This window comes from Dermacentor silvarum, chromosome 1, assembly GCF_013339745.2.
Source record: "Dermacentor silvarum isolate Dsil-2018 chromosome 1, BIME_Dsil_1.4, whole genome shotgun sequence".
NCBI lineage: Eukaryota > Metazoa > Arthropoda > Arachnida > Ixodida > Ixodidae > Dermacentor > Dermacentor silvarum.
In genome coordinates this window covers 77,065,350-77,209,528 of record NC_051154.1, presented here as the reverse complement: position 1 = coordinate 77,209,528, position 144,179 = coordinate 77,065,350, and the positions used below count along the sequence as shown (strand labels likewise).

General features: G+C 49.5%; 1 protein-coding gene across 4 annotated transcripts; it reads left to right on the top strand.

The window, feature by feature from the left end:
• The first annotated feature begins 37,841 nt into the window (after positions 1-37,841).
• On the top strand, positions 37,842-135,575 carry LOC119430934 (BTB/POZ domain-containing protein Tiwaz). 4 transcript variants are annotated; one of them, XM_049670063.1, is made up of 4 exons: positions 37,842-37,996; positions 109,105-109,191; positions 124,532-124,696; positions 134,524-135,575. In XM_049670063.1, the coding sequence occupies exons 1-4, from the start codon at positions 37,896-37,898 to the stop codon at positions 135,251-135,253; spliced, it is 1,083 nt and encodes a 360-aa protein (XP_049526020.1). In that variant the 5' UTR covers positions 37,842-37,895; the 3' UTR covers positions 135,254-135,575. The 4 variants fall into 4 exon arrangements, with proteins under 4 accessions (XP_049526020.1, XP_037554336.1, XP_037554340.1 ...); XM_037698408.2 differs by lacking the exon at positions 37,842-37,996 and adding an exon at positions 55,928-56,500; XM_037698412.2 differs by lacking the exon at positions 37,842-37,996 and adding an exon at positions 80,279-80,356.
• Positions 135,576-144,179: the final 8,604 nt, after the last annotated feature.

Here is a 144,179-nt window from a genome sequence, read left to right as displayed (position 1 = left end):
GATATCACTAAAATCGCCGGGACGACGGCGAGGTGCGGCCTGAGTGTCTTTCTGATCGACCATGGGACATATAGCATCGCCATGACATGTAGCGAGCGCAATGCACCTCATAAGCGCGGATATCGGCCCCCGATGTCACCGGTGCAGAGCAAAACGCTTCGTTAGAGATTTCGGAGGCGGCGTCGCAGCGATAGGCTATACCAATTAGTGCGGCGCTTTTCGAGCTGCAGGATTAGCTTCGCGGTAGATTGCTGGTCTTCCACTACGCAGAGGACGTAAGTCCGAGTCCTGGCCGGGGCCAGATTTTTTCAGCCGTGGGCTTCATTAGCACGTTCCAAAAAGTCAAGTAATGCGCTTCACAGATTTATTCACTGTAACAGCATACTATAGTAAACGGCTGCACGCTTGCCCTCTAGGTTTCCGATCGAGATCGTGATATTAAAGGTGGGAGCTATGGGAAAGCTTTTCACGACTGGAGAGAGTGAACGGAGGCTGGTGGCTCGCGGCGTGTGAGCGGCAGACAGCCTACGAATGCGATGGTCGGGGAGCCGTCATGATGCACAAGCAAAGCATGCGTGCCCCAAATTACGTTATTGATTATACTAGGAGAATACCAGCAAACGTTGTTGAACTACATTCTGCAAGTGGGGCTCGAAGCACACGTGATGCAGTCACACAAAGGGGCGTCTGCTCAAAACGAAGCTGTCAGTATATATGGAACATTGCACCCGATTATTATTATTATTATTATTATTATTATTATTATTATTATTATTATTATTATTATTATTATTATTATTATTATTATTATTATTATTGGTAGTAGTAGTAATAGTAGTAGTAGGGATTCTGCGGGCTTGCAACGAACCCTCACACGAAATTGACATATTTCACAAACATCTGCTTACTTGCCAAGCAGCACTCGAATCCATTTCATAGCCAATTTCAAGAAAAGTCAATGTTCTCTTTGGATGCTATCTATAACATGTATGCTCTTTCTTCTTATATATATATATATATATATATATATATATGTTATCTTTAGCACAGAATCTCGAGAACAAGTTAAGGACCGCCCAAAGAGCGATGGAACGAAAAACCTTAGGACTAACGTTAAGAGACAGCAAGAGAGCGGTGTGGATCAGAGAGCAAATGGAGATAGCCGATATTCTAGTTGACATTAAGAGGGGAAAATGGAGCCGGACAGGCCATGTAATGCGTATACGGATAACATGTGGATGTAATGGATAACCGGTGGAGCATTAGATTTATAGAATGGATACCAAGAGAAGGGTAGCACACTCGAGGACGGCAGAAAACTAGGTGGGGTGATGAAGTTAGGAAATTTGCAGGCGCAAGGAGTCAGCTAGCGCAAGAAAGGGTAATTGGAGATCGCAGGGAGAGGCCTTTGTCCTGCAGTGGACATAAATATAGGCTGACGATATATATATATATATATATATATATATATATATATATATATATATATATATATATATATATATATATATATATATATTATATATATATATATATATATGACGACACCTGGGCCGGTATTTTGTAGCGATGCCTTTCCGATCCTAATGCCTTTTCGCGCTTGGGCAGTGGTCAGAGCGATGGGCCGCTCACGTTATCAACGGGATCAGCCGGCCGTGTGCAGGGGATTATAAGACTAGTATAGCCGCTCACGTTATTCAACGGGATCAGCCGGCCGGTGTGCAGGGGATTATAAGACTAGTATAGAATAAAGCGTAAGGCATCGCTATACAAAATACCGGCCCTTGGTCAATATAACGGTTACCATATGATTGAAGTCCAAACTTCCCGAAATTTCAATGTAACTTGTGCATGTTATACGTTAGATATTATTATTTGATTGTATGTTGTGCTATGTTATATACTTGTATGATATAATGGACCCATTTGTTGTACCCAGCCAAATGAGGTGGACGCTTGACCGGACGCTTGCCCGGCATTATACCATTTCTCACGTGCGCCCTTACCAGGACAAGCAGGTTGTTCTTGGACATTTTAATAAGATTGATCGATTGATTGATTGATTGATTGATTTCACAGTTGAACTCCTCTACAACAAATTTGCCTGTACAACAAAGTAATTCAGGCGTTGACCCACAATTACTTTCTTTACAACGAATGCATGTAGCGTCGCCTCCACTGTCCTGCGCATCTTTCACTGAGCTGTAGTGCGCGTAGGAAGCGCCGGTCGACACCGCAATAAAGACCTCGCGGGAGGGCCCGCACTACACACGAGTTTGTCTAGACAGCCCCCTACCCCGGCTTCTCCCACCCACGCAAATGTGACAATTTGCTTGTAACTGACTACCGACGACATCATCATCGAAATCATCAACTATTGGAAGGAGGCGAAGGAGTTGAGGAACCTACAGACGAACCAAGACGAACCAATTTCGCACGGGAAGCACTGGCGGCATTCGAGCCTCTGCAGCTGGGCCTTACGTCGCTCCCGGGTTTTGCCTTGAAGCATGCCGTGAACCTCGATGCCATGAAGTCGACTGCAGTATCACATATATTTCGGTCAGATCAAGTGTGCAGTATAAGATTAACGACTTCTTCCACTGGCCTGCTCAAGTTGTTCGGTGCGCGATCTTTGAAACGAAGTGACCTATATATAACTAAGAATTTTGGAGGCCCCACGCGCTTCGTCATTAAGTAGCAGCACTGTATTTGCTTTCAGTAAAGCCTCCCCGCCCCCCAACAATTTCTTTGCACTGGAAGTGCGACTACCGGCCAGCTGGGAGGCGCAGGAATTGTGGCAAACTCCGATTTCAATAGCGAAATAATAATAATAATAATAATAATAATAATAATAATAATAATAATAATAATAATAATAATAATAATAATAATAATAATAATAATAAAAGAAGGTTTTCGGGGCGTACTGCCCAAATAGGGGTGGTATGGTCAAAGAGTAGATGAAATACCTATCTGCGTCATAGAAAACACCCATAAGTGATCAACGACGTTCGAATGATCTGACCTATGCTAATTTGGCATCATTAAGCAAAATTGCTATCCGTGAATTTCCTCCTTTTTTTTTTTTTTTGATGCCGAAAAATTTGAAAGGAACTTCACCTGATACTACCCATATTATGTTGTGGTATGGGTGATGTTGAATTCGGGCTTTTTTTTTTTTTTTTTTTTTTTTTCAGGCCGTAACGAACCAACAAACTTGGAAGTAATGGAAGTAATGGAGGGGATGAAAAGGCCCCCAATAAGAGCCTTGTCTGCTGTGTCCTCCGAAATACGTGCACAGACGCCACCGCTCTCAGAGTCTGCGTGACGCACAATACCTCGCAGTAATTGCTGAGCTACAAAGCTGTCCAACAGAGCAGTGGTTAGCGCGTGGTGCATGCACATAACCGAAGGGGTAGGAGTGTGATTCGCAGAAGCGGAGAAGCTTTCTTTTTTTTTTTTCTTTGCCATACGGCAAGGGTGACACTGGCTTGACGACAACTTCGCAGTAATGACGACGACCGTCGTCGTCGGCGTAGCGGAGAGGAAGGAGCGACGGATGGACACAGGAAACCCAGCTTCAAGCTCTTTACTGCTGTCGCATTGTACAAAGAGAGCTATGCTGCGCACGACGATATGTGAGAGACAGTGCAATTATCTGTTGTTGATGTTGCCGTGTTCAGATAAGCATTCACGCTCGAAGTTAAGCCAGCTTCAGCGACCATGCGGGCTGGTCCCAGCTGCTTCGGAATAGGCGCATTCCAGAGGCATTCTTATTTGAAGTGCGAAAGAGAGGGCCCCCCTTGTTCCCCCCTTATCGCAGCGGAGAACCGCGCAGCCTCCTATTTGAGCTGTAATTACATTTCACCCCAGAGTGTCACGCGCCCAGTAGAACAACACCGAGGAAACAGCGCAGCGGAGTTCACAGTCGGAGGGCACCGATGACGGAAAGAGCACGGCTCTTCGACCGCGCACAGCTCGACGACTCGTTCGTTCCGCTTTGCCGCGGCGTGGAGCAGCTCGCGTTCAGCAAACCCATAAGCACGCGGAGGGGCAGCCTGATTAGTCGCGCAGTAGGAGTGCGCGCACGCAGCGCGGTTCCCTATTTTTCGGTCTCCGGCACGGGCTGCTTGTGCCAGCATAAACAAGCAGCGACGGTGAGCCGCGCTGGCCGTTCGCGGTGTGCAAACAGAGCGCTGTTTCCAGCGGCGCTCTGTTCCAGCGGGCAACGGCGGTCTGCAGTGAGGAAAAGAGGAGCTCCTCTGGAATAAGTTAAAAACTACTACATTCTTCTTCTTTCTTCCGCGCTCACTTTCTCCTTCCCACTGCGAGAGTCGCTCGGGGGCGAAAACGAGAGCGCGCGCGCGTGCGAACGGGTGTGCATTTCACCTTCCGCAGTATAATGAAATGCAGATAATACTGGAAAGAATGCCGCACGGCTCTCGGCGTTCTCCTTTCCCCCCCTCGGCGCCCAGGGGGTGCTTCTCTAATCGCATTTTGTTCTTGGGGGCGCCCTTCTCTCGCGCGCCCCGGAGCTGCTGCTTCTGTCGCTGCCCTGCCGGTGCCTGCGCGGTGCGGAAATTACGCGCGACCAAAGATTGAAAGGCGCGCCCGGTGCGTGTTCCACTGCATGCATGGAGCGCTCCTTGCGCCCGGGGCGCAACTCCTTTGCCGCCTCTCGAACACAAACACGGCCGTTTCGTTTGTCGCGGCGCAAAACGAAATCCCTCCCGCGAGCTTTCTTTTCCCCGCGTTATTCAGCTCGCCGGCAGCGTGATGCGCTTCTCTACTGCATACCACCGCCAGCCCAGAACAATTCGTCGCACGTGGAGGAATGTTTCGGCGCCATTCCAAATTAAACCAGCACCGTTGGAGGCGACGCTGTGGTGCTCGGTCAAGCACTCCTGTGAGAAGAACGCCTATATTCAGCTGGGAATGCTGCGATAATGCACTGTGGGCACGCTTCGAATGATCTTCGCTGTCCGCTAAACGCGCGCGCCTACAATAAAGTCGCACGGCGCGGAGCTTTCTTGCTTCTTATTGCACAGGAAAGGTCACTATCAGTTATGTTCCAAGTTCACTTTTCCGCCAATCTCACGTATTCCTTTTTTCTCTCTTTTTTTTAACCTTGCTTGTTGAAATAAAACTTTGGCGGTGCGAAAGCTTTTTTGCCGTATTATGTTTCTAAGCCATACACTTGCCCCTCTTCCTGTTCCTTCTTCGCATAAACAAGCGCGCATTCATGCACAAAAATCAGCAAATCCTAATGGCGCAACCCCGGGTTTATCTGTTTCTGTGAAAAATATTGAGGTTTTTTTTATTTGGTAAACGTATCCAGATAAATGTTTATGTAGCTTTTGGTTCGTAGAAGATCAGACATTCCTCCATGCACTGAAAAAAAAAATGTGTGCCTACTACTATCTACTGTCAAGATTACGTTGTTTAGAAATTGGCCCTCTCGACTGCACGCAGGTTCTCTGTGCTAACGATTCTCACACTTCCGAGGTGTCTATGCGTTTTGGCATTCCTCAGCCCTGTGCATTATCTAAGGTGCGTACATTATCTAAATGGCGACGCCCCGAGATCACGAGTGACGAGGATAAAAATAAATTTGGTAATTAAAGAAAAGGTTTTATGTGGATAATAATCGTGTACATTAATGAGTATTCATAGTAAAGTAGTTTAATTGTCTGAACTTTGTTAATACGAATTTTAGAGATGCTATAAATATTGGCAATAATTTATAATCAAAGGGGAAAAAAACACTGAGAAAATTAGCACGGTAGTGTACTTATTTCGCTTATAACCTGTTGCAGAGGCCTATTGTGCCGACACCCCAGGAGAGAGTATCACGGGAAGCACAAGGCTCCGCCCAAGCTGGCAAAGGGGATATTCCAGAAGTTGTTTCCTTTGAATTCTAAACCTACGGCATTCTAAAAAAGAAGTATTCTATGATTTCAGGTTCACTGCAATGATTACACTGGGTAGAAGGGGCCAAAAAAGACCTGTGGGAATAAAAATTAAGCAGTGATATCCGACAACGCAGTCTGGTAAGTGATACTTCAAGTTTTTTTGAAACACTATCTGCTGTGCGAAAGCAAGCTAAGGTTCTGAAAATTATTGTTGTTTAAGACTGATGATTTCGCATGTTCTTCATGACGAGCAAACTTTCTGAAGCTTGCAACGCGAACACCGGTGGAGAGAATGAAGAACGTTGCGCATTGCCCGTGAACCAGTGTTTCGGGCCCCGCGTTTCGATTAATGCTGCGGTACGGTACACCAGATGAGCCTGAAAAAAAAAAAAAAAAAAAGCCGTCCGCGGTTGTCATCGTCCAATAAAAGCATTAATATGTGACCACTTGGGCAAAGTTGGCGTGGCGTTGTGACTAGAATGGCGGTATGGTAATTGGTGAGGTATATACCAATTCCAGGTGTATCTTACCGGTTTTCTGTTTTACTGCGCAAACCATTAATGTCCTAGGATAGAAAACTGTCATGCTGAGGCTACTTGATGTACAGCAGGCAATTCCTGCTCCGCTAAATGCAAGCAGAAGAAAGAACAAATGGCCAGAAAGAGCTGTTCGTCTGTGCGTTCTTGCACTTACCTTTTACGCCACAAACATTGACAGCATTGTCCTAGGGGACCGAGCTTGAACGTAACGCATACAGTAGCGTAATGCTCAAAGTGTAGCCGTTGAGGCGCTCTCATGAGCAAGCTAAAACAGATGCGTAGAAACAGAGCACTGACCAACAAGTTGGAGGCTGTATAGCGAATCTTTCCGCACATATCAGCCTTTGTGGTCACCGATAAACGAGTGCCTGCCCACGTCCCTGACCAATTCCGTAAAGCGCTTTGCGGTTTACTTTGGTATTTAACCATTTCTTCTTTTCTACCGTATATTTCTAGGTTAGATTTTGTTTCTGAAAAGCATCAATACGCTTAAGTGCCCGGCCTCGATCGGTCTGAACTGTGCGCACCTAGCTTACGTTTTCTTTGATCAGCGGATATGAATGTCTTTTGGTTATGTGCTTCAACTCATATTTTTGTCTATTCTCATTCCTCTCAATAAATAAATAAATAAATAAATAAATAAATAAATAAATAAATAAATAAATAAATAAATAAATAAATAAATAAATAAATAAATAAATAAATAAATAAATAAATAAATAAATAAATAAATATTACCTAACCTACGACCTGTTCTTTATAGGAAGCGCAGCCTCACTCTTTACTGCTGCTCCAGCTGTATACGACGACTATATTTATTATTTTCTTAGTTATGTAGAAAGCCAAAGCTGTGTTTCTATTCTACGACTACACGTACCTGTTTATCGCGCCTGAAGAACAATGGTTTCCTAAACGGTGCGAAGATGCTGCGAAGATGGCCACGCCCCCAATAGGTGCAACAAGCAACGAAACCGGTTCTCCACGTTTCGAAACTGAAGACCTGCCTAACTGACTAAAGGCTCGTCTTCGCGGGTGTTCCCGCATCACGTCCGGTTTGGTTTCTGATCCCATCGTTGCCTTGCGCCGGCGGAGATTGGCCATTCTCGCTGTACCAATTAATTTCCTCGTCCATTCTACTCTCTCATCTTTCTTTTTTCTTTTTGTTTTTGGGATGAACCAAGCGTTGGTCGCTGCTTTAGCAGACAGCGTGTCAGACATCCTGCAAACAAGGGCAATGTCGGTGGCGTGCACAGTTAGTTTTAACGGCAAGGTTTCATGCTTGTCACACGGGCTTCCCGCCCATGCATACAAGGCACCGGGCAGTCGTTTCTCATGCAGTTTTTTTCATTGTATATAAGGGTTCTCGGTATCGCCTGAGCCGTGTATTGGGGCATGCAATCAAAGATGCCATGGTTTGTCTGCGTTAATAGGGTGGCCGCACAACGTCTCAAGACGTCCCCTCATGGAGAGACAGATAAATACTTTATTTTTTAAACAACGTTGGAGACACTCACGAATAGCGTCGTATTCAATTGCACACTTTATTTAGTAACAACAGCAACAAAAGGGAAGAACGATCTTTAGTGCCTTCACAATAGACTTTTGTCATTTGAAAACAGGCCTGTTAGGTGCTTGCATCGACGGTCGACACAGACCTAGCTTTTTCCCATATTCTCACTTATCTTAAGTGTAAAAAAAACTAATATTTAGATTCATCTGCGCTGAGCGAACAAGTTTCTTTTTAGGTGCTCTGTTCTAACTAGCTGATTCACCGCGTGATTCTCTCTGTAGCCCTTATTACGTAACTCTTCAGTTGTTATTCGATTAGCTCTTTGGCAAATCAGTTCTCGATAAGGTCTCTGCATGCTCAACTTACTTCCTTGCTTAATTTTTCTTTTTTATCTATTAATGTTTTTCCTATCGGTCCTTTCTCCACAGCGTCGTGCTAAAGTGAAGTGCCGAGCGTTTCTCCTTCGCGTAAACAGACCAATATAAATATCGGCGGCAGCAGCTTCCGGACAAATGTCTAACGTAACTTGCACAACCACTGGCTAAACTCACAATCAAAAAGGAAGGTGCTTGCTAAAAAGAATTTCGGGAGTCGTTGCTGTCACATGCAACTGAAGCGTTAAGAGGCCTGGTGCTTTCACTCTTGTCTCTCTCTTTCGCTACACACCTACAACTGCCGCCTCGCCCTATCTCTAGCTCGAATACCCTAGTACTTGACGCCGTAATTGTCAACAGCGTTCAGTATGCACCACTGCGGCGCGGGTAGTTACATCCTCTTGTCACAATCAGAAGGCATCGAACGTCCCAGCAGTGCGGTTGGTTGAGCGCCGGTCTAAGGACCGAGATGAGCCAGTTTCGATTCCGTCATTGTACCTTCGATTATTTCTTTATTTATAGCGACGCCTACAGTTTCCACTTAAATGTGCTCACTTAAAAACACCAATCAATCCTTTTTTATCGCGCAGTGTACCAACGCCTGTGAAGCAACGGAGTCGCAGAAGCGTGCTTCTCCGCACAAAACAGCGCAATGTGAAGAAGCCAGCCTCGAAGAACCACTTAGAGGGAGCTATGCAGACACGCATCGACGCCTTCTGAGGTGCGTAGAAACTGGACGGACACATGTTCTTTGCTGCAGCTATTTTCGCTAAGCTGCGTTAATGCTGAACACCAAATGGTGTTCCGCCATTCTGTTACCACCAACTAGGGCCTAATAGCTGTGCGTTGCATAGTTTTGTCCACCTTTCCGCGACCTGGACATGCCCCACCCCCGCTCCGCTTCCTTAGCTTGGGTGCCATTCAATGCTCCATACGGCGCTCTTTCTTGAACGACTTGCTCACGAAAGACAGGTGAACGGGACGTCATTTCTGAAACGCATTTGATCATTCAATGTCTTTAACTTGGCGGCCGCATATTATTTCTTGACGTTCTTAAATTGGCTGACGCCCCAACAGCTTCCGTGTTTGACTGGTTTTATCCTTAAGGCAAATGGTCAAGAAATGTTTTTATAACTGAGTTATATGGGGGAGTTCCTGAAAGGCTTTAGGACGGCGGTGACGGCGGCGACGAGGGACGGCGTGGTTGTCATTGAGTAGCCACGGGCACATTGTACACAGCGGAGCTGGCACAGTAGAGCCGGCACAGCATGCTAGACCATGTACCACGTATATAGCGGATATAGCGAAGCTCTGATATAGTGAAGCGTTTGAAAAGACACTGGTATGACGAAGCAATTGCGCCGGATATAATGAAGTGCTTGAAAATACTCTGGATTAAAGAAACAATGGCACGGACCAGACTTCTGGGGTTCCCGAAGGGTGGGAGAACTCGTTTATACATATTCGCCATCCTTGTTGTACGAGTTCTCAAATATGCGTACATGTGCGACAAGCTCTTTTTTTTTTTCTTTTTTTTTTCCTAGCTAGCAGCCATGAATTTGATTTATCAAAAGCGATTCTGGTGTCTTTTTCTGTTTCTTTCTTCATTGGCGTGCTTCGATCGCTAGCAGACTTAAAAGTGACGAATGTGCAGAGCAGCCATTATACTAAGCACCAGGTGGCAAGTTCGATTCCCGACCGCGGCGGGCTCATTCCGATGGAGGCAGAAGGCCAAAGTACACTGTCTTTGGGTGAACGCTACAGATGGTCATAATTATTCCGCGCTCTCTTATAGCTGCCGTGTTGCTTAGGAACGTCAAGCCCAGTGACTCAATCAATCAATCAATCAATCAATCAATCAATTCCTCTGCATTGACTCGGCTTCACACACAGAGTGTCTGTGATGCACCCAACTCTCGAACCCAGCCACAAAATGATGAAAAAAAAAGTTTAAACTTTGCCTGGTCTTCAGCAGGATCATCAAGCTCGTCTGACATCACTGACTGCACGGAACAAATTCAAGTTCCCCTGGTAGCAGTAACTTTCTGATTATTAACTTTAACACACATCTTAAAATTGCAGAGTTGAAGTCGATCATTGCTCGAGGCGCATCCATTTAGTTAAAATTCTTGAAACTATAGCAGCAGTTTCAACATGTCCGTCGCGAAACTTGCGGCGAAACGCGTTGGTGTTCCACTCACGCATTCTCCCAGAAAGCTGTCCTTAAAGGGGCTCTAAAGAGGCCGGTTAAATCAGGCTCATTTGAACAATTACACTTGACGAATACCGAAAATACCTGTCGTGCCGTTAGCACAGTCCTGGTAAATCGGGAAAAAAAAGCAGAAGTAAAAGATGTGCTTGAAGTTACCGCGCTAGCTCCTCGTGACGTCCTGACAGTAAAACAGCGTCTTCTAGGCAGTAAATTTAATAGCTTATTGATAAACAAGGATTATATTGCATTCTAATGGCTATCGCACATTCCACTTCCGCCGCGAAATAGCCCAAGGAACCTCTCACAAGACGTTATTGTGGACACAGGGTTAGATCAGCATTTGTGATAAATGGAATTGTGTAGTGGGATGTATACAGTGGTGGAATTCTATATTCCGTACTGTGTGGATTGAGCTCGAAATAATCTGTGTGTTTGGCCATTACATCCATGTTAGCACATGGATTACCTTTCCTCAAAAGTTAAATGCCGCAAAGTGTATCCCGCGTTTGTGAAGCGACATTAAAGAGCAGTTAGACCCTGCTTAAACGCTCCGTTGTAGCGGTGCTACCTTTAATATCGTGATATTTTTGTAATCACTTTTTATTTATTGTTATTTAATTTATTTGAGCATTTACTTTATTTCTTACTATTGTTTTATTTGCAGAATAGAAGAGGGAAAAAGAGAGGCAGGAAGGTTAACCATAACTGAGCCCAGTTAGCTATCCTGCATACATCTCAAAGCCGCAAGCTGTCGGTGTCGGTTTTGGCTTTCGCTGATAGCGAGCTGCGTGTTCCGCTTGTCGATCACAGCGTACGCGATGACCTGGCGTTTGTCGAGTCATGCAATCAGCGGAGTTCAAATCACTTTTGGAACCGGTGTCACGGCGCGCGGGCGCGTTATCAAGCGGCACTTTTATTTCGCGCTACGAGCAAAGCACCGAAAAAAAAATATATTTACGCAGGTCATAGCGCGCTGAAAACGACTGAATGGGATGTTTTAGGACACCAAAACCGCATTTCCCTTAGGAACTCACGCCCTTAGTTCATAAATTTAAAACGTTGATGAGTTAGTCTTCTTATTGTTGTACTAATTACCTGGGTAATTAGTAGAATACTTTTCCTAGTGACGCCAGAAAACATATGACCGAATAACGTAGGTTTTGTAATCGTATATACCTTCCATTTTTTTTATAGCTGGCTAATTAACGCTAGCTGGCTAATTAAGCTGGTTAACGCTAGCTGGTTAGCTGTGACATGTACGCAAATATGACAGGTACTGTACGACCATCACGCATCCTCGCTACCGATGTCATCACGCAAACAAAAAGTGCGGATTTTTCTTTCTTTTTTTTTCTTTTTCGCTCTCTCTTTTTCTTTTTCCATGTTGAGATGACTTCTCAAGTTTGCGAAATGATCGTCGGCGAACAGAGGCACAGCCACCGACAATATCTCATCGCTCGTGCCTTCTCGTGCAAGCGGACGCCCGCATGACAGCGAACCTGCATGACTCCCAACAACGAGCATTCCCTCATCGGCAGCGCGTTTCGTGACTCGCGTATACTACCTTTTCTCGCGTAAGCACCATAGTCGGCTCGCAGAGTCGAGACACCGCGCCCAATTCGCAGTGGTTTTCGTTTTCTTCCCCCCCCCCCCCTTTTTTTTTAATACTCGGTAGCCCAAGGCACGTCTCTGAGAGCCGCGGCCTATTAGCTTTGGCTGACCAAGCCCGTCCATGTATATGCACCGTGTGTCGCGCCAACGTCGGCAGTGTTGTGCGGCGGTTAACCGCGCCACGACTCGGGAGAGCTTCATCGCAACTGCAGCCTCGCCACGAGGCCGACTTGGCTCTGGCGTCGGTGGAGTTCGCTGCGATCGCCATTAGGGCCGCGCGTTGGCGCAAATTGGCCATTAGCCCGGTGCCAGCTGCGCGGTGGCCCATCCACCAGGAACGTGCAGGACATTGCGAGCCGCACCGCCTCGAAAACAGGTAAACATAAAGAAAAAAAAAAAGGGGGGGGGGGGGTGCCGTGATGCGTGGGCCATCCCATTCCTCGGAGCTTTCTCCGCACGTAAAGACCATTATACCGATTTCCCTGAGAGCAATATATGCGCTGCCGTGCGCGCAGGTTCGGAACTTGGCCAGAACCTTCGTGTCACGGGGAGTCGTGCGTTCAGTGCAGACGTTGCCTGTGCTGGTTGCGGGAAAAGCGTCTGCTGCTCTCTGGGCTCTTCGAGTTCGAGCTCGTCGTCCGCACAACTGCAGGCACGTGAGGTGATAGGAGACTAAGCCGAATGAACAGACGAGAGTGTTGCGGGTGCCTAGAGGAAAGAAATAAGAGGAGGCTTACGACAATTTCGTGGGTCAACTGCAAAACACCGGACTCACGAAGAGGGCGATTAATTTCAGGCGGATGAAAACGTGGGACCCCTTTGGCGGCGTGGTGTATCTGCGGCAGTAATTAATTTTGCATTTTTGACGAGTTATGCAAATTTTCCTGCTCTTTAACGAATTTACGCGTATCTATTCAAAAGGAATAGACCCTATCGAGTGATCAGCCTTTGTGGTAAAACAACGACACGTGATTTCGACAATTTAACCACAATTATTGGGATGTGCGCGAAACTTCACGAAATAGTACATCTAGAGATATGCCTCATGAGACTGTGATCCTATGAGCGTAATTATATTACTTACTTCGGCAGCCTGCGTGAAACACGGTTTGTATGCTGTCGCTGAGCAAAATTGTACAGTGGCCCGCTAAAGAACCTGCAACGAAAATTAACAATTTTCAGCACTGCACCGGCCATGCAGAAATATGTGTGACGAAAGGACGATGGCGTCAACCCCAATGCCGATTTATTTACAACACGCGCGCCTTCGTCTCTTTTGTTCACGGTCGTCCTATGAAATAACCGTCAACCACCACATACCGACGATGCATTTTACCGAGTGATATGTCACGAACGTCAGAAACCCATTTTTCTTTTTTTTTGTATTTTTAATTTAACGCTTAGATTCCAGAAGCGGCATCTGCATATGTACGTTGACAAAGTACAGGTCTCCTCATATTTGTTATGGTAAAAGCCGCTTTTCTTCGCCTAAACACACAGGTTGCTATGTCGCTGCTGCGTCCTGTATTTTCATCTCATCTAGCTCGCAGAATTCTAAACGCACTTCACGGCTGCTTTGCATTGTCTATGACGAAACAATGGCTTAAATCAAATAAGTGTCAACTTTCTCAAAGCTGAGAGCAAGAATGATTATAAACAATTTTCATGCATTTCTTGATGCCACGAATTATGGTGGCATTCGTGGTGGGCAAAGGGCCCCACCATGACGAGGACGTCTTTGGTGCAGCCGTGAAGGCCGACAGCGAATATGCATGGCATCCGGCAACAAGGTGATAAAACCAGGTTGGAAAACCCTCTACCCGCATCCTGCCAACCTAAGCCTCATAAGCATTTGGTCATGTCACACTTCAAACCAATTATAACATGCTGCTGCGATATGTTCCCCGAAGACACCGCATGTGAATGCCATATGGCCCAAACCTCGACGTGAGTTTCACGCCCCTGCGCTAACACGGTCAAGCTCCAGGCAAGCATACGGGCGAAACGTCTGTAAAAGAAACAAGACCGTACCTAATAAAGTTCCTATAGAGCATCGACAGTACGTACATACACTTGCCCAGAAAACTTCTGTCGGTTAATTAAATTCTGTTTAGCTTTACTTCCTAAGCTCCACCTTGAAGTGTAAAATGTGCCCAATAATTGCCTAATGAATACTTTGCCGTTGCAAAGTATTTCCACTTTTTATATAGCACTCCCCACATTATGGGAACGTTTGTTTGCCGGTGCACTATCAGCATAAAATCAAGAGTGAACAAGAAAGCGACGAGCATGCGTTGTTGAGATTACGCGTTCGCTTGCGATTGTAACAGTGACTTGATTAAGGCTCAAGATCGTACACAGGACTACACGGTGCTTAAAAATGATATGAAACTATTTCCCTTCGAACTCCTATATGAAATCATGCATGGCAGATGGTCTGGCTTTTTTTTTAAACTATGGAAGCTGCGACTTGTGGTTACGTGTCCCCACAGACCCGGATTCAGAATCAAACAGAAATGGCATGATCCGGATGAAAACATTGCGGCTCCCACCAGTTGATGATGGTGATGATTCATTGGCATCCGCTTTGAGACGGGGCAGTGACAAATAGTCACCTAGCCTGCTTCGATTGATCAGGTATGCTATACATGCTTTTGATTCTAGCATTTTTGGAACATATCCTTAATCTTTTTTCACTTCCTCAAAACTTCTCTACCTACCGTGTACCGCTACCTATGCCTGTAACGGTATCTGCCTGTATCAATCTCTTCCGTGCTTTTTTTTTTTTTTTCGCCAATACTCTAACGTTTCTTGCTTATCCCGACTGCTGACCGGTTCATGCTTCCGTCCACTTTAAATCCAAGCACTTCTGGAATGTGTATGTTACCTACGGGTCTCACTGGCTGAATCCTTTCGCATTCCATCCTGAACACTTTGGAGCGCCTCTCGCATGCTGCTGTGAGTACTACTGCCCGAGGCGCGCGGCACGGTCCGAGCTCGGAATGCCCAGCTGTGAGATCTGGCCTGAATTCGCTGGAAGAAAATAAAACCTGGCTGTCCGTGGTCTCGGTGTCTTTCTTGAGGGCCACAGCCGAGTCCGAGAACCCGGGTCCCCACTACGGTTAAGGCCAAATGTGTAGCAGTTTCTGCACCGTCTGCCCCCTTCACGAAAAGTGAATGGTGGTGTAGACTTTCGTTTCCCTTCATCTCTCTTCGGCACCAAAGTTCGGTAGTTACGTCGGCGGTCTTCAGAAGAATGGTTCCCGATATCGAGGAATGAAGGCCTAACGACTGACCCGTCGTTATGGTAACAGGCAGGTGGCTCGCCATGTCAGTGGCTTGGATTGGCGTGGCTTCGCTCGTGACAGCTCGCACCTTGAAACGAAAGCGTACATAAACGCGCGAATGCGACGTAACCCCGAAAGACAAAGGCATGTATAACGCATGAACAATTATCGCCATTTCGGCTTTCCTAAGCCGGCGAGAGCTCGTGCCTTGAGGCGACTGAAATTCTCATTGACGATCACAAACGCACGAACGCGTCCGAACGTTTCTATGAAGCTTTCTCGACTCCAAGTGGTGTGTGACAAATTGGCACGGTTCCATCCGGAGGAAACGCCGCGTCGAGTGCGAAGGCGATGAAAGCACGCGAGAGTTCCCTGCGTGAGTTTTAGCGATGTTTCATGACAAATAAGGCTGCACCAACGGCCAAGTGTTCAACGGGCCGAGTTCGGTTGTTCAGCCAGAGGAAAAATGCACGTGAGGAAAGTATCTTGTAGGGCTTTCAATCCGAGCAACAAATGTTGTGACCGCGCTAGTAGCGTAGACTTGCCCAATCGCTGACCACGTGCTGTATGCACACCTCTTTGAGGCCATGCTTTCACTGTTCCTGTAACAGTAACGAGTGTGTAGCTTCTGTGGTCATTTTACTTGGTTCAGAAATCAAACAGCCGTAATTAGTCGTTGTTGTTTGCGTTTCATTTGATGCTAATGGTACATATATGCACTGGTTGTCACTACCCAAGGTAGAAGTGAAAGCTTATCATGAGGAGCAGCTTACCTGTAAGGGGTTGGCGTTTGGAGGCTGGCTTTCGCCAGCTGTGGCCGTCGGGAACCAGACAAAGACCAAATTCAGACGAACGAAGAAAAAAAATTTAATGTGGCATATTGAAACAAGGTACAGACCCAGTATTCTTAAATGAAGTGGCTGATACGATTCTTTATTACACAACGGCAAGTGATATGGATATGACATATAAAGAAACAGAACATTCGCTAATACACTGCTGCCGTACCTGCATCAAACAGGGCTGCTTGCATTTTTTGATGCATTTTGTTAATTTTTGGCACATATGCCTTGCGGCAAATCCTCAAATAAAAATAATTTAAAAAGAGGACCTCAGTAAACACTATGTTACGAGGAAAGGAACACAAAAAAATGTACCCCACCCCTCTCCTCCCTCCCATTTAGAGTCTGCACTCAGTGAAATCAAATTAAGGGACAGAAACCGGGCGGTCCATTCACAGCGACGCAAGGTGTTCGTTGTCGGGACGTGATGTTGGCGGCGAAGTGTTCCACGGTAGATGCTCGGTGATTGTCACGCACTTGGTAACCCCCGCCGTCCCACGACAACGTCTCGGCAAATACTCGCAGGCTTCCACTTGACGCTTCAGTTTAGGCGCCCTAAAAGCCTCCATAAGGAGAATTACAAATTTGTTTTTGGTTCGACTGTTGACCCGAGTAGGGTGCACGTGCGGCGAGGTCATGGAGGAATGAAAGAAACTCAAAGCGGACACAGGTATTTGCATATTCAAGAACAGAGAAAAGCATTTTATTAAAGTAACAGAGCGAGATCATATAAAGAGAGGAAGAGATCGGGACGCGCTAAAGGCAAAACAAAATAACGCAAGAGCTTAAGAATACGCTCTACACGAGAGGACGAAAAAGAACGTTGAAATATTCTACGAGATGGGAGACAATGTATGACCAAGAAAAAAACGCGGCCTATGGGTTACCCGCTCCACGTGGAGAAGCCGGACTAGGCCTATGACGACGTATTTGCTTTCTCCCGTGTCATGTTAGGGCATAGTCTAACAGTCGAGGAGGCTATGGTTAGGTAAACTGCCTTGAGCGCAGAGGGGTGAGGTTAATCACCCGTTACCTGACTGCGTCCGTACGGGATACGGTTGTATACCCATTCCCTGCCTTCTCTCTCTCTACTCCTTACCTAGGTGCTTGACCTGAACGTCTGCCTCGCGGGACGGCCGGTTGGACGAAGTGCCTCTTTGATAGAACGCTTCTGTCTCTATTCGTTGCATTTTCATCAAATTTTCCACGTTTTTCGGGGACGCTGCTTTCTGCCTCGTGGCGACGGCGGCGGAGCCTTCCCCAGGCCCGCCCAGCCTGAGGTCTGCTATGGCAAGCTCCCCGGGGAATCAACACGCCTGGTCCAGCACCAGCGAGGTCATCAGCGAGACTCGCTGCCTTGTGGCTATGGACGCGGAGTCAACTGCGGTGACACCCGACCAGAGATCAACCACGACGAGCTCATCGTGGAAACGGAGTTCCTGGTCCAGCACCAGCGAGGACACCGAACTGTACTCGGTCACCGGCGACAACTCGTCAGATGACAGCTTTGAGTCTGTGATGAGCAGGAAGCCCAAAAGAAGGATTCTCAAGGTGTCTTCACCAGCGAGGACATTAACCATGAAGACAAAAAGTGAACGCTGGCCGCACTCCGTCCTCTTCGTGCCCGAGGACTCCTCCATCAGCCTCCGAACACTTAACAGGCAAGCTCTCTCCGTGTACCTCGAGGTGGTCGCGCCGAATGAAATAAGGGAAATCGAAATAAACACGCGAAAGAATATCCTCGCTGTGGACGCGACAAATGGCAACGCGTTGGACAAGCTTCGGAATGTAACAGATTTGGGAGGCATCAAAGTCCGAGCGATGGTATCATTGGACGGAGCTTGCATGGTGGGCGTCATTTACGACATTGATTTGGCCATAGCGAACTCAGACCTGCCAATTGTCATCAAACCGGCGACCGAGGGAGTTATCATCACGCATGTGCTTCGCCTTGGTAACACCCGCTGCGTTAAGCTGATATTCAAGGGCGATTCCATCCCTTCGCATGTCAAGGTTGGCCACTTCCGACATGCTGCTCGGCCATTCGTCCCCGAGCCACTTCAGTGTCATAACTGCATGAAGATTGCATGGCCATGTGAAGGGCGTCTGTACAAACAGTACGGTTTGTCCTCACTGCGCTGAGTCGCACACTGTGGACGCTTGCCGCGCAACAAATCTAAAGTGCGGTAACTGTGATGGCTCCCACGATTCCTCATCCAAAGACTGCCCGCAAATACGGAGAGAAATTGCCGTGCTTAAACAAATGGTCAGAGACGTAGAAGCTGCTGAGACTGTACGACGCCGGCGTAATCGTCGTCGCAAGCGTACAAGACGGGGTGCTGATCATACGCAGAACGTACTTAACCCACTACCTTCGAGTGCCAGTAAACATACAAGCACGAAGAGGATTGAGACTGAGAAATCTAACGCCGCGAAAGACTGGCCTGCGCTTCCGCGCACACAGCCTGCCAAGGAGCCTCCCCAACTGATGTCTACTTCCACGCATACTTCGGTTGATGAAGTGCCAAGAGTTGACCGACAGATCATACCGATGCTGCGGTCCCTAATGAATGTCATTAAAGAGCTACTGACAAGTATCGCAACTCCAGCCGCTTGAAGTGGCCTGTAAGTGCTGGAGGCTCTCAGCCCAGTCTTAGCAGCCCTCGAGTAGAACCATGGCTGACAATCACCAATCGTTCCGCAAAGAGGTCAGAGAAGCATCGATAATCCAGTGGAACGCCAGAGGACTTAGATGTCGGATGCCTGGCTTTCGTCAGTTTGTATACTCTAACCGCTTCCCAATCATCGTAATCTGTGAACCGAAATTAACAAACCCAGTCCGGCTATTCGGCTACGAATCCATCATGTCCTCAGCCTACAACGAAAGCAGCAAGGTCGTTGTATTTATTCGTCGGGAGCTTACCTACGTCGTTCAGCATGTGCCGCCTCATGATGAGAATCAGTATGCTTGCCTGACTGTTGAGAAGAAAAAGGTAGCCTTTACACTGGTGGGTACCTACTTATTCCCATCAACCCGGTTTGACAGCAAGAGACTAGAAGACCGTGACCCATGGTCCATGGATCATCACAGGGGATTTAAACGCTCACCACCCTATTTGGGGTAGCTCCAAAATTAACGCAACCAACCGACGACTGGTTTCATTTGCATCTGACCATGAACTGCCCTTGCTTAATGATGGGAGCCCTACCTTTCTACGAGGCTCATCATACAGCAGCTGTTTAGACTTGGCATTTGTGTCACGTCGCTTTGCTACTACTGTGAAGTGGTTTTTAGACATTGAGACGCATGGGAGTGAGCATATCCCCAGTTACCTTAAGATCAAAGGTTTGACCAGCTGTCATTCGCCAAACACAATCCGGCGTATTGACTGGTCTACATTCGAAACCAGCATGGAAGAAGCTTGTCGCAAAGGTCTCCCTTCTGGCCTTCAGCAAGCGATCAAAGAAGCAACGCAGAATGCGATGTGCACACTGACATGCACTTCCATGCTCTCAAAATCCGACGTGGAATTGGAGCGACTCCGTGCGATTCGTCGGCGTGCCGAACGAAGATACCGACGCACAAAGTCCATCCATGATCTAAGAATAGCCAGACGCACGCATAAGAAGATCCAGCACCGAGTGGACAAATTGGAGTCTCAACGGTGGGCAAAATTTTGTGAATCCCTAGACCCCCGAAAATCTCTTTCTCATATATGGAGAACCGTGCGAGGCCTACGTACATTTCCCGAACAACGCGTGCCTATCAAAGCCCTGGCGCTTTTCCAACGTCGAGAGAACATTGAGGTTGAGGAAGATTTTTGCATGAAGATTGCAGGCCAATCAACGTACACAGGCATCCTTGGTGCTAATAGCATCATGCCCCATCCACGGGTTTCACGCATGGACCTGCCCTTCACCACCGAGGAGCTTGATGCGGCTCTTGCTTTGTGTAGTCGGTCGTCGTCTCCTGGACCAGATGGCATATCGTGCCGCATCTTGTACCACCTGGGTGAGAGAGCACGAAATGCGTTGCTCGATATATTCAATGAATCCTGGTGGGATGGAAACGTCCCTCAGGAATGGAAGACAAGCCGTCTGGTGCCACTCCTCAAACCCGGCAAGTCACCACTAGAGCTCACGTCATACCGCCCAATCGCACTGGCAAGTTGCGTAGGGAAGGTGATGGAACGCATGATCCTTGCCAGATTAGAGTGGTACCTGGAACGCCACAAAGTTTATCCAAACGCTATGGCCGGTTTTCGACGTCTCCGTTGCTCTATTGATAATGTCATCGATCTGGTCACTTATATCCAGCATCAAAAGAGATTGAAACGGTTATCTGTCGCCATGTTTCTTATGACAATGTTGCTCATGGCGCCATACTTAACGCTCTTGAATCGGTCGGCCTTGGTGGTCGAGTGTACCGGTACGCCCGCAACTACTTACACGTAAGGCCCTTTTCTGTGCAGACCGATGACGGTCCGACCTCACAACACTACACATACCGCGGTGTTCCCCAAGGTGGCGTCTTAAGCCTCACACTATTCAACCTTGTTCTTGTCGGTCTCGTGCAAGAGCTGTCCAGATATCAATGTGCTCCGATGACATCTGCGTGTGGACGTCAGGTGTAACACGTCTTCAGGTGCGCGCGAGGCTTCAAAAAGGTGCGACTTCAATATCGGCGTATCTTAGCGAACAAGGCCTCCAGATTACACCTGAGAAATGTGTGCTGGTCACGTTTACGCGGAAACCAATGACGTCCTACGCCATATCCATCAATGGGCAAAAAGTAGGTTACGCCAGGACGCATACATTCTTAGGGGTGATCATTGATCAAGACCTCAGCTGGAGTCCAGCCGTGACCATGTGGCCTACCTGAAGAAACGCCTAACGGCCATTTCACACATTTTTAAATTTCTTGAAGAAAAAACATGGGGAACGTCAGTACACGTGATGTTACAACTCTAAAGGCGCTGTTTCTCGGATACCTGAGGTATAGCTTACCTGTACTGAGCAATACCTGCAGAAGCAACATCCGCACAATCGAAAGTGCCCAGGCGCGGGCCCTAATTAGGGTTTGTCTTGGATTGCCACGATGCACATCGACAGCGGAAACAATTGCAATAGCTCAAGATTACCCAGTGAGAACTCATACGACATTGGAAGTGCTCAGAGCGCACATCAGGCACATTGCCCGCGCCCCTTTCCATCACCTCGCCACGCTGCCGAAAGACCGACCCAATGCCTCCTTTTTCCAGGTGATATTGACGTACCGTGACTGCCTCCCTCGAGATTATACGCCTGCCGAGAGGCTGCTATCACCTCCTTGGTGTTTGGCTCGCCCACAAGTTCGACTCTCGGTACCAGGGATTCGAACGAAAGCAGGACTCTCGTCACCAGCTCTCAAGCAGCTATCTCTACTCATGCTGCACGAGACATACTAGGACCACCTTCACATTTACACTGATGGCTCGACAACTCTTGACGGATCTACAGGAGCTGTAATCTTCCCCGAAAAAGCCGTGACCTTTCAGTTTAAAACTGGTCACCGGACAACATCGAATGTTGCGGAGCTTGCTGCACTTCGCAGCGCCCTTCACATGCTTCATGAAGATTTGCCACGAAAATGGAGTATATTTACTGATTCGAAGGCAGCCCTGCAGTGTCTGCTATCTGCTCTGCGTCGAGGACCACAAGACCAACTTGTGCTTGAAATAAGGCAGATATACCACCAACTAGTAGAAAAAGGACATGATATTACTTTTCAGTGGCTCCCAGGCCACTGCGGCATCATGGGCAACCAACAGGCCGATAAAGCTGCTAGGAGGGCTCACGAAAATGCTGTGAAGGAACCCATTCCACTTTCAAGAACCGATGCAGCAGAAAAGCTTCGTATACTCGCGCCTGATGTCACTCGATCCATGTGGAATACGCCAGGTTTCCGGCATACTCGACTGTACCGCTTGGATCCATCCCTCCGACTACATATTCCATCTGGACTTTCCCGAATCGAGACAACTGCTCTCTGCCGACTGTGGCTTGGAATATATTTTACGAATGCGTTTGCTTGCCGCATCGGAATGGCTGACAGTGCTACCTGTGATAGTTGCGACAGCGAGGAAACAATCGAACATATCTTGTGTCATTGTCCCCGCTACAACTCCCAGAGACAGACGCTCGTGACGACGCTGGCGCGCCTCGACGACCGGCCGCTTTCTGAGCAGACGATCGTAGAGTGCCGGCTGACGCGGTCTTCACACCAGAAGGCGATGAGCGCGCTGCTGAGGTTCCTCCGGACAAGCGACCTGCTTGAACGACTGTGACACTCCTGAGTTCCTTTGTGTGTGCGCGTGTGTGTGCGTGTGTGTGTGTTTTTTTTTTATCTCCCTCTCTTTCTATGTGTGTGCATTTTTCTTTATCTTTCTGTCTCCCCATTCCCCTTCCCCAGTGCAGGGTAGCAAACTGGATATCCACCTTCCGGTTAATCTCCCTGCCTTTCCCGTCTCATTTATCTCTCTCTCTCGCGCGCGGGACGGCAGGGCACGTAGGGACGTCAGCCGTTTGTGACAACGACTTTTGAGATCTTTCGTAGCATACGGATCGGTAGTTTTAATAACGTTCTCGAGGCGTTGGCGGTCCCTTCTAGTTGTGTTTTATTGCGATAGCAATTATATGGGCACTTCAACCGGATTTCTGCCGTCGGCGTCGCCGTGAGGTTCCGTATAGATTCCAAGGGCGATAAAATCGTCGCTGCGCGCCGTATGCGCGAGCGAAAGCCCGCGGGGGACGCGCGCTATCACGGAGGGCGAACCCCCCCTCCCCCCCCCCCCGCGCGCTATCACGGAGAGCGAACGCTCGGCGGAAAGCAAACGTGACCGTCGCGCAAAAGACCGTGGCGGTATGGGAGGGAGGGAGGGAGGGAGGGAGGGAGGGAGGCGGGGCGGCGCTGTGCTCCGGCACCAAAGGCGTATCTTGCCACTCAATCTCCCACGCGAAAGCAACAAAGCGGGAAGAGGGGGTGAGGGGGGGGGCAGCTTCTCCTCTGCCAACAACTTCTGTGCGTTTTGCCCGGGGATGCCGGTCGTCCACACCGTCTCTTATCTCCACACGGCTCTGACCTTTCTATGCGCTGTGCATTCGCCGCTCAGTTTCCGTTGAAGCGATAGACCGCGCGAACCTGCGCTTGCTTCCAGCGTTTTGACAGTCGTTGGCTGCGGTCATTCCAGTGTGATCTATTCATGTTTGCTTGTGCGCGCTGACACCACGATTGTTAATTCAGTTAGTGAGCCAATGTGTCCAAGTTTATGCAGCCGATAAAACTACTATCCCTACCCTGAATAGCTCTCTACGATTGCGATAGCAAATTTGCTATCGCAATCGATGCTTCGCCTTTCGGGCGAAACTGCGACATTTTTTCGGTAAACACAAAACATACACGTGCACGCTGGTGGCCACCGCTGTTCAAGCTCTTGTAACAGTTGCTTGCACTGACGAATAATTTAATTTAAAGGAATGATACTCAATATATAGGCGCGTGTGCACTTGTGCATAAAGATTAGTGGCTTTGGTGAAACTGAAATTAATTACTCGACAAGTGTGACAGTAGTCGCATATGTTCGTATATCGCACGATCGTATTGGCAAAGGCAATGGTTCCTGCTGCGGAGGCAGGAACACCCGGTGTCATGACGTGTTCGCAGAGCTCGGACTTGCGCAGACTGAAGCGCAAGGTGACGCGTCGTCGACAGCTGCTCCGCAGAACGGGTAAGATACAACGTTGGATGCGCCAGAGGCAATACATTGTATACGTTCACCGCGAATACCGCCCCAGCTTTTCCCCTCTGATTTTCGTTTGGAATAAGGAAAGCGCTCAAAATATTCACACAATATTTATCCGACGTCTCAGTAATCTAATACAAAACTCTTTGCTTGATTCTGGTTAACCTCCCTGCCTTTCCCCTTTCTTCTGTATATATCTCTTTGCTTGATACTGCCGCGCTTGGCTTGGATGATCACCTTTAAACTCTCGAGGCAGACATATGAAAGACAGATAAATGCAAAAACTATGGTTCTAGAGCCAATATGGAACATATGCTATGGGAATGTCGAGGCATAACAAACAATAATGGGGATTCAGCCTCTCGCGATCGCCTCTGCGCGTGCTGGGAGACTGTGTTGCTCAGCTCCGCCCTTGCAGATCAACTTTGGGCTGTCCAGCGGGCCGAGGAAGCCGCCAGGACTCAAGAACCCCTGGCCGTCACCTAGGAGGGACCTTTTGACCGTCCCACAAACTCGCAGGGCCTTTCAGTAAAGTTCCTTGACTGACTGATGCATCAAAGGTAATTGAATGGCGGATTCGAAAACACGCCTTATTCCCATGAATCAGTCCGACACACGGCGCATCTTACGAGGCCTCAAGCGCGAACTGTATATGTACAGCTGGTTCACAGAGAGCACAAAAGAATCAACCCTATATATGCAGTTCACCCACATCTTGAGTACCAGCTAGACCCTCAGCTTTGACGACGCCATGTCCTCGGAACTGCTTACACAAAGCACTTTTTATTTCGAATTAGGCATGTGACCTCTGACGACGAGGATGTATGCCACCTACGCCTCGACTGCCCCAGGCACGTTATACGCATAGACAGCGCCTCGAACATTAACTCCATTTACTTGATTCACATCAATTTTTTAGCTATCCAAAGTGTTAGGCCTATTGCCATCAAAAGTATTGCATTGCAAAGCAATGAAATCCCTTCAACGCTTCTTTGAAGACACTGGCATTTGCAACGAATATTCAGTCAACGTGTATGCCTCATTGTTACACCCCAGAAATTCTTGAACTTTGTTACAACGAAATCTTTTCGGTAGGCACTTTACTCTTAGTGCTGCTACATATTAGTCTGTTTTATTTAGGTGTCGCCTAATGCAAGTATTTTTTTTATCCTATATCATTAGCCAAGTGAAAAGGGATAGCCGTCGCCAGCAAACGGCAACGACTCCTCTCTTCTTTTTTATCTCAATAAGATAAATAAATAAACGCTTCTGCTGCGACTGCCTGCGTTTTTTTGAGGAAAGTAAATTGGGTCGAACTCGGTCAAAGCCTAGTGTGGTAACGCATATAAAACCATCCATTCTTGCGGATGACTTCAAGCTTGTTAGTCATCTCGAAGAACCATCACTCGCAAAGGAAATGGTTATGCGCAAACAAAAAAACACAGACACAGTAATAGACGTGGACGAGCGCAAACTTTCAACTGACTTTATTTTTTCCTGCGTTGTCAATATATACTCTCAATGACGTAGGTACAACAGCGGTGATTACATGACACGCTTCAAAGATTACAACGTGCCCCGCAAGAACATCATCTCAGTTTCTTTTAAAGAAATTGATGTATCACTTATACAGCCATCTCCTTTTGACGAAATATGAAGGGCTTCCAACAGTTCACGGGCAGTAGTATCACGGCGTTTGCCCAAAATTTTGATGCCTCGGAAATTTGGTACACACATGCAATGCCGCACGTGCGCAGACAAATGCGCATTTTCATTATTTTTAATCGACAGCTCATGTTCCCTTGCACGAACGTTGACGCACCGGCCAGTTTGCCCTACGTACGTCTTTCCACATGATAGCGGAATTTCGTACACAACGCCAACCGCGCATTTTACGCAGGGCGGCTCGTGCTTTTTGCCGCATCCTCCAGGATTCTTCTTGTTAGCAGCACAAATCCTCGGGCAGAGCCCAGCGAGCTTACGCGGGGCTGAAAAAACAATTGGCACAGCGTGCCTACTCGCAACCTTCTTCAAATTATGAGAGGTGCGATGTATGTAGGGCAACACTTCAGGACGGCTCCAGCACTGCAGCCCAGTTTTTGCACCAGCGCGGGCTGCTTTTGACTCTCGCAGAAGAACCTCTGCAACTGCCGTAACTACCGTGCAAGGGTAACCGGCGTCCAACACACGCCGAACCTGGACATTAAAACTATCCTGCATAGCATGTGGGCACGATTTCCTGAGTGTAGAACCCAGACAAAGTTTCACAATCCCCCGCTTGACGAGCTTAGACTGCGCAGAATCATATGGTGCGACGAGGTTTATTGTCGTCGATAACGTTGGAAGAACGTTACGTAAAGGTAGGCACTGCAAGGGCTTTTCGTAGCACGGGGCTCACTCGCGATCCCGGCACGATACTTCCTCTTCCTCTTCAGTCGGCGCATACACAGGGGCGACCTCTGCTTCATTACAATGCCCCGGGAGCGAAGCATAGCCATCCTGGCGACTCAGGGCGCAGAGAAGATGAGTGGGTCGTAATACGGTTTCAGGCGGTTGACATGTACTGTCTCTCGCCCACGACGACGCAGGTCTGGTGACACTGAGCGGCTCAACGACGTAGTTGACCGGTGAAGTGGCATCGGTGATACGGTACGGACCGTGATAACGCGCCAGGAGTTTGGAAGAGAGGCCAGGAATGTGGGCTGGTATCCAAAGCCAAACAAGCGAACCGGGAGCAAAGCGGTGGTGGTGGTTGATGAGTATGGTCATGTCGTGTCTTTTGACGTTCTTGAGTCTCGCTAGTGAGGGAACGTGCCAGCTGACGGCAATCTTCAGCATACTTGGTGACTTCGGAAAGCGGAGTGTACTCTGCGGCGTCAGGTTGGTACGGCAGTATGGTGTAGAGCACTGCACGGGCTCGGGCTTACCCGAAAGCCCGGGCCCGGCCCGGCCCATGGGCCGGGCCGGGCCGGGTATAGCAGTTTTTTCACGGGCTCGGGCCGGGCTCGGGCACGGCGTGTGCTTTTTGACCCGGGCCCGGGCTCGGTTTTTTCACGCGGGCCGGGCCGGGCTCGGGCTTTCTGCGACTTATTCTCGGGCTTCTCAACTCTGAAAAACATGTATTTTTCGGTCTCGGGCCGGGTTCGGGCCGGTTTCGAGGCGGGCTCGGGTCGGCCTCGGGCTTAAGGTAAAGGGGTGGCGGGCCGGGCCTGGCGTGTAACGTAGATTATTTCCGGGCCCGGGCCGGGCCCGGGTCTCACCATAAAAGTTTTGATCGGGCTCGGGCGGGCCGCCCAATGTAAAAACGGGCCCGGGCAGTGCTCTAGTATGGTGTCCAAAGGGCATGAAGGCTCACGGCCATACACAAGGAAAAAGGGGGGAAAGCCGTTAGTCGCTTGCGTCGCGGTGTTGTATGCGAACGTGACAAAGGGGAGTACGGCGTCCCAGTTGGAGTGGTCGGATGAAATATACATCCGCAACATGTCGCCAAGTGTGCGATTGAACCGCTCGGTCAGGCCGTTGGTTTGGGGATGGTATGCAGTCGATTTTCGGTGGATGATCCTGCACTCAGCGAGGAGGGCTTCGACACCCTCCGACAAGAAGACACCGCCCCTATCACTCAGTAGTTCTCGGGGAGCACCGTGGCGAAGAACAAAATTGCGAAGGATGAAACACCCAACTTCCCAAAACCCAAGGCAGTCGCTGCCGGCAGAGCTGCAGTCTCAGCGTAGCGAGTAAGATGATCTACGCCGACAATAATCCACCGATTTCCACTCCAGCTGCATGGAAGCGGGCCGTAGAGGTCAATGCCGACGCGGTCGAACGGACGAGCCGGGCATGGTAGCGGCTGCAACGGTCCTGTGAAACGGTGTTTAGGTGTCTTGCCCTGTTGGCAAGTAGTACAAGCCTGAATGTACTTTTGCACAAACTTGTACATGTCTCGCCAATAATAGCGCTGACGCAACCTTGTGTAAGTTTTGAGGACGCCGGCATGAGCGCTTAGGGGATCAGCGTGAAAAGACGCGCAAATGTCAGAGCGCATATGACGAGGTATAGCAAGGAGCCAGTTCCGACCGTCGGGCGTATAGTTGCGGCGATATAGAATGTTGTCTCGCACCGAAAAGTGGGTTGCTTGGCGACGCAGTGCTCGTGTCGAAGGGACATCAGACGGAGCGGCAAGGTAGTCAAGTAACATTGCAAGTGTTGGGTCCTTGCGTTGCTCTGTGAGCATGTCGGTGATGGTCAACGGTGACAGGGTGGACGTGGAGTCTGACAAAGACGCCAAGTCAGGCGTCAGTGGGGAGCGGGAGAGCGCATCAGCGTCGGAGTGCTTGCGACCGGAGCGGTACATGACGCGGATGTCGTACTCTTGCAAGCGAAGCGCCCAACGTCCTATAAGCGTCCCGACGGGTCTTTCAAGGAAGAAAGCCAACAAAGGGCATGGTGGTCAGTAACTACGGCGAAAGAACGGCCGTAAAGGTATGGGCTAAACTTGCTTAGTGCCCAGATTGCTAGGCACTCCTTCTCTGTCACTGAGTAATTTAATTCTGCTTTCTTTAGAGTACGGCTCGCATAAGCGACGATGTATTCATCATAGCCAGGTTTCCGTTGCGCTAAGACCGCACCAAGGCCAACTGGCGTCAGTGTGAACTTCCGTAGGAGCAGCAGGGTCGTAGTGGCGAAGAATCGGTGGTGAGGTCAACAAGGGGCGCATCTGCTGAAATGCCGCATCACATTCAGGTGACCACGCTGCTATGCCGTTACTGGCGGAAAGTAAACTTGTCAAGGGCGCCATGATGGATGCGAAGTTGCGTACGAAGCGACGAAAATAGGAACATAAACCAATAAAGCTTCTGAGGGTTTTGATAGACGTGGGCGTCGGGAAGTCTGCAACGGCGCGGAGCTTGTCTGGGTTCGGGAGGACGCCGTCCTTGGAGACTACGTGACCCAAGATGGTTAACTTGCTTGCACCAAAACGGCACTTTTTGAGGTTGAGCTGTAGGCCGGCAGAGGCGAGACAGGTCAGAATGTCATGCAGGTGAGCGAGGTGTGTCGGGAAACGGTTGAGAAGACGACGATGTCGTCGAGGTAACATAGACATGTCTTCCACTTGTGGCAGCGAAGGATGGTATCGATCATACGCTCAAAAGTAGCAGGCGCGTTGCACAGCCCGAAGGGCATGACGTTAAACTCGTAGAGGCCATCGGGTGTAACGAATGCGGTTTTCGGACGGTCAGGTTCGGCCATTGGAACTTGCCAGTACCCGGAGTGCAGATCCAAGGAAGTGAAATATTCTGCGCCTTGCAAGCAGTCGAGAGCGTCATCGATTCGAGGCAGTGGATAAACGTCTTTTCTTGTTATCTTGTTTAGGCGTCTGTAGTCGACACAAAAACGAATGGAGCCATCTTTTTTTCTTACCAACACGACAGGTGAAGACCAAGGACTTTGAGAAGGACGGATGACTTCACGTTTGAGCATGTCGTCCACTTGCTCTGTGATGACTCGTCGCTCTTTGGCCGATACACGATACGGGCGCTGTCGCAAGGGGGAGTGGGAACCGGTGTCGATGGTGTGAGAAACACCGGTGGCACGGCCCAATGACGTCTGATGGCAGTCGAAAGAAGAAAGAAACTTGTGAAGGAGAGCGAGAAGTTGGCGGCGATGATATGGGGAAAGAGCAGGGTCGATGGCGTTGTCAAAACACAATGAAGACGATGAGTCTGAGATAGAAGCGATGGCGTCAACGTATAACGGTGGGAGTCGGTAGGAACATCGTGATCGTCAACGTAGTCGACCGCCTGCAAGTATCCTATGGTCTCTCCACACTGTAGGTTGATTGGGTACTGGTAGTAGTTGGTGACCAACATAACAGTTGACCCAGATGTTATAGTGAGCACGGCAAACGGAAGAACTATGCCCTTGCGCTGAGCAACCACATCGGACGGCGTGAACACTACAGTGGCGTCAGAGTCGGCAGCAGACGACAGGACAACAGCCATCGATGACTCAGGGGGTATGGTTGTGTCGGCATGAACAATGAGTTTATCGGCAAAGTGAGGAGAGCCGGTCAGCAGTGATTCACATAGTGGTAAAAGCAACACTTCGGCACGCGAACAGTCAATGACAGCATGATGGCGTGACAGAAAATCCCAACCAAGGATGAGGTCGTCAGAGCACGATGGTAGCACGAAACACTCAATTATGTATAGAACTTCGTTGATGACGACACGCGCCGTGCACACAGCTGAAGGGTGAATTCGCTGCGCGCTGGCAGTGGCGAGCACCAGGCCAGAGGGAGCTGTAGTCACTTTTCGGAGTTTGCGACGAAGGTTCTCGTGAATGACGGAAACGGCGGCTCCGGTATCGACTAGCGCAACTGCGGGTACTCCCTCTACAAAAACGGTAATAACATTTTGCGGCGAAGATGGAGGTCTTGAGAACGTCGATGTATTTGCAGTTCTTGCCTCAGGAACTGCACCAGTCAGTTTCCCGCTTCAGTGGGAGCTCGACGACGCAGGGGTGAAATCGAACGCCGACGAGGGGAAGGGGAACGACGAGTTTCTGATCGGCGATCGGTTTCAAGACGTCTCGGTGAAAACGTAGACGCGGCGGCGTATTGTGGTGCGTAGGTGGGCGTTTCAAAGGTGGTAGGCGTTGTTGGGGCGCGGCCGCGACAGAAGCGCGCCACATGGCCAGCAATGCCGCAGGCGAAGCAGATAGGCCGGTTGTCTTGAGTGCGCCACGTCGCGGTTGGACGAAAAAACTGCGGTGACTGTCGGGCAACAGGAAATGAAGCCAGATGCATGGGCGATGAAAAGGAAGCTGGCGGCCGAGGAGGCCGTGCAAGCACGGCTGCGTAACTGAGCGGTAGCGACGTATAGGGTGTTTGGGAAAGTCGGTATAGAGCAGCGGCACACTCATAGGATTGGGTGGGGAGGTTGTAGGAGCTGCAGGAAGCGCTTCCGATATCTGATTCCGGATGGCTTGCTGTAGCGTTGGACTCAAAGCTGCCGAAGGTGCGTCGCTATGAGGCAGCAGCGATGGCTGCCTGGCCACCTCTTCACGAATAAAAGCTTTTATATGTTGCGATAGGGTCGAGTTGGGCAGAAGGTCCGCAGAAATCGCAATGCTCGAGACGGAATCGGCATGCTGAATGTTCTGGCGGGCGATGGAACGTTGGCGGCGCAGCTGTTCAAAGCTCTGACATAGGTTAGTAAGGACGGATACGCTCGTTGGGCTTTTTGCCAGCAGCATCTTTAATGTGCCGTCCTCTATGCCCTTGAGGATATGCTTGATCTTGTCATCCTCTGACATGGTGGGATTTACCCGCTTGCACAAATCGAGAACATCCTCGATGTAGCTGGTGAATGTCTCTCCAGGCTGCTGTGCGCGCTGGCGCAGACGCTGTTCAGCGCGTAGCTTACGCACAGCGGGGCGATCAAAGACTTCGGCAAAAAGTGTCTTAAATGCTGACCAGCTTGAAAAGTCTGATTCGTGGTTGAAGAACCACAGTTTGGCTACGTCGGCGAGGTAGAAAGACACGTAGGAGAGCTTAGACTGGTCGTCCCATTTGTTATGGGCACTTACACGTTCGTACGATGAGAGCCAGTCTTCCACGTCGTGTTCGGCGGTCCCACTGAAAATGGGTGGGTCGCGATGAAGAGGGACGCCGGCGCAGACGACAGTGGCAGCCGGTGGTGCAGGCAACGAAGTGGCTGGATCAGGCATAGTGCCGGGCGACAGTGTTGGTGTTGGCAGGGTTCGAGTGCGGAGCTCCAGGACGAGGCGAAGGATCTCAGCAACCTCCACCAAATGCGACGAGGTTTATTGTCGTCGATAACGTTGCAAGAACGTCACGTAAAGGTAGGCACTGCAAGGGCTTTTCGTAGCACGGGGCTCACTCGCGATCACGGCACGATACTTCGTCTTCCTCTTCAGTCGGCACATACACAGGGGCGGCCTCTGCTTCATTACAATGGCAATAATGCCTTTTGCGCTCGGGGATTATAAGACCAACAAACATGATCATTTAAAAACCGAAGCCGTAGATCTAAAAAGTGCAGCGAGTCATTAGAAGGGATTTCATGTGTGAAGGCCAGTCCCTTCCCATACTGCCGAAAGGCGTCAAGAATAGCATCAACAGACTTGTCTAAGGTAAAAACAGGTGGTTTCGTTGAAAGTATTAAAAAGTCGTCAACATACCTAAAAACTTTGATAACATTACTTTTCTCCAAGATTCTTGACAAACAACGATCCACGTCAGCTAAAAAAATGTTGCACAAGACAGGTGCCACACAAGATCCAATGCAAATCCCTTGACGCTGCAAATAAAAACTATTCTCAAAGGCCACAAAAGTTGACCGGAGGTAAAATTCAAGTAAACTGATAAAATCATCTACAGACATGCCAGCAGAATTTTGAAAGGCAATGGCCCCGCTGGCATCAATGCAGTCAAGCCCACATGCTATACAGGATAGCTTTAATGTCCAGGTTCGGCGTGTGTTGGATGCCGGTTACCCTTGCACGGTAGTTACGGCAGTTGCAGAGGTTCTTCTGCGAGAGTCAAAAGCAGCCCGCGCTGGTGCAAAAACTGGGCTGCAGTGCTGGAGCCGTCCTGAAGTGTTGCCCTACATACATCGCACCTCTCATAATTTGAAGAAGGTTGCGAGTAGGCACGCTGTGCCAATTGTTTTTTTCAGCCCCGCGTAAGCTCGCTGGGCTCTGCCCGAGGATTTGTGCTGCTAACAAGAAGAATCCTAGAGGATGCGGCAAAAAGCACGAGCCGCCCTGCGTAAAATGCGCGGTTGGCGTTGTGTACGAAATTCCGCTATCATGTGGAAAGACGTACGTAGGGCAAACTGGCCGGTGCGTCAACGTTCGTGCAAGGGAACATGAGCTGTCGATTAAAAATAATGAAAATGCGCATTTGTCTGCGCACGTGCGGCATTGCATGTGTACCAAATTTCCGAGGCATCAAAATTTTGGGCAAACGCCGTGATACTACTGCCCGTGAACTGTTGGAAGCCCTTCATATTTCGTCAAAAGGAGATGGCTGTATAAGTGATACATCAATTTCTTTAAAAGAAACTGAGATGATGTTCTTGCGCGGCACGTTGTAATCTTTGAAGCGTGTCATGTGATCACCGCTGTTGTACCTACGTCATTGAGAGTATATATTGACAACGCAGGAAAAAATAAAGTCAGTTGAAAGTTTGCGCTCGTCCACGTCTATTACTGTGTCTGTGTTTTTTTGTTTGCGCATAACCATTTCCTTTGCAAGTATGAACCAATTAACTCGTCCAGCAGAAAGTTTTACGGAACAATCACTCAGCCTCGCAGTGCAACGACATTGCGGTCTAGGGCCGCGACCTTAGAAATAAACAAAAGCGTGCTCGAAACTTGGTCCCTGCATTGTAGAGGGCTCAACAGCCTTTTGTAGAAGCGGTATGGCCCAAGTAATTTTATTCGCAGGTGCCAAAGATAAAAAGCAATAATCAGCGTGACGGCATGCCCGTAAGGAGAAAAAGGCTTTTTTAGCGTTGCCGCCAGACCTAAAATAACTGTACCTTTGTCGTTGCTCGTCAGAAGTGCGCTACCAGTCGACTCCAATCCAAAAGCGTGGAAACTTTCGATACGCGCTGAAGACGGCAGTTTTGTGCGCAGACTGTGAGCACTCGAACTGCTCTCTTCAGCTCCGCTACCACACACGCCGAAGAGCAGAACGCTCCATTGTCTGTTCCTGGCTTTAGCTCAGGTTGGAAACAAGGGATGGTTGCGCTCTCTCGGTGTCGACACAAGAGATGCCATGCAGAGGGAGGCGTGTCCGTGAAATCCGTGATTCATTTACCGGAGACCACACGTATCACAGCGTTTTCGCCGCTCGAGTGAACCGTGACGGCGGAGAGGTCGGGTCGTCGACCTGAACCACTATTTCAGCCGCTTCGTGGCCACAGCCGAAATGAGCGAACTATAGAACTCGATGGTGTTCTTCCCTTCCAGTATAAGTCTTAAATAAAATTTAAAAAAATATCACAAAAGAAGAAGACCTTCGACCTCCACGTGGAGGTAGCCGACACTTGTAAGGCATGTAGTGACCGCTGATACTCAGCTAGCGCGTAGGTCTCCAAGTACCACGAGACGCTTCTGAAATAAATATTTATTTCCCAACCACCAAGCAGCTCTGCAAACGAAAATAAGCCAATAAGAGTTGAGACGAAGAGAAGAAAGGCCCAGCGTCATTCGAAAATGATTTCCCGGGGATTCCGATTCCGAGGAAAACAGCGGCACAGCGAAGCCCAGCCCGCGGGGCGGCCTCAAGAAGAACAAAGGGACACTTGATTATGGACTCCGCCTTGCAAGTTGCGCCACTCCGGAAACAGTCTGAAAAATGCGCCGCGCGCTCCCTCGCCGAAGCCGACTCTTCGGCCGTGGCGATGAAGCGCGAGGTCAAAGGTGATGCCCAACCCTCCACTCGTGGCAGCTGGTCCGAATTTATTTTATCATTCAGCGGAACTCGCGGCCGCATCTTTTCAGGGAACCCCAGACGGACGCGTTCCGGGAAGCGCGGCGACATTGCGGTGGCGGAGACCCAATTTATTGAGCCCAGAAGCTCAGTCCGCCCATCACTGCCACCACCTGCCCACCCCCCCAACCCTCGCACGCGCGCACACACACACACTCCACACCTTGAACAGCCCCCCTTCCGCGCTCAAGATGGGGCGCTGCCGGAAGCGTGCACAAGGCTTGCTCGATGCGATCGCTACAAGCTCGCTGGCGGTGATGCCCTGAGCAGCTAGCGCGCAGTGGGAAAACGCGCTCACAGCGCGGAAGGGTAATGACATGCGGGTGCTGCGGTGCGGCCGTCTTGCGCCGGCCACTTGACAGATACCCAGGCTACTCGCAGCCGCACCCTGGCCTCAGCGACCCCGTCGCGTGCGGGGCCTGCGCTGAGCCTAACCAGGACGCTTGAGTTGTGGTTACTGTTATACTCCGAACGGGACAGCTCCACCTCGCGGGACGTTGTGCCTTCTCACTTAGTCACGTCCCCGACTCATTTTACATGCATGCCAAAACTCCAGCAGAGCCTTGAGGGTAGACTTGTTCCATTGGAAGCATCTTTGACTGCCTTAGCATATAGCTAGGATGGCCGCTTGAACGCCTTTTTTTTTTTCTGTCCTCAAAGTCCTTGTCAAATTTATCACTCTATTAAAATGTAGAGGTAGCAAAACGCGTCAAAAGAACGATCAGTCACCGCTGTTGTATCGTGGAAAAGTACATTTTTCCTGGTATTGTCTTGTGGCTAAGGGAAAAACATTTTTCTTTTTTGTGCTTGTGTCATAATGTTGAGTAGTAATGTTCCATAAGTACCTTCCGAAGAGAACGTTCTAGCAACAAAATCGCGAGAGCCTTAGAAGCATTACTTGGGCTTGTTGATAATACGTTCTGGATTCTTGCAACGCCGCAAAACCGGACGAAGACGAGCGTTGACAAGCAAAGACAAGTGTTCGTGTGTTTCGCTTGTCTCGGACCCCTTCTGTATTGTTATTATAAAAGAACCTTGTGGCAGAGCGACAAGCCTCAAATGAAGCAAAACAACTGAAATGCATGCCTTAATCTCTGTTTCTTAGTCATGTTGGTCAAGCGTACGCCCATTACAGCCGTTTTGATCATCAATGAATGCTGCTTATTTGATAAACATATCCTCAAAGTAAAGGAGAAAGCTCTTATTCTGGACAAGGATGATCGCACATATATGCCAACATGAATCAGTTCATAACAGCTCTGTATTTTGTTGCTATGGCGTACTAACAGCCGACATTGATATACGAAAGAAAAAAAAATATTAGAACACCTCTACGAGTGTTTAGATTAGTACAGTTTGGCCTAAACGTGTCGCCTGACGCTGAACCTAACATAGCCTCGAAATCCATGTCTAATTTTAAATCCCGCCATCATCACACCGAAATAAACACTACGTTCCGATTTTTTCCGCTTGTTGGAGTTTCATTTCGTACCAGCCGCACAGGCACGAAAGATGCAACTGGACACATGTACCAACATATTTTGAACCACTCTCGAGGTTAACGGCTTGAAAAGGATGTACAATCCTCGAGGACGGGAAGAACTGCAATGTTATCCTTAGGAAAAGTAGCAGTATAATGTCCTATTTCGGGACGCTGACAGACAAAAGTAATTGGCAATGGTTAGATTCGAACTACGAGTACAAAGCTTCACCCACTTAAGAAATAAGGAGTTAATACCGGTAGAAGCAATTATAAGCTAAATAAAAAAAAAATAACTTTTCCCTACCATGGGGAAAATAGGTGTTTTTTGTATGTTACGGAAGATGTTTTTTTCTGAGGGAACTACTGCACTTAATAGTTAATGTGATACATAAACAGAAAGCAAATTCAATGCACTTTTCACGCATAAAAGTTTTTTTAACGAGATGTATGTCATAAAAAAAGATATAAATTGTTAAAATCAAGAAAGACACGCTTGTATCTACTAAGAAAAGAATGTTACGAAAATTATGAGATATACAAAATGTATTGCCGCCTATTAGGCACTATCTCCGAAAAAAAAATCAAAATTTTTCATTGCACAGGTATTCCGCTACAAAAATTCCACTGCAAGCACTACTGTTTTGCGTGCCGGGCAGCGGCCGCCGATGTTCCGGGCTGGTTTGCGTCTTCGTCGCTTTCAGACTCAAAGTCCGACGAAATGTCAGCGTCCTCTGACGCACTGCTATTCTGGTGTATCGATAAGATCAGCCGCAGAGGCAACGGAATCGCGACATCTGCGATCTCCCGAAACGCGTGCGCCGTTTCCGGAGCCGGTCATTTTGCGCTCTGCTTTGACGGTCGCGAAACTTCGGAGCGCGTTTAAAAATCACTGGTTGGCGGGGAAAAAGCTAACTGCTTATAAACGAAAATATAGTTTCTCCTCTTTCACGTCCGATGGCGCAGTGCATCCGTGAGCAGCGCGGAAGGTCTCGAAAGCGGCGTTTCAAAGTAGAGTGTACTAGAATACCATTGTCTAGTACACTCTATTCCAAACCATCGATAGCGGGCGGCCATTTTTTTCGTTCTCCTTTGACGATCGCGAAGCTTCGGAGTGCGTTTAAAAATCACAGCCTCGCGGAAAAAAAGCAAACTACTTAGAAAACTAAAATATAGTTCTCCTCCTTCACGTCAGATAGCGCAGTATGTCCGTGAGCGGCGCGGAAGGTTTTGAAAGCGGCGTTTCAAACCATCGATAGGAGGATAACCATTATGTAATCATGCCCAATGGGCGCGGTACGGAAAGAGTTAAGGCGTCATGAACACAATCCAGTCACAAAGCGGCCACAGAAAGTCTGAGGTAAGGCTGCGTTCACACTTGGGATGCGGCAAGCGGGCGGAAAATCTTTTTCGCGCATGTACAAGTTGTTCACATTTGTTTTGCCACACATTTGATCTTAGCCCAAAAGGCCGAGAAGCGATGGCGGCCGCATTTCGATGGGGGCGAAATGCGAAAACACCTGTGTACTTAGATTTAGGTGCACGTTAAAGAACCCCAGGTGGTCCAAATTTCCGGAGTCCCCCACTATACGGCTTGCCTCATAATCAGAACTGGTTTTGGCACGTAAAACCCCATAATTTTTTTTTTTTTTTTTTTTTTTTTTTTTTGCCACAGCCGCTGCCGCTTTCGCCCACATCTTAGTCTGCGTATGTTTGTCCGCGTGGTGGCGCTCTTCATCGCACCATTTCAAGTGGCATGACCCACCGGGCATCAAAAGCTAGCACTTCGCGCAACTTCGCGTGCTATCTGCAACTTCCATCTGCCATGGAAGAGGAAGAAGAAATAGTTTGGATACTTCTAGCTAGTTGCTTCCTAGAAATGGACAAGGAACAACAGAAGAAGCGGACACCTCGGAAGCGGCGGTGGTGAGTTGGCCCGGCTTTGCAAACGCGCGTGAAGTTGGGTGACGCCAATGCTTTGTTGCCGCACCTCCGGTCTCGCGTCTCGCGACGCTGAATACTATCGCTAGTATTGTTGACATTAGGTTTTAGTATGACTCTGGTCTTAGAGCACGGGGTGGTTCTTGATCGCGTCGATCAGCATCGCAGCCGACTCTTTTGGTGCAACTGTAATGAAGCAGACGCGCCTCGTGTTTTCGGTAGCAGCTCGAAGACGACGACGACGACCCGTTCTGCCTTTGCCAGAGAGCTCGGCCTGTTCGCTCTGCTGCTAGGCTGCTGCTAGACTAGACTGATAAATATTTAATTAAATCTCATTACACCACGTTCAATTTTACGACCGGATGTTTACATGCTAGTGCAGCGTCCGGTGGACAGGAATGACTTTCCGCTTCGCCGTGGCGGGAAAATCGGTCCGAGACCGATAGGGCTCGCCGACTGGTTTTCCGCTAATTTGGCGCGGGTGGATTTTTCGAAGTTTTTGCCTGCGTCCGCCTGCCGCCTGCTTCGAGACCAAGTGTGAACGTAGCTGTAAAGCCAAAGCGGAAACTTTTTTTTTCTGCCTTCACAGAGTGTCCCTGGGTGTTCAGTGATTTCCACGCATTGATATATTTTGCCATGAAGTCTGCTTTTCGGTTATACAGTACGCTAAAATTGAAGTTCGAAGTGCTGCAGCGCATCCTTGGCAAATGATATGTTCCAACAACAATCAATCACATTGAGGAAGAATCTTTGTCAACGAATTCAGTATGTTAGTCAGGTAAAATGCGCGACAAAGACGACAGACACACAGATAGGCCGACACACACAAAGCAAATTAGTTGGAAGTGGCACTTAGTGTGTGTTGGTCTATTTGCGTGTCGTCGTTTGCATGCCTTTTACCTGAAGAGGCAAACCAACATGCCCAAATTTTCATCCTAATGTCGGCATATGTTCGGTATGCAGAATGTTCATCAGTGAATGACACTTAATTCATCGCTGAATTCAGTCGCAGTGATAGGCACAAATGACAATGGCTAGAGTCGGGCACTTGAAGTCGCCTATATGCATGAATCAAGAATGAACTAGGAAGCGCCGGTCGAGCTATTTTAACGATAGAACTCGGCACGCAGGACTCGCCGTTACCCTTCCGCGTTGTGATGTCCGAGTGGCTTCGTATGTCTTCTTGCGTTTTACGCCTAGGCCTATGCAAGTACTCGGCGTCAAGAGAAGTTTATTTCCTCCTTCTCTCATAACAAGACGCCATTAAATGTCCTCGACAAGCCGAAAACTTTTCCTCCGAAGCCTTCTGCTGATGTTCAATGCAAACGTATATTTAATGAATAATGATGCATCTGCCAAGAATATCTGCCAAGACAGTCGGTGAGGCCAGACAGGTATTTCTTTATGGTTGAATTGCTCAGACCGTGCTGTTGCCCGATACGTAAGGAAAGAGCGATCATATTAGGTGTAAGTATGCGTATAGGTTGCAACAGTAACAGGCCGAAAAGGTTCAGCTCGGCGATCAGCATGCGTGCATGCATTCGGAGTGTATGGGTAAGGCATCTTTGGAATATATAGATGTATTTCGTACCACTTTGTCACAGTTTCTTTCCCATCAGTTGAGCTATCGCGTCACATAGTGGCAGCGAATTTTCACAGGCGAAACACTGTATGCAGTAAGTGAAAGCGAGCACTATACATCCGACTGTCAGTAATCGCAGAACAAGAAAAGCGTAGAGTTATCACGCCTCGAGCGGTATGCCGTAAATAGAATGTTGTAAGTAGATAGTATGCATCATACAGGCAGTGCTGCCTAAGCATCACAGTCGATTGGTATGACTGTATAGCGCATGATCTACTGGCTAAGTGCTTATGATTGATCTACGTGTGGGCAATCCGTTGGGCACTATTCTATGCTTAGAGTTTCCTACAATATATACTAGAGGGAACTCTGGAATGATGGGTATAGTACATGGATTTGTCTGATCTTCATGCTTGTGGCTTCAGACGTTCTTGTGGATTCGTTTATTACGCGTTATCTGCCTTCATTGGCCTAAATTTCGAAGCAATCTATACTCCGCGAACACGAATAATAGCTGCTAATTTCAACGGTTCCCCTTGTTCATGCGTCCGAGGCGTAATGGTTTGCAGGTCGTTGCTTCTGTATTAGAATCCTGCCGTCGGGCAATTTTAATAAGGTCTACTTGATTATTTATAACGCAGTACATTCTTTGAAAATGATCAATTTGCAAAGTCACGAAGCCGTTTAAAGCCAGAAGGACGAAGTGCAGGTAAATTCATTTACTATAATGTACCATAATTTCCATGCTATAGCTGAACCGCCCTGCCAGCAGCTCCCGCAGACACTATAGCACCACAGTTTCTTCTAGTAATTGTATGAAACTCTATGCTCTTGCATTTATTTTTGGTCGTTGCGGGAGCATTATGTCATAGAGATGAACGCTTGAAGCAAAGTGAAATCAGAAAGTACAGTTTCATTGTCTGCGTCTCCCCGCGAAACCGCATAAGAAACGATGCCACGAAAGTGGAAACGAGCATCGTGACTATGTGTCCATTCCGTCAGACGTCTCCTCCTTTGAAGAGGACGTCTGACTGCATAGAAGCGTATGCGCCTGCGCAACCATATTTGAAGCTGTTGGAAAGAGCATCGCAATTTTTCTAGAGTTGTTATAACAACTTCAGAAATGAACTCATGGCGCCGTATCTTAGAAACTATGCACGACGTTAATTTCTAGCCTCTACTACCCATCGTGCAGCTTTCGATCCTTTGCGTAAGCAAAATTTGACTACAAGACATATACGCTGAAGAGGAAATGCATTTTTAGAGCTACATATTCTTCTAGTTTTCGACTTACTGCACGAATTTTACTCGGTAATATTCGGTAGCAGCGACCTGTCGTACAAGATATACATATAGTGCGCAAGATGTGACTTTTGTACGACCAATCTGCATGTGGCCGTAATTTTACATTTTCGGAGCTTGCGCAACCCTCTGCACTGGATTCAAGCTCACACGAAAGGGCATATACCTGAACCGACGTGTGCGCCGGGCTCGGGACATCCAATACTATTTTACTCCTTTGACCCGGAACCGTACCTTTGTATCAGACGGGGAGGAATGCAAAGCACGACCTTAGCTCGACATTGATGCTAAGATTGTTCACGCTCCGCTGAGGATGTTCTGTACGAGTGATTTGATGCGAAAAAAAAAAAACTAAAGTTATATATATAGCGCGTAGCATCACGCTATATCACTGTCTGTATCTCTGCACTTTTGAATAATGACTTTTGTCCCATTGTCTATTTTCCTTTTCTCCTTGTTTCTGCAATGTGAAAACAAAAAAAAAAGGATCGTACTAACCGGAATTCAAAAGCACCCTAACCCACCCACCGCATGCATAATTAAATACCACCAACTAACTAATCAATTCTACCCATATGTTCTTTCGCAGATCTGGCAGCTCTACACTCCCTTTAAGACGAAGCTGGGCTATAGTTGCTGCGTAGCTAGATAACTAATAACCCGAACACACGCGCAGCTATAGAGATTCAAATGCGCATACAGTTATCTGCGTGACCTTGGGTGATGAGGAGAGAGGGAGCCGAAATGCCGGGCACAATTGACTCCTCGGGATGCTCTGCAGCAGCGCTCGTGGCAAGGCGCCAGCAACCGCGCGACCTTGGCAGACGAAGTCTGAGCTGTCGTATTCAGCTACCGTTCGCAGCCGCCACCTGCAGTCACGACTCGCCTCCCACTGGCGCCGCGCACTGGCCGAAGGCGGTCCCCACAGCCCGCCTTAAACTTTCGAGGTCTGAGAAGTCAGACGGCGCAAAGGGCCTGAATCACTTCAGCCACATCATTGCCAGAGAGATTGGGAGATATCAGGGGCTCCCTGAGCGAACGGTGCGCCTCCCCTACACCGCCATCATATAGAAACGAAATGTAGGAAAATGAGGCGGGTGGCTTCGTAAAAGGAATTAGTTTAAAAAAAAAAAAAAAAAAAAAAAAAAAAACATCGCAACAACGTTTCGTAAGAACGGCGTCCGACCAATCACGTTGGGGAGCGGTGTTACAGTGACGGTACCGATTAATGACAGCCTTTATGAACGAAAAGCTTCGTGAATCAGATATAAAAGTCCACTTTCTCTCTCTCTGGCTATGCTAGGAACGTTAATAGTAAGCGGTTACTAGAATGTTTTTTTTTCTTGGAATATGAAATTCTCATAAGTGAAACAAAATTTAAAAAAAAAAACTATACGCAGAGATCATACGTTCAATCTCTACCGGTGACTCGTGCGCCACCTTTTCTTCTACTGCGGTCATCCTAGATACAGATCTAGCTCTAACTAATGTTTCCCTACTCAGGAAACGATTATTTAGAAATAACGGCAATTTGTTAGCGGATGGTATCGTTCTTGCGTACAGAATAGTCCAAATGGCCTTTCGTACTTGCTCATGCGCAGCGCAGCCGACTGATTCTTGGTTACGCTAAAACTCCCACCAAGCCACTTGTGTCCGCTGGTTCAAAGCTCTCCAATTTCCTAGCTTCATCTTCCGCAGCAGTCCTTTGAATAATGGCATCGTGCCGATCGCAAAGTTCACTCAGCACTAGGCTCAAGGAAGACTTTTCGGTTTCAGCACGACAGCCGTGTTCGCATTGCTCAATAATGACAGTTTAACCGTATATATATATATATATATATATATATATATATATATATATATATATATATATATATACGCCTGCTGAAAGTGGATTGGTGAGAAGCAAGCTGGCAATCGCGGAGCCTTCTGTGCATCATTCTGAATGGCGGCGAACAATACTATTTTGATAAGAAAGAAAACGTGAGTATGTCATTGGACGTGCTATAATATTCATTTTATTTCGTGTGAAAATAAATGGCACCGAAAGCCGCGTCGAGTTTTCTTCCGAGCTGCTATCGTACAGTCGACCACAAAGGTTTACGGGACGCGGGATTTGCGGCAAAACTGCATTCCGGCGAATAGGCATGCACATAGCCTCGGCGAACTCAAGGTTTCTACCCGTAGTGTAGTTCCTGCGGCCTACTCAGTTATTTGTATTTGTCGTGGCGCCCATGTTTCCGTTAACTTTTGTGGCCGACCGTGCTTCCCCTTTATTTTCCCCTTCACCCCCTCGTAGCATCTATACAAGCACTAGGATTCCGATAGTTCACGGTTGTCACTATGTCCAGCGCCGGCACTGGGAAGACCATAGGCACCCTGTAATGCAGTTTGCCAGCGAACCGTGCGTCAGCTGCTACACTTGTACCGATACTCAAGAGGGCTGGCGGCCGTTTGTCTAAGCAAATTAACGCGAGCATGTTGTTTTGCGTGGCGCAATGTAAGTTGAAGATGTTGGTCTCCCAGAAGTACAACAGTGCTGCGTGTTCGTGAGACAGAATTCCTCACGAGGAAGTTGAATTATCTTGAACAAAAAAATAATGTGCAGGTGGTCGCGTTGGGGCAAACAAGTTTGATAGCAGCGTGAAATGTTGCGTCAGGTGCCGGAAGTTTTATCCTCAGTGCTTGCCATGAGCGTTTTGAGATGTCCTTGCCCGATTTGGTGTGAGCTCAGAAGGCACTTTGCTGCTTTCTCTTGAAGATCAAGACTGACAGGCGCGATATTTTGTGCGAGCGCCTTATACTATCAGGATGACCCAACTATCATGCACCAAGATTTAAAAATATGCAAATGCCTCGTATAGCTGGACAGAACCAAGGTAATGTTGTTTGTCGTCGCTTAGGGATATTCAGGTTTCTTTTTGCATTCCGCCTAATTACCTAATTAGTCTTAATTAATTATTCAACTTCTGAAGTATTATAATTAGATGAAACGCGTTAATACAAAAATTGTAGAGCAACACGAAAAAGTCCCGATACAGCTTTCTGTTGCTCAATACGTGCTACGTAAAAGTTTTTTTCCGAACGTGAAGGAAGCCCGCGAATACACGCAAAATTGCCGCGTGACTGGCCGCTCGAGACACTTTGTAAAGTACAGCGACTTCGTTTGCAGATAATCGTTTGCAGGACTTCTGGTGCTCGACGTACGTTACCAAATCGAGAACGTCGTCTATAGAAGAACGGCCACGCCTGAATCCGGTCATTGCGTCTGGATATACCTCGTAATGTTCGAGATACCGTTCTAATCGTGCCAGAATCATCCTCTCCATTAGTTTTCCGACGCAGTAGGCTAGCGCAATCGGTCGGTATGATGGAATGTCAACAGGCGACTTGCCAGGTTTGAGCAGCGCGGAATCAGCCTAGGCGACTAGTCTTCCATTCCTGGGGAACCGTGCCTGTCTGCCAGTTGTTGAACAAGAGCAGGAGTACTTTCCGAGCCTCTTTGCCAAGGTTACATATATAGCATGGTAGGTTATAACATCGAGTCCTGGCGATAATGAACGCTTGCAAAAGGCAAGTGCAGCTTTGAGTTCGTCCATGTGGGAGTCGCGTGAAATCGGTGAGTGGTCGAGCGTCGATGCTCCAGTGGAACGAGTTTCGCCAGCAATCCTCCTGCAGAAATCGTCAGCGAACAGTTCACTATAATGTGAGACAAAGGTTTTCTTGGATATAAAGGCTCACAGAACTACGTCCATCTTTGCAATGCGAGCTTGCCCATGCGACGCTGAATTTTCTTTTGAGTGCGTCTGGCCAACCTCAAGTCATGTACGGACTTCATACACCTATATCTTCGCTTCGCACGGCGAAGAATTGCACGAAGCTTCTCCAACTCAATGTCGTAGCCGGTGCGTGTAGACGTTCTCGAAAGCGAATGCGTGGCAGCGGTTAGGGCACCTTTTGTTGCGTCCTCTAGGCTAGGGGATAATTGCCATGACGATAACAGTCTTCCACAATTGATTTGAACATCGGCCATCGCTACAGTTGGATGACGCCGGGTAACTTGGAGTCTGTCAGCCCTTCAATCCTAAGATAAGTTGGAAAGTGGTCACTTCGCCGCGTTTCAATATTCAAAAACCACCTAACCTTTCCGGTGAAGGAGCGGGAAACAAACGTGAGGTCCAGGCAGCTACATTAGACAGTTCCACGTGGAAAGGTGGGACTTCCACCATTTAACAAACACAGCTCTTGTTCGGAGGCAAATGACACTAATCTTCTGCCCTTTGAGTTCATCTTAAAGCTTCCCCATAGATAGTGGTAGGCATTAATATCTCCAGTCATCAACCAAGGCTGTGGAGTCACCTGTCATGATCCGCCGTAACCGCTCGCTGTCCAGCCATTTGAGGGCGATATGTATAGGCTCCAACTACTGTGAAAGTGAACTTGCTCTTCTCCACTGTCAGACACACGTCCTGATTTTCATGGTCATGCGGCACTGGATGGCGGACAGACATAAAATCACGTCGTATGAAAACAATAATCTTGTTGCATTCTCCGTGTGTGGCCGACATGAAGCACGCGTACCTGGACCGTCTGATGTGAGCTGATAGGTTGAGCTCACAGAGGACGATAATGAACGCAAACTGTCGAATGTCAGACATCCATGACTTAGGTCCTCTGATGTTCCACTGAAATATCTACGTGTCCCGGGCTTCGTAATGAAATGACACCCCCTCCCCCCCCCCCCCCCCCCCCCCAGTCTGACGCGCCATCCAAGGGCCGCAAGCACTGGACTCAAAGTGTCCAGCACCTGTAGCGCCCTTTGCGCAGATGAAGTTTTCATGTTGTTCAGTATTGCGAGAATGGCATTCATGAAAGACTGCAAAATTTTGATGACCCGGTGATCATCAGCCGACGTCACTCCAACAGTTGCCGCAGGCGTCGAGGTCGGTGCGTTTCGAGGTGTCTAATCAACACCTGGTTCCCTCACTAGGTCAGGTCATTCTTAAGGACGGGCGAGTCTTCCCACTTTGTTTGTTTTCCTTGTATCGGTGTTGGTGGTACTGTGCGTTGGTTGCGGAAATGTCGTGTACGTCACTAGAGAGGTTTAGCTTGTCCGGTAATCGGGTAAACGCAGGCGGACCGGGCGTTGGGGCGGAGGCGTAATGATGATGATGATGATGATTTATTGGCATCCCCTTTGAAACGGGGCGGCGACAAATAGTCACCTAGCCTGCTTGATTTAATCAGGTATACTATACATGTTCTTTATCTAGCATTTTTGTATACCTCTCATTATTTTTCTTTTTCAAAAATTTACCTTGTACCGCTGCCTATGATTTTAAGAGATCAGGTCGTATCCATCTTTTCCCTGCTTTTTTTCCACCAGTACTCTAATCGTCTCTTGCTGATCTCTACGGCTGATCTGTTTATGTTTCCTTCCACTTTAAACCCAAGCGCTTATGGGAGTTGCACGTTACCTACGGTTCTCGCTGGGTGGATCCCGTCGCATTCTATTAGGATGTGCTGAGTGGTCTCTGGATCTTTATTGCAGCATACACATGTCTCATCTAGTTCCGAATATTTGTTCCGATATGTTTTCGTCCTTAGGCAACCGGCTCGATCCTCAAATAGCAAGGCACTGCCCTTTGTGTTATCGTACAGATTTTCCCTTCTAATTTCTTTCTTCTCATTCTTGTAAATCTCCATTGTCCTTTTCGTTTCCACTCTTTGCATTAAATTCACCGGTCTCTATTTCTCTCACTTTCTTTCTGATGACCCCTGGTTGTCTATTTACAGCTTCGATTATCCTGTACTTGGTTGCCAACTTCTTTGACCTCTTCCTCCATTCTGTGTCCACGCTTTTCATGTAGAGATACTTGTGCACTTTAGCCGCCCATTTATTTTCATCCATGTTCCTGAGCCTTTCTTCAAAACTAATTTTGCTTTGTGCTTCTCTGACTTCAAAAGAGGCCCAACCCATGTCACCCTGCACTGCCTCATTTGTCGTATTACCGTGTGCTCCCAAAGCCAACCGGCCTACTGATATTTGGTTAACTTCCAAACCCGCCAATATATCCGATTTTAAGCATATAATGGCATTTGCGAATGTTAGCGCTGGCACCATTACTCCTTTCCAGATTCCACGCACCACCTCATACTTATTGTGGCCCCACAGTGCTCTGTGTTTCATTATTGCTGCATTCCGCTTCCCCTTTATTTTCAGATTATCTTGGTGGTTGCTTGAGTAATTCTTTCCTTCGTTTATGTGTACGCCGAGGTACTTATATTGCTTCACTATGGGTATTACTTGCTGTTGAATTGACACCACGAAGTTACTCGTGTGTTCATTAAAGATCATAATCCCTGATTTCTCCGTGCTAAACTTAAGGCCTAGATTTGTCGCTGCGTTCCCACAGATATTCGCAAGTATCTGTAAATCTTTTTTATTGTCCGCTAGTAGCACAATGTCGTCTGCGTACATCAGTCCAGGGACCTTCTGTTGCACCATTTGTCCATTACGCATGTAGGATAAATCAAAACCTAATTCGCTGTTTTCCAGTCGTCTTTCTATGCCCTTGACGTAAAGCGTGAACAACAATGGTGACAGAGGGCATCCTTGCTTCAATCCTTGGTGAATTCCCACCATTTCATTTCCTTTTCGGCCTTCCCATGCCACTTGTACTTGGTTGTCTCGATATATCTCCCTCAGCAGCTCCACGAAATCGTCATCTATGCCATCTAATCGTCATCTAATCGTGAGTGTATGGTGCTGCCACCTGGTGGTGCAGAGATCAAACAGACAAAAACAGCTAGTATTGCAGTAACCAAGTGTATTCTACTTCGCTGCTGGTGTAAATTTTCGGCAAGAACACGATTACGCTATTTACACGATTACGTGCAACACGATTACGCCATTAGTGAGCATAGGATACAGGAGATAACACTGGAGGTAGTGGATAAGTACAAATATCTTGGAGTGTGGATAAACAATGGGGCTGAGTACCTAACGGAACACGAAAAATATGTAACGACTGAAGGTAGCAGGAATGCAGCTGTGATGAAAAATAGGGCACTGTGGAATTACAATAGGCACGAAGTGGTGAGAGGGATTTGGAAAGGTGTGATGGTCCCTAGTTTGACTTTCGGTAATGCGGTCCTGTGCATGAGATCAGAGGTTCGAGCAAGTTTGCAAGTTAAGCAGCGAGGGGTAGGTAGGCTTGCTTTGGGAGCACACGGAAATACACCAAATCAGGGGGTACAGGGTGACATGGGATGGTCGTCTTTCGAGGGCAGGGAAGCTAGCAGCAAGATAGAATTTGAGGAGCGATTGAGAGAAATGGCAGAAAAGCGGTGGGCACGGAGAGTTTTCAGTTATTTGTACATGAGGAATGTTGACACAAAATGGAGGAAGTGGACCAGAAAGTTGTCAATCAAATATTTTGACTGCAGGGGGGGTGCAAACCAGAAAACAGTGGTTAAGAAAAAGGTTAAAGAAACAGAGAAGGGTCTATGAAAAACAGGGATGCAGACGAAATCAGCACTGGGAACATACAGAACTTTCAAGCACGAAATTGCCAAAAAATATCTATGATAATTCTAGGGGAAGCTCTTTGTTGTTTGAAGCCAGGACGGGAGTATTGCGGACTAAGATGTACCGAGTCAAGTACCAAGGTATAGACATGTTGTGCGGTGCATGTGGAGAGGAAGAGGAAACGGCTGAATACCTCATACTTTTCTGTAAAGGGCTTAACCCTACAGTGCAAAACAACGGGCTGATTTTTTCAAAGCATTAGGGTTTAGGGACAGTGGAGGCAAAATAGACTTTAAGCGGGTAGAAATAACCAAACGGAGGTTATCTGATAGGTGGCTAAAATCAAGGCAGGGGTGAAATTTCACCCACCACAAAGTACAAAATATGTTAATAGTCACGGCTAGGTGGCGTATGCCACCGCCCGATTTAAAGGGTTCAGCCTCATCCATCCATCCATCACGTTTACGCCTCCGCCCCAATGCCCAACGCCCAGTCCGCCTGCGTTTACCCGATTACCGGACAAACCTCTTTCTGCAGCTGCGGTTTTTCGTGAACATCTGTGTACGGACGCCGCCGAAGAGTGGCGGCAGCCTCCAAATGCGTTGAATTGTGCCGCACCATTCGTTTGAGGATCGCGAATTCCTTCCGCACCCAAGGGCTATCCTCTGATGAGGTCCTTGTGAGCACCACTGCTGTTAGGGCACTTTAGAACATCTGTGCGGCAGGCGTCGTCTGAATGGGACTGAACGCATCGCGGGCAGACGTCGTTGTTCACACAGACACCCTTTACGTATAGCCAATCTCGCAGCACTTGAATCACTGGAGGGTCTTCGGTACGAATGGTCGTACTGGATGGCGGACATGTCCTACTTTGACGTGGGAAAGAAGGCTGACTCCTTCAAACAAAACCTTCACACAGCGTGTGTTTCCCAGTCAGGAAATCTTCGTAATTAAAGTGCCTTCTGTCGCTGGCTTGATTAGTATTGGCAAGTCGTGATTCGGGATGGCAATTTCGACATCATAAATGACGCTAGTAGTGCCACCCCCGCCTGTAGGAATCATTGGTCGTACTATAGCATTGTAGATCTCAGTAATATTAAAATGGCGTTGTAGGGCGCTACGGTGTAACACGTCAACTGCTAGGACATTTTTCCGAAAGTTTATTCTAACGTTTTTAATCTCATTTGGTGCGATTTTTTTCGAGCAAGAGAGAGAGGACCTGCCTGTTTAAGAGCCGCACGTTGGTCTTCGGGTCCAATTGATTCACTCTTCTATACACAATGTACCAAGCTTATTGGGGGCGCTAAATACAACGTTAACTTCAGCCTTCGCCGCTGATTTCATTATGTTGTAGGACACGCGATGTACTATCGACCAAAAAGTTTACGGACCAAGGGATCTGACAAAAAGCTGAATATCTCCGCAGCCTCAAAACGTAGCCTAGTATTCCCATTTCCAGCCTCTACTGGTATATGCGAACAACGTGATGTACGGTTTTACTGCCTACTTTTAAAGGCTGCTCGGATATTTAGAGTTTTTTAAATACCGTGGTCCGTAAACTTTTTTGGTCGATAGTACACAGGGGATAACTGCAGTCTTTGAACGCTGTGATGGTTGTTTCCGTTTGGTACCGTTTTTTATTTCATTGACCAACGTTACTGCAACCTGGCGCAGGACGTTGTTCGGATAGCCAGCACATCTTATATAGCCTGTAAACTTGTGAAAAGCTTCGTTTCACAGAGCGCTCGCACGAGCGCGTCAGAGCAGCTCGCAAACATGATTTTGCGATTCCTCGTTTTACGCGCTTACAATGTGCCGAAGAATAAGGAAGAATACCTTTCTTTGAGCGAGGTGCGTAACTCCAGCACACTTTCCCAGGCTGAAAAAGTATTTCCAAATCTAAAATTCTTATCCTGTCATTGACTGGTTGTTCCGTGTTTAAAACTAATTGTTTCATCTCTTCTTTGAAGGCGTCTAAAAAGGGTTCGAGATACAGCTGCGTGTCGCATGGGTTTAATATATTCCATTCATATGGAGTTCTAGTTAACTCCATCTCTCACAAGAGTTTTTATGGTGTTGAAATAGGAGTAAATATTACTTCATTTCTTGCAGGAGTATTTTAGGTGTTCCAATTGGAGTATATATTACTTCATTTCTGGAAGGGGTTTTTAGGTATCCTAATTGGAGTGAATATTACTTCCATACTCACAAGTGTTATAGGGATTTCATATTGAGCAAATATTGCTTGATTTCTGGAAAGGGTTCCTCGGGGGGTTACAAGTGGAGCAAATATTACTTAATTTCTGGAAAGGGTTCCTAGGGTGTTACAAGTGGAGTAATTATTACTCCATTTCTGAAGAGAGTTTCTCAAGATCCTGCTGCATTATTTATACCTTTTTTCCTGCAATGAAATGAAGGCGCAGGTTTCGTGCAGAGGCTCGCAGAAACTAATTATTGACCGATAAATTACTGCAGGTGTAAGGTACTGTGTCGGTAACAACTTTTGCCGCAACTTATTTTGTTTCCCACCTTTCTAGTTATATTTTCTTAGAGTTTGAATTTTATAATTCTGCACTGGAGATTAATATATATATATATATATATATATATATATATATATATGTATATAGCATTTATCTACCCATAAGTCAACCGCACTTTCACGGTTAGACAACTTTGCTCAATAACATAAATCCAAATGCGAAATCAGAACAAGTAAAACGTCCGCGTTTGCGCTTTCACGTTCGCGAGTGCATGTGGCATTGATATGATTCAAGTTTGCTCGACGAATTATTTCTGACACCATTAGCGAATGGAAACCTTGATAGAAGTACATTTTCGCTTATGTGTTTCTTGTTAGCATTTCAACGTAGGTTATTTTTAATAAAGAAAATAAAAACTGGCGGTTGTTCTCATAGCTGGATGTAGTGTATTTTATTATCTGTGTAGGCATTACAACATCACACGGGAGAAAAGGCACAGAGGAAAACACAGCATTCGAGGAAAATTACGCATAATAAGAGCATCTTATTGGAAATTATACATATCATTTAGCTATAATATAAAGTATATACCATACATCAACCAGGCCAAAAGTCCAAAATGTCGCACATTCAATAAACGAACACGCACGAAAACAACACAATGCAGATGTACTGATAAAAGGAAGTGCGGACTACATTGAATGACAGAACGATGGGTATCCAACTCTAACAACAATTTAATTACTCGACTTGACTCCTTAACTTGAGGGGAACTACATTTATAACAAGAAATGTAATCAATTTACGAGAGTTTTTCTTTAAAAAAAAACTGCCTAGCATGGCAGCCGACCTACAAACTTTTGAAATGCTTTATACTCAATATGCGGCGTTGTGAAAAGTTCGTAGATAATCCCCTATTTCAATATTGTGTAGAGCTGGAGTCTTCCTAAATCATTGACGACAGAAGTCACCAAGTGAACACGCTCAAACAGCGCGTACATGCAGAATACTTGACTGCCTAACCGACGTTCAAGTTATGCATATACTATGTGGTTGGTTTGAGAAAGGAAAGGTTGGCGCTATCTTCTGCAGCCCTTGAGGGAGCACGGCTCAGCGCCAAGTTATGCATCGCGCCCACTCCTCACCGGGAGAGGGAGAACATGCAGGCACCCTAACGACAATGGCCACGCCGCATTCCGGTGGAGTCAGTGTCCACAAAACCTGCCAAACGCGTGTCGGAGTGACGAGAGACGACGATTGTTCTCGCCTCCGCAACTTGCTTGCAATGCCCGTGCTTCCTGTCGCCATTGAATCAGTCGCGCGCTGTGCCTACCTGCGCGCTAACCGATGTCAAAACCCCACAAGCAAGTGCACGAAAGCGCTGCAGCAACTAAACTGCATGCACATGGACCGCGCACATGAAAACTTCCAAGCAACGTGTGCGCGCACTCCTTAAGAGACACACACACCCAAGCACAGACACGCTATTTCTTATCACAAAATCCGCCCGCTTGGTAGTATTCTCATGGTGTTCTCAACTTGGATCGAATTGCTGAAGAAAGCGGTAGCGTGACATTAAAGACATCTGCTTCGCTCCATGTAACATTCAACGCGACGGCCGAAACGTTCAGGTTCACCTGGTTCCCGCAACGTCGGTCGCCTTTTTCGCACAATATTATTCTTGCACGCTGCGGGCAAGGCGTCCATAAGAGCACAAGTAAACGTTACAACTCCCGAATGCAGGTACCCGCGCACGAAAAATCGTTTCACCGCGGTGCCTGATGCGAGATTGACTCCGCTAGACGAGGCTCGTCGCGCGTGCGCGTCGATGGATGTTAGGCCTAAAATCGCATCTTCATGCCGTCGTCGACGAGGCGGTCGGAATCTCCGTCGTGTGCGGCGTGCTGAGGAAGCAGAGCTCCAAGTCGGGCTAGTTGGTTGGCATGTATGGTAAACTTTCTTTAACATGCGCTAACCCACACGGACAAAGACGCGGCAGACAAGACGTGCGCAAGACGACTACACGTGGGTGTGTTTAAAGCGAACCTTCCGTGTCACTAGCTGATTGCGAAATAGGTTTTTTAGATGCTACTGTGTGACGTGAACTTATCCATGGTTGGAAGGCCAATCAGATGTATTCATTTTTCCTCTGTATAAATGTCATATTCACCCATTAAACACTCATTTGCGAGTCATGCGCACGTCTTGTCTGCCTCGTCTTTGTCCGTGTGGGTTTGCGCAGTTAAAAAAGTTTACCGCGCTGAGCAAGACATCGAGATGTCATTGCTGTCATATATAGTGACGCCAAAGGCTTGTAGAAACGGCCGCTGATTATCCAAGGTAGTTTCGGCATATTTATTTTTTACACTCTTGAACGTAGCGATTGTTGAAGATTGGCTTAGGTTCTAGCAAACGCAACTTCTTTTTTTTTTTAATTCTGTTTTATCTGCTGGAAATGTTGATAGCCACAGAGCACACTATAGTTACGTTCTATTTTCATTGTACATATCATGAGGACATGGAACCAGCGTGCATCACGACCGAATATACGCACATGCGTTTTGTGCGATTGTGCTGCCTGCTTTTGTGTTGATTTTAAACTTGATAATCACTTTTTAAAATTGTTGGTATGTCACGGAGCGGCATATTTTCGAATGGTTTGGACGCTGATTAACGACACGCCGAATTACGAGCGTCAAACACGTGGGCTCCTGACTGTGCAGCGTATAATGCATTCGACATCGACACGCCGAATTACGAGCGTCAAACACGTGGGCTCCTGACTGTGCAGCGTATAATGCATTCGACATCGACACGCCGAATTACGAGCGTCAAACACGTGGGCTCCTGACTGTGCAGCGTATAATGCATTCGACATCGACACGCCGAATTACGAGCGTCAAACACGTGGGCTCCTGAGTGTGCAGCGTATAATGCATTCGACATCGACACGCCGAATTACGAGCGGCAAACACGTGGGCCCCTGACTGTGCAGCGTACAATGCATTCGACGTCGACACGCCGAATTACGGGCGTCAAAAGCGTCGTGGCCGCTCGGGCTGCCATCTCGATTCCAGACACGTCACGCCGATTACGGACCCCGAAGTGTGCGCGTACGGCCACGTGGTAGTACCGGGCTCAACCTTGGCCCTTGACATTGGGAGAGAGGCTAATCTGCGGTTCTTCGTCCATAGTGAGAGTGCAGCCAAGATTGTTGGGAGCTAAGAGAGCTGAATTCGGAGAATGCTACGTAGCGGCAGTTTTCCTACCTAGGGAACTAGGGAAAGGAGAGGCTATTTAGGCGCATGTTTTGGGCCCTGTTGATTAGTCTAGAAGCTGAACCTATGCGCTGCTGAGAAGCCGTTGGGGGGCTAGTGCCGTCCAGTATCGCCTGGGCCGCCTGGCCACGTCGGAACTCCGAGGAACTTGTTGACGTACGAGACGTCAAACCAGCGTCTGCAACGAAGCTCACGGTAGTTCGCCTCAAGTTAGCTCAACCTGCTTGAGAGAAGACGTCCAATCTAGACTCCCGGGAAACCCAGCCCAGCAATTCGCATCCACCTCGACAAGATCGGCCACCAGCATTCTTCGGGAAAGCTTTGTGCGTCGACTTCATGGTTTATGGACTTGCTGCTGCTGCCCGGCCACGCGTATGACATCGTTTGTTTCTTTTTGTTTTCATTGTAACTTTGCTTTAGTCAATTACTGTTAAGTGTTATTCTTGTATATTTGATCCTCGCACTGTTTCATATGTCTATGTACTGTTAATTGCCCGTATTTATTTGTCCTTATCATTGTGTATATTAAGCTCAGGTGTGTTAGTCTGTCTTGTGTCTTTTTTATTATTGTATTTTATTAATCTGTGTGTATTTATCAGCCGATAAATATCTTGTTTTTTTGTTTACTCCCGACTCTGACTCTTTTCACTGTGCTCGCTTGCGTACGGAACGACCAACCAGCTTGTCTACCCCGTCGATTGACTTCGCGCCGACGACGAATCGGGGACAGCTGTGACATGGTACAAGATATGTTATTTGAACTACTTTCTATTTTTTTTTTATTTATGGATGCGTTATTACTGCGTCAGCGTTTAAAAGCTGGACACTGGGTTTGTCGTGTCCGTCCTTGGCGTCACGCCGTCATCATGCCATCATCGTTATCGTGTCGTTATCGCCTCATGGCACAGAAAAACAACACCATGCCCACCACTGCCACTAAGGTCAGAGTTCATGCCTCTGCGGTATTGTGCGCTTGGGATTTTGTGTACCATGCATGAGAACTCGCATAGCGGTGGCGTCTGTGCACGTATTTCGAAGCTCACGACAGGCAAAACTGTATCGAACGACGTCGTGCGCCTACCACGTAGAGTTGTTTTTGAGAAGGTAGCGGGTGTCCGTTGTGACAGCGTGCTCCTGTCAAGTGTAAATCGGTGATGTGTACCCTCCCCCCCCCCCCTTTCATTCAATATGTGTAATAATGTTCGAAAACGTGAAGAGAAGCTACATAAGTCAAATACGACTTTTTATTAATTCCGTGCTGGACCGGTGAAAATCCATTTAAGGGTGTCGGTCTCGACTCTCGTAAGGTTGCAACTTTAGAGTGCTGGTGAGGCGGCGAATATACATAACACCCATCAGGGTGTTCAATTGTTTCGTCAGTAGCGATCGGCAGTTCCCATTAGTGGATCGTTGGGCCACTTGATAACAGTGCATCATTACACGAGCGCAAAAGGGCCCGGGCAAGACGAGACAGGAAGTCTTCTTGTGCCCTGTCTAATCGGGCAATGAGCGGCTATCAGCGGGAGAGACTCCGCTTTGCATTGCAACGAAGCCGTGCCGTTGCGCCGAGGGAGGCCCGATGGTGTGGCGTAGCGGACGAAGGCCGTACCCCGGAAGAGGGTGCGAGGGGCGCACGTGGCAGAGCGCGCTCCACGTGTCCGCGAGGTGGTGTGCGCAGCGGCGTGGGGGGCGGCGGGAGGAGGAGTCTCCCCCGTGGGGGGGAGCGCCCTATGGCGGCGGCACCGCCCGCGCCAGTCCCGCTCGGACTGCCGGGCTGTTGCGTGCGGCGTCTCCAGTCGCTCTGCCGGTGGTGTGGTGGAACGACGGCTGCGGATTAGCGGCGGTGGCAGGAGCCCGGCGGCGTGTGCGAACGAGCCCCCGTGTCCGTCGACCTCAACGGTGGAGCCCGCGCTCTGCTACGCGCCGGCGGCGGCTCCGTGGACCTTGCCGGAGCGCGTGCGCGAACCCCTCAGCGTGCAAGTGTGCCACGATCAGGGCCGGTGGACACCGTGGGAAGCTGTGCTGTTTCCCCGACGGGCCGAGCTGCCGTTGGCGGCCGCGGGCCGCGACGGCGCCGAGCGGCCCCGGAGCGGCAGCGCAGGTGCTGCGCGCCGAGCGCCGCCGCACTTCGCCCAGCGCCACGGCGAGCGCCGGCGAGCACGGCGCCGAGACGCTCGACCTGTCGCCTGCCGCCAGCGGGGCCGGCCGCAAGCGCGACGTGAACGGCGCCGCTGCCATGGCCGTGGCCCGCGCGACCGGACAACCGCCACCGGCGTCGAGCCCCGTGTACGCCGGACGCTTCTCCGTCGCTAGGTAAGCGCGCTTCGCTTTGAGCGCTGTCCACCAAGCCGGAGCAAAGCCGCATCTTTTACTCCCGCTTGGTCCGCGCGCACGTGACGCCCGCGGTCGCGCATTGACGCGCGCGAATTTCGCGAGGCTGCGTGGCCGCGGGACTCGTGGCGTCGGCGCTTCCATCGAAAGTAACCGTGTTGTGCACGCTTTTCAGCTACCGCTTCGATACCTGTCACTGATTCAGAAGCGGGACCATGCGATGACGTCTTTTTTGTTTTCAATTACCGTGTCGCTTATGCATCTCCAGCTTGCAGGACACCGCTAGAAAATGTGCGATAACTCGAGAAAGTTAATGATAGTGAATGTGAAGTCATGTGGCTCCTTTTTTACATCTCAAAAAATTTGTTTCACGCCCCCTTTGGCGAAGCGCCTGTCCGCTCGTTCTTTGTGCACTGTTGAGTAAATATGGGATTGATGACACACCAGTTATGTCGTAATAGATTTCCATCTTATCTGGCGCTGAGAGCATGACACTAAGCCCACATTTATCCCTGTGACATGCGCAGTCCGTGGCGCGAGAGAGTGTTCGGCTGCTAAAACCATTTCATGAACTTGGTAAGTCTCGGCAGTGTGAAATAACAGCGCAACACGGGACAACAGCTAAAGGACACAGTGGCGCTGTCCCTTAGCTGTTGTCTCGTATTCGCGCTATTTCTCCTTGAAAAGTCACCAGCTAGCTCACGTGTGCATCCTGTTGGTTCGTCTCTTCAGCGTCACCACAAATAAAGTGCTGGTCGTTCATATGCATTTTGCGCCGATCTGAACGAAAGACTACAGTCCAGCTCGAAATTGTCGCCTCAAAGTTTTTTGGACGCCATAGCATTAGTCCGGCTTGGCATGTCTTTCTTAATGAACCTAAGCTGAACGTTTCAAAGGAAGGCCGTTTGATCATGGCAAGTGGATCCAGTATAAACGTTGATGACCTTAACCTCTGTACCAAGACTGGAATTCATTCCCACGATCCAACTGATCTCCTGCGCGCACGTCGCCTGCAAAAGAAAAGCGTTTGCAACGGCATTCATTCGTAACGTGATGCATATGTTCCTGGTAACAAACAAAACTCGCCACTAAGACAAGGGGGCGAAGAGAGAAGTGCACGACCAGAGCGGTAAAGCTATGGGTTAAAACAAGGAACGACGCCTGTTGTACTATGTGGTGAATTAAGACGGCAAATTGGGCTATATATATAGTTGGATTGGATTCCTGGAACCAAACAAATTTCAGCGCTCAGACAAGTGTCGAAGAAAAAAGTGCACCCAACGCTCGTGTCGTGCACTTCTTCGTCCCTTATTTGGTACCACAAATCGAATCCAATCTATAGCCCAATTTGCAGTCTTAATTCAGCAGATTTTTCGTTTTATACGGCAAAATTCCGTTTTCTCAAGAACAAGCGGCATATCAGGGTGGCAGTTTGGGCGTGTTTGTTAATTATGTTGCGTAGGTTTTCGCGTTGAACACACAGTGACCTAAGAAAAGACGCAGGACACTTAAACCGCTGCATCTTCTCTTTTGTCCTTGACTGTCAGCACTGGATCCGTTCCAACTAAATGTGACAACGGCTTCGGCGTTTCAGGTGCAATAGCATTGAACTGCTTCAGGTATCTCAAATGCTCTGGAGCCCAATTTTCGGGTCATCCGAAGACTTAGTGAACTCTTCGTGTAAATTTTGAGAATGGCGACTAGGGCGATAGCGTTCAGACGTTTGAACTACATCAGTGTAATCGCGGAAATGCTCAATCAGCGTGCGTACAGGTATACGTATCGGGCCACTCGTATCGGGCCACTCGTGTCATGCGACCAACTAGTGGTATCGTGTGCTTTACAAGAAACGTAACGAGGAGACAGGAAAGTCATACGAAAGCCGTTGCCTCCTCAGCGCAAACCATGGGCGAGTTTTTAGCCGTTGCAAGCGCAGTCTTTCTTTTTCTGGATGCTATATAGTGCCAAAGAGTATGGAACGTACGCGTGTCCATGTCATGTTTAAGTTTGCTTTCACTCTTGTTTGAATCACAGGCTCTGAGCTTCCACTAACGGAGGCATGCTTTAAGCTTCCAGGCATGAGCGATCCTGAAAGCGTGCCTTCGAATTAGGACAGGGTTATTTGGCGCATCTGTTTCAAGCATCTTGGGGTCACCTCAACACACTATATTAGTATATCTATATCCGTACAGTCGACACTCTCGTATCATTCAATGAGCATTGGGCAATATTTGTCTGCCGCATTAGGCGCCGTCTGTCTTACTCATTAGGATCTACGGCTTCAAGTGCTTAGCTGAAAGGCTGCGCCGAATGTCCTCCGCTATTTGCGCAGAAGCACGATGGACTGAGCTTTCCTGCAGCAATCGAGAAACTCGTTGCAACGAAGACACGTATATATGAGCGCGAACACTGCAGGGGCAGTTTCAGTGGGCACCGTTGCAGAATCTTCCTTGCGTGACCGCACACAAAGACGTTGCGGCCCGCCACTCCAACCTGTTCGACCAGAGTATTAGCACCGCGTCGCGTGTCGCCAGACTGGAAAGACTGCGCCGTCGCGTATAGTAAAAGAAATCAATGCTGTTTGCGTTCTCTAGAAATGCAACGAGCCGCGTCACCATGTGGCAAATCCCCCGTGCATTCGCAACGCTCGTAGGAAACCGGTGTATGTGCAACAAAAAGCGAACAGAAAAGCGTAAAGAAAGACGTCAGCTTCTTTCGGCAGCTCTTGTGTGTCCTTAGTTTGGTTTGCTGGAGCTCAAATCTGAGAACGCATGTCGTTTCTCTGAGATTATACAAATCTAACATAGGCGTTTATCGCCGGTGAGCGCACGGCACGATGTATCATACAGGAGTCCCATTGTATCCATTCGGTTTTAGGGAGGGCACCGTAAACAGCACGACCAGGTATATGGTCACGCCATCGTGTGCAGTACCGAAGTCGGCACAACAACGTCAGAAAAAGAAGGAAATTACCAGGAGCAGCAGTTATACGTTATCTCGAGGCGCCTATCCTTTCCCAGTCCGCTTATTTTCTCAATGCTACAGTGTCGTCTTCAAAGTGGGCGCATCCGCTCCCAAGATGGTTCTTTTCAGGATTCTGTCTTTTTCGGTCTCGGTCAGTCGACCCGAAGGCCCCAGCTGCGGCTTTCCATCCTCCGGTCCCATGGCGAGCGTCTTCTTTTTCCCTGGTAGCATACTGCACACACAGCAAGAGGCGGCTCGAATCCTTTTCAATACTCTAATCTCTGTCATATCACCCACAAGAAGCGGACTGCTTCTTAAACTGGCTGCAAGACACTGCGAGGTGCTAAGAAAAGAAAGTTCCAAAAGGTGCCCCCCGGTGAAGCGGTCTCCTCCTGTAAAAGCAACAGCTCGTTGGCCATCTCTTCGCCTTGAGTGCGCGTGACAACCAGGTCGTGGTCACAGTAAGCTGCAATTAGCTTCGTATATAGGAAAGAGAAAAGAAAGCGGCGATAAACTTTCCAAGCGCAACTTCATCAGGTGTGTATATAGTATCCATGACGGGACTCGCCGCCCCGAGTTCTTGGAGGGCGCCTCGTTATTCACGGACGTGGTGTAGAAGAGGCGCACCGACCCTTTTTGTCTTTCTTTCTTTCTTTCTTTCTTTCTTTCTTTCTTTCTTTCTTTCTTTCTTTCTTTCTTTCTTTCTTTCTTTCTTGTTAGCCGTGACTCTATTTAAGCATGATTGACAGTTCTAATTACGCCGCGCTTATTTAGCGTCCTTCGGACGCCCTGCCCACGGTTTCAGCGATGAGTTTTCCGACAAGAAGCCGTCATCTTCACACGTGTTTCGAGGTGAAATGCCGCGGGCCAAGTCGAGCGGGGCCCAGCAGCGCGGTCTTCGGGGCTGAACCGCCAAAACATCGCCGCCGCGCTTTACTTCCTCTTCGTGCTCGCGATGATGATTCTGTCGGAAGCGTGCGAATCGCCAGCTCCGCATTAACAGAGCTCTCGCCCCTTCGTCAGCGTGAGGCGGAGGACGCATCAACGCCTATCACAAAACTCGAGGAGGAGGTGAACGCTCGATAGTTTGGCTTCGGCGGAGCCTCGGCAGCAGAATCGCCTCGTAAGCGGATCCACTTTGAGTAGAAAAAAAACCGTGCTCTTGAAAGCTATACATATATCCTGCAGCGCGCGTAGCCGTCGCAACCCGCCGATTACCGAGACGGGAATCTTGTTCCGGGTTTGGCCAGATGTTGGCTACTCCTATAGCCGTCTATATGTGTATATATGCATGTTCGGACCCTCATCCTAATCCCTTTTTCGCCGAAAGTCTCGCAAGTGGTGTCCAAAGTAGGAGAGCAAATAAAAGTGCATGTATAGCGCGCAGATATGCCTCCAATGTCTTTCGTCGCAAATTCTTCATTTCCCCCCTCATTTTCCTTCACTATAGGACTCATCAGACTGCTTTACACCTTCACGAAGCTTAAAGGAACCACTTCTAATAGACGATGAGCAACACGAGAACAAGGTGAAAACAGGAGCCAACGTTGGCTCCTATTTTCACCTTGCTCTCATGTTGCTCGTCGTCTTGAATTTCCATCTTCCGCATTGCCCTTGTTTTCACTTCTAATGGAGTAGTTTGGTATATGAGCGAAAAACATAGTGCGTAAAAAGTGCGCGCATTACAAACGCGTACGTCGTCGCGGAAGCAAGAAGTCAGTAAGTATATAGTGAAGCGCGAACAGGGATGAAGTGTTTTAGAATGTGGGCCTATACATGATTAGCGTTGCCCACGCGGAAATTAAGGTACGCAGGCACGCGGTGAGCTCTTAAATAGTGTATTGCGGTACGCTGCTGAAACTCCAGTAAATGAAGTGCTGTGCTTATACGCGTTCAGTTGTTACTTGTCAGTATCAATTTCTAAGGAAGAATATCAGCCGATTCGCAATTTGCGTATTTGAATGCGGACTCGTTTCCGTCTGCTCGATAGCAACGGCACTGTTTTAGGCCGATGAGCTTCCAGACTCCAGTGCCGATTCTAAAAACTCAAACAGTGGTAGGTATTGTTGGATCTTTGTGATTGACAGGAGGTGAGAGAAGACCATCGCTTACATCATCATTCGTACCTTACGAGCATGTTGAGTTTCTGAGGTATCTAATCCGATTAGGGTATAAACGCGAGAGCCGCCGCTTCGATGGGTGCCACCACGTTAATGCAAACGTTTTGGGGGGCAAGTTTGGGGAGGCCCCCAAATCTAAAAGAAATAACGCGCCCGACGCGAGCAATCAAACGGCGTTTGCGTGTAGTGCGTGCGCACTGGGCAGGACACTTCTCCGTGTACACACGTGAAAAGCTCACGGAGGTACATGGAACTTGCTTTCTTGGAACATCAACTGTTCATCAACACCAACTATCACCGACTGTCTGTTATCTTATGAATTTATAATCGTGACAAACAAAAAATCGAGCCCCTGGGATCCGCTTGTTCTTCTAGCTCAGTGCTACTGTTTTGTCTCTTTGAACGCGTGTATTTAATTATAGTCAATGAGGAAATCTTGGAACCAGCTGAATTATATTCAAGCTTTACGTAGGCTTCACGTATTGCTGGTCTGCTTTCTTGTCGACAGTGCTATAGCATATCGTTTAAGGAACGCTTTTTTGTACTAGACTCTGTTGCTACTGAGACAAGGTGGGACTGATGTGCGTGATATACCACTGAATGTACGTTGTATACCCCTGAATACACGCATGGAAATGCCTCCATTCTACATGCAGCCGCAAAGGTGGTGCCTGTCAGTGTGTACGTGTACGCACCCACTTAAAGGTATACAGTGCGGTCTTCTGTAAAAGGGAACACGGGATTGTAAAGCCCGTGCGAATTAAATTTACCTTCTGGCATGTACGCACTCGCCCGGCTTTGCAGCACATGTCTTGTGCTTGGTGGCGCTGGCACCTTTCTACGCACCTGAGCAGAACGTCGACGCAGACGTCTGCCGGCACTTGCAGCTAGAGCGCCGACAAAGTGAGAGCCGCATATTACAGTGGACCCTTTAGCAGTGTACCGAGCTGTATACGAGAGTGTGTGGGCTCCGTTCTTGTGCATTGCGCCCTTTCCGCGCTGTTGGAAGAAAACGTTCGGGAAAGCGTGCGAACTCGTAGACGAGCGAGTGCTCGCACTGATAACGCTCTTTTCGGCAAGAGGACGCGTGATGGAACCTTGCGTAGTTCAGCAAATGAAAACGCCTGGACTCCCCATTTCCTGACCTCCTAACCGCGGTCATTATAGTCCGGTAGGATCGGGCCAAACTGTAACAACGAAGCAGTTCAACAGCGTCTTTCGTGTGTTGTTTTCTCCGCGCTCATTTATTTCTTTCAAGCCTATCTGTACTAGACGTGGCAGCCTGCAAAGGATCATCATGCAACATGATACCGTTATTTTCCCGGGCATCATTATACTCGTCGCTCCAGAACGTGCAGCTTGCACGGAGAGACAGGTCCGTGACGCGTGCGCAACTTGGCTGTGTTGGCTATCGCCAGCAGTAATTAGCGGCGGTTTCGCTGAAAAGCGTGACGAGTTCCCTCCTGCGGTGAAAAATGAGCGCGCGCGCGCGGGACATCTTCAAGTAATGCTGCTTTTCAGAGCACGACAAACTCGCGCGCCTGATCGGGGCAGAGCGGGCGCGCTATCGCATTTCCGCGCTTAACGAGCTCGCCCAAGACAATGAGCGCAATCATCAGGGCCGCCAACAGCGGGGCACGAAGGGTCCGCAGCAGCCACCGGGCGTTTTGCTAAACCGCAGAGCTCGTGATGAGGGGCACCCGTTGCCGGGATAAAGGCGCCACTGCAATTTGTCCCATTGTTCGGACCACTTTTCGCCCCAAAAGCGGACGCCCCTGCTGGTGCCTGCTCAGAAGGGGAGGTATGTGCGGAGTGGAGAAGGGGTGAGCGCGGTCACTGGAGCGAAATGGCTGCGCGATCGCTCCCGGTGCCGCTCCTCTGGATGGCTTGGCAAGGACACGCTCTATTTTGAGCTCTACACCCCCCCCCCCCCCCCCGACCATCCCATTGTGCGGATTCCCCGGAGGATCGGCTGCCTGAAAACAATGCACCCGGATACAAACTGCAGCACGTGCCAGTAATGGGCGTTAAGCTTCGCGACCAATGACCTATGGAAAACGTGCTAGCGAGATGCGTCGGCTCGGAGACGAGCGCTAGCCCATTACTCCTGCCCACATTTGGTGCAGAATGAGAGACCTCCTCGCTGTGTGCTCAAGGTGTTTACCGCGCGTAAATATAGGCGACTGTACACGCCGCCGTACCCGCCGAATCTTGGGCGCAAAACGCGGTGCCCGCGCGTGACTTCGCCGTGTTCGGAACCAATTTCTGGAGCTGCAGCCGAAGGTTGCAATTCCATCGGCCGAACTCGCACGTGACGACCGCTACTTTGCGGTCCGGGGTGCGTTCATCTTCGTGTGGTCAGAGTCAAAAGTTGCTCACGGGTCTAGCAGATTGCAGGTTAGTGCGTAGCACAAGGTAATGCTGCTACAATTAATACACAGGGGGTTGCGATCTGTAATTTCACGTCTCCGCAGCGTCCTTCCTCGCAGTTTGTAGCAATAGCCTCTGTACACAGTGTAGCTGAACAGTGCGGAGGTAGGCGAATGACCGTCGCATAATTCCTCCCCCTCATTTCTTTCGCTAACTACTTCTGACGCCTATACACCTCATCACAATTCACGAATAAAACTCGTCGCAGACAAATTTCTCGATCCCTGTATAAGCAGAGGTAGGTGTCCGCGCGTCTACACCTGCAGGTTACGAAGTGCACTTTGCATCTCCTTGTTGTGCACTGGCGCAGCCTACAAACTGGGGAAAGGGCGCTCGTGCAATGCGGCGGCTGGTGGGGGATAGGAAAGGGGGGGGGGGGGGGGGCAGGTATGTGATGACTCCCACCCGACGGGTTGGCCTTTAGCGGACAGCGCTATAGAGTCGTGGTCACGGGCGGTCCCGATGGCCTCTTCTCAGCCGTCGGCGGCAGGTGTGAAAAGGCTGGCCAGCGTCGAGCGCGTAATTGCGCTCATCCATCACGGTGGAAGCGCACACAGCCGCCCTGAGAGTGGTCCGCCGGGCTCGTTAGCCTGCGCGCGCGGCGGGCTTGCAATCTTGCTGCTGGACTAAGTCCACGAGTGCGCCGACACCTATCCCCCCCCCCCCCTCCCTCCCTCTTGCCTCTCATTGAGAGTGCTATGATACGTGTATGTTGCGTGCCGGTCAAAAAACTTAGGTCGGAAGCGTGGATCGTTTCGGCGCGTGCTTACAGTGGCTGGGCGTTGCCTGCGTGTTTGCTGGCAGACGATTGCGTAAAGGCTTTGTAGTCGCCACTTGCGAAGCAGTGGGCTACGAAAAAGGCACTTTCGCGTACATTATACTCTCTCTGTACAATTCGGCTTATCTATAGAAGCTCACGCTTCTATACGTATAGCGCTTTAGAGCGACATGCAGTCACCTCACATTGAACGGAGGGGAGAGGACAATGGTGATTAGACACGCGGTGGGATAATGAGCGAATAAGCTGAGATAAACGCTTTCAGCAAAAGGGGGGCGATGATTTTTCTTCTCGCGCTTTGTACCACACGCACCATTGGTCTGTCCCTGTTTTTCCCGTTTCTTCGCTGTATCGAAGTGCGAGAAAAAATGTTAATGTTTTCAGCAACAAAGTTACGCATGATGTGCCTTGCGATCGCGGCGGGTTTGTTTCGATATTACCGGGAAACCTGCTTAAGTCCGACGCCGCGCTGCACGTAGCGCGTGTTTCGAGCTGGTTGCATTAAAGGGTGATATAAATTATTTATTGCTCATCAAAGCAATCGAGGGCTTATAGCGGGTTTACAGAATTTGCTGCTACCCGATAAAGGGCAAAGAGCAGTGAGACACAAAAGTCTCAGTCCTTTGAGTGTTATTCACCTCCAGTCAAAGAGAGAGAGAGAGAGAGAGAAATGGACGGGCCTGCAAAAATCTGAAAATCAGCTACCTTTTAACCTAGAGCTTAGAACTAGCGTGTGCAAATGGCTGGACGTACCTATAAATAATAGGGTCCGCAATATTTCATATGGTGGATGTCGCACAGTCCTTATGGGGGCACGTCTTTGTCTTCCTTTCTTGTGTCTGTGCTTTTCATTGCGCTAATTTACTTGTTCAGCCAAAGAGCCCTTCCTGGTCAAAATTATTCCGGAGTCCCCCGCTACGGCGTGCCTCATAATCATATCGTGTTTTTGGCACGTAAAACCACAGAATTTAATTTATATAAAGAGGCATGGACGAGATCCTCTTGTTCTGAAAGACTATAGCGCAGAGCAAAGGTGGAAACCAATTTATGCGTTTGCCTCCACCCCACAAAGTGATTCTACGGCTAATGTGCTAACCAGCGGCTCAGTGCTCGCGCTTTGCTCTGCCCCTCGCGCGAGCTGCAGAAATCCTCAGACCAGCACCACTTTCGAGACATGCGTCCTTAAAGGATGCCCAGAAAGATATTGGTGTTTTAGTCAACATTTTATCAAAAGTGTCCATCTAGCCAAGTCTGTTCTTTTGATCTGTCTAGCAGTTCGCCACGATCTTAAGGGGAACGCCAACGCACTTTAGAAGATTACGGGGACGGCTGCTAAGCAGACATGATTTCGCTGCAGCTCGGCTTCAATTTCACTATTGCAAATTGTGCTCTAAAGTGAACAAATAAAATTTTAATTAGTGAATATTTTAATCAGCCGCCTGGACATTGCGATCTGTCGCACAACTATTGTCGCCCTCTTCAACTAATCCACTTGGACAGACGAAATGGACTATATGATCCGTGCTATATATATATATATATATATATATATATATATATATAATTTAATCTTTTCCAACTTAAACAACGTTGCATGCAACGCAGTCCTCAAATCCAACCGCAGCCGCCACTGCTGCGACACTGGGGGAGCTATTTCACAGCTGCCTGTCGGGTAACTGCTTATGTTCTAACATGGAATGCCAACATACCCAAACAGCTGAGAACAATTGGCCGGTCTGGCTTTACAAACATACGCTTGACGACGCAGGCTTAACAAGGCGAGGCGGTGGTGATGTCACCCACGTCACATTCCTTTCCTCAATTGGGGGCGTTGGCTGGGCTTCCCCGCACCGCTTTACGGGGGGAAAAGTGCTCGTTTCCATTTGCCGCAACGAAGCCGTGCTCCCTAAATGGTTGCAGCAAATGGCGCCTCTTCCTCTTCACAATCACTCCCTCTCCAAGATGGGGTGGCACAACCACATAAAAAAGCGCACACCTTGATTATATTTCTACGTCTTGGAAGCGTCCTTCCTTCCATCTGTCTCACTCTTTATTTTTGCTGGCCGATTTCAAGTGTCTCACCCCGATCACCCATACTCTCTGACGGGTGCAAATAAAGTGCTCTCTCTCTCTCTCTCTCAAGTATCAAACCTCAGGGTTAATCTAAGCGAGACAAAAGTTCGAAGGAACATGGAAACTTGAAATGATGAATGAGCAGTATATAGTCAAACAAGGAATGTCGCTTTAAGCCAACGTTTTCCCCTCGTCAAAACGTTGGCTTAAAGCGACATTCCTTGTTTGACTATACTGCTCATAACCTCAGGGTCAGACAGATATGCTGCAAGCAGTAGTCCCTTTTTTCTTATATTACACCCCCCTCAACAGGTGATGTGTAGTACATCGCACGCGCCCGCCAGCAACGGCACCTTCAGAGAAAGGAGAAAAAAAAATTTGAAGGACGCTTAAGCCTCGCCTTTAAGAATGGAACGCGATAACATCGAACGATCCCTGACTGCTTGTCACGCTTTCCGGCAACTGCAGCCTTTTTTTTTTTTCTCCACCTTCGCCTCCGCGCGCCGATGCCGAGGACGCGAGCGCCATCTGGATGGTGTTCTTGCAAGGAACTGACCGGGGCGCGCCGCTGTATGAATGGTAGAAATGCTGGAAAGGGTGTTCGTGTTTGAGTTTCCGCGTAAGAGAAATATGTTTTCTTGTATATTCAAATTACAATCCGACGCTATCATGTCTGTATGTTGTGGTTAAGACGTACTTTACGATTTTTCTGACGCACTTTACTTTGAGAAATTTAATTAGTTCACTGACGCTTCTGCGCCACGCGGAGGGCCTGCGTGGTCGGGGTGGTTCGGGATGATTTTCTCGGCCGCAGACGCCGACGCCGGATTTTCTGCGATCGGGGTCTTTAACGCTGTCGCGTTAAAATAAATGTAGGAATGGTTCTGCCTTGCACCATGGCTTGCTCGCTGCAGTAAAACGAGTAAATAAACGATATGCAAGAATTATATTGTTATTAAGCGTTGTCCTACTTCAAAAAAAAAAAAAAACACTGCGGGAAAGTTGTTATTGTGACCTCCGAGATTTTGTCGTTCCGGCGCACCGCGATGCCGTCGCTCGTCCTCAGACATGCGAAACGCGCAGCGCACGAGCTTGAATGCACCGAAAAGGCTGAGTTCGTTCTACTGAGTTGAATTTAGAGCGTTGACCTACCTATAGACATGCCACCTATAAGCATACTAACTATACTACTACTTTCGTCCCCATCAGAATGTTGCCGCTACGGCCTGGTTTTCATAAAGCGGGTAAACAAGAAATCTATCCGCGGCATAACGGTGTATAGCCACCGCGGCGAGTACACTTCTTGTTTGGTGCCCGACCTTGTACGTGACTTAAACCAACCCCTATATGTCGCAAACGGGAGAAAAAATAAAGAAATGTTGCCAACTGCGGTGACATGTAGCGCGTCTAGGCTTTTTTTTTTTTTTTTTTTTTTCGCGGGCCACCACGCTACCTAGAGCGCGCGCGCGCCGAATTCCCACGCACCGATTTCGGGCTCCGTCCACGAGAGGGGCGGCGCCTCTTTATTTTATTTCAACCGCGTCGGGCCGTGGTGGGAAGGAAAACAAGATCGAGCTCGGAAACGCGGTTCGGTCGGTATCGCGCGGAGGAGCGTGCGGGGACGCCGCAAACTGCGCCGCGTGTTCTTGTACACTCCGCGGGTGATTAAACCTCCATCGATCTGAAAATGGATTAAACGCCCGGGTGAAAGAGAGCCGTCTCGCTCTTTTGCCGACGACGCGCCCGTACCCTTTAGCGCGCCTGCCTTTGCGGTGCCTCCGGAGCTCAGCACAGCGCGACAGACTGCCTTGCTGTCTCTTCGTATTATTGGAGCGCGCCGAGCAATTTGCGCGCAGAAAGAAACGTACGAATTGCGCACGCGCCAGCGGAAGCGCGAAATCATCCGCGCGTGGCGAAAACCATTTTCTTTCCTCCCGTTTTTGTTGTTGCTCACGTGTGCTTGCGCAGCGCGTAACCGTTCAGTGCACGCGCCAATTTAACGGCACAAAGCCCGTCTAGGCTCGTCCGATGTCCTTTTCTCTGGTGCGGTGTGCGCGTATTTATTCGGGGATTCAGTGAAGCGCATCTTCGATCAGCTCCAAACGATCTGAAAGTGACAACACCGGGCTCTTGCAGTTCGCGTTATATAATTATCGCACAGAGATGGTACGGGAGCATCACAAGTCGCCACCGAGGCGAATCTTGTGTGAAGGAAGCGATCTTTCGATTGATTCCATCTCAACCCCGTTCGCTGCGTTTTAACGAGAACGCAGGGATGTATATATGCGACTGCTGTGATTCTGATAGCCTCCATAGAAAGTGGCAGCGCTAAAGATGAATGTAAATGTTGGAAGCTCGTGAATTTGATTTGTTCAAAATTTAAAATGGCGTCTATGCACTGCTTCGGAATTCAAAAATTGAAGGCGGTCTGAGGGAAAGAAATAAGAAGGAAATATTTGGAGGTTTAGTTAACGGTTCGTTACCGTGGGGATCTGTTGGCACACGTTCGCGGAGTGAATCACGACGTTTGTCAAAACGGGCGCCAGGCGCAGCCTGGTTTCGGCAATGAAGCACACAGCATCGCGGCATCCAGAGGGCAGGGGTCACGTGGTATCGCGAAATCAAACCTTCGATCATGCTTCACTCTGCGCTTCGCGTTCTCCATAGTAGGAGACACTATGGCGACACATGGTATAGGAGACACAATTTCGCGCTTATACCACGGTCCTCTGCTGTGGCTTCTGAGAACGTAGTGCGTTCTCTCCACCTTCGCATCTTATGTCTGGCAAGTCGTGACGGAGCCTTAGTAGCGCACATGTGCTAAATAACAGGCTCAATTCGCTAATAGTCCTCTTTGTACAGATCTGGGGTCGTATTCCCAAACCTTATTTAACTAAGTGCCGTACGCAAAGCTTTTCTTTCGTAGTAACATTTATTTAGTCCTTGGTCTGTCGCCTTCGGTAGTAATATTTCTGTCATGATTGAGCGGCACCTGTCCTAGCGGATGGTATTAGTGTAGGAAGTTTTGGGAACACGCTGAGTCTTGGCCCGTAGTCCCGGGAACTACAACTGTTCGTAAGAGCAGCTTCGCGAATTCGGCCCATGCAGTGGCAGAACTTGCAATTTTTCCTTTGTAAGAACTGTGTGACACTGGCTGAGCGCCTTCGCTGATAACGTGTCCGTTACGACGATTGGCCAGCGCCTCTCCTTACGAACCGCTTGTAGCGTACACTGCTTTGTATCAGTGCATCCGCTATCACGAAATGACCGGCCTGTTACGAACCACGTTAGCGTATCAACTTGTGTGTGAATACGGCCCCCTGGGCACCGATCGATAAAGCAGTTGGTACGCTATGGCGTATTAATTTGAGAAGCATGCTCCCAGCCACATCTGACACAGTTGCTTTGCATTACGCAGGGAGAGTTGAGATGGCTGTGTTCGAGGTGATGCATCGATTATGCGTGTATGCGTATATATATATATATATATATATATATATATATTATATAAGCAATGTTCGAAGTCCTTTGGGCATGTTTCAAGAAGGTACCGTGTTGCTTTGTGCGGCTAACTTTGCAGAGTCTGCTATTGAACATTCGCAAACGATGGACAGCGCTATAGAGAGCAGCAGATCGAACAGCTGCTTTCACTTGGGGGATGGGACGTCAAGGTCCGCACTTGTTAGTGCTAATAACTTCGCGCATATACCATGTTGGCTAAGGCATGGCTCACGTTCTCTGTCGACAGCGCATATATATATATATATATATTATTCGCACGTTATCTCTGCATTTGTTTGCGGCTTTAAAAAGTTCTGCACGCTAAAATGCAAATTGCATGACCGTAAGTTATGCACCCACCCTCATGACCCACCTGCTTATCGCCAATAACTCGTTGCAAGAACAGCGAATCGTGTGAGAAGATGCAGCTGCTGCGCCTGCGCACTTTTGCCTACAATATGCGCGCGTGCATGCTCAGTCAGAGCACGTCCATGATGCGCGCGCATCGCGCGGATTGAAACCCCGCAGGTGCGAGCCGTGACAAGATACAGCGGCGGCCAATTTGGGCGGATGTTTCGACAGATGCGGCAATGATTTGTCGAGCGTGCTCTCAGCTCGGGGGCCCGCGCCGGAAAACGTTCCAGGTGCTTGCGGATTATGGTCCGCCTAATTGGCTGCGACTGGACGAGTGTCACTGAGACGCAGATGGGCATATTCCTGCTATGTCCGGGCGTGGTCACGTGATTCCGGAGGAGTGTGTCTGGAGGAGGAGTGCAATGTGAACACCACCACCTATTGCGAGCGTAGACCGGCATCTCATTATTTGTGTGCACATATCGCGCCACGTCGCTAGAGCTTTCAGCAAACGTCACGCGACATTGAGTAATCCCAAGGCGACGCAAGTGGTAGCGGCGCCTCGCGGCCGCTGTTCAAAGGCCCAGGCGGCATCCGCCCTCCCTTCTCACCGACCGACGCTCCGAGCGAAACGTGCCTCGGCAATCAGAGAAACGAGACTCATTTGCGGCCGCGATCCTTTCATTGCGGTGCGCTTCTGCGGCGTCCGCAGACAGCGCGGGGAGGCGGCCTGTCGCGGTGCGGGTACTCTTCGCGTCGCTCTGGGCGGCTCTGCCCGACCTTTCACTTTTCGATTGTCAGCGTAGCGGGAATGCGCGGCGAAAGTGTCATGCGAGACGTCATGCCCGAGAATTTGTCGCTGCAAGCCGTTGCAGTTAACGCTGGGGAGGTTCGTGAACTTATAACAGGCGCATTGTGTTGCCATTTCGGACTTTGGTTTTCACCAGAAAGACAGGGCAAAGCCCAAAAGTACGCAAACATGTGGCGCCTCATGTGTAACGAACACACGCGTGTCTAAAGACGGAAGCCACGTTAGTTTACATTGTTTCCACTGACGTCACAGCCGGGGCTTCTGTATACGATCGGACGCCGACCCACAGGACGACCAATCTGCTGCGGAACTATACTCATATGGCTTCAGAGATCGTTTGGGCCATTTCCACCTTGCAGACCACTGGTAGCGAATGTTCGCTCATGATTACCGAGGGGCGATCAGGTGGTACAATTGCTAACAGTCATGCTGGCGGCTAAGCGTGAAATGACGCGCCACCATCTCCCAACAGCACAACCAGCGAGAGTCGAGGCTCGGGTGCCACCCGAAACGCGGTGGCTCATATATTGTTGCGGCGGCGCGCAAAGGACCAGAAAGGACGCTCGTGCGAATTCGTGCTGGTCCTCTTCATCACGTGCGCCTAGAATGGTGGTCGTGTACGTTTATATCTGTGCAACCACCTAGCGGTGTGCTGTGAAGCTCGAAATGACCGCGCGTCGAAACGGCGTGTACAGCGCTGTTTCTCGTCTGCACCGAACTGGCTCTCAATGCGCCGGCACCACCACTGCCAAACATCGCGCGCTGCGGGCGCCACCTGCGCCTTCTGGCGTCCCTGAATGCGGTTGCGAGTTCCGCGGCTGCTCGCGCGTCGCCGTCTCAGCCGCCGGCATGCCAGGAGCCTGGCGGCGTCACGACAGCCACCTTTTCCCGTCTTGCCATTCCTCGTGAATGGATGGGGCGTGCGTGAAATGGGCCACGGCGCTCGACCCGATGGATGGCGTGAGCGTGCGATACTGACCCCCTCCTCTCTTTTGATTTATGGTGCGACAGCCAGCGGCCATGCGTCTCGAACGCATGGCTCCCGCTAATTGCAACCGTGTATAGGGTGCAGTGGCAGCGAGACTGGCAGAGCGCAACGGCGCATAAAACCCGGAGCGCGAGCTCAATTTCACTGTGAGGCAATCTTCCCTCGGTGGCCTCGATAATAATATACATATAGCAGCTCGCGGCCGTCGCTTTCCGATCCTGTGGCTGTTGCCATCTGTCGCGCTTCCGTTAAAACGACTCTTAAAAGGCGCGATGCATGGTTAGTCAGGATTTGTTGCTTGGAGCTGAATTTCTTGCTGCACGGGCCCGGGACGATGACTCGTTTATCCTCGCCACCGACGTTTTCGTGAAGAAGCCAGGAATTAGATATGGTTTTAGCCTTTTAAACGATTTAAAATATATTTGTTTAATGAATAGGTGGGGGGGGGGGGGGGGGGGTCAGAACTTAGGGTGAAAAGTTTAGCCCTGTTACATTGGTTCCTTAATGTCACATCAACCAAGCGTGCTTTTCTCTCTCTCTCTCTCTCTCTCTCTCTCTATATATATATATATATATATATATATATATATATGCATTGGCGTTCCAGTTAATTTTGTGCTTCAATGCAAAAAGCGTCGTTTTGTTAAGAACCTAACTGGAACGCCAATGCATTTCTCCGCAAAGTTCGGGAATTAATATCTCGAAACTGGTGTCATCCCGAGAATTCGTTCCAAGTGGATCCGCCTTGCGTACTCCACGGCTACAATTTGTAAATTGCAATATGGGCCATCAAGTAATTAGTTAAAACTTAATTAGTAAATTGTTGTTAATTATTCGAATATGCATTTCAATTTCTTGTGCAAGTAATGTCCGCCTGTTCGAGTAGACCAGCTCATGAACTAGAATTGGGCTATGTGCCAAAGGCAACCTTTAAGGATTTTCAAAAGTGTTCGCTGAAACACCCATATATATATATATATATATATATATATATATATATATATATATATATATATATATATATATATCATAAGAAGCCAACAAACAATAACACCAAGGACAACATAGGGGAAATTGCTTGTACTTTTGAATTAAAGAAATTATAAAGAAATGAAAATGGATGAAAAAACAACTGTCCGCAGGTGGGGAACGAACCCACGTCTTCGCATTACGCGTGCGATGCTCTCACCATTGAGCTACCGCGGAACCGTTTTCCCATCCACTTTCTGGGGTATTTATGTTTTGCAACTAGAACTAACCCCGGGAGTGTTAGCCAGCGCCACCACTCACAAACCATAGGGCGGATGTGGAACATCCTTTCTGCCGCAGGCGTCACGAGCACGTGATCTTTTTGGGTGATGGCAACTGGTCAATAAACCCACATATGCTACCTACAGGCATCATTGTTGCCGGATTCGCCTCGTTACGTAGCATATGTGTAGATAAGTGCTTGGTAAAGGTAGCCATCGCACTAATTATCGCTGAAGTCTAGAATACCCTTAAGTGCCGTTTGACAAACTGATTTGTATAAGTCAAAGCGCGCAGAAATGCGTTTAAATTTTCATCAAGGGCTAAATGTCATAAGTTGAGCTGGAACCATTTCATGCGGAAAATTCAAGTGCATCTTCATCGCGCAAAGAAATATACGAAGGAGAATCACCGTGGTTATCCTACATCTTTTTTTTTTTTTTTTTTTTTTTTTTTTTTTGCCAGGACTGCTGTAGTGTGGTTCCACGTGTGGCAATGCTTTGCTTCGGTTTTCCGGACCTCAACTCTTTCATGGCCCCGCATATACGAGTGCGCTGCAAGTGGGCTTGTTCCTCCGATACGATCGGACTCGTGGACATCGATCAGCTTCGCGTTGCCTGGCGGGCCGCCATTTCGAAGTACAGAAGGGGTACCTGCCTGGACAAATCGGTATGCATCAGCGCTGTGCACTGACCGTCTCCTGGTTCTCGCTAATCGCCAATGCGTTAGGCGTAGTAAGAAGAAAACTATGTGACCTTTGAAAAGTAAGGCGAGCTCGCGAAGAGGTCCAGCGCAGGCGAGAACGAGCAGCTCGCGAAAGCCCGGTGACACGGGCATGGAACCGACGATTCCGTCTCGATTTATTCCCGCCTACCCAATCACTCATCGCGCTGGGACAGAGAGCAATGCGCCTGTCGAGACGCACAGCGCAGGCTGTACGCTTTTTTCTCTCTTCGCTAATTCCCGAAATGGATTGATGCCCAACGGAGGTCGTGCATGGCGCGCTCGATCCAGATTTCAGTCACGCATCTGGAATTGATTGGCTCGCTCTCTTTAAGGAGACAGTGGTTGCACAAGTGCCGATACGGAATTGGCCCTATCGGTTCGTCCACGGCGGCCGCTCGGCTCGTATCGCAGGAGCCGCACGTGACAATAATAAAGCAGCAACAGCAACTCAATGCGAGATTTGTGCCCGGTGATCGTACACGATACGCGTGTACGCGAAGGTTCGCTTGAGCGTAACTTAAGCGGCTAGAAAAAAGAAAAGATAAAACTATTTCGTCGTCGCCGGCCAGATAGCCCGAGCGATTGGTGTAACAGGACTTGTTACAAGACATTAGCAACTATACGCACTGACACTTGCGTTCCTGTGCTGTCTGTCTGTCCCCCAACTACGCTGGGCAATATTTGTTACGCCCGATCAAATGAGTGAAATCCCTTTGCCTTTTCCCCGCAAGCCCGGCCAGCCCCTTCTTCTGCGCATGACACCATTCAATCTATTCAAATGCTCATTACTGACCAGATTACTCTATTATGCGGCGCGCAACCTCGCTGAACGCAGCTGGCAGAACGCTTAGTTACGAGTGCTGGCTTGCATGTTCTCGTTCTCTTTGCAACCTCTTCGTCTTACTTCGTTACATTGAGTTGTTTAGTCAGAAGGGCGTGGATACTCTGCTCACTCACGCGCCGTGTTCATAATGACCAACATCGCCAGCTATAACGCCAGAGTAGGAAGGGCCCGTTAGATATTCATCACCGAACGAAGTATATACCAGAGAGAGGGAGAGAGAGAAATGCGCCGATTTAGCTTCAGGTCATGTCCGTGTGCTTGGGGCGGAATCTCGACAGCTTCTAAACGCACCGAAATGAGAAAGGTTTGGCTGGTGCAGAAAATGAACGGGCCCAGATGCATTCTGCGAGTCGTCGTACAGCAGCGCCTGCACGGAATCCGAAACAAAGGGCCACACACTCTACAGTCGTGCGGGAAAAAAAAAACAGAGAGAAATATCCAGTATATATATATATATATATATATATATATATATATATATATATAGGAGCGATGAAGCCAGGCTCTTTTCGCAGATAGGCAGTCGGCGTTCTTTTGAGCGCCTCGCTGCAGGAGCCGCGTTCCTTTCATTCGTGCGCCATCGCCATCTTGGGCACGGCCGAGCCGGGGACTCGCGAGCCCGAGGGACCGAGATGAGCGCCACGCGGCTTATCGCGCCCGTTGTAGCCTCGCGATGCCAGGATCTCATTCGTCCGAGGCAAGTGTGCAAAAGGCCGCCGCGCGTCGTGTCGGCTCTTCCCTTGACCTAGAAGCTTCCGCGCGCTCCTTAGCCGTCGTCGTTTTGTCGGCAGATGCTGGTCAAAGCGGCGCGATGCATCGCGCGTGGTTTCGCGGCCGGCTCTGCTGGGTGCATTGTACGCTCGCGAAAGCAGGGACAAGCAAAACGGCCCCCGCCTCCCGCAGCTGCGCGAGGGAGATAAGCAGAGAAAGAATAGGGGCAATTCCACGCCGATCGTGAGCCGAGTATCAGCAATTATGTCGTTTGACCGTCTCCTGTACAGTTCGGGGCAATGGCTGAATAAAAGCAACTGCATTTGACCAGTTATTCCCGCGCTGATCTGTCGGAATTTACTGCTCTATCTTCGCGCACTGGTGTAAACGAGTTTGGCACAGTATATATACGCTTCCGGAAGCTGTACGGGTAGAGATACGTTCCGCGTTCCCTGAGCGTTCTTTGTTTCTTTAGAATAGGCTGTTGCGATCAAGCGTTCCACACGTCAGAGACATGTATATTTATTGTTAGCGGAACGATGGAATATGTCCATGCTGATGACTGGAAAGTTCGAAGCATGACCAGCACACGTTCATTAGACGTCCCTGCATATATCATTGTAGGCTGTAGGCAATGTGCAAGAACGACTCGAATTCTATGCGAGGCTTTAATTAAAGTGCATCTATGCCAAACTGCGCGCCTGGACATATAAGGTGTACGTCTTTACGGGGAAGTCATTGCTGGGTGGAAGACAATGGTCCTGGCGCATGTTTAGTCGAAAGCAAGCGTCACCATCTCTCTCTGCGCCCCCCCCCCCCCCTTCCCCACCTACCGATATAATCTTCTCACTCGTTACAACAACAATGCACATCGTACGAGCTGCAGCCCCGTTAGGGCTTTGTTGCATGCAGTGTGAACGGAAAAGAGATGCGTCGGGGGTCCCGCACGGGCCGGGCCGGGCCGTGCCCAACGCCGGACCTCGTAGAAGACCCAACGAGCGCATTAAAACCCACGCGGGAAGTGGATGGTGTGTGCGTGCACTCCCATGAATACGATCTCGAGCGTGACTGCACCAAGCGGAACTTGCAGGCCGCGATCTTTTCGCGGGCGTGTTCCCGTGCTGCTCGCTTGGCCGTTTGCTTTTGAACTGGTTCCGGAGATTAATGAATCCCTGGTGGTCGAGCTTCGGCGCATGCGGCCGATGAAACTGCCCATAAGGCATTAAGAACTCAACGCGGCCAATTACTCTCGGGTTGGCTCTTTCTCTATCTTCATCAGTCGACGTGCGAACGGAGGCGTTGGTTTGGGAACTAGGTGTCGATTCGAAAACGATGCCACTTCAAAGCGGTGGTGGGTCGGCAATCGAATAGCTCCTTAGGGAAGCGGGAATCATTCACGGCTCCGCGCTCTTTGCCGAGTTTCTTTCTCGTGGCTGCATGTGAGCCAAGTGTGCTTTCATTGTGGTGACGCTCGCCGCATGCCCCCTTACACGATGGACTGCTTGTTTTGCGAGTTATAAGAGCGCATGCGCGTAGCACAGACTTGGCGCGCGTATTATACGCGCGCACCCGAGCTCTCGTCATTTGCGGCGTATATTCTAAATGTATACCTCATCTTAAAATGCAGACAGACAACTTTATTGAGCTACGCCGGTAAGAATACTGCAGGATAATTGGACCGATAGCCTATGTGGCTAGTGGCCGGTCCACTGAAAATAGGTTATGCGTCATTCATTTGCCCGTTGGACCTTGCCCATTCATATAACTACCTATGCACATGGGGCATTCTTTTTTCACTCATCAAAATACACCATTCGAATATACGTTATATGTGAACGAGTACTATGTACTTGACACATTCTTGCAATTATAAAATATACACATTTTTATTATGCATATAAGAGAGAAAATCCTAAACCAAAACTAAATGTCGTTCATATAAGCCAGATTGCTGAGCAAGCTAGTGCAATTTACAGGACAGTCAATTGAAATTGGTGGCGACCTTTATTTCAGTGTGTTTTAATCTACATTTTTCTTCCGACCAATTCAATGCCATCTCAACGTCAAAAAGACAGACAATTCTGGGGTTTTACGTGCCAAAACCACGATCTTCTTATGAGGCACACCCTCTCACAGCATACCGTGTGACATCTAGTGAGATTAAAATTTCCGCTTGCTGCGTGTCTGGTGTTGCGATTAGGCAAATAGAATATGCCGATTGAGAAAGGGAAGTTACGACTGGTAATGTTGTGAACTAAGGAAGAAATTTCATAGCCACTCAGGAATACCAGCGACATTACCCTAAGCCCATTAAGCAGGGCATCAGCTCGACCTTCAAATGGTGAAAGTGTAATTATTCGCACAGCGCATCTTTCAAGTCCATCTAGTGGTGCTAAGTTTGTTTTGTAAGTTTGTCCCCGGATTTCTACGCAGTAACTGACTAAACCTGCTTGGTAGATCAGGGTTTTCATTAGAGTCCCACTAAACCTATCATATATGCGAGTTGAGCCCGCTGCTGATTACTGCGGTAAGCAGTGCCACTATAGGGCCCGTATATATAAACGTGGTATAGTGTGCAAAACGTTTCTGTGACAGCAGCTAAGAGCTCTAAAATGGTTTTGCGGTGTCCACCCGTGCCTCCTTTTTTGTGTAGTTGCTTTTGTCAAGTCTTACCTCACCAACCTCCTCATCGTGAACTTCACGAATAAAAATAAGTGTTTGCCCGCCATCGGGGATAAAACTCATGTGGCAATGTGTAGTTGGGATCCGGACGCGCTCGCCGCTAAGCTATAGCGCGCTATAGTTTCGCCGCTTGTCAGTTAGTGCTGGATTTTAGAGCTAGTGTTGGCGTCAGTGCATGCATGTGTACTAAAATGAAGGTCCTAGCAGGCAATACAGTACAGCGGACGAAGACGATGATTGTGCGCATCGCCAGGAAGCTATTCTTGAGATGATGGCGGTATCCGTTGCGAGAGCTTTCCAAATTAAAGCCTGTTAAAGCTCTGTGACGGCTTCCGTGGGGCCCCGTTACAATACGCTCACGCACCATATGTTCAACACGGCCGGTCGCTCGCAACGGGACTTTCAGTACAGCAGTCACTCAGTGTTCGTCTTACAAAAACGCCTCTTTGCTGTCTTGGATGTCAGGCAACGGAGTGTCTTCGTCATGACGCCGTCATCTTTGCCGTATGCAGTTGGGGGGACTTTGCGTGGGATTGCAGGATGGTTGCACCAAGTTGGAGTGTGGTAGCGGTGGGGCGGAATGAGCGTTAAATCCTGCCGCATTAAAATGAGTTCACAGTCCGCTGAACCGATAAAACCTGATTACTTGGGACGTACATAAACATGCGTAACTTGTGAGCGCGAGATTGTGAACACGAGAAAACAGCGCGATGTATTAGTGCCACGCAGCTATAGACGGGTATATGCATCCCCCCCCCCCCCCCCCCTTTTCACCGGTCGGAGTATACATGCTGTGCCTACACGTGAAGTCGGGACGCGCTTCGCGCCGTCATGGCGCAAGTTCCCTTGGCACTCAGGAAAAAAAAAAAAAAAAAAAGGGGGGGGGGGGGGGGAGATGGACTAGGGCCTTCCCCTGACCGCTGATCACTTTGCAGGGCATTGTACGGTTACGCACTATTAGGCTACGCTCGGAATTCTAGCGAGGTTGTCACTTCTAGGCGCCTGGCGTTTCTCGCTGTTTCTATCAACGTGTTCATTTTGCGGACGGCCCCCCGCAAAGAAGGTGGTTGCAAATGCCTGCTTCCCCGACGGGATTCTCAGACAGCCGCGCACGTGTATGGCCAGCGGCGATGGCGCCCCGCTGCTGCTGCGCCGACCACCGAAGCCAGATGGCTAGCAATGGCCAAAGTGGCCATCGGGAGACGGCGCGAGCTTGACCTTCGACGCGGAGGGAAGGTAGCCTAACCGTCCCGCCCCCGCTCTAGAAGAAAAGGACTTTTCACTGAAAATTGTGGCCCTAAAAGAGCGGTATGCGGCTTCCGGGCTGCAGCATGCGAACAAGTGTTTCCGCCCCACCCATCCTGGTCCATGCGCGGGAGGGGTTCCGTCGTGCTGCGCGCCCTGCGGCGCTACTTTCTTCGCCTTCGCGAAGGGGGAGCGCCTCTGCGGGGGAGTTAAAGGCAGCATGTTTTCATTTTTATTGGTCTGCTGTCCGCGACCCGAGTAGTGTTGCTGGTGCACGCGCGACACGGCCACTGAACGCACCAGCAGCGCGGCTGCGAGGAACGCTCGCGACGAAGCCATGTCCTCATCATCCAACTGGTCCAGGTAAGCGGGACGCCCGGTCGTTCTGTCACGATTCTGGTCGCCTGCCTCGTGTGCTGGCGGCCTCGGCTTTTCCGGGCCCCGATTCGAAGAAGTGGCATTCGGCAGGGCTCGCTAGCGGTTCTTTTTCGTTTGGTCTTTGCGCGCTCGTGTATTGAGTATGTATACGGTACAGTCTGGCCGCTTTTTTGGCCGGTGCGCGCGCTTACCCGTGGGATCCGAAAGAGTCGGCGCCTCTACTCGGCCTGTCGTTAACTGCCAAGCGGGCCAACCGTGCTGCGCCCGGATAATCCGATCATGCCGAGCGACGCCGCCGCCTTATCAGAACCGGAAGGTTATTCGGATCCGCGCAGAGCCGGCGACATTGAGGCGTGGATCGTGTCCGATAAGCGTCTTTTCTCCCTCGGACCTCCACGCAATTTTATCGACGAGTGATCCGCCCTAATGCATGTAAGAGCCGCCGAAAGGCGGCATTTGCGTTTATGTATACAACCACCTATTGCTTGTTTGCCTCTGTAAATCTGGATTCGGGACGTCGCGGCTTCAAGGCTCGCTCGCTCGCACGCACACCGAGTCCTGCCCGGTGCATTCCGAAGCTTGCTCTTGTGCGGCTACTGTATCCTCCGGGTGTGCCTCTCGCAATATTTTGTCCGCGTACGTGCGGGCGCGCGATGGAACCACTCTTTGTATGCGACCTCTCGGACGACAACGCGTGTTTCGACTAAAGTGCTTGAACCTCTTTTCGCGAGGCCTCGTCCTCAGTTTGAACTGCTGCACGAGTACCGACATAGAATAGCCTCTCCATATCCCCGTCTACCCGGTCAAAGAAAAGAAAGCGAACGACGACTTCGACCTCCTCCTATGATCAGAAAGGACTTCAGAAAAGCGGTAGCTATAACGATGTCCGAGCGGATTGTTGTATACACGGGCTTCATGAGAAGCCACTCATTATGGTGTCTTTTTATGTTCCCAAACCTAACGGCTTGCTGGAGATCCCAAAACTAACTGCTTGCTGGAGATGCCAACGGAACAGCTTCTCTCTGAAGAGCTTCACGCTCGCGAAGTTTCCCCGTCTATGCTATCGCAATTCGATCGAGTGGTCGCCCGGGACTCGGCAGTTGCGCAGCGGAAGCAGGTCAAGTGCACCTGAAAACAGCAATCAACCGTAACCTTCTTCTGGCTGAATATAAGTTAAGCTGAATGGTGAGGTCGCGTCAGCAACGCACTGAGCAAAAAAAAGGCTAGAAATAAAAAAAAACTTAATATATAAAACTTCGACGTGATCATACACGAGCATATATAAAACCCATATTATCTTACGTCGTTCTTGGATAAGGGCTTCTTTTTTTTATTTTATTCTGTTGTACTTAGATTAGGGACTAATGGGGAAAAAAATCATGAGGCCATTCAACTCTGCGAAGGTGCCATGGATGACCAGCGAAGCTGTCTAGCGCACGACACAGAGGTGACACAGAATTTTGAACAGAGGTACGAACATATTTATTATCTTTATTGGTGGTCATCGTGACGATAGGTACGCACACACATTCGCGTATCACCTCTGCTAATAAATTTGTCCATCACGTAAGACATTAAATGGCTCATACCCCCATAAGCAATTGCTCATACCCAGGTAAACGCGCCTCCCCATTACGTCGACAGAAGAGAAGTGAAATTCTACACTGGAATGATGAGCGGCAACGGAGCCAGCTGTGGAAGAAGACGACGACGAGCGTGAGCAGTGCCACAAGCGCGTTCGGGCGGTTGCGCCGAGGGGCGGCGCCAACGAGCCGGTTCGCGGCGACAGCTTCGCTGTAACAGAGTCCTTCCATGGAAGGACTCTGGCTGTAATAACGGTGCACCTCAACACTGCAGTCGTTCGAATCTTCGCAAGAGGTGCCCATACACAGGCTTGTGCTGTAAAGGAGGTTATTTGAGAAGAGAAAATGCTTAACCGGTGCACGGCTTTGAGTTTTCTTCGCCGTTCGCGTGCTTCTTGCTAGTCCACTGCGGTACTATATATATAGCCACAATGTGTCCCTCTAGCACCACAACGCGTCCGAAGACTCAAGCCATGGTCGCGTTATTCGGTCTGGCGCTTTAACACCACTTCCTGCCCCTTGGTCTGCTTTTTGATTATCTCAGGAGGGGGTGGGAAGAGGGAAGGAGGTCAGAAAGCGGGGAGGGTGGGGTTGAAAGATGTAAGTTGAGCGAGGAAGAGGTGGTAATATGGGAAGAGAAGGGCTGGGTTTAACCCGGAGCAAGTGGCGCTCCAGGAGAACGCGCGGCAGAGGTGAAGCACGAAGCTTCAAGCACTCCGCGGCACGTTAGAAATGGCAAGGAAAAGACCCATTCCATAACAGCCAGAGGCTGCTCGGAGGCGATCATCCATAGCAAGCTCAATGAGAACCCCCATAGAACGCAGAAAGAGGGGCCCAAGCTCTCCTTTATGCCGATGTACAGACGCATGTTCTGATGGTGTCTTTTCTGTGCGGCAACCTTGTCAAAAAGAAGTTTCGACGAAGTTAACTATTTCCGCGCGAGAGCACGTGCAGTGAGGCCGCCGATCATCGAGCGAGGCACGTGCTTGCCTAACACGCTTACGGCGGTAAGGTGCATGGATGGATAGATGCAAAACTTTAATGAAAGTCCTGAGGAACGCGACTCAGCGCGCAGCGGGCCGCTCCCACGTTGGGACAGTCGGGCCATGCCCGACCGCCGCATCGTGGGCCCTCTGGACAGCCCATATAGTTGCGCCCCGGCATCGGGGCTCTTGATAGCGTAGAACCACTTGTCTTCATTTATTTGTTCCGTGCCTCGCAACGAGGGGCAACGCCAGAGCATATGGTCTAGCCTAGCGAAGTCATTGCAGTGCCTACAAGAACTACTGGCATAAGTGTCGGGATAAAGCTTGTGTAATAAAGCCGGGCTGGGATATGCGCCTGTTTGCAATTATCTGAGGGTCAATGCCTGCGCTCTATTTAACTTCTTGTGAGGAAGGGGAAAGTCTCTCCTGTCGAGATAAAAGTGCTGCGTAATTTCGTTATATGTTGTCGGTTGATCTCTGTTCTCCACCTCAGCGGGCCGGCGGGGGAGTTCTCCATGGTCGCGGAAAGCAAAACCTCGCGCCTTGCAGTGGGCCAGCTCGTTGAGGTTTGTGGGGCCTACCATGATGGATCCCATGTGAGCGGGGAACCACGTGAGAGTGTGGGTGGCGATGCTTTTGCCGTCGAGGATGCGACAAGCTTCCTTACACACGGCGCCAACGCTGAAGGCGTGGATGGCTGCCGTGGAGTCGCTGAAGATATTGGCATGTTTGTCGTCCAGGAGGGCCAAGGCAATGGCCACTTGCTCGGCCGCACACGACGACGTGCTTCGTACCGAAGCGGCGTTAACGGTCGAACCCTTGTGGTTGATCGACACTACTGTGAAATTGTTGCCGTTGCCATACTCAACGTGCATGCTCTAAAAAAATTACGTAGAATCTACTCGGAGTGCTCCCACTCAACACTGCTGGTAATCCTAGCACTGCTCAGCGGCTGCGCGCTCGTCTTGGCGCCATTACGTTAAATGCGACAGCGCTGCGGCGACACGAACTGCTGCGGAAGGTGGCGCAGCGTGAACTGATGAGGCAAGCAAACTACTACAGGTGGCGGCGCCAGGTGCGCTGATGACGTTCCGATCCGAAGCCACGACTGCTCCACAGTTCTGGCTTACTAAAGATGTGCCTATAGTGCGTGCCTGATTGCACACGTCACGTGGTCAGAGACGTGCTTCGTCCACTGCTGGCTCCGGTGCCGCTGATCATGCCAGCGTTCCCGTACTTCCCCTCGCGCTCGTGCCACTGTACTCGCGCTTTCGTCCTCGTCTTCTTCTGCACCTGGCGAAAACATTGCTGCTGGCTCTATTTTGAAAGCTATCGTGTTACGCGAAGGACGGACGGACGCAGTTTTCTCGTCGAGTAACCATATAGAAGTGCTTACGCATTTAAAACGGTCCTGTAACAGCGCTCTTCGGTGCGCCTTCTTGCGCTTCTGAAAAAAAAAAAAAAAAAAAAAAAGCTGCCGGTAGTGCTGCCCTGCTAAGCTTTCAGGTCTCGTCCACGGACCCACTTCGAAATTTATATTGAGGAACAAAAGAGGCGTACGCCACCTGGCCGCTATAAACGGATCCGCTCCTCAACGAGATCTCTGCCCGGGAGTATAAGGGAGATGAAAATTATCTTTTATTTAAAGGAGCAGAGAGGGGAAGTTCATTCTCACGAACAGGTTCTGAATGACATTTTGTTTTGACACGGAACACAGTTTCTGGGTTTAGCATGCGGGAAAAGAATGAGCCTACGTGAAGTCGTGATTAGGGTTAGTCAGGAAGATTAAAGACAGACTGTCTACTTTCTTAACACAACGTTGTCTTAGGCATTGAAGCACAAAAGTAACTGGAACGCCAATGCATTTCTCCGCAAAGTTCGGGAATTAATATCTCGAAACTAGTGTCATCCTGGGAATTCGTTTCAAGTGGATCGGGCCTTGCGAACTCCACGAGTAGAATTTGTAAATTGCAATATGGGTCATAAAGTAATTAGTTAAAAACTTAATTAGTGATCTTTTTCTTCAATTAGTCGATTATGCATTTCAACTTTTTGTGCAAGTAATGTACGCCTCTTCGAGTAGACCAGCGCATGAACTAGAATGAACTAGGCAACCTTTAAACATTTTTGAAAGTGTTCGCTAAAACACCCGGTATATCCAGTATCCACACCACACACACAACGATGAGGAACCGAGGTGAAACTCTCGCGCCCATTACTTCTCCGTTAACCACAACCGTTCTTCAGTCTATAGCTGTTCATTGCCCCATGGCCGTTCGATGCAGACGCAGATCCACACCCTGTGTCCTTGAATTGATTTGTCGCGCTGCCATGCGCGCCTAACGCCAAAGGCAACGAAGAGTCATCTGCTTAGTTTCAAGACTATAGAAATAGTGCTAGCGTGAGACCCGGCACCGTTGCGCCCTTCGATGTTCCGCGCATTGATTCATATTTATCACCCCAAGTTGTCCTGTGGTTTATGACGGCAGCATTTACTTTTTGCATATTTTTTCTTTACTTCCGCCCTTGGCTTTCGAGTGTATTTCTTCTGATTATTCACGCAACCAAAGAATCGATACGTCCTGACTAGTGTAGTGTAGATTTAATTATCCTACAGTACCACAACACCACTTTTTTTTTTTTTTTCGGATAAAATCGTGTCTAAAACGTCTGCCATCTGTAAAGAAATATCCACGAAATTTCGCTGGATGTTTCCGTTTGTTATTATGAGCACTGGCAGGCGATGTGTAACCAGGTTCCTTTCCATTCCTGTTGGGTAAATCGTGAATAGCAGTTGTGACAGTGCACAGTCCTTGCGGAAGTCTTCTTTGTAAATTTAAACTGGCTACGCTCGTCATTACTCTCGAAGTAACGATGCTTTCCCTAGACTTGTCTTCTGTGAAAGCCCTGTCATCTAAGGGCCCCAACCCCAAGGCCGTTACCTCGAGCGTCTGCTATGTACAAAGCCACAAAAGCGCTGCTGCGTTTCGTGAAATGCGCCAGCCTAGATGACCGCTTGTCATTGACTCAGCGATGAACGCTTGATAGTGTGTGTGCCAGTGTAAAGTGTGAACATCTCTCTTCCTTTCTGCTCCTTCAATGCCCTTTCCCCAGGGCAGGGTAGCCTATCGGGCTCTGCCTGCATGGTTAACGTGCCCGTCTTTCCCTTATGAATTCTCTCTCTCTCTCTCTCTCTCTCTCTCTCTCTACCTTGACTTCTTGTGTTAGGGACACTCTTGCACTATTTACACCTTATATAGCCATTACATCGTCTTCCACGCCTTCATTTTTCTTGCTACAAATTTTTATCACTAACCTCTATTTTCTTTTAGTTAGGTTACGTTGTGTACCTGCGATATACACCACTATATACCACAGCACCTTATGCCGATAGTCGGGCCTTTAAGGGCTTATAGTAAGTGACGCCGATGATGACCTATGCGCGTTACTGCAGCTCTAAACGATAGCCACACTCGGCTGTCCCGCTGTTAACAGCAGCGAAATCGGAAGTCTACGAGGAGACAACGGATTGTTGAATCTGCGCGACGAACGATGAGCCGTTAGGATTGCCCTGTCTGTCTTCGTGTGAATTAAGTTCAAAGTCGGGCGATGAAGCGCCAGACCAGCGTGGCAAGTGGGGTGCGACTGGCAAAAGCTTACGTCTGATGGAACGAGAACGCGTCGACTGTTGTGCCTGTGTACATGCGTGTGCGTGCATAGCCTCCTCGATGAACGACAAGGAGGCTATGGTGCGTGCAACTGCTTATTTCGTGAATCTTCTTGGGAACCTCGCCGAAAACTTGAAAGATGATTTAATCCCCATCACTCTTTACCAATCATTGTACAATCATTGCATTCTACCGGTGCTAACATATGGGGCAGAAACTTGGAGGTTAACAAAGAAGCTCGAGAACAAGTTAAGGACCGCACAAAGAGCGATGGAACGAAAAATCTTAGGACTAACGTTAAGAGACAGGAAGAGAACGGTGTGGATCAGAGAACAAACGGGGATAGCCGATATTCTAGTTGACATTAAGCGGAAGAAATGGAGCTGGGCAGGCCATGTAATGCGTAGGATGGATAACCGGTGGACCATTAGGGTTACAGAATGGATACCAAGAGAAGGGAAGCGCAGTCGAGGTCGGCAGAAAACCAGATGGGATGATGAAGTTAGGAAATTTGCAGGCGCAAGTTGGAATACGCTAGCGCAAGACAGGGGTAATTGGAGATCGGAGGGAGAGGCCTTCGTCCTGCAGTGGACATAAAATATAGGCTGATGATGATGAATTCTTTACCAACTTTAGGCGGGCAATGCTTGCAGGGAACTCGCAACTTCGTAGCTTTTCATTGCCATCAGAATTAGCATGCCTCGGAGAAACTGCAGACTACGCAGCCAAATTACAGACCACTATTTCCGTCGCTTCAGCACTCCCGCTGAAGCCACGGTTCTTTGCCGCCTTTATGGCTAGTCTCTTTTAGAACGTTTCCACTTGACTACGCATAACTGCACAAACACAAATTTCACGCCAGCCATTCCTTTTATCTCGTTTCAGCAGCAGGTGCAAATAAGTATGCGTTTGTATTCCTTTCTGTCCTGCAGCGGACATAAATATAGGCTGATGATGATGATGCCTGTACTCTCATTGAGTGTCTTAGAGTTGCATCTCATCTGCGCCGTTCACTGCGGTGAGCTGACGTCACGGTCTACGATTAGTACCGGCAGCCAGAAATAACCAGGGTTTGGCGCAGGCGCTACAGTTGACAAGGGAAGCTTTGCGTAACGGTCGCCACTAAATGTTGCTTGACTCCCCCCCCCCCCCCCCCTCCCCCGCGTGGGTACCGCGCGGTTGCCTTATTGAAATGCGCGGCATGGCCGGAGCCAGCCATACAGGAGGGCGGTTGCCGTCAAGACACCCCGGGGCGCGGCAAACACAACCGTGGAGGCAAACCCCGCGTCTGGCCGCAGCACAGCGGCGAATGCGGTGCCTGCGGCCGCGCGGTTTCTCCGCCGGGATGCCTCCTCGGTCGGTGTTTTCAACCCGCGGGCGTCGGAGCCCCATCCTGGCGGGTCTCCATGGAAACGGCTCAAGTGCCGCCCCGAGCTATTTGTTCGCCGGCGCTGCTGGCCTGGCACTCCGAGAGCATCTCTGGCCGCCCCCGGGCAGCCCGTTTCAGTCATTTCCAGCCCCGGCCGAACGCGCGAAGTGTCCGGCGTCGGGAGCCCCCTGGCGGCTGCGATAGCGCGCGCAACCAGTTGCTGACCGCTGGCGGAGCACTGACTGGCGTCACAGCGCCGCGTAGCGTGCGTTCTCTGGTTTGTGGGGGAATGCGTCACACACTCCTTTCAGGTCGTTCTCGGCACGTGAATTCTTCTGGGATAGGCCGTTAGAGCGGCCATAGCCTGCAGCCATATTAAGTTCGCGCACGGTCGCAGCTGCTGGGTCGCGCGCGAATTTGTTGTCGGCTCTGCGCACCCTTTTTTACCTCAATCCTTCACACTTTGCCGTGCCGGACAAAACTGTACAAATTGAATCTGCGATTTTCCCGTGATCATTATTAACCGTATGACTGCCACTGGCCAGGGGGTTAATGGCGCCCGCAGAGTCACTGATCGTCATTTTGCTTCCCGGGAGAAGATTAACCGAGCAGCGGGGGTCACCTCCTATTGTTGGAGCCTGCCTTAACGACTCTCACGCCGTTGTTGCCCGAGAATGCCATCCGTCTGGCTAAAAGGCTTCTTCTTCCCAGACGACAGCGCGGGAGCCGACCTGACCCAGTCTAATTCGAATCGACTCTGAGGTCATGCCCTCGGCGACGACGCTGGTGTCTGCTGATCAGCGCGTGAGTTCCTGGACACGTGACGGGTCGCAGTCCAGGCGGACGATTCGCTACGAGGTGTCCATTCATCGCCATGAAGCCGGGGCAACGGCATCCGAGCACGCTTAGTGAAGCACTGACCCAGTTTGCACTGGGAACACCGGCTTGCAAAAAACGCCAAGCAATTAGTCACTGGGCATCTTGCTCCGCGGAGCTGAGCTGAGCGTCGCCGCCTTGACGTCACGGCTCGTCTCGGCTTCGGACGATGACACTGCGCTGCCGTAGCCTAATTCGCTTCACCGGAAAGACAATTCTGCTTGTCTTGTGCGCTCATTTCTGAGGACATCAGTCACGACATATAAAGCCCACGGGCAACGTGCAAGGAAACTTAAACGGGTGTTGTATCCTCACGTTAATTGGGCTGTGACGAAGCCGAAGCGGTCCTTTGCTGTTAATGGGAAGACGCCTATTCCTTCTTAAACCTGCAAACGCTCACTTAGGACGTGACAGTAGCGAAACGGCTGCGTTGAACAAACGAGGTGCTGAGTTCTAGCTGGTGTTTATTTATGCCTCCACACAGGCGCCTTGTAAGCCTGGTGGATATATAGGCAATTTTTCTTGTTCTTTTTTTTTTCAATGTATATGTATCTATCCTGTTAATATTAAATATGTTGTAAGGTTAGCTTGCCAACTCGCCTATATCCACACTTCATTATGCGCCTATTCCGTTGCCTTTCATCGGATGCAGCAATGAAGGTATACAAGTCCAACTTCTGCGTGGCTCCTCAGCTGAATATGCTATGTACGTAGCGTTTCATTTTTGTTTCTTTAATTACGCTATATGTTCAGTTTCGTGAATTGTTTTTTCATTCACGCCCATCATAGCATGTTTATGACGCCTCACGCACAGTTAATTGCGGTACCATAAACGCGCTAGCGCGCGTATAGCTCATTCGTTCTTTCAATGCATGATTGATGAAGCTGTATAGATGAAGTTGAAAAGGTTATCAACAAAGTAACGAAAAGCCTTGACAGAGAGAACGAAGCAGAAAAAAGACTTTAAAAAAATGTCACAGTTTCGCCCTAAGGGCGAAGCAATGAATGCGATAGCAACACAGCAATGTCATACGAAGTAAGGTGAGCGGCTTTGGTAGCAATATGAATTGTAGTAAACATGAGCTGATTAAGTAAGCAGGTGTGCTGCGGCGTAAGTAGACCGACATGAAGAGAGACTCGATGACCACGAGAAGGCGCGTGTGAAACGGTGGTGTTGATGAGAAGCGCTTCCCGTGAGCAGCGCGTGTGAAGGGACACACCTGTAGCGCTGCACTGCCGACCCGGGCAGCATTGCATGCGTAGCGTGCGTTGGAAAATGTGGCCCGACTATTACTAACTGATTGAACAAGCGTGGTGTGAGCGCGCACAAACAAGCATGAATAGATCACACTGAATGACTGCAGACAACGACTGTCAAAACGCTGGCAGCAAGTGCATATACGCCGCAGCGGGCGAAGGTACGTGCGGTCTATCGCTTCAACGGAAACTGAGCGGCGAATGCACGACGCATAAAGGTCAGAGCCGTGTGGAGATAAGCGACGGTGCGAGCGAGCGACGAGCGCGGTTGTTGGCAGAGTAGAAGTGCGCCCCCCCCCCCCCCCCTTGCTCCCTCCGGCGCTGGCTTCCCGCTTCCTTGCTTGCGCGTGGGAGATTGAGTGCGTTCGCTCTCCGTGATAGCGCGCGTCCCCGCACGCTTCCGCTCGGGCGTACGGCGCGCGGCGAAGATTTTATCTATAGGGAACCTCATGGCGACGACGCCGACGGCAGAAATCCGGTTGAAGTGTCCATATAATTGCTATCGCAATAAAAAATACCGAGTCTTGTTTTGTTTACACAACGGCAGTCAGAAACTTGCGACGGGCACCTCCAGCAGCGTGAGACGCGGCCCGTGTTTGTTTGGCCCCCGCGTCTGTATACATTGTCAGCGCGAGAGCGTATACAACAACCCTAACGTATAAAGTGCGCCTTTGAGCGTGGCGCGGCGCGGCGTCAGCACGTCTATTTTACTTATTTCGTGTGACCGCGGCTTTCGATTACTACCGCGACGCGTTCCGTCTGGTTGCCACTAAAGACGATGCCGCACAATAAGCGTTTAGTTCAAGACGAGAACGCTGCTTTTGCCCTTCATTAAATGAACGCCGAGCCGCGTGACGCTGAGAATACGTCGGAAATGCGTTCCATGTGGTTGGCCCCTTCGTACGCCTTATATACGCGCAGCGACGTGTGCGTGAATGCTGCGTGGCTCGCAAACTTTCGAGCAGTGACGGACGCCTCGGACCGCCGGTGCGATGAGTGTTGATCCCATGGCGAAGCAGCTGCAGCGGCGAAGCTGGTGGTGACAGCGTCATCGCTATTTCACCCACAACTGAGCGCGAGAGGCGCCTGTCGTTGAGGCGCGCCGACCTTGGCAGCGGGTCGCGCGCCGAGCTGGCCGGGTCACGGCGACCGTCTCGTGCCGAGATGACAGGCGCCGCTGGCGCGCCTGTTCGCGACGGCTTGAGTGGCACGCCATGGGGCCGCCACCTGGCCGGCTCTCTGGGTGCTGACGTCGTCGCAGGCTGCCTGCGTTCCGATGCGGATTTGCCGCTCTTGTGGCGCGCTTCCACAAGTGAGCGTTGTCTCATAGAGAAAGGAATGGTTGTGTTTATACGGCCGGTCGAACGCTCTTGATGACTGAGCGTCGCCCGGGAAGCGCGGATTTCGTTCGCAGGGTTGCGCATATTTCATTCAGGGCACATAGAAGCTTATAACACGGGCCATGAGAAGCAGGCTTCAGCACCTCGAAACGTAGCGATTAACTACCGGTAGGGAGTGGGGAATAAAAATAAAGAAGCACCGGTGATGACTTATCGCACGCGACAGTTCAAAGTGTATTTGGATAAAGCTTCTATTTGGCTAATTGCTGCAGTCAATGTGTTCGATTCAATTTCTCCGACGCTCCCAATATATCGAACGAGCCTCTCCCCCGCAAACCTTCAACTCGCGTTATTCCGAAAATGGTTGCGCGTGCAGATAATTTCTGGTTGCGCTAACTGCTTCGACGAGTGTCTCGTTTAAGCAGTCCACGCATCAACGAAAATGAAGGACTTGAGCCAGTCGCGTTACAAGCACTGCAGCGCTATGCGGAAACACAGAAAAGGCAGCTTTATTCGTGCGCGATGCAAGGTACTATGAATAAACCCTCAACACTTGTATGATGGAATATCAGTGAATTATCAGCCTCCACACATCGTAGTATGGAGTCGACACATTCTAAATGACGTAAATGCGTGGTTCAGTGCTTGCGTAAGAAGCGAAATCTGCTGTTGCCTTTGCCTCTCCTCGTCTGCGTTCACTCACCGTCCGTCCTTTCGTTCTTCGTGCTGAATGCGCGTGAGAGAACTTGCTCTGGCCAGCGTGTCTTCTTTCTTCTTCTTGCTGGGTTTTTACGTGCCAAAACCAGTTTTGATTGTGAGGAACGCCGTAGTGGAGGGCTCCGGATTAATTTTGACCACCTGGAGTTCCTTAAGGTGCACTACAACGCAAGTACACGGGCGTTTTTGCATTTCGCCTCCATCGAAATGCGGCCGGGATTCGACCCCGCGATCTCGTGCTCAGCAGCGCAACGCCTTAGCTGACTGAGCCACCCCGGCGGGTCTGGACAGCATGTCTGACGTCGTGCGTGTCTGTTCAGCACGCAAGCCTCTAGGGATTCGCGCCGTCTTTTACATACGGCCCCTTCTGTCGCGACACGTTTCTGATTGCGAATGTTCATCGGCTCTACTTTTCGCGTTTTTGTGCGTGCAGTGAGCTTGCGTTGCGTCCGCATTGCATTCTGCATACGGCCCTCAGTTGCATGTGTGTTGCGTTACCGCGCGTGGTCGTATACTTTCTTGATTACTGGCAAACCACTGCACCGCTTTCTGTTTGGGCCTCCTCGAGCCGTAAGAGAACTAACGCACACATCTGGAGGACTCCCTGTATTACCTGTCACGTGTTGTTCGTGTTGCGTCACCGTTCACCGTGACCGAGTCGGGGTGGACCGTTAACCGGAGGTTTCATTGGCAAAGTGAAAGAAACAATCACCGCATTTGGGCGACACATTTGGGCCCGGGGAATTCGTTAATGAGGGCAAGTGAAGTCATGGCGGCGTCTCATTTTTCGGCATTAAACTCGTCGTCAAGCGCGATAGGTATGGCACCGATTCCTGCTGCTGAAAGAAAAACAAATCCGGCAGAACCGATGTCGATGTTAATGCGATTAGCATTGAAGCAATGTGGCTACACACCGTACTGCCACCACCGAAATGCGTCATGTTTTATATAAAGCGTGTATGCAGCAGGACGGAGTCGTCTTCCTCTTCGAGCTCCCGCTGCTGCTTGTGACAGTTGTTAATTTGGCCAATGTACACTTAGTACAGCTGAGCAGAATCTCGTAGATTACTACTAAGGCACAGCAGATAAATGTGATGTGTAGCCCTATTCGCATTAACGTCGACTGTCATCTTCTTTCTCTTCTAACTCTCACTGCTGATTGGCGTCAAAGAGGTTCATTGAAACGCGGCACATACCTAGTGTTATATATTGTCACGAAGATAATTAATTCGGGCTCGCCGAAAGAGAACAGCCTTCTTTTATGGTGGCCGACACTCAAGAGACTCAACCTCGTAGTTCACGTCGCTGAGTTGCCTGACGATCTTGTACGGGCCAAAGTATCTGCGCAGTAATTTTTCCGACAGCCCCTGATGACGGGCGGGTGTTCACACCCAAACGTAGTCGCCGGGTTCGTACTGAATGTTCCTTCGGCCACTGTTGTAACGGCGGGCGTCGACACTCTGCTGGTTGCGGATGCGAGCAAGCTGTCGAGCTTTCCGGCTTTTGGATGATGTCGTCAGCGTTGTCACTCGTTGTTCCGTTGTCTACCGGGAGCATGGCGTCTAAAGGTGTTGTTACCCAGCCCCTCCACCACTAAAATGTCACGAGGTAATTAATTCGGGCTCGCCGAAAGCGAACAGCCTTCTTTTATTATGGCCGACACTCGAGAGAACGCGCGCACACCTGCGCCCTTCGTCTTCTCTCTGGCGATCTTGTGCCTGCAGTGCTGACTTATGACGGTCGGTGCCTGTAGTGGGCAGCTTACTTCGCGTAAATGTTCAGTGACCCAAGTTCGGTCCGACGTGAGGTTTCGAACCCGGTTCCGCAGCGCCACGATGATCTGCCCATTAGACCGTGGACTACCCAGTGACCCAAGTTGGCGGGAAAACGGTTATGCGCGGAAAGACAGGCATACTGCAAATTGGGTGAAGTAAGTTCCAAAGAAGGCTAATCGCATTTAAAAGAAAACAGTCACCGTACGCAAATAGAAATGTAGCAAAGAAGTCACGTGCGCATGCCTATATGTGAGCGGAGCCAAGATAAGAGAAGGCTTTCGTGCCTTGACTGTGGCGCCGAAAGGCCCGCGTTCCCACTGAAGTGCTTTACTTTGAAGAAAGAAATACGCACAAATCGCCGCCTGCCTCTTCAAACGTATATGGCTCTCGTCTTTCGCTCATGACGTCATGGTTCAAAGCACGTGGAACAGGTGCTCAACACCCAGGAGGTGTTGATGTGAGCCTACGTCTAGTCTGTCACAGCCACTTCATGGCCTGGTTGAAATGTCTAAGACTCGCTGAGAATATCGGCGGGAACGAAATGCGAACGACGCAAAGTTACGGCGGCAAAATTTTTTGCTCGCTGTTCACGCCGATAACCGGAATGGGAATGTATATCTTCGTCCGCTTTGGGAGAAACACCTCGTTAGCATTCAAGCGCTCATAAGCTTTTGATTTTGGAAGCAAGCCGTGTAGTGATCTCTCACTTCTCACTATAGTATAGCTGTCAGCGTTCGGTGTCATATCGGTGCTTTTTAACGCGAAAGCGTTAAGGGCCCCGTGTCGCAGAAAATCCGGCGTTGGCAACCGGCGTCGGCGTGCAATGTCGGCGGGTGGCGGTGAAAATCATCGCCAACCATCCTGACCGCGCAGGCCCTCCACGTGGTGCAAGGTTTTGGTGAACAAAAATTGAATTTCTCACAGTGAAATCCGTCAGAACAATGGTAAAGTACGACTTTACCATTCGGCGTCGGATTCGTCGTCGGATTGTTTACCAATCCGCGTCGGATTATAATTTGAATGTACGAGGAAGCCTAACTCTGATACGAGGAAACTCAAACACAAACCCCTTTTCCAGCATTTCTACCAGACCTACAGCCGCGCGTTCGGGTAATTTACTTGCGAAAATGATATCCAAATGGCGCTCGCATCCTAGGCAGGTCAAATTGGGACTTCGCCTGCTAATTCGTTTTGGACACGCGTACGCGTCAGGCCAATAGCAAACAATTAATAAAATAAAAAGGTTCTAGGGCTCTCACACGTTAATATAAGACCACTTATGGTCTTATGGTCTTAGGACCGCTTAGGAACCTGGGAAAACGTCTTTCCAGCCCAATAGCAACTCCTATACTTCAAATGTCATTATTGCACATAATCGCATCTCTAGAGTTTCCGTTCTAGCGTTCAAACGCATCTCGTCGACTCAAAACTTGCACAATAGCGCGTGCTTACCTTCGCCTTCCAACGCATTGCCCAGACGCAAACCTCTCCATAAAAGCCAGGGACGGCGCTAGAGGAAGCCGTGGGGTTGCCTACGCCTCCATAATTTAGTGCTACCAGTAAGAAGTATAGCACCCCTTACTGAGCATTGCGTTCTCACATTCCTTCATGTCTATAAGGTATATTAGGCAAGGTGATCGAGCACCACGCATATTACAAATGACGTAACGTTCCCAAGCGCCTCATTTGCGTCTGCCTGTAACCATTAGGATACATTTGCTTGCACGAATTGCATTGCTTGGTGACTGAATTGACGCAGCTTACTAAAGCGCTAGAGCAGTGTGAAAGCACTGAGAATTAAGGTGCGTTGTTCATATAGTAGATAGCGGGCACTTCTTTCGTCTTCGTCGGCCCTCCCCTAGTTGTAGCCACTGCATTCGCACGCAACGCTAAATATAATACTACGCGTAACCGCTAATGTTCTACATACGTGAAAGTGTGCGAAATAATTCATGTCTTATACTGTCATGTATACCAAAGATATATTCTGTCATTGCTTACGAAACTTCAATCGATGCCTCCATGGAACGTGACTTTCCTGTTCCGATCCGTTACTGAAAGCTTGGCGCTAACGTACGCAGCTTAAAGAAGCGCACAAGTCCGCTTATTACTCCTTGTCCCTCCATCTTCCTCCCCGAACTTCTCTCCCATCTTCCGTCATGACAGTTTTATTGCAGTTTGTAGACTTCGTGCTTTTCCCACGCAATATCGAGCTTTGGGTAGCTGACGACTGTGCGCCTGCAGCGCCCGCTTGATGACATGCATCTGCAGTCGCACATATGTAAGACTGGAATCGAGGCCGTGGAACACGGAACTTCACAACAGGATGAGATCGACTGTTGAGCAAGCGAGAAGAGCGCACAAGCACGGCCCCGTGCAAGGGACGTTCTGCTGCGCGCACTGTGGTCTCCGCTCGGAGTCCTTCTGCGCCGACCAGAAGCTCCGCAGAAGCCGGCGAGCGTGTCGCTTCTGCGAACGCCCTTCCTCCGTCTTGTGGTACGGTGTGTGCCCGCGGTGAAAAGTCTCGACTCCCCTCTTCCCAGGCGACGTGGCGACGCTCCCCGCGTGGCGATCTTTTCTTTCTTTCTCGTTGCCGCCGGCATTTGTGCGGCGGCGGCGGCGATCGAGTTGATGTATAGCGGCGGGTCAGCGGCGAACCACTCGGCGCCGCCGCCACGCACCCATCCGCCGCCACGCCCGGGTCCGCCTGGCAGCGCGCGCTGAAAAACGCGCCCCGGCGGCGGAAGATGGGCTCGCCGCTGCTCCCAGCGCTGCATCCATAAAGCGCGCACCCCGCTGGCACCTCGTCTCAACGCGCGGCACGCACTCTTGCTTTACGGTTATGCGCCGCATCTGCGAGAAAGAAGGCTGGACCCGCAATCGCGACATTACTTACGTTGACGCGTCAGTCCGCATAAACTATAGGCGCAGGCCGCGCTTATTTTCCGCGCCCTTTGAACGTGATCGGCGCCCCCTGGGAAGACCACCGCGTTATGGACGGGTTTTTGGCCGGGCCTTTTTTTTTTTTTTTTTCGTTTCGTTTACGCCGTGAAGCTCGTTGGTGCGGGTTGCAATGAACAGGGTTCTTTAGATTTTTCGGCCGGCTGGCAGGTGTGATAACGAAGGGTGGAATTTGTGAGCGGTGTTGGTCGCCTGACCTAGTTCTAAAAATACGCAGTTTCTAGCACCCTGTCAACCTGACTATACTCCAGGTCAACCTTATTAATTCGTAGCCCATTTATGTCTCGGCGTTCGCGCGCGTGTATCTCACAACAAGACGACGCTCCCTTCTCTGCGTGTTTTGCCGAGTCTTCCATCCTTTGCAGGCGCATCTTCCTTACTCTACGGGTCTTAAAGCTCGTTTCACTGCAAAAGCACCCATAGGCGCCACTTTGACGGCACAAAATGCACGCCGTGTGAATCGTGGGTCTCTCCCATGGTATTCACACTGCGTAGTCATTCTTCGTCTATTTTGTTCAACATTTATTGGAAATCAGTGTTCGGTGCCTATGCATTTGTGGGGTCAAATCATAAAGGAGAGGGCTGCACTTTCATCGAAGGCAGCTGATTACTTCTAGTTACCTGCTAATAATTTTCACCCGGATCTCACATCTGTCGTGCAATATGCAAGGAGCTCCCGCACGTTTATATGCATTTGCGTACTCACTATTCCCGGCGCAGCTGTCGTCGTATTATTTTACACAGACACCGTTGTGCGGCGTCGCAAGGCCTCGCACTAAATCCTTGCATGCTACAGACTAACGCAAGCGCCACTTGCCGCCGTAGTTTGAGCTCCGGACAGGGGGCCGTGTTGAATTAAGTTCTCTCTCTCTTTCTCTCCATAGTTAAGTCGCATAGCACGAAGCGTGCAGTACTGTCGCAGAAACATTCCTCCCTGTGTCCATCTACAGAGAGAGCAGTGCATGGCTGGCGTGTGGGCAGGGCAGACGACCGGGAAAAAAGCTTTTCGGGGCACGCAGTGGGAGCCTCCCAGGAAGTGGCAGCGCGTGCCCGCAGGCAGGCCTGTCTGCATGACTCCCGCCACGTCTAGCCGGGGCCATGGCGTCTGAAGACACTGTTTATACTACGCACGCTCGCTTCCCTCGGCGCCTCGACGTAATCCGGTGCGGCCGGTATACGAGAAGCTGTCACGCGCGACAGAACATGCCCTGTGCCCACTCTTCTGCGCGGCTGCAGCGACAGATTCTCTCTCGGCCGCGCCGTCACGTGCTGAAAACATCACCTGACACATCCCCGGAAACAGCTCGAGTCCTGCAAGGGTCGCCTGGCTGAGGCGGTGCGGAGCAGGATGCGTGTCGCCGGTCGGAGGACTCCTCCTGCCCCAAGTCGGATGGCATCGCACGGGCCTCGTTTGCGCTATAGTTTTTCGCCCGAAACTCGGAAAGCGCATGTTTTCTTCTGGCCCTGTCGATGGACGGCCGCGCTGTCATGGTGGGGGCACGCCCGTGCGAGGAGCACGCCCTCCAGCCCCGTCGAGCTGGCCGCGCGTGCCGGCCCAGCCCTGCGCGACCACCAACGGCGCCGCATGGGGCGCGTATTTCAGCGCTCCTGCGGTCCCGGATGTGGGCGCCGCCGCCTCGGGGCTCCCCGCGGGGCCGCCGCCTCGGGTTCTCGCCGGCATCTTTACGGTCGCGGGCCAAGATTGTCATCTGCTGCGCCTGGACCGTGACGCCTTTGGGGTGCCGCTCGCGGTCGCCCTTTATTTACGGTGCTGGCAGGCGCACTCCGCGGTACTCCCGAGACGAATCCGTGTCCACCGGGGTCAGCACCAACACGGCATTGTTGCGTGCTCCGCTTTCGGAAGGAAAGCCGACGAAACTATTCTTCCGCGAAACACACGTGTGTCAAGACCATCCAATCTGCCGTACGACCGACAACACATTGAACAAGCTTCCAGCAGTCCGGCCCATCGTCCGACGGATCGGATGTTTTCCGCAGACATGTTGTTCCAACGTGCGAATTTCGCATCTGCGGAAATCGCAGCTGCGAAAAACGCACTGCAATATCGCACCATAGGCAGAAAACACTATAGCGCGACAGCCATCATTACCGACACAAGTACTTGCTGTATTGAGAATGCATGCTAAGTTAATGGAAAGGACAATGAATACAACCGGCAGCAGAATTACCTGTTCTTTTTTTTTTTTTTTTCGCTGTTTCCTGGGCTCTCGCGGAGCACCGTCGTATATGTTGGCAGACTCGTTTCCTCGCGTCCACGTGCATTGTCATGTTACTCGTCGGCTGGCAGGTGCGGCACACGAGCAGTGGGAGAGTTTGGAAACCAAAGCGATACCGGTTACTCCCGCAACCGGAGCTCATCGCGAAGGAACATCTTCAGCGCCTGTCCAGAGTCCGAGCGGTTGCGTAGCTCTTCTGTTTGGGCGTCTTTTGTTCTTCGAATCCTCCGAAGCTCGTTTCGCAGAGGAAGCGACGCCGCAGGCGGCATCGGCGGCCGAGACGCACCGCCGGAGGAGACCCCGCGGCTTCTCCGCGCCTACATGACCCGGAGCGCCCGCGGCGGTGGTTTAGCTGTATCGACTCGGCGTGTTCTGCGGGCACGCGCGCATGTTTCGCCGCGGAGAAGAGGAAAAAACTTTCCAGCGCACCAAATTGTGTCCCGCGGGCAGCTGTCCCGGGGCGGACGTGCATGCTCCCCCGCCGCCCCGGTAAACTAGCCCAACCTGACACACGGTGCCCGGGGGGTGGCAGGGCACTCTTATCGCGTCGCGCCTCAGCGTCGCCCGCGTTGCCCGGGGCCAGTCGTCAGAACGATCCCCCCGCCACGTTGCGGGGCCCCGCGGGGAAGAACGCGGCTCGCTAACCCGACGCCGTCCCGTACGCAGAAAACGCGCCGCGTACGCAGCTGTCTTCTTCTTGCGCCCGGCGACGTCTCTCGCGCTCACTATTCTGTGCCACGATCGCCTGCGGCTCGCCGCAGAATTCCGGAAAAAGAAAAAGGCGAGAGGCGACGCCGCGACTGAGCCCCCGCGGGCGTTCGTCGCCGATGGCCCCGGGCGCGTTGCCGGCTAATGGCCGCCGGAGGCGCTGCCCCCTTCGGACGACGCGGCTAATTGCGAGAAATGGCCCGCGCGCCGTGTCTCATCCGGGGGGACGCCTTGGAGCGCTTTAATTGGGAGCGTGTCTCCTTTGTGCTCTATACGCTGGCTCCGATCCACGGTCGGATCCTGAGAAAGCGCTCCCTTATCGCTTCGCCCCATCTGTCGCGCTCTTCGTGACTCGGGTCGGCCGGCCGACGTTCGTCCGCGTATTAGCATAATCTGTTCATAAGGATCGCCGCCGAAGCTCCTTCATGGTTCTTTTACTACCCGCCGCGCTCCTTGAGACCGGCGCGCGCTGCATCGCGGCCCGCATAGCAGACGCGCGCCTCCCGTGCGTCGCCCCAGACGCGGCTAATGGAATGTGCCACTCTGGAGAAGATGTCCGCCAGCGTCGCGGTCTCCGCCGGTGGCGCTATTGGTCAAGGCGGCACACCGCACAGACTTGGCCGTGATCCCGCGCCGGTCTTGAGGGCACTGGTATATATGAAAGGTATATATGAGCCTAATCCAACAGTTTATGAGCTACGCGGGCTCTAATTCATCAGAATCGGTGACTCGAATTACGAGCTCTTTGCTATGCCCACCGGCAGCATTAATAGTTTAGTATATTGCTTGTAATGTCAAGAACCACGCTGTACCGGGGCGTCGTCTGCACTACTTTGGTAACGCGGCTATAGTGACACTTCGTAAACGGCTATCACAATTTGGCATTGTTGCCGAGTATTTCCGGTAGCTGCAAAGTGGCGACCGGGCTTGCATTGTGTGACCGCGCTAATGCTAGACTTACGCCTCTATGCTTATGCCGACATCACGCTGTCGCCAACGAACAGCTGAGAGACTAGTATACAGCACCGCTAATAAGCCAGTCTGCCATATTACCATATCAAGCCGAAATGACCGGCAAGTGTATGTATATAGCCGCAGTTTGGCCGGCTTTCGTTCCCGACAACGCTGACAAAAACAATCTGCTGATCGTCGTCGTCCTCCCGGAGATAGGTCGCTGAGAATGACAATTCTGCATGCCTCAATGCCCGCACTTGTATGTTCATACTTTGATTGTGATCGAGCTAAAGGGAAACGAGCTTGTCATCGGCACTTGTCAGCAGCCATACGGGCAGACTTTCGCTGGTGTCTCCGTTGAGCGAAGGTTGAGCACCTAACGGGCATTCTATACCTTTTCTTTTTTTTTTTTTGCGTGCGTCATAATGCTTTGAAGTAAACGATTTTTAACATCTTAGGAAGCAAGTAAAGCAGCAATTCGACCGCGCCGTATCAAATGACCAACAGCGGTCTCTCATCGCTGTCGACTATGGTCTTGCGCGCTCAACAACGCTTCTCTGAGTGACGCGGCAGAGTCTAAACAGCTCAGGATATTTGCACTTATTGCTGACTTGGCTCGCTACATTCAGCGATGTGTTGTTCGTATTTCACGTCAAGCGTATCAACCGGCGCATTCGTGAAATGCAGTTATATAGGTAGCCATACATGAGCAGCCTCTATCTAGACGACAAGGTTGACTCATATATATGAGGGTGATGACTTGTACATACGAAGAACACTATAAGATGGAGTCGCAGTGCCAGAATGTGATGCTATATAGTCCCTTTGACTATAGAAACAGTCGTTTTCGAAGGATACAGCGCTTCTTTTTTTTTTTAATTCTGCGTTTCCTTGTCATAAGAAAGATCATTAGCGGACAAAATAAAAGCTACGATCCCCTTTTAAATTTAGAGCCGGTCCACTGTTGACTGAATTAAAGTTATTCTAGGTACAGAAGTCAGCCCGAACGTGTTTCGGATTACCCGATCCGTCGAGTGTCAACCTCCGATTACCAACAGAAAATGTTTTGGTGATCTATACATTATTCGTTATAAATTAAACCCGCCGGGACGGCTTAGTGGCTACGGCATTGTGCTGCTGAGTGCGGGGTCACGGACCTTTCTATACCCGGCCACGGGAGCCGCATTTCGATAAATGTGGAATGCAAAGGAGAGAAAAAGAGAAGTAAAAAAAAAAAAAGATTGATTACCCAGCTCTGGGCGATCATCGAAGAATTCCAGGTGAGCAACACCATTCTGGAGCCCTCAAGTCATATAGCCGCTTCTTAAGCCTTCGGCTATTTAACCCGATAAATGAATCTTCTTTGCTACGCGGCACAGCCGTGTGCTTGCCTTTCCTTGCTCATGAATTTGGCCAGCGACAAAAAGCAGGCGAAGTCAAGTCTTTAAAGGAAAACTGAGACATCCACCCAAATGTAGCAATTTGCTACAATGGAAGCCCAACCGGGTTCCTCGAAAGAAAGCCTCGCAGTTGAAGAAAAATTCATCCTGGTCCGGGACTCGAACCCGGGACCACCGCCTTTCCGGGGCAGCCGCTCTACCATCTGAGCTAACCAGGCGGCTAGCAGATGGCAGGGCGAAGTCGAATTTGTCGACAACTCGAAGCAAAGGCAAGTGTATGACGTAATAGTTCAGCGGAAATCCGCTAGGTGGAGATAAGTAATTAAAGGGAAACTGAGACATCCACCCAAATGTAGCAATTGCTACAATGGAAACCCAACCGGGTTCCTCGAAAGAAAGCCTCGCAGTTGAGCCTGGTTAGCTCAGATGGTAGAGCGGCTGCCCCGGAAAGGCGGTGGTCCCGGGTTCGAGTCCCGGACCAGGACGAATTTTTCTTCAACTGCGAGGCTTTCTTTCGAGGAACCCGGTTGGGTTTCCATTGTAGCAATTGCTACATTTGGGTGGATGTCTCAGTTTCGATTTAATTACTTATCTCCACCTAGCGGATTTCCGCTGAACTATTACGTCATACGAAGTCAAGTCTGTCCTCACTCCGCCAACAGCAGTTGTACATCGAAGTAGACGGGTTCCAGCGTAAGCACGCATCCATATAACATTTCGCCGCTGTAGTTGAGCGGTCCAGCGCGTGTATGCCGATCCAAGGTGTAGCATCTCTAGAGGACTGCACCGAGCCGAACGCTCATCCCATATATATATGGGATGAGCGTTCGGCTCGGTGCAGTCCTCTAGACTGGTGCAGTCCACACCAGTCTGCGGATATAGTATACTATATCCGCAGACTGGTGTATGAGGCTGACAGGTCTTGTTAAGAAGTGGATGCGCGCCAGCCTGTTTTATTTTTCTCTTTTTCTCGCTCCTCTCTCTCTGTGTCTCTCTCTCTCACACACACGCGTGCGCGCGGGGGCGGCGTCGTGTATACGGCGGAAAGTGCGATGGGCGGCTGCGGTGGGGTCTTTTAATTACAGCCGTCGGCGGGACGCTTCGTTTGCGAAGCGGAAAACCGTCTTCGCAGTCATCGGCTTCCTTTGTACACGGTCGTCTCATGGTCTACTTTCGCGCGAATAATGGACGCCCTGGGCGACAAAGAGCGCAAACGAGCGAGCGCGCACCCTGATGAAAGCGTCGTCGTCCTCGTCCCCCCCCCCCCCCCCCCCCCCCCTCCCCGTCTTTCGGATCCCCGCTACCGCCGCCGATTCGCTGATTGCACGCGCCGGACTTTCATTAGCCCTGGCTTGCCAAGGAACGGTGTGCCCTGCGCTCGAGAATCTTCGTTCGCCGCTCGCGTCCACTGTTTTATTTTATTCTTCTCAGCTTACTCAGCACATCGTGTCGTGACGGGAGGGCGGGGGGATGCGAGAAGTTGACATCTATTGGGTCGACCCTCGAAAAGTCTATTCGAGAGCGTTGCGTCAAAGGGGGGAGACGGTCGTTTTGTAAGCGCGGCGCGGAACGCGGTGGAAGCTGTTACGCGCTATGCGCGAGGACGATTTTACAGGTGGCGCCTCTTAATCTGCGCCCTCCGTGCTTGAGCGCGTGTGTTTGCCACACCGTGAGGTGTTTGCTTTCGGCGGCTCGAGCCTCTGAAGGTGTATGCGAGCGCTCGAGAACTGCCTGCCGGTGGCCTTGTTGAAACTTTTCCAGCTCCATGGGACGCGCGCTATTCATGCTGAACCGAGACTTCTTCTATAGAGGCACTACGTAATTTCTTCTCGCTGTGATTATAGCCAATCTTGACCTTGCTTAACATTGGAATGCTCAGCGCAAGCACCGACACTAGGCGTCACTAATTTTTTTAGCAGGGTACATATGGTATTGCCAAATGGTAACTCATGACTTTTTTCTTTATGGGTATACGGGAAGGGGAAGGGGTTCATGTGTCAACACTTGCGCTTTCACGAACAGTTCACCGACGTTTAGAAGTTGTCCCAATAGCTTTTGCTCGAATTTATAACCTGGGTAGTGTTGAATGCATTTGTCAGTTCTGAAATCTTTTAAATTGATTTATATATATATATATATATATATATATATATATATATATATATATATTTGCAACTATACCTGCAGGCTTGAATTAATTTCTTGGTGATTTATATCCACAGTCATATGAATGACGTGCCCGGGCTGTCGGCGTCTCCTGTCGTAATCGTCGTCGTAGTCACGGTAAGGAAGTGGCTCGTGCTTGCGCCGAGCGCGTGCCGAGCGTCCCGCGTTCGTTGTCGTTTTGCACAGCTGGCTACGTTGCCGCTCATCATTCCAACGTAGAATTTCACTTCTCTTCTGTCGTCGTAATGGGGAGACCGCGTTTACGGGATTATGAGCCATTGCTTAAGGCAGTATGAGCCCATTAGCGATGCGCACCATCACTCAATGCTTCGCACCTCCCCAGGTTTCACGTTAGTGGAGCTGCATTTCGCTCAATGGGTCATTTGACACTTACGCGTAAAATTTAATTCACCGTTCAAACCGAGCCTACGACTTAACTCATGCTAACTGTAAGAACTAATAAAAACTAAAACAGTAACAAAGGCCTCCATAATGGCCAAATTGCTGAGGGAGTTAAAGAAAAAAAATGATTTCGCTAATGCTTTTTGGCATTCAGAGTGCTCTTTTTCTTTCCTTTTTCTTTATTTTCTTCTTTCTTTTTTTTTTGGTAGAGATAGAAATCGATTAACGAATAGCGGAATTCTACTTGTTCATGATAATGACTATGTATACGACACGGTTATGCATATGCGCTGGTCTCGCACGACAGCATATGGTTTGTAAAAGATGTCAATGTGGCATTGGGTATAGCACCGTTAAAGTGTGATTGGCATTGTACAACACGTGCCTTCGCAACGCACGTACAGTGAATTGCGGAAAACCCCGTCTACAGGACGTGATTTCGTGTATGTGAAGTGTTTTCCCGGTACATGCACACAGATTCACGTATGCGCGAATCCAGGAGGATCTGCGGATGTCCTGAACACCCCCCCCCCCCTCCGCCTCATTTACAATTAGTGTTCGCAACACCAGCGTACGGCACGTGATAAACGTAGCTTCTCAGCTGTTGGCTGTTCTTTTGCTCTGAAGAGACATAAAAAAGTTTAATGATTATTGTACAGACCCTGACAGCACATAAAAATCTTGTCATCATCATTCTCATCAGATCATGCAATCACCATCTCAAAGTCGGGCCCCCGCTCGCTGAAAAGAAAAAAAAAAAAAACTGGATCCGCGCCTGCTTGCACGTGACTTCATGGATACCGTACTGGAGCACCGTAGCTGTAGGCACTGCTGGAAATACGCACCAAATAGCGAACAATTTCATTTTCGCAAAAGGGTTGACGGGCGGGCCGGCACAGCCAAGTTTGCGAATTATGGTGGCAGGTTCAATATGGTACATGTACTGAAAGAAGCTGAAGGGTGTACATGCTCGAGACTTCCACTCGCGGCTGCTGCAGCCGAAAAAGAAAAATTTGGAGGAGATTAAGCTTCGCCTTGAACGCGATAGCATTCAAAGATCCCTGAATGCTTGTCAGGCTTCCCGGCAACTGCAGCTTTCTTTTTTCTCCACCTTCGCCTCTGCGCGCCGCTACCGTTTTACGCTGCCGAGGAGGCGAGTGCCATCTGGATTGGGTTTTCGCAAGTAACCTACCCGAGCGCGCCGCTGTTGTTATGGTAGAAATGCTGGAAAATGGGTTTGTGTTTGAGTTTCCTCGTAACAGAATGGTTTTCTCGTGCATTCAAATTACAATCCGATGCTATCATGTCTGTAGGTTAAGTCGTACTTTACGATTTTTCTGACGGATTTTACTTTGAGAAATTCAATTTCTTGTTCGCTAACTTCTTGCGCCACGTGGTGGGTCTGTGTGGTCGGGGTAGTTTGGGATGATTTTCTGCGACACGGGGTACCTTAACGCTGTCGCGTTAAAATCTCCACGATGCCGTGAAACTGTCGATAAAAGGGCAGCCGTATACGCAACGCACGTCACTTGCGTCCTCACGAGTGCGCATATAGTGTGACGCGCTGCGCGCGACCTGCGTGCGCCACCGAGCCTCTCGAGCGGGGCCGTTACCATTACCTCTGCGGCGGTGAAAGGAAAACGCAACGCTGGCCGGCGGCGTTGGGTCGACCCGAACTGGCCAAAGAAAGGTGCGCCTCGCCGGTCTCCTCGCGCGCACGCGTCCGCTCTGGTGCCGTAAAACACGGTCAGGCACCTCCCTTTCTGTATAGGGGAAGCTGCTGCTGCGGAACAGGACGCTGCTCTGGCCGCGGGAGTGGACCACGATGAAATATGGGCTCCGCGGCCGACCGTGCTGCTCTTCGAGGATGTGCCATGCGCCTTCGACGTTGCCCCGAGAGGCTGCGCCCCCGGACGCGTGCCGCGGACGGGCCTGCGCCGCTGTCCTCCAATGGCCACGCGGATATCGCCAATTTTTTGGCCACCTCCTTCTTGCACATTCTTTTTTTTTTTCGACTCTCAAGATGCTCCCTCGCAGCGTGAGATAGGATCGAAGGCATATGCGGAGTTAAATATTCGCGCGATAGCGGATATACCAATGGCTTCCGCTGCAGTACTGCCTCGTGGGTAACGGGTCTGGCGCGATAATGGAGCTTCTTAACAGGCGTGCACCGACCAACGGTGACGCGCTGTCCAAAGATGTTAGAGATCGGTGTGGATGAAGTGCGTAAAAAAAAAAAAAACAAAAAAAAAACACGAAAGTTGTAGGACTATATACGCGGGACGGCCGCGCATGCACTTATGACTGACCAGTGCGTTCTTGAAAACTTATCCAAAAGGAACCGGTGGCGCATACAACGTCGGCAAGGCTCGTGTGCAGACGTTCCTCGGGACGTCGCTAGGTAGTACTGGCTGTACCGGCAGTCTCGTGCGCTCATGTTTACCTTGTCAGTGCGATCACCACTGCGTGCGTTCGCATGCTTCCTGATCCGCAGATTCTTTGTCGAGAAAAATCCTTACTTAGCCCACAATTCGTACGGAAGGAAAGAAGGTGACTGGACAGATCGCTTCCTTTTACCGCAGATCTTGGGGGTCTCTTTGCCTTTGGTCCCGTAAAATACAGAAGACTTATGACTTGGGATGCGCTTGTATTGTTTGTAAATGTGAGCACGGCCAGTCTATACCTTGGCATTCCTCGCCTTTTCCTTTCTTTTTCTTGGAACTGTGGCTAAAGAACGAAGATGCATGCTGGGTTGAACAAACACTGTCTTGCGTTATCTGCGCGAATAGGAATTCTGGGTTCAACACACCAGCGGGGCACTTAATCAGCGACGTCCAACCATTGTTATCTCCATCCTTTGGTTCCTTGCTATTTCCTATCCCAACTCAGAACCCGGTACTCCCGGCCGACCCATTACAAGCTTATGCGTGATACCAAAGCTGTGCATTAAAGATAATAAAGGAAATAGTAAATTTCGCGAAACAAATGTTTGCAGGTGTTGCTTTGTCTATAATGTTGCGCCTTTTTCTTCGTCCTTTATCTGAAAGATAAATTACAAGCTTCAACAAACCCTCTTGTAAGGGGTCCCCTGCAGGTGCATTCCCCTTTGTTTTCTATTGCACCGAACCTCTGTCATCAATAAATGATCTTGTCATTCTGGAAAGGCAGTCTATCATTCTCGAGTGACTTGATTTTGACCTCGCTGTCCTTTTGATGGATAATCGCGGGTACCGTTTTCCCGCACGGTGTGTTTCTCTAGTCTCGCGTGGCGGCAGAGTACGTTGCAATATCGCAGCTTCAATGTTCCGTATCTGCCATTCCCTTATACAAGCCGATGGACGCTGGCGCAGAAAAGGTTTCTTTCTGAATGGGTTACAGCGGGGCTGCAAGGGCACGGGCCATCCGGACATTTCTTCTATTCCTACACGGTGTCGATTCCGAGCAGGTGCTCTCTCCCCAAGTTCCGCGGCTTTTCAACGTCTATGATCATCGCGACCTAAAGTTGGACGAATGACGCGCGCGTGTCTAGTGTCGCCGTGTGGAAGGCTGTCATCGTTTCCATCTACGAATGGCGGCCGCGATGTTGTGACAGCCGGCCGTGGCGAAGGCACAGCGTGCCCCAAGGCCCCGGCCAGGTGCGTGTGCGCGCGCGGACGTTGTACTACACGTGCATCGGAGGCCTGCCTCTTGTCCTGACAGCTTGGCGATAATCCGCGATGGCAACTGACCTTCGCGTACTCAGTGTCGCCTCTGCGGTGTGTCGATTTGCCTCCCCCGAGTGTGATGCACACGAGGAAGCGCCACGCAAAATGAGCATTTGTTCGGCAGCCAACAAATCGGGATTCCGTTTAAGGCTACAAGCATAAAAGGCTACTCGCAAAAATGTGATGCGCGCAGTCTGTTCGGATGCCGGTTCGTGGAGGTCATTTGGCAGCAATGGCCATATCGCATTCCGCAGGTACAAGTCGATGCAAATCGGCTGCGGCCTTAATTTGTGGAATACGTGTTGCTGATATTGTCATTTCGCGTCACTTCATACGATGCTTTCAGACCGCGTTTCCCATATTTTACGTCGCTGGAGCCGTTTAATACACTCCTATGTGCAACTCTAAACCCCTACTAAAAGCCGAATTTTTTTTTTTTTTTTTTTTTTTTTGCCTGCGATTAGGGTTGTGGAATAGAGGGAGGTGTTAGTGATGTCAGGGCTTTGAGGCTGCTTTATAATGGCGCTGCTTTAAAAGTTGTTTGCATTTGTTGAATTTACCATGGTGTTTTATAGCAGAAATTGGTGATTGATCCCAGTCTTGCTTTCTTTCCACTCTGACTTTTCGCAGCCCCCTCCAGGACGTTCCTAAAGATGGGCTTACAGACTTCATTCCCAAAAAGAGCCTTAGAAGAAGCGTTGCGAACGAAAGTCCAAGGTAAGCATTTCTCCCCATTGCGCGAGACTCGTGTGTCGAACGTTGTGTATAGACCCTGCAAGGCCTTAATGTCTCGCTTTTTCCTTAAACAGCAATGGCTGGTGAATAGCGCGTTCTATCGCAGCCAAGACTATTGTAGATGGACACCAGAGCGCACTCTATCGTTAATCGATGGTGGACATCACACGCTGTGCCGCTGTCGAGATTAGCGTCAGCAGTTCTGGCGATAGCGGCCTATATGCAGACAGCCGAGCCCACCCTCAGCTCCATCATGGCCACGAGGATGCGTGCATCCTTTCCCGTGGCAGGGACAAACAGCACCGTTCCGATATAGCTAACAGCTGGATGAAAATAGCAGGTTCTCGCTGCCGCCCGGTGCGCGAAAGGCGCCGCCCACCGCTGGGCCCCCTTCGCTCCGAGGTGCGCCGTCGTCGCTGCAGGTGCTAGCGGGAAAGGCTTGACTGAGGACCCGTCCGGAACAAGGAGAGGCGCGCGCGAGCTGGGCCCGGGGCGACGGTTGGGGGAGGGTGCCGCCGCCTTGAGCGCCCTGCCTGAGCAACTCAGCCCGGGCGCGGCTAATAGACGGTTTCTCGGCTCGTCGTCGTCGTCGTTGCCTCGGTGATCGACCGCGGCGGGGCCGCTTCGCTTTTTGGCGTGGCGGACCCCGCGGAGATCCAGTTCATTAGAGAGAGCGCCCGGCCAAAAATGGCTACGGGCGACTCGGTGCGTCTACACAAACGCCTCTCGTTTATCGGCCATGGCTAAAATTGTGGCTTCCTCTCGTCGCTACACGTCGTTACAGGAAGAGCGTGCCTCTGCGTTAAAAACTTGCCCCGTTTAAAGTTCGCGGGAGGAAGATGCGTGTCGGCGCGTGTCCTTCGGGTTTCGTTTTTTGCTGCCCGCAAGGAACTCCTCGAGCCACGCCTATATGGGCTCTCGCAACGCCGTTGATATACTGGGGTCTTACGTTCGCGTGGCGGACACTAGTTCTTGCACTGCCGTTACCGCGCAGTACTTGCCCCTAATGGCTACTGCGGCCAGTAAAAGCGCCCTGCTCTTACAAGAACTATAGCCAGTGGTTGGCAGTCGATCCGCGCGCAGCGAACAAGCTTGCGTCTGAACCACTGAATTGATCCGTGTCCTCTCCACGGCAGCGCCGCGTCAAACTGCGACAGCCGGCGGCACGGCCGCAAACACGTCGAGACGCGACCCACGCCCGGGTGTTTGTAAACAGTTCCCGACAGTGGCCAACCCGGGGCGATGGCGCTTGCCCAGTGCGTCGTCGTGGGCGTCGCGTGGCCGTTGCCCGCAAGTGAGCCATCGCGAGGCAGTGTGGGCGGGGTGCTGCGGAGAATACAGATGCGCGTCCGGGCGCCAACCGGTATCGCAGGCCCCCACGTCTTTGCGGTACAACTATGAAGAGCTCACTTTGCGCTCTAATCAGGGCCACGCGCGAGCGAGCACAGCGGCTGACTTTGCACCGCTCCTGATATGCATGCAGCCTCGACCTAGCAGCTTTGCAGCGATCGGCGCGAGCGCTGGCTGGAGCTGCTCAAAGGGAGTCTGTGATTTCGGTAGCTCGCGGTGTTGTATTCATTCGGACTGGTGGGCGTTCGGAAGGCGAAAGCATTACAGCTGGACAGAGGAGGGCGCCTCCTTTTAGGTCAGGTCGGGTTTCGTTAGGTTGGGTTCAACGAGTAATTGTAACTACATGGTATACGCGTACGTGTGCAGATGCGTTGGCCCATCGGGAATCGCACAGCGGCGTGCATTGCGTCAGTTTCGTAAACTTGCCTCAAAGATTGACTGCTCAGCGGTCGCACCTATACGTCGTTGGTTGGAACAAAATTGTCAGCCCCTGGGCCACTGCTTTGAGCGTTCGCGCCCTTCGGGGAACTTAATATGTGCAGGCTATCCGTTAATTCCTTACGTTTTCCGCGCTATTCAAATCACACAGCAGCGGAGCAGGCCTGAATTGTAACTTTAGAATTGAGAGACCCTGAGTACGAAGATGTATATAGTCCATAATCCAAACCATAAAAATAGTGGGTACGGGAAGAAACCGCCTCTTTCACATCGGGCGCACGCGGAAAGCAACTAGCCGTTTAAAAGACCGGCCTGGAATAATGCATTAACAGCGAAAGTAAAAGAAAAGCTAATCACATGACGGTAGACTGAAGCGGCCCGGCGACACGCTTTTCTCTATAACACACTTGTCTACTGATTCCGGAGTTTACTACGCATGTCTAATAAGAACTACGAGATGCTCGCAACATATCTTCGAGCATGATTATTTCTTTCGGTGTTTGTGATTCTGTGGCATAAACTACATGTGTATACACAATTGCAGACGCGGCGCCCGAGAGGCCTTTAGATATACGCGGCTTCCGAGAACACGCGACGTGGAACACCTCCTCGAGCTCCAAGGCAGACGTCAGCATCGGCCTACTTTCTAATTGTTTTCTTTCCGCGGAGGTCGCCGTCTCGCCCAACGTCTCGACGCCCGTGCACGTGAACCAGCGCGATGCCCAGACGACTTCCCGCAGTGGGCGGAAAGGGGAGGGGGGGTCGTCTGGGGCCGCCGGGGCGCCGGCGTCCGTGCTGCGCCGATAAGGGGACAACCCGGTGGGACTTGACCTGCGCACGGCGACCAAAGAATGATCGCGGCGCGTACACCGACTGCGCTTCTCGGCTTGTTGTACGCTATTGGCCGATCCAGCGGACGCCCACGATGTGTACGGCCTGGGACGCGCCAGCGAAGCCGCTGAGAGAGTGCCACGTATATATTTATATGCCGACCGACGACGCGAACCGTTAAGTTGGCGTCGCGGCTAGGCCAGGTTTGTTTATTTTAATTTAATTATTTTAAATTGACGAGAAACAGTGTTTGTTGAGATGCGGGCAATATCACCTCTGCGAACGCCTGCAGTTACATTATCGGCTACCACTAAGAGCTTTAACGCGTATTATTGTAGTATCTTAGGAAGCCCTTCAAAGTGACTTCCTGACTCTTTTTTTTTATTATTATTATTATTAATGGCGTTCGAAATTAAATCGTGCGAAGAGACCAGGAATGCTTCAGAAGAGGCTGCTTTACCAGTCCTTTGAGAATTTGCACAGTTCGTACGGCTTCCAAGGCGTCTCGTAAACGAAATGCACTGCATCGAGTATTCGTGCAGTAATGATAGATGAAGATGATGAGGACCTCAAGTTGTAGAGTAGAAGAGAGTACGGAAGTGATATTAAGCTGTTGTTCTTTACCGACAGCACTTCTCAGCGTACACGTACCTAATGCTCGACAATCGTAGGTTCCCTTCTGAATATAGACATTTTCATCGGGCGAGGAGGAAAGGGCGCGCGACGAGCCTTTCCTCCTCTCTGGCTTGTGCGAGCCGGCGCGGCGCGTCTTGAATGTGTTGCCGGTCGCGCGCTGCAGAACGATTTGGAGGTGTTTTAGCTAGTTCTGAGTGCAATTTACGGGGTGTCGGTTCTTACGAGGTCGTCGGACAACCACTGTGTAGCCTTTAGGCGCAGCAGTAGCTACGTATCTGGAAATTTCTCTTGGATGTGCAAAAATGCGACGTGCATCATCAGCCGCGGTGTATGTGTTGTGAACTATGTTGGACTTATCGGTTTTCACTCGACGAAGAGTTGTTGTGAAACATTTCCATCAGCCACCGGCATCGTTCTCACGCATTTTAAGTCTAGTAGACTTCAAATCACTATGTCTACGTTAGCCTCCTGCAAGAGGCCGGCTTTGCTCAATACAGCGAGCACTGCGGTTGGCAAACCAACATGATACACACAATTGCTTCGTGTTTAGATCGGCATTGCCTTTTAAGGCACAATATACAAAGGGGATCGCATAAAGAGAATCCAACAGCTATTTGTGAGTACACAATTTACGTAACGTGGGTGAATGCGTCGTAAATGACTGAACTTAGGAGACTTTCGCGGCAAAATAAAACAGAACACGGGATAACGACGCAATAAGACTCCGCATGGACGTGCCGTGCCGCATGCTTGGATCACTTAGACCGTATACGCCATATAGAACAAACAGATCTATAACACAGCATTTAGTACTGACTCAGGCGCTCGCACAGTCTGCAGCTGGTCATTCGACCACTCGAAAAGTGTGATTCACACTGTACGGTATGCGGTTATTATTAACCAAACTTTTTTTGTTTGTAGCCGCAAACCTTGTCCAGCAAACAAGGCAGTCACCCAGTGTATCTACACATAACATCTTGAGCGCTTGTCAAAGAAAACAACACGACTTATTCTCCAGGAGAATGGTGCCCACGCTGTTAAGATCGTCAAATGTTTCATAACTATACTCGTTGCAGCTAAACCAGAGCTTAGAATTACAGTGCTGAGAATGCTGCAGTAAGGTAACATTCGTGAAACGAATTTTGAGAAATACCTAACTGATATCTGAGGCTGATTGTAAGCTCAAACGCGCGCATCTCGCGCTGGGTGCTCCGTCCGCCCTAACACCAACAGTTACTCCAGCCGCTTAATTACTTCAGACTTAAATTCCTTCAATACGCCTCACAGGACCGTTCCCCACGTAGAAGACGCCATTTCATGCTAAATAGACCGCGCGAGTGCGAAAAAATCCACCAGAAACTGCCGCCCAGCGTATACCACAACATACAACACGGGCGTTCGCCCAAGCCAGCATGCCAACTGCCCATAGATGGCGCCATTGCCTACGCAATGGCGGCGCCCATGAAAAAACGGTCTATAGAGAATTGCCGGAAATTCAAGTGACGCCACTTGGTGCCTTACATGAACGGCTACCATGAAATTTGACGAGAGAAAAAAATGGACATTAATTATGCATTTCACAGTACACATTAATAATCGAATGGTTGACATGATGAATGAAAAAAAAAAACGGCCTTCCAGCTGATCGCAGTGAAATGCTGCAATGAGCCGTAACTCGGTTCTTCCAGATGCGAGCGTCGAAAGTGAGGGCAACAAGCAGTACTAGAACCCAGTACCTCCATCAGGGATGGAAGCCGCTGTAACCTGTATCAAATGACCTGACCAGAATCGAAGCCATGAGTTAATTCGACATGCGGTAGGTCTATAGACTTACAGCTCCTTAGCCAGACGATTTTTGCGGAACTGCAGAAGTTGGAAGGGAACAAGCGACATAAGTTGCTGCTTTTGTAGCACTTTGCTTGTTTGAGGGTAAGGCAGAAAACTCGCGCAACGCACTCACTTCCTACAAGATAACCGCCAAGCCAGTGAAGCGGTTGAAAATTCTATCTTTAAAAGAATCGTTTCCACAATTCTTTCGCTGCGGCCTGTCGCGTGCAGCGCGACCAATCTCCAAATTAAACGCGCGTGCGATATTTTAAAGGCGAGAGAAGCTCTAGGAGCCTGCGTCTGAATGTTGTGAATTTTATAGGGCGAACACTGGTAGACGCGTGCAGAGATGTCAAGTGCTCACTTCGTAGATTGACCCGCGTCTTTGAATAAGATACTATGTTTCGTGCTAATTCATATCCTTTGTTTCAACTTTGTCGCACCTCGAGTCATTCGTGTGCTACGCTGGAAGAGCACAGTGGTGGGGGACGCCTGCCTTCGTCCATTCAACTACTGCGGAAAACACTGTTCAGCTTTCAAGACCGCTTCACCTGCCCCGTTTCTACTCGGTCTCGATATCCGCCACAGACGGTTGCGCCATTTCGCTTGGGGACCAACAAAAAACAAATCCGAGCGCTTGGAGTGGCTCCCCTCGTACTTCCGACTGATGAAGGATAACGCGGCCGGCAAAAGTGACGTGTTAATTAGAGAGTGCGAGGCTTTTTTTTTTTTTTTTTCAGGGTAATGAAGAGAAGAGAGCTGTGGAGGTTATAGCCGTCCCCAGGAGATTCTCGGTTAAAAAAACCCAGTTGATGTAGCAGGGAGGAAGTGGAAGAAGAGTGAGAAAATAGAGGTTATGGGCATGAAAGGGAGGAAAGATAAATGGAGCTACATCAAAGTGCTACTCCGAGTAACTTGACTGGGTATCGAGCCCTGAATACACGTCGCGTGGCAACGGGGAGGCAGTTATCGCAATAAACCCTTCGGCAATGCCCAGAAGCAGTTTTGCAGGACACTGCGTGTGACCACAAGAGTAATGGCAGTGGCCTTGAACTCTTGAGAGGACTGCTATGACGTACTATATACAGCAAGCGGCGTATCTAAATATGATGCGCCTTTCTGATACTTTTTTGTCTGGAGCAAGTGGGCTCATAGAGAAAAGAGAAAATGTTGCGCGAAAGAAGGAAAGGACATGGTGCTCAGGAGTCGACGAGCGCTACGCTTGCAACTAAGTGTTTATTAGAAAAGAACGCCACGATTATAGATTATAATATTATGGCCAAAGTCTGGCTGTTTGGCTGTTTGGCAAACAATTATAGCCAAAGTTTGGCTGCAGTATAAATAAATAAATTAAACGGCTATTCAAGCTACTTTTGAACCACCTGTGGGCAGTATAGTTTTCCGGTATTGCTCTCCACCTCCTACCACGCGTAAGATATAAGAAATATAGTTCTCGGGATTTGTGCGGAAGTTGTAATGTCCTACTGTCAACAGTAATCTTCAACAATATTAGGGTTTACTGCTCGTGTGGACACTGCAACAGTCTCGGTTCTGCCACAAACGTGACTCTGTTAGCGCTCGGCGAATCTCTGTGGTCTCCCTCTCAAACAATTAACGAGCCGAATTTGCTACTTAGCTTTGGTCATGTGAAGAGAGCCGGCGTCATCATTATAATCAGCAGCAGCTTATGTTTATGTCCACTGCAGGACGAAGGCCTCTCCCAGCGTGATTTCCAATTACCCCTATATATATCTTGCGCTAGCTGATTCCAAGTTACGCCTGCAAATTTCCTGGTTTCATCATCCCCGCCTAGTTTTCTGCCCTCCTCGACTGCGCTTCCCTTCCCTTAGCATCCATTCTGTAACTCTCCGCCGGTTATCTACCCTATACGCATTACATGGCCTGCCCAGCGCCATTTCTTCTTCCCAATGTCAACTATAAGATATCGGCTACCCCCGTTTGCTCTTTAGTCCACACTGCTGTCTTCCCTTCTCCTAACTAACGTTTTTCGTTCAATCGGTCATTGCGCGGTCCTTAACTCATTCTCAAGCTTCCTTGTTAACCTCCAAGTTTCTGCCCTATGTCATAGTACCGGTGGAATGCAATGATTGTAGACTTTTCTAAGCTGCCAGACATGCTTTGTTAATCCCTGCCGTATGTGCTCCAAGCCATTTTTACTCTTCTGTAAGTTTCTGAGAGCCACCGTAATCAGTATTATTTGGCCAATGACCGACGAAAAAGTCACGTGTCTTCTGATTGTCGACGTTACGTTTCGCTCCCCCTCTACCATTCCGCTGTCAGTCTCGTGCTGTAGTTCCAGAATCTTTCGTCTCCGCCTGTTTGAGGGCCAGCAGAATTCGACCACTACTTTCCAACGCATAACTTGGTCGCCGGCCGCTTCTATAGGGGCAGTCGGCATATAATGTTCGACGTCGACGACAGTCGGGGAAACCCAAATGTTGCAACCTCGGCTATTCAATCTCGTGGACGCTTTTAGTTATGCCTGCCCGTTTTATGCGCACACGCGTGTAAGTTCCGTAAAGTTTGCGTGCGTACTACCTATAGCGCGCATGGGCCACGTATTGTTCGTATGGGACATCGCATTATCGCGTCATCATCTTTGCCATCTTCCCTCAAGCTGAAGCGCTATAACGAGCTACAAGCATGAATCTTGATTCAGCCCACTCTTTGACCTTTTTATATATTAAAAGCCCAAGTTCTTCCTCTCCATACCTCACGACGCACCGCTTGAACGTCTCCCTTCGCCGTTCTTTCAACTTGGCCTGTACCATCGGCGCGGGCAGCCCCGTGGCTGGCGAGTCGGGTATATCTTCATCATTCCTTTTTCTTTTTTTTTTCCTTCGATGCTCTCGTTCCATCCCGGCCCGCGCACAATTTACGAGAGGAGGGGGGCAAAAGCAGCCCACGAGCGATGGCGGCCGCGCGCCGATTGCGTGGTCGAAGCCGGCTCGAGAGCGTAAAAGCGAATCTGCCCTCGGGCGGCGACATACGCTTGCATTCCGCGCCGGGGCCGCCCGGGGCGCATTCCGAGTCGGCCGAAGCGAACAAACATGCGTCGCGGCGGCCGATGCGCGCCCCGAGGCGGTGCCGGGCAGCAGCAGCACGGCTAGCCGCCGGCTGTGCCTCCGAGCAAGGGTTTCATTTGCGGGCCCGGCAGTCTCATGTCCGCGGGACCCCTGTGAGCGCGCGCCCCGGAGGCGCACTTTCTCCCGCCCGAGGGGTGGGAGCTCGACTGCGCGTGAGGGGGCGGCAGCAGCTGACTGCTTTCTGCCGTATGGGTTCAAGCCACTCTCGGCCCCCGATGATGATGACCAAAGCTATGAAGGGCCAGCGAACCCGAGACCGCATGCCGTATACCCTCTCCCGACGTGGGCGGCTCGCATTCTCGTTATACGGCGGCGTGGGCGAGCTACAGAACAGGGAAGCGCGTCGCCTAACCAGAACCAGCTCTTGACACGAGGTTCGCTTGATGGTATTATGCGGGTGTGGAGGCAGTAGCTAATAGCATCGTTGTTACACGGGCGACGTGTCTGGCGGTGCTAGCTGGGGAGTAGTGTCTATTATATTGCATGGGAAAGTGGTTGTCGGCTGTGGCTGGCGTTTTGCGCGCGTACAACCGTTCGCTCTAAGGCGATACTACTTGTAAGGCCGCGGAAGTGGTTAGAGCAGAAGCCCCACACAGTACACTTTCATACTTTTGTGACAGCACTTTGCTGGTTGACTCGTCTCGGTGTCAGCGCGAATTCCGTGTGGACAGAGCTGTTGCCGGCCACGCTTGTCAGGCTACACTTTCACGAACCAGAATAGATGTGCGATTTGCCACCTCGTAATAAATGGATGGAAGACGGCAGTAAAGACGAGAAAGACAAGCGAAGGTGCAAACTGTTCGTGCACACGCGGTGACGTGGCTGACAATGACGCGCACACACATGCGCAGACGGACACGCACGGGCGCGCACACACCAGCAGTGGCTTTCGAGACACTCGAGCCGACGTCGGTTGGAACCTGGGTCCAAGAATCCTGTTTTCCGCGATGGGACGCTTGTCGAGTGCGTCTGTGTGACCAAAACCGCCCTGCGCGTTGCCAGAGCGATGTCCTTCGCGCGCTGAAGCGACGGCAAGCCTGAAGCAACATATTCGCCATTAATATGGAGATGCTTCTCAAAGAGAAAACGCTGGATGAACGCAACGTGCCCTCAGGGCGCGTAAAAATGGACCGCCCGAAGCTTCTATCGATCAGCTCCGTGTTTACAGACGCGCTTGCCTGTGCCGACACGTGGGCGAGTGTGGCGCATTCGCTTCGTTACGCCTGCTTAGCCCAGCCTTTGTATATCCAAGCTATATATACACAATATAAAAAGATTTATGCGCTCGATGGAAAAAACGTGCCGCTATGAAGGTTGCCGCGGAAATGCCGCTTTCCCGGCGCAGTCATCAGAAGTGCCGAGTTATCTATAGAGCTGTGAATGGACGTTGTCACTATTCGCGAATATTTCTCAAAACTAAGTCCTTCGCGTTGTCTTTGAACTCAGCGCAGATCTGAAAGTTATCGGCGTCATTTTAGATGACTAATTGAAATGAAGCGTAACAAATTTTGGGGATATCGCGGGCTTTCCTGAGTTAGTGGAGGATTTTTCAAACGAGTAACTTCAGTCCGTCCGCCTGAATTGCAGTTCTATTGAACTGCGGTTTAATCGCGGCATCTCGGGAAAAATTTAGTAAAACGGATCTGCTAGACGCTGCTCATCCATATCTTCCACTAGCTCTTCGCGATCGTATTTCAAAATTTTGGTCTCAATCCTACGTTTTAAAGCGAAGCTTTGTACCTCTACCAGCCAAGGGTCTGTCGTGTCCGTCGCTGTAAGCAAAAAAAAAAAAAAAAACAATTGCAGGTATAGCAGTATAGCTTACTTGAATTCAGGCATTCAGCGTACGTACAACTAAGCACTCGTTTTCGCAAGAAAAACCACAACAACAAGCTTCAAAGTGATGAGCCAACATGATGGATGATAAGGGCTGCGGGCAAACAACGGAAACAGGCTCGGCGCGGTCCGTAAGATTAGATTGCAGCTGTTGCAAAGCTTACACAGCTGCTTGAAAGAGGGTTGACGTCATTCGAAACCCTTCCAGCCTAGTAACTGGTTCGGTTCATTTTCTAGACTACCCCACTATGGGGTAGTCTAGTAGTGTATATCACACCGATCATAAAGCAGTCGTGAACATTGTTGTGAAGTAAATAATAATAAAGGCCCTGGTTAAAGTTACGTTGTAGTGTGTGAAATATCAAGTGCGCCGCAGTCACCGTGAGGGTGGCGTAAAAAGCTTCGCTTTCCAACCACCTTCACAGGGTGGATTGGCGGGCAATTTTTTTCTTTTCGCGTACATTTACATGGGTCTCATACGCTCGCCATTGTCTACTGGATCTTCTCACGCAGTCTACTTACCAGGGACCGTATTTATTGGCCTTTCATTCCATTTTTTATTCTTCTTTTCTTATCAGCCATCGCGCCGAGTGACCGTTCCCGAGTGATCGTTACAAAATATGGCCCCGGGATTACATTTCCCGCCCTCTCCCGGACCTACACTGTAACGTTCATGACGAGCTAGTTACCGAAGATATTTGCGAGCTTGTACTGTTGCGCGCGAAAGAAAGATGAGGTGAGGTTAAAGAACACAAGTCACGCGCTAGAGCGCTATAGAGCTCTCGTTTCGCAGAAAAAAAAAAAAAAAAAAAAAAACGAGAAAAACGTATTCTTTTCAGGATGGCGTGCGTGTAGCCATTCAGCTTCAACGCCCTGAGCTGTGTCAATTCCGCAGAACGAAGTGTGTATACATGAATGCTTCGTTCCCGCCGCAAACAGCAGGCTGTAATGATGGACGGGCAAGGAAAAGTGCGCGTGCTGCATCTGTGTCTCAAGCAAACCCGAACGTTTCTCGCTCCCCCTTTCTCTTCGAAGCAGCACGCGGTGGTGGCGAACGCAAAAGCGCCTCTCGTCCGTATTCTTCCGTGCCGGATTACGACTGCAGAATGGAGGAGGAGCTCTCCGCTGGTTCGCGCGGTGTGTATAAGAAGGCCTAGACTAGTCTTTCCCTTTTGTTGTTGTATTTTTTTTTCCTTTCTCTTCGAACAGTTCGGTTCCTACCACCTCCTTGCTTGAATCTTCGACGAGTGCTTATCGCTGGCCGTGCTGTGCTTATGCGGAGCACGACGAATGCGACATTTCTCGGAACGAAAGCCAGCTCGCACGAACGCGCGCGCGCGCTCTGCTGCCTGCCAGCGGATACACATACGCTGCATGCGCAGCGGAGGCCGCCCGGGTTCGTGAGAGCGTCGAGAACGGGGCCGGCGGGCGGGACTTTTTTTTTTTTTTTTCTTCGTCGCCCATACCAAAGTCCTTCCACCCATACTGTACCTGCGCGATCTCGCGCTGCCAGCCACACAACGGCAGCAGCACGTTTGAAGGGCTTCGCGGAGTTCTGCGAAACCGCGACATCGGTCAGGCGTGTGTGCAGTTTGTTCGCTACGAAAAAAAAAAAAAAAAAGATAGAAAGAAAATAAAACCTGTTTTCGTCCTCGCGTCTCACCCCCGTCAGTCGCATCCATCTTCGAGCCATTATGCAAACAGAGGGAAAGCCGCGAGTGATCGTCACCGAGGCACATGCTGTCGTCTCCGGGCGCGTGCGAAATCCAGGCAGCAGCCGTGGCGGCGACGGCCTCGTCGTCGACCGGCTCATTCGTCAAGGCGCCCCCGGCGCGTAGCTATTCTTCGTCATGATTAGCGATACGTTATCGAAAACAAGGCTTCCGCGCGCATGCGAGCCGGGGATGGCGGCTTACGCCTGACTTGGCATCCGCCTGGCGGCGACCCGGCAGTAAGTACAGTCGACGCCGCCGTGTAGCGGCTTCGCCGAGACCAACTGCCATGAATCATTTACGCAGATTGTGGCATTGTCTGGCTCGGAATGTCTGTTCACCGGCTGTCACGCCTGTTTATGTACACGGAACGGGTACGTGGATTGTGCGCGCAAGAAAAAAACAACAAAGAAAACTATAGTTTCTCTTCCCAAAGCCGTATCGCTTGCGTCGGGCCGGGAGGATGGTGCGTAACGTGCTCTTCGCACACGTACAGACCCGCTCACTGTTGTGTGAAGCGAACGAGCCGTCCACCGGAGCTGGTTGCTCGTCCGCTCTACGCAGAAGTGAACTGGTCTGTATACACTTTAGGCGGTGGTGTTAAACGCTGTCGTTCGACAGCAGTTAACATCGACACGAATTTGTTTCGAACGTTAAATTCACCTCAGCTTTATTCTTGTGTCACAAAACAGAGATACGCGCGATCCGTTGAATTTGTTTAGGCCGATGATAGTAGGGGGTGTGGCTAAAATGTGCGTTCATGCAAGTAAGAAGCAAGATCCTTCAAGAAGTAGACAAATCAGCCTGGAACGTAGTACCTGTAATAGTTTCCAAATAAGCTAAAAAAAAGTCATCATAAATAAAGTGACTGGAAATTTCAGGCATACCTAAATCGTACGTACATTGTCAGCAATGGTGCGGAATGTCATTAGTGTACTTTGTTTTAATCGCTTGCTTATATCCAGTATCCGCTTGGCGTTGAAGCGCTCTCGCTGTATATAATTCATGCTGGCGCTGGCTTCGTGACAATGGGATCTGAACGAGTGCAGCGGTTCGCGGATATTTCTGTAGACGCAAAAAGGGAGAGGAAGAAAATGTTTAGTTTAACCTCGATATAATGAACGAGGAAATAACGAAGTATCGGATACAAAGTATTGTATGTAAAATTTGGTTGCCCCTGCTTTATTTTAATTAGTATTATGTTATAACGAGACCTACAACGTGGTGCTCGGTGTGGTGTTGGTTATAGCGAAGCACTTTTGCTTGGACGAAACACGAAATATATAAGCTAACAGTAAATAATAATAATAATAATAATAAAGCCTGCAAGATCAGTTCATAACTGCTCTCTTGAGTCATTTAATTCACAAAAATGTATTTTCAGGTGCTCGCGTCATAACGGCAACAAACGCGGCTTATCTTGTGCGACAGCTTGATTACTTTGTTACTTCGTATAGCAGCCGCAATGCCGATGCGGCTGCGCGTTGCCTGTGGAAGGAAACAATCGGCAGCGCCAGTTTATCGTGAGCGCGTTAATTAATTAAATCATTATTGTTAATGGTTAATAGAGTTGATCGGGCAACCCGCAAAGGAAAAACGCCGTACTTGCTGGTCGGCTGAACAACTCGCTTGTGCGTAGTGCTTTTGTGTCTGCAAACTTGTCACCTCTGTCTTACCTGTACTGTATGGCTGCGAATAAAAATTAGTTTTTCTTAGCGCACCTATAGCATTGTTTGTGTATCCTTTGTTCCGTCGTCTGTGCTGTTTGTCCTGTTGAACGAAAATTAACTAGTCCAGCTTCGAACGCTTGTGAAGTGGATGTGCGCATGGTGCTTTGTTTACTTCTGTGTTTGCTTTCCACGTAATAAAAAAAGAAATAATAAAAAAATATCCGCGTTGTGGCCTAGTTGTGAAAGCAGTGGGTTTTCCAACGCCATCTTAGCCGGATTCAGACTCTAGGTGCCCCAATGGTGATTTTTTTCTTGTTTACAGCGAATAGTTAATTGCGTGAACCGTCCGTTTTCACCAGATATGCCTCACCATGGACTCCCTCACCCATTGACCTCTCCCGCACCTCATGATGCCGTGCTGCGATTGGTCGGGCCCAGAGCCCTCGCCCTCCTTAGTTATCTTCAATTCCTACACTTCACTGGATATGACGATGCCCTCGGGGCCGCCGCCATATAAACGGACATTATAGAGCCCTACAGGACGGCGTAAGAAGACAGTTAAGATTAAATGCGTTATTTTTTTATTTTATTTTTTGTGCTATCTGTCCAAGGGTAGCGATTTACTTTTTCAAGCTAGGGCTCAACGACTGCGTACTAAGTGATAAAGGCAAAAGAAGGCAAAAGTTTGACCGTTCTGGTGATATTTGCCGCCGGCGAAATGATGGATGATATTTTAATACGCTGTAATTCCCTTCAGCCCCAAGTGGACGAGGCAAGCGCATTGGCCCAAAAAGCAATTGGATTTTGAGGCCGCCATAGCGAGATTAATAAGCAAACAGTAGATATCGTCAGGAGGAGGCTTGGTGATTGATGGCGAAGGATGACAGCAGAAATGTTTTAGCGCGTGAAGTTGATCACACAAAGGTTCCTTTGTAACAAGGTGACACATGTCCCCACCCGGACACAGAGGGGCAACCTCCAAACATCTGTCCATCCCCCGAAGCCTCGGCAAATGCTGTGGGAACCGGTGGGAACTCTCGATGGAACGGTCTATGGAGGCTGTTCTTGTTCCTCCCCGCGCGGTACCAGTTATCTGCCTGGAGGTTGGCTTCACTGCAGGAGCAGGAGGCGTGCGGAGAAAGACACACTGCGGGTTCAAACACTGAGGCGGAGGGCTAGGGCGGCTGTTGCAGCGCACGTTCTCCTCCGAAAGAAGCATGGAAGCATGAACAGTAGTTGTATTAATTACGCGATAAACTGCGCGTCAAGGACATAGTGCTGTAAGTTGCGCCTTCACATTGCAGTCGCATTTCACTGCCCCCAACATTGGGCGGCTCGTGCGTCGAACAAACGTGTAGGCAGGTGGTCTGACTGTCAGTTACCGGTTTGGGTGACAGATAAATATGGCGGCTAACGTACCACAAAGGTCCTGCCGCGATAATCATGTACAGTCAGTCAGAACCTTGCAGAAGTATCTATTTCCTCGCGGTATTTGACAAACCCGGGTAGCCTGGATTCTATAATAATAATGTTCGGCCGACTGACACGCGAATCGAAAGGCCTACGCTTGTCTGCGTATTTTTGACAACGTACAGATAATTTGCACAGTTGTTAATTACGAGGCGCTGGTCAATCTTGCCGATTGGCGGATCCCTTTACAACTAATACAGCGGGCTTTGTACGAAAGTACGCCGTTTCAACTCGACTTGAAGACACCGTGTTTCGCCGTCGAAAAAAAAAAAGAAAAAAAATCTACACAAAAATTTGTTATCGGTAAACCACAAATTTATAACACTATAACGTCGCGAGAGTATTCTGGTTGCTAATGAGTGCATATGGCGGACGTCTGTGCATGCTCTTGGGCGTGTCCCAAGCCCTTTGTGTGATCACCTTTGTGCTTGTCCTCTGCCTGCAGGAGTTGGATGGACCCGAAGCTTATGCTGTCCGCCTCGCCGGACACCAATTTCAGTCCTAAGATCTCCGGCATTCCTTGCGTCGCCGCGGCGTCGCGATACACGGCACCCGTGCACATCGATGTCGGTGGCACAATCTACACCTCGTCGCTGGAGACACTCACCAAGTACGTTCCTCCGACTAACATATATACCGGCCTCGGCTGCGTATTTTCCACCACAGCTAATGATTAGAAAAAAAAAGTGATAAACGAGACAAAATTAGTCTTACTGGGGCAGCTTTTCGGGAGACGTGAAACATGAGACGTAGCCTACTCTGAAATGTATTACACGCACGCATGCCCATATTAACGGATTTTCATTTATAATGCTAGGCAGTGAAGGGAGCGGATTGCAAAAATGGTCGTCTTTCTTTCTTTCTTTTTCCCCTTTGATTGAGTGTTATCGTATTATTTTTATTTCATTTCTTGAACATGTACGCTCGCAACTGGCCCGTTAAATTTCGCCGTAGTTCTCTTACGCGATGTTAGCGAAATAGCACTCGATGTTTCGTGCCTTTAGCTTTAAAAAAAACGCGCTGCAACCATTCAGCACTAGCTATTTTGACAATTCTGGACGTACGCATGTTATACGGTGTGCCCTGCGGTAGATCACTCATGCTAATGTAAATGGGGACACCCATATAGCCAATTCATATCCTTTCGTAGCGCCCATGGCGTCTGGTTCTTTGGTGTTTGTCGTCGTCGTCCTGTTGGCGCTGCAATGGCTTCGTCAAATCTTAACCGACTCGCCCAACAAGTTATATATTTTCCTCTGCTGAAGAAATTGTTTCTATAGGCTACACGGATAACGACGAAAAAAAAAAGCAAGAATCACTCTCCTCGAAGAGTGGTGATGCAATAAGCTGACAAATACATCAAACTTCTTGTGAAAAATAGGCTCTTGATTTCGGTCTCTAAAATTAGGTCACGCACAATGTCCTGTCTTTTCTTTCACTTTTTTTTTTGCCATCGACCTTTCTTTCAATCTCCTGTAAACAAACGAACAAAAACGTACAAAAACAATAAACAGGGCAGTTGTAACAGCCGTGGCGACTAAGTTGACAAGAACTGCGAAATGCGTACAGATAGAAAGCTATGACAGCTGCAATTCGGGGAGAAGACAAAGGCGCGGCAAACAACCATCTTTGGAAAGATGTATTAACTGTTTTACTTCGTTTTCTACTCCTATATGACAGGCAATCGGCGGTTGACGTGGCCACGAACGTTCGTCGAGGCGGACGGGGGGCGCCTCTGGTCAGTTTCGTCCCGACAGATGAGTTCGATTACGCGTTCGCGAGGGAGACCGTTTGAGCCGGCTTTGACAAACGAGCGATCATCGGGCAGAGTTCAGGGCCGCCCGAGAATTATCAATGAATAGTTTTGCCGCTGCCGGCCGAAGCAAAAGAGAAAAATGAGAAAGTACTGAAACAACGCTTGCCGGCGTTTGGTCGCTCCGGGGCGAACCCGCATACCATGTATGCCGCGAGTCTGCGTTAACACGAGGCAAAGCAAAAGTGAAGAGGGGCGGCGGCCCCTCGAACTCGGCAGCCCCCAGGGCAAGCCGCGGAGGCAGGCGCCGACCGCATTCATTAACAGCGGCGCAGCTCGGATGGCCGCAGGCGAAAGCGGCCGTCTCCGGGACCGGATTAGGAGACGTCTCCGCGGGGTGTCTCCACCGGCGCCGCTGCTTTGATCCCGCGGTGGCTAGGACCGCGAGGTGCGCGGAACCCCGGCCCGCGTTTCCTTCCGGCGACCGGCCCTGCCGGCGCCGCTGTTTCTGGCTGACACGACTATATATACCGTGTAGTAGCAGCGCCGATGTCACTCGACTATGCTCCACCGTAGGCGCAGCTTCAAGACGTGGCCCGTGTTTCACAATACTTTCACAGAGACGAAGCTGTCGTAACGACCCCTATTGTTGAATCGCCTGTTCGTAACAACTTTATTCTCTGTTGTTGTTGTTTTTTCTTCTCTCGGCGCAATGCAGTTAAGAAACAAATTTCTTGGCAAGAGTATTGTTCTTCCATCCAGAGTATCTTTTTTTTTTTTTTTTATCGATGTAGGCCTCTGTTTCTCTGCATTCCACCTTTTCCTTCACCATGACTGTGTTGCGCGTCTTTTAGACGCAAATTATACGCAGTGCAGCGGTCGCTTACGCAATAGTCAGGTACGCTCGTCGACCCCAGATCCACTGCGTGCATGCTGTTTCCTGAGAGCTGCTTTGGACTTTGTATAAACGACGAGCCTCACCGTTAGCGTGATTAAGGAAAACCTGTACTGCAGGGAAGCTGACCTTGGAGTTATGAAAAAGGAGCAAGGAAAGAAGGGAGCGTTTTCCGTTCAGTGCGAATATGAAATCAGCGCGAAATATAAATCGGTAACGGGGAAAACGAACGCTTGGACAGGGTTCAGTGATCTTGAAATCACTTGCGAATGCCAAGAAACGTGTTCATTCCTGATACAAAACGAAAATCAGCTTTATTTATTTACCAGAAATGTTTGTGTACCAAAGCGACACTCCCAGTGCATGAGTGCTCTAGTCGTATATTCCGCACATCTTTAGCACAGCCGGGATGCAACAGGAGATCCAGAACACGGCAGCTCTGGTCACACCGTCACGTAGTCGTACCGCGCGCGACCGGAACTGACTACGTACCATGTACCAGTGTTGCTATCTCACCTACAGTACTCGTCTTAAACTGCTCTCTGAGCAGCAGGGGAGCTTAGCAGCTCGAACACAGTATAAAGTAGTCCACCATCACGCAAGGCTCCAACGACAGCTCTTGTGGCGTGCGCAGCTTTCTCTCTTGGCGACTTGCTGTACGCTTATATGGGGCACCCGTTATCGACTTAAGTACGGGGGACGTATAGTGGAGCACGTGAAGAAAGAAAATGCAGAAACCATCGATGATGTTTGTCAATGTAAGGGAATAGCCCTAACGAACGAACGAACGAACTTTGCTTAGTACGACCATCGACCACCACCGACCAAGGACCAACCACAAAAACGACCAAAAGAACCAAATAAAGCTAGTTGCTTTGAAAACGCAGGTGGAAAATCATTACGCGACGGTTCTTGTAGTGCAACACAAGGGAAAGTCAATGTCCACCTGAAAGTATTATTATTATTATTATTATTATTATTATTATTATTATTATTATTATTATTATTATTATTATTATTATTATTATTATTATTATTATTATTTGATTTGTAAACATATACACAGGAAAGAGAAAGCGAGGAGCAAGGCTGGCAACTGCCACCAGAAGGGGCACAACGCCTGCCTATACTCTTCGGAAAGGACGAGAGAAACATAGAAGTATAAAGATATGACAAATCTCAAAGAATAAAGTACAACATACAGTAGGGCCCGTCCCTGCAGGTCAAGCTACTAAAGAATGTAAAATAAAAGAAATAGTTGCTGGGTTACAAACGTGCCCCTAAGTTCGTTGCTTCTATAAAAGTAAAGAGAGCGCGATGAGCTTGATCACGTCGAGACGCACAACCACTGAGGTACAAACATTCGTCTAGTGTCGTACACCGCAGGCCAAGGAGATGATAGTCCCTCACTAGCGATATGCGTTGCGCACTGAAAGCGGGACACTCTAATATGAGGTTCTGAAGTGTCTCACAGCCACCGCAAGACGTACACGATGGACTGGTCACACGTCCTTGTCTGTATAAACGTTCGCGCACGTTCACACAGCCAACCCTTAGCTTGAGTAGTTGCGCTCTAGCGCGACGAGGCAAGCCTCGACCGCGAACACGGGGCGGGAACGTTCCATTTTCGACGCGCTGGTCTGGATGCTGCTTGAGTAGGTGGCGACGAATCAGCAGACGGGGGGAGCGTCATCAAGCTTGCACAAAATGTCAGGGCAAGCACAGTTGTTACGAGTGCAAGTTGAAGCCAGTCGATCAGCCTCTTCATTTCCGGCGATCCCTACGTGCGAAGGTATCCATTGAGCAACGAGATACCCGACGTGATAAAATTTTGTTGGCAGAGTCAGTAATGCTGCGCACAATTGGGTAATCAACCTGACTGCGTTGTAATCTGCTAAGTGCAGCGCGGGAGTCCGTAAATATGACAGTCTTCGATGTGATTACCTCCTTTTGCACGTATTTCAGTGCAACATTTCAGTGCAACTGCTAGCTCCGCAGTTGTTGACGAGGCTGGATGGGGTATATGAAATATACGCCGTACTTGAGTCGAAGGGCAGAAAAAGGCTGCAGGGGCGCCTTGACCGTCGCTGTGTACAGATGCATCTGTAAATACTTGAAGGTAATCTATAGCAATCTGTCGAACATGCACAAACTGAATTCAGGAGCGGAATCTGGCTTCCTTCAAACTTCCTCTTTCGTAAAACATTCTCCCTGGTGCGGATTTCTGGCAGGATTTATTTAGCACAAATCGCGTAGAACGTATTTTCGTCCAATTTTGTGGCGTGGCATCGTCCAACGCAGAAAGGTCGATTCTACGCCATACGCGATTGCCGCGACGTTTAACTACTTCGGTCGAAGTCGTTTTTTTCCACGTGATTACCGATTTATACGGACACCCCCACTTCAGACGCGATAACAGCCTCGTTATCGCGCTGCGTGAAATGGACGCGCTGACGCCACGCGACAGTACACGACACCGTGCGGAAAATGCTTCGGAGATGGGCTCCCACGTGGTTGCCGCTTCAAGTGCGCCGCCACGGTTCAGACGTGCGGATCAAGCGGACGCGCGGCCGGGCGCCCAAGCACCAGTCGCGTGAGCGGCGACCGCCCATCTTTGAAAGGCTGCAATCAGCCGCGGCGCTCCGAAAGCGGTCATGATCGCTCGCGCGCGTACCTTGTCGCGGGCCGCTTCTCGTTCACGCACACCCGCCACCGCCGACGAAGAGCGCCGACGCTGCGCGACCGGTCGTCGCGGGGGCAATTTGCTTCTCGGCGTGACAACCGTGTCCCGACGGTCGAGCCAGTCGTCGCCCTTCCCCGTGTCACTCCGATTCCGTGCGGCAGGGTGGAGCTCGATGGGACGAAATAAAGCGCGAATACGCGTTATATAAATACGTCCGGGAATGCAGAAATGCATTCAGGAAGAGGAGCTGTGGTCTTCATGTTTCTCCGTTAACAATTAACCTTATTACGCCACAGAAAATCAGATCGAGTTTAGGAGCAATCTCCTAACTGGCCTATAGTGTCTCTCTTCGGTAGCCCTTTAAAGCTGTATTCATCGGGGGAGGAGGGGACATACATTGCATATTTAGCGTCGTTTCGTCTCCATTCGGCGTCATTTCAACAGCGTTATCCGCTTCGCAGATAGCCTGCCCGGGACGTGTTTAACGAGAGGCGACTGAAGCCTTGTAAACTGAAATGATCGTTCATGCGGCTTCCCGTATACCTTACGCCAGCCTTGACATCCTGAGATTCGGGCCAGACGCCTCGGGCAGGGTCGTGGCAGCCGTAGCGCGGCAATTGAGCGGTTCAAATGATCGACGACAAGGCTCTGCTCTGCGAAGCCGAGAAGGGGGTGCGGTCAATCTCTCTCCGATCATCGCGCGCTCACGACTTGGGAGCCGCGTCGCTGCGGGCGCCGGCTGTCGTCCCCGCTGCTGTCGACGTGCCTCCTCTCGGCGCGACAGCTCGGTTGCGTGTCTCAAGGGCGCGCTTGTACTAAAGTTTAAAAGGGGCGCACTTATAGTTAGACGTCGACAGACATTTACCACAAGAGATTCGTTTTCTCCAAATCTACTCTCAAAACGCTAGTGGGCCGTGCAACTGGGTGCACGTTAAAGAAGCCCGGGTATTCTTCAAAATTGATCCGGAGTCCCACATTATACGGAGTGCCTCATAATCAGATCGCTGTATTTCTGGCACGTAAAGCCCCAGAATTTGAAATATTTCGTCTTGTAGCGCTGCATATTTTTGTACGCAATTTTGTGCCAACTAACCCGCCATCGCGCGTTATACGGTAAGAAGTTGTGTGTGTGCTGACCAAGAGGCCAGGTGCGCCGATGGCGGAGATTGTGAACTCTATATATAAATGGGGCAATTTGGTTACATTTTTTTACTATATTAACGCTAATCGCGCCCGAACCGGTCATTTTACTTACTCTGCGACTGATTCTCGCTGCTTGTCTTGTCGAGCCCTACATTTGCGACTCGCTATACTTCACTCTGGAGGCACGAAAAACGCCTGTTTTTTTTAGGAGGCCAGATAGACACTCGGATCCCACGTACGCCAAATCCATGTAGAGTTACCAAAGAAGACCTTGTCCTCACCCCCCCACACCCCACCCCTTTCTTCAATATAGTAAACATGAAGTTAGCAGGTGCTATCGACTTGCATACAAAAGAAACGAATCAAATTCCGAGTTCCATGCCTCCGCACAGTCGCTAATTTTGCATCTCGGTTAGTTCGTCGGCTAGTTCTAACTTCCTACGTACTACATCTATACTGAGCCGCCTCCCACGCCATAGCGTCGGTGTTTCCCTTCCACCCGACTCAATGCATTGCCTTCGTTCGTGGTGTCTCTGTCACTACAAGAGGTGTCAGCATTCGCTGACACACGTATTCTTCTGGCCATTACGGCGCAGGCGCAAAGCTATGTCGAAAGTAGGCGACATTTGCATCGTAGTGTGTATATATTATATATATATATATATATATATATATATATATATATATATATTATATATATATATATATATATATATATATATATATATAAAATGTGTGTGTGTGTGTGTGTGTGTGTGTGTGTCTTGTGGGAAAAAAAGGAGCTCCATATAAATAAATTGATGCATCGTTGGCATGCGAGGGTGCTGTGATCGTGTTTGACGATGACGTTGTTGTCTATTCCCCGTGGAAGCGACCGCTTTTCGTCATCGTTGTATACAGTAAATATCTTAGTTTTGCAGTTCGGCCTTTGTCCCTCGTGTAACTCGTTTCGTCCCGTCTAAATTTTATGCCGATAAATCATGCTTCGCACTCCGCCGCAGCACGGGGGAAGGTCTCCTTTTCGGGCTGCACGCGGCAGTTGGAGGAGCGAAGCGCGCCATCCGCCGCGGTCGAGCGAACGCTGCGGCCGGCCGCATCTGTGAACGCTTTGCACCAGGGTAATTACTTAATAGGCGTCCAATTGCGCGCGGGCACCGGCAGCCCGACGAGATTAATGGCGGCCATTCGGAGGGTCTCACCGTCCTGCCCGCGGGATCCACGTGCCCGGCCGGCGCCCCGAGACGCGCCCAAGGCGCGACTGTGTTGCGCTGCTCCTCCTCCTCCTCTTCGCTTGGGCGAATGGAGCCGTCCTTTAGCGAAGGGAGCATGTTTCGTGATGTCCGGGGCCGCCTCATCGGAAGAGGATTTTCCGCGACTGGGCGCGCGACAGACCTCACGCTCGGCTCGGCCGCTCGGAGAACAGGAAGAGAAGGCCTGCCTGCGCGGACTGGAGCGGCGTCGCCGAGCGCGACGTGACGAAACGCGCGAAAGTGTTAACCCCCCCCCCCCCCCCCCCCTGGCTACGCCTGTGGGAAGTGTATATGTGCACGCGTGGTGAACTGGTCTTTTTTTTTTTTTTTTCCAGGCCTGAAAATGTTTTTCTAAGCCCATAAGGAGCCCGCAAAAACACTCGAAAGGTGCCACGTGACTGGTCAGGCGGCACTTTTTCGTGTTTTGCAGGCTTTCTTTTGAAACGCTTGGGAAAAAACTTTTATGTAGCACGTATTCAGCAACAGAAAGATGGATCGGGGATGTTTGATGATGGCTTACAATTTTCTGATTGGCAATTTTGATCTCATTATAATATGAGAAGTTAAATAATTAATAACTTATTATCTAATTAGGCAACATGAAAAGTCTGACTTGCTCCAAGCGACGCCAAACAACATTACCTTGGTTTCTAGCTTCGTGGGACACCCTGTATGTCGTTCTTATTTATTTATATGGTACGTTCGTCTATATTCAACTTCGAATGTTAAACAAGACGGCTTGTTCCTGGGAAAAAAAAAAAAAACCTTGTAAACACATGCCAGTTTTAAAAGAATTTTTCCGCAGACGGGATAACAAAAGGACACAAGAAATGTAATGACATTTTCTACGTGGTCGTTTCAAAGTGCTCCGTCGGCACTGCACAGTTGTTTAAGACAACATTTGGGCTGTAATGTGCGGGTAAACCGACTCTACAATGAGATAAAAGTGCACAAGAGTTCCCACGCTCAACTGCACGAGCTGAAATGTGCCTGTCCAGCGTAACAAAACAAAATCGCATCCCTGTCATCGCGTAAGCCTTGTTTTTGTCGATATTAGTGCAAGCAGGTAGGACGAGTACAGCAATTTTAAGGGGCCATGGTCTCCCAATTTTCTCATTGGTCCTGATCTCTCCGCGCACTTTAACCACGCTTTTCTCTCGGCTGGCACATCTCACTTCTCGGCCAAGCAATAGCGAGGAGGAGGAAAGAGAAAAGCAGAAGGCAGGGAGGTTAACCACAATAACGTCCGGTTGGCTACCCTACACCGCCGGAATGGGAAAGTGAACACAGATGGGAAAGTGGAACACAAAGATGAAGAAACAGCGAGAGTGTGCGCAGCTTGGTCTATATAGCGAAAATCATTCGTCTTTATAATCTTTAAAAACAGTATAATACGACAAGTCTGGATAGTGTGTGTAGGTTTTGTGCAATGCGACCCTTTCTTTCGACGCACGCGTTTCGATGCTCGAACGCTTGTGCGACTGCTACTTCAATCTGTCCTGGCCGTCGCCTTTGCCCCGTTCCCATGCGCGCATCTTTAAAGCGACGTGGGTAGCCGTCGCCGTTGTCTCAAGGTCAGCGCTTCCCAGTCTCACGTTTGTGCGTTGAAAGCTTTTCGCTTAAACATTACCGCGTCATGGGCGAAACTAGTGTAGCAAACTATCTTGCGCCCTCTGTTTTCTTTTTCGATACCTCTTTGCTGGGGAGGATAAAGTTTAAGCCCTTTTTAATAGCCACCGTCTGGCTCTGACGTTAGTCCTCAGGAGAGGAGTGGCAAACATGCCCCGCTCAGTGCGTGCTGAGCGGGGCCGTACCGAATTCTCGCGAGAAGACCACCGTATAGCTCATGAACGTCTTTTCTTTTTTTTTTTGTTCTCTAGAATAAATCGCCGCTACGACTCATTAATAGGAACCTGTTAATTTGGACCCATGGCAGGTCCAGTGGCGTTCTGTAGGGCGGGCGGCGCTTCCCATGCACCCGCTCATTACGCGATCGTCGACGCGCCCTTCCCTCCCGGTCTAGCGGAATTCGCTGCTAGGAAAGGGAGCCCCCCCCCCCCCCCCCCCCTCTGAACCTCGTGGGAACAACAGAGCCCGCGTTCCTAGGACTCTCTCCTCGAGAAAGCCGAGCAGTGACACAGGCCGCCACTGTGTAGGTACAAAAGCCGTCACTGTTCTCGTTGTTTTTTTTTTTTTTTTTGTTTTTTTTTTCGTGGCTCCCTTGCGTAAACATCGAGTATATAGAGGGCAAGTAATCAAGTGACATCGCCGACGGCGCCGTCTAACTAAAGCGATTCACAGCGCGATATGGCAGTGTATCAAGACGTTGGTTTCCCGTTGCGTGGAGTCGTGAGAGAGCAGCGAGAAATGACCTCACAGGAAGAAGCGCTGTGATGCTGTACTCGGTACTCGCAAGGCAACCGTGAACGCACGTCCGGACATGGCGCAGCGCCTGCCTCGGCAAGTGCGTCTTTCGCACCGGGGTTATGTGCGCATATCCCAGATTTATCGTGCCATGCGCAAAGCTCGCTGACAAAATCTGGCGTTTCACGAGATGTATTGTATTTAATGGGATACTAAACCTGCGAGGTGTCGGTCCTTGCCTAATGTAGTTCGGCGTAGCCCTTTTTACGCCTTCGAGATAGGAGCGTATATGAGCTGTGTCGGTATAATTACAGCGTGACGGACGAACCCTCCTTGTTTGTGTGCGCAGGCACCCGGAGTCCCGGCTGGCGCGCATGTTCAACGGCAGCATCCCGATCGTGCTGGACAGCCTGAAGCAGCACTACTTCATCGACCGGGACGGCAAGATGTTCCGGCACGTGCTCAACTTCCTGCGCACCAACACGCTGGCCGTGCCGGACAACTTCGCCGAGCTGGAGCTGCTGTACGAGGAGGCGCGCTACTACGACATCCCGGCGCTCACGCGGCAGCTGGAGGCTCTGCGCGCCCAGCGGCAGCGGCGCGCCGCCCAGCAGCAGGCGCCGGGCGTGGCCAGCACGACGAGCACGTCGCCGTCGCAGCTGAGCCCGGCGTCGGCGCAGCCCAAGCGACCCGACCAGACCAACCACTGCGACGGCCTGGTGGCGCCCTCGGAGCCCGACGCCGAGCGCTTCCACGACTCGGCCTTCCAGTGCCTGGCGCTCAACATCAGCCCCGAGATGGGCGAGCGCATCGTCATCAGCGGCGAGCGGTCGCTCGTCGAGCACGTCTTCCCCGAGATCTCGCAGGCCCTGATGGACGTGCGCAGCGGGGTCGCCTGGAACCAGGACACCAAGCACGTGATCCGGTTCCCGCTCAACGGCTACTGCAAGCTCAACTCGCTGCAGACCATCACGAGGCTGCTGAACGCCGGCTTTCGGGTGATGGCCTCCAACGGCGGCGGTGTCGAGGGACAGCAGTTCAGCGAGTACCTCTTTGTGCGCAAGAACCTGCCCGCCTGACGAGGCCCGGTGGTGACAGTGCGCGAGAGAACGGGGACGCTGCCGCAGGCCGGCGCCCCGGCGTAGTGGACCGGCTTTTACCTTCTTCTACCCGCTCCAAAAAAGAATGGGGTTCTCGTGGGAGCGGTGCGATACAGCCTCTCGGTGCCACATTACACACACACACACACACACACACGCACCACTGCGCGCGCTCCCTTGCCGCCCGTAGCGGGCCCGGGGCGCGCGCGCTCTGTAATACATGCTTCATCGCTGGAACACAAGCCTGTGTATCTTCGCTGTCATATGGCGGGCCACTCTGCAATAAAGATCTCAGACCGCATCACCCGGATTGCAACTGGTATGCATCGAAGGTGCGCCTCCCGGCGAGCGCGCATGGCTAGGGCCCCTATTGTCAGGTATAATTTTACCTGCTATTACATATGCGCTCATGACGTCTGTGTACATAATTAAAACTGCGGCGGTCGTAAACGATGTAAGCACGCCGTGGTTAAGAAAAAAAAATCTGAAGCACAAGCAATTCTTTCCTTCCCATGGCATGGTTATTACATGCAGTGTTATGCATTTGTACTCCGCTTAGCCAAACCCTTGAAATGAACTGTTTCTTCAGATCACCTCTCAAATAAAAAAAAAATAAATAAACGGAAGCCTCTAAACCTCCCGACAGCTCAGTTGCGTACTTAAGGTCAAAATAACGTTCTGGAATGACTGCTGTTTGGGAGGCTGTGGTGTACTAGGCTACATTATATATTGTCATGAACCAGGTGATATTGTTTTTGTAGAGTGTAAAACTTTTTTTTTTGTTCTTGTTCTGTGAAATCGTTAAGTGCTAAGTGGCAACTGGAACATCAGTGCCTTTAGCCCAGACATTTCGGGACGTATTTGTCTAAACTGGTCCCAAGCAAATATTTCTGCTAATGTATGACTTCACTTCTGATATGCTTCAATTACGCAATTCTGACATCTGCCAAAAAGTCATCAAATACAAATTTATTAACCAGAGTTTGTTGATTAGCTAATTGATTGCACTCTGATTTGTCTTGCAAAATAATGTCCGGCGCTTCGTGCAGTCCAGCTGCAGTGTCAGCCGTTGGCAAGCTTCGTCCACTGTAGACGGGAAATAAAATATTGCGACGCGCGATCGAACTCCGGTGAAATATGACGAGCAGTAGGACGAGATACGTGAAAACACCTAGCCACACTGAACTTTTTTTTTTCAATTTAAAAATACCTTAGAGCCCAACTGGGGCAAACAGTGTAAGTGGGGCGATGCATGAGAGGTATACATAGCAATAGCGAGTGAAAACACCTAATGTACACAACGTAAATAATGTGAGCGTGTTATCAATTGACGCAAACGCGAAAAATTGACAAACAGTAAAATACAGTTAGCATTTTTATAGTGAGCATACAATGAAGATACCATAACACAAGAAAGCCCATCCTTAAAGCACAAATAAGCACAAAAAAAAAATCGCCTGGCACAATATGCACAACAGCATCAATGTGAGAGTAAGCTTGCTAAAACACTGAGGAAGAGCCAGGACAAAAATAATAAATTATGACAGCCAAAAGCTTAAAAAATGATCCTGCACCATATGAAAGTTACGTTAGAACTACTTAAAGAAGAAAAAAAAACTACGAAGATATATTTCTGCTGATAAAGAATCGATTAGGCCATCACAGAATTTAGAAGCATTATGCTCATACACGACGTTATCTGTAAGTTCATTCCATAATCTGATAGCTCGTTATAGGGCCGATGAGTTAAATGCATCAGTATTTCCGTAAATGTGTTTAAGCTGATTACATTCGGTAATCTGCGTGATGACCGATTGGAAGGTTTAAAATGAACAGATGACGGGCCTACTACTGTGAACAAATTTGTGAAATAGTGGTAATGGGGCAGTGTCACGACGGACAGTTATTGGCTGAAGTGAAAGACCCAGCTTAATTTGTGTTATGCTTGATTGGAAGCTGTAGTTTAAATAAATCGACTGGTTCTGTATTGAATAGCCTCTAGCATATCTATTAAGTAATGATTATGAGGACACCAGCTGGTACAAGCAAATTCAAGTTGAGTACGAGCTAAAGTAGGCTTGTTTACGTATACTGGAAGGATATTTACGTAGGTTACGGCGTAAATAGCCTAATGACCTGGAAGCATTAGCACCGCTAGAGTTTCTATGCGAGTACCAAGAAAGATTCGAGCTGAGGTAAACGCCTACGTACGTATATTATGTGGTTCTAGACACCGTGTTGTTACCAATTTGGTAGATATAGTTATAATTGTCATGCTTACGGACTAAATGTGGCGAGCTTGCACTTCGTTACATTCAAGGTCATTAACCAGGGTTTGCACCAACTACTAATACGTTGAAGGTCTTGTTGAAGCACTTGATGGTCATTAGCATTGTTAATTGTATGGTATATAATGCAATCATCAGCAAAAACGCGAGTACAAGATATGTTATTGGGCAAGTCGTTAATATAGACGAGGACGAGCGTACGCTTCCTTGCGGCACCTCAGAAGTAACGCAACAAAGCGGTGATTAAAGTGTTCACAACTGTGAACTGCTGCCGATTACTGAGAAAATTATGGGGTCATGACAACGTTAATGAGTCAAGTCTTAATGTGATAGTTTTAAAATGATAGGCGGCAGCGAGAAACAAAATGAAAAGTCTTATCGAAATCAAAGAATAGACAATAAGTCTGTAGGCTCCTGTTCATGTTATATTGCAGGTCAGCAGTTCAAAAAGCTGTTACACATGAAAAACTTTTCCTAAGTCAGATTCAGATTTTATTAGTTCCAAAAAAGTTGTTACAACATCAATAATATACAGACAAGGGTCCCAAAGTGAAAGAACTGTAGTGGGACCCTTGGTAAATGATACAACGTGGTGATATCTATACACAGAAAATGAACGCTATTATCATACAACATCGACAGATTAAATACATTATTAGACAATTCAATTCGAAAGAACATGGTAAGAAAGAAACGCGAGAACAAGCATGGATGAAAACAACATGGATGAAACCTAAGTGAGATGTGAGAGAAAAGTTTTAAGATACACCGCCAGGATCGTAGTATAGTTATCGCAGGAAATGACACTTAAGTAACTTTTTGAAGATTTCAAGAGAAGAGCATGATTTAATAGTTGATGGTAATTCATTCCAAAGAGAAATAGCTGTGAATGCAGATGTTTTTTTTTTTTTTTTGCCGTAATTGGTATGAACCATGGGTAACAAGAAATTGTTATTAGCCGCAAATCTGGTTGCATTTTTATTCTGCAAAAGGTCAACTGCAATGAAAGGAAACGTAAGGTTATTATGAAGCAACTTGTGGAGTAAGACAACTATGTTAAACTGGAACAAATGATTAACAGGCAAGATACTGTACAAGCGAAGTAACGCTGAAGTATTGGATTGCATAGTACTAGAAGTGATAATGCATATTGACTGATTTTGGATGTGTTGAATTGATAAGTGACAAGTGTACGTGTTGCCCCATGAAACAATACCGTAATTAATGTGACCTATGAATGAAAGCAAAATACAACGCTAGCAGAGCCTCACGAGAGAAAAAAAGGACGAGCTTTGATTAATGCGCGGATACCAAACGCAGTCTTCAGCTTGAGATGTTGGAAGTGACAGCGAAATGTAAGGTTAGAGTCAAGATGAATGCCAAGAAAAGTAACATCGGTGCAAGCGGGAATTGAATGAATTCCAAGCTTTAGTTCAGGAATAAAGGTTAAGGACCTCTGAGCACTTTTAAACAACATATATTTAGTTTTTAGAGGTTTCAGAACCAAGTAATTGTTACTACACCATTTCATAATGTTACTCAACGCAATATTTAACTTTGAAGTAAGAGCAGTAATACATTTATCAGATGAAGATATGGTTGTGTCATCTGCGTATAAAACGCAATGATCGTAGTTGGAGGAGCTAAGAGAATCCGGAAGATCATTAATATATAGAACGAAAAGCAAAGGACCTAAAACTGAGCCCTGTGGTACACCCTGGTTAATACATTTTGTTACAGAAAAAGTATTTGCTACATGTACTGTATATTGCCGGTCAAGTAAGTAACTTTGCAAGAATGTTAGCGCAGGACCGGTTATACCATAAGACTCAAGTTTATTAAACAGGACCCGATGGTTAACCGTGTCGAACGCCTTAGTAAAGTCTAAAAAAACAGATCCGACCAAGTTTCCCGAATCGATACATTTTTTTATGTAGTCAGTTAGAGACAGCACAGCTAAATTAGTGGAACTTCCAGGGCGGAAACCAAATTGGTTGTTTTTTATCAAGTTAAACTTTGTTAAGTAGTCGTTAAGACGTTTAACAAATAATTTCTCAATTAGTTTACTAAGGCAGGAAAGAATTGCAATCGGTCGGTAATCAGTATTGAATGTAATTAGTATTCAATCAATGTTCATTAGCGAAAAACAAATTGTTGCGTTCTGGATAATAGTAAATTTGAGAAGCAATTATATATTCCAGCATCTTGCAACAAATGTACGACAAATAAATGGGGCGGTAGTGTCCGGGCGATTTTTTATTTCCATTTTTATCAACAAGTATTATATTTGCTGCCTTTCAGTCAGTAGGCAACTGTACAGTCATTAGTGATTGTCGAATGATGTGCAACAGGGTCGTGCTTGAGACGAGAGCAGTATTCTTTTAAATTTTGGAGTTAATATCACCAATACCAGTGTTCTGTCATGCTGGAAATGCCTTTTACGGTAATTTCAATGGGATTCATGTACCTGTGATTAAGATGAAAAACTTGGGGTAGGCTGAGTTCGTCTTCTCTAGTGAACAAAGACGAAAAGAATGAATAAAGAGCGTACGGCCAGTTAATGTCAGAAAGAGTAATGTGGTTCTCACCATGCAAGGTAACGTAGTTATCGTCGCGACCTGGACTTAGTTGCCGGAACTTCATTTGGTTAGATTTATGTATAGTGATGTTAAGTCATGAGAAAAATATTTATGCTTGGCAGTACTTATGGTGGAACTGTAGTTCATCAGACAGTCTTGGTACTTTTCCCAGGCAGAACGAGAACCTGCAATTTTCGCCGTTTTGTATAGCCTTTGTTATATTTGTATAGCCTTTATAGTTTTTTTTTTTTTCTGAAACGTCGCTGGGCCTTCGTAAACCAAGGATTAGTTTTGTCGTTCGTCACAGTAATCAAAGTGGCATGTCTTTGGGCTAACGCAAACACCTTATTTCTGAAAAGTACCCAATTTACTTCAATAGAACGGCTGTAAAGAGAAATCAAGAATATTCGATGAAGGAAATTATCAAGTTCGGCGTTAATGGCGTTGTAGTTAGCCTTATTGTAGTCCCTAATTGTCTTTTATGTGACGCCTGTGAGGAGTGGCTGGATAGAAATGTTTATTACTTGGAGTCAATGTGATCGCTGAAGTCGTTTAAATAGTTGATATATGGCCTGTAGTTGATATGATAGTTGACTTGGCCTATAGGCCGCAGATTAATCAATAATGACACGTGGTTACTGCGAATTCGTTTAGCGTAAAATGTTCAATTACGTTGTACTGAAGTTTTTGTTCGTGGCTAGGCGGCGCATACGCAGAGCGTGCCCATGCGGCACGTACTCCTCCCGTCGGCGACGACCGTGGCACTGACTGAACGCCGAAGATGCACTGCTAAGCGGCAAAGCTTGTGTTATGTGCTGCCCCAGTGATATGGGTCAACCAGTGATGACAAAAAAAAAAAAAACTTACGCTCCCCATTACACACGCTGCATCGGCCACTGTGATCCTGTTTGGACGGTAGTTTTGGCAGCCAACGAAGCAAAGTGCGTCGTCGTCCTCAGTATTTACGCAAATGCACATTTTTGAAGCGCTACAGGGGCAAGATTCCGCAGCAAAAAAGTTCCCTCATTTCTCTCTAGGGACATTTTGGGTCGGGCAAACGCGAGAAAGAAGCTCTCCTGTTATGCGCTTTTATCGGCGAAGTGCCGGATCCGAATTGACAGCTGAAGCAGTCTGGTGAGGCCAAAAGCCGCGTCGAAAGCGTCGAAAATTCTCAGTTCAGAGAGAGGGCGTCGCAATCCACCCAACAGAAACCATGGAATCCGGAGCATAAGGGCCAGGTCCCCGTGGCCTGCAAAAGCATGGCTCGTCAGTGTGCCACCCTTGGCGCAATGCCCAGCCCGTACCAAGGCTGGTGCGAGCGTCCTGTGTCTATATACATGGGGCTGATGGAAAAAGCCCAGAGGCCGGCCGGAATTGAATTTCTGATCGGCTAGTCAACATTGCGGGAGGAGAATTTGAAAAAAAAAAAAAAAAAAGTGAGAAAAGCGTCGATTGGGAGGACGAAACTGGTAGGGGTTTGAATGGACAGGAACGCCAAAGACTCTTCACAGTCTAAAATCCAGGCCGCTCTCGTGCAGGAATTCGACCCTAGCCTTTTCAACATCACGCAAACGACGAGGTTGCAGCCAAGGTCTCAAGATAACATTTTCGGACAAAGGTTGGTTGTTGCACGGCATATACCGCGGGCATCTGCACAATTTGCGTGACTTCTCTTGATGGTGGGCGGTAACTTCACTCTCGTGCCCGTGTCGAGTACGTGAAGACTGCGATGACGGTGACTCGGCCACGCCCAGTATGTTCCAGAATTTTCGCGCAATTGGGTATGAACTAGAGCATTAGCGTGTGGTCGAGAAAATGGGATAATTACGGGGCATTATTGTGGGTCATCTTCCACTCGTCAGCAAGCTCATTTCTGCCCAAACCAGAGTGGCCAGGAATTCATTGAAATGTGGTAAAATGGCCAGGTCTCAGGGCAAAGTCGTGCAATTCTACCACTTCTTGAACAAGAAGGCAGTAGGGTGTTCGTTTAATGGCAGAGTCAATTGCTTGAGCGTTGTTACTCTTGTGTCTGCGGTGCAAAATCATGGCTCTGTGGCCAAAGTAATGATAACACCATTGGTTTGGTAGCAACCAAGTTTTGGCAACACCAAAACGCTGTCCATCAAGGAGTCTGACACCGTGTGCGCGCTGAGACCTAGTGTTTCTGCGACAATTGTCTCCAATTATTATGTATAATCGATTCAAGTCAACGTTCTCGATGGTTGAGATTCACTTCAGTGACGCACCAAAATTTGTGCGACAAGCGCTTATAAGCTCAATATTGATTTATTCTTACTAATTAAGCCACATGTTCCAATCGCGGTATAGAATCAGTATCCACTTAGTCGGAATCCCGAGACTATACCCTCGATTTGGGAGATTCGTTCACAAAATCTGCTACGAAGTACATTGTTGGTCTACATAGCTTAGTAGCCGTAGCAGGCTTCCAAGAAAAAATGCTCAAGTGGAACAACAATACGTCTCGCCGGAAGTTTTGGGACCGTGGCTCAGTCTCGGAATTCCTGCCTATATAATGCTAGTGGCTTGATCACTGGCTTCTGTCCCGCAACTGAAATACGCGCAGCGAGATAAATATATAAGATCCTATCTCTTGAAAGTATTCGTTGATCGTATCCGCAATGACCGCACAAATTTTGGAGCTTGCGAGCGCTATCAATCTTGGCCAGCAAAAATTACGATTTTGTCTCGAATCCCTCCGTTTTTAACCTATTGCAAACGATTATCGCTGCAAGATCCCGTGTGCAGCGCGCATGTCACTGAGGATGTGACAACGCCTTCCTTCGCGCGAAACAACAAACGGAGAATCAACGTGGACGATGCAAGTATTGCAAGCACGTGCGCGGGAGAGGGCACATAGCGTGTGGCCGGCGCTTTCCGGTTCAGCGTAATACACTGTATTCATTTTTTGTCTGTGAGACTGCGCGCAGAACCGTGCACCTGGCGACAACTTCATATCGCGCTGCAGCCAAAGAAGCTACCGAGCCATACCACACGAGAGCGCTTCTGTATGTAAATCCACAACTTTGTAATCATTTATGTGGTATTCAATCAATTTCTTTTTTCTTTCCCTATACCTACAACGTTTCCGGAAGATGTTAATTTCTGGGCTTTTTTACGTGCCAAAAAGCACCGTCTCATCATGATGCACGCCGTGGTCGGTTTACTGCGGTACAATTTTGACCACCTGCGGTTCTTTATAGAGATGGGTCGCTCAGGAGCGAGCCGGATCTTGTGAGCGGCTCTTTTAAAAGAGCGAGTGAGCGCTCGTTCAGTAAAAATGAGCGGCGGTTCTTTTGGAGAAAGGGAGCCGGTTCTCTCGCGTTCAGAGAGCCGTGCCGATGCGTTCCGTCAGAGCCGGGTCTTCTGCTGGGTGCGACTTCCACGCCATCCATTAGCGGTACGAGAAAGCAACTGCCCTCCCGCCCTTCCTCGCAAGAGTCGCCTTCACCCCCTCGCCTTCGGCTGAAGAACGAAAGAACCGCCGCTCACTTACTGAACCGTTCACTTACTGAACCACCGCTCACTCGCTCTTCAAAAGAGCGGCTCAAAAGATCCGGCTCGCTCCTGAGCGCTCAGGAGCGGGCCGTTCTTTTCGCCTCGGCTCTCTCGCTCTTCAAAAGATCCGGCTCACTCCTGAGCGCTCAGGAGCGGGCCGTTCTTTTCGCCTCGGCTCTCTCGCTCTTCGAAAGATCCGGCTCACTCCTGAGCGCTCAGGAGCGGGCCGTTCTTTTCGCCTCGGCTCTCTCGCTCTTCAAAAGATCCGGCTCGCTCCTGAGCGCTCAGCAGTGGGCCGCTCTTTTGAAGACAGAGGAAGCCGTGGTTAAGTAAGTGAGCGGCGGTTCTTTCGGAGTGAGGAAGCCGGTCCTCTCTCCTTGAATGAGCCGTGCCGAACCGTTCCGTCAGAGCTGGGTCTTCTGCTGGGTTTCTATGTTTTTCGATTTCTGACCGACGATTGGTGGCCGGTGTGGGCCGACTCGCGCTACTGGCACTCGCTCGCTCACAATAATTTTTCTTATT

What these genes read in the sequence shown, in the direction of transcription:
- LOC119430934 (XM_049670063.1), top strand. Translation starts at nt 37,896, where the DNA reads ATGGAAGAGGAAGAAGAAATAGTTTGGATACTTCTAGCTAGTTGCTTC. An exon ending in GTTGCGAACGAAAGTCCAAG is followed by an intron (nt 109,192 to 124,531) that starts GTAAGCATTTCT and finishes CTCTGCCTGCAG; the next exon opens with GAGTTGGATGGACCCGAAGC. An exon ending in TCGCTGGAGACACTCACCAA is followed by an intron (nt 124,697 to 134,523) that starts GTACGTTCCTCC and finishes TTGTGTGCGCAG; the next exon opens with GCACCCGGAGTCCCGGCTGG.